General features: G+C 38.3%; 1 protein-coding gene across 2 annotated transcripts; it reads right to left on the bottom strand.

The window, feature by feature from the left end:
• Positions 1-46,029: 46,029 nt before the first annotated feature.
• Positions 46,030-105,143, bottom strand: LOC111142071 (histone acetyltransferase 1). Of its 2 annotated transcripts, XM_022495022.1 has the most exons (11): positions 105,087-105,143; positions 102,568-102,672; positions 87,396-87,471; positions 83,114-83,234; positions 72,289-72,468; positions 71,892-72,013; positions 71,287-71,391; positions 70,856-70,962; positions 58,992-59,143; positions 55,542-55,658; positions 46,030-46,319 (listed from the first exon to the last, which is right to left on the bottom strand). In XM_022495022.1, exons 1-11 carry the CDS (start codon positions 105,091-105,093, stop codon positions 46,152-46,154), a joined length of 1,260 nt encoding a protein of 419 aa, XP_022350730.1. In that variant the 5' UTR covers positions 105,094-105,143; the 3' UTR covers positions 46,030-46,151. The 2 variants fall into 2 exon arrangements, with proteins under 2 accessions (XP_022350730.1, XP_022350737.1); XM_022495029.1 differs by lacking the exon at positions 55,542-55,658.
• Positions 105,144-111,938: the final 6,795 nt, after the last annotated feature.

Here is a 111,938-nt window from a genome sequence, read left to right as displayed (position 1 = left end):
AACTAATAGACTTATCTAAGGTCACGTGACAAGTTACAACCAGAGTTAAGTTACCATTCTTCCTACAGTCTCCTGTTTGCTACCTCTGTACAACATGCAAGTATCCCTTAAGGGAGCCCCTTAGATAAAGGAAAGACTTCTAATACAATCCATCTTATTTGTCGTACCTTAATATAACAAGATATCCTTCAAACTCTGACTGCAACTCATTATTGGAATCCTTGCATTCTCATAAATATGTCAATACCCATGAAGTCAAGTCAATCACCTTTGCCATCTGTGGCATGAAAGGTCCTCTTATTTCCCATTGCATATATCTTATAACAACCTTTTTGCTTTTTTGCTTTTGTATCTTAATCACCACAGCAGGTCATATGCATAATAATCAGACACAAATGTTTAGGTCTCAATTCCATTTACTGTCCTGAATCTTCTCATTCCAAACATCGTGTTCAGTGGCAATTGCATCTCCCCCACAGGACACTTATTCATATTCAATGACACCAGAACCATTTACAGGAGCTCTTCAAGGTTGGGAAGGAGTTATTTACAGCAGGTTTCTCTTTTTTTCCTTAAGTTTTCATCTAGATTCCAGTTAGTTAACATACAGTGTAATGGATGCTCAGTTAAATTTCTATTTTCTTACATAAAAAACTTGAATTTTCTCCTAGAGGTTTTTTATTCTCCCTTCTAATTACTACCTTATCTTGTCTTGGGTTAATATTAAAAGGTTCTCCCTTATATCCAAATATTAAATCTACTCTTGGCAAGATGACTAAATTTTACTCATTTAGCAAATAATTGTTTAGTTCTTACCCTCTTGTGTATTTATTGGGGAGGGAGGAATTACTTATACACATTTCCTGCTCTAGCAGTCTCAAAAATCCAGTAGCATGCCAAGGTTAGTGTGAAAACCATTACAAATATAACAGCTCGTGATTCACAGTAAGTGACTATGGAAGAAAAGATGGACTCAGTCCATCTCATCCCATCCAGGCTCATCCCATTCCAACCTCTAAGTGGTCTTCTGTACTGCAGAGACTGGATCACTAAAAACTACACTTTCCAGATTTCTCTGCATACAGGTTCTACATTTGAATTTGGCTCTACCAATTAGATGCTCTCATGGGATGTCTGAAGGAGGAAGTATGGTGAAGGCCTCATTCCTGTTGCTTCTGCTGTTCTTTTTTCTGCTGGAAATGTTGGGTTTTTCTGAGCAGTATTCTGTTGTACCATATTAGCTTTATAAGTACTGAGAAGCAGCTGGAAGTGGTGGGCTAGTTCCACCTGCTTCCTTGGTGGGTCAGTTCAGGGGAGCTGTTCCCTATGTTGTTCCTGTAAGCCCAGCCTACAGGCTGTTTCTTTAACCTCCCAATAATTAGGAACACTTTCAATCTCTACACTAAAAGCATTTCTATTTGAAATAGCTAGATTGACCTCAGTTTTCTGCAACTTAACTCCAACTAGTGGGTTCCAATATTGGTAGAAAAAAGGAAGGGAGGAAGGAGGGGAGGCAAACAGACAAGATCACAACTATTAGGGAAGATCAAGAGAGGCTCAACAGAAAAGGTGGTTTCTGACATAGTCCTTGATATAAAGACGGTATTTTGACAAAAATGAAAGGGAAGGGAATAGCACACTAGACTGAAAGTAAAGTGTGAACAAAAGTATAGAGTTAGGAAAGCCCAGCTACATTAAGGTTTGAGTGGTCTGGTTTTTGTTGAAGTATGTTTATTTGGAAGAGTAGAATAAGACCATACTCTGGAAGATTTTAAGTGCTTAGGGTAAAGAGTTTAGATTTAATTCCCCAAATTATTAAAGTTTTTGAGTGGGGGAATGCCAACATTAGAAATGACTTCTTAGGGAAATTGGAATGGGGAATCAGGAAATGGTACAGTTAGGAGGCTATTATAAGAGGATGGATGAGAAGTAGTGTGAGATTAAACCTCAGTGGTAATTTGGGCAATGTAAGAAAGGGGATGGACACAAGAGACTGCAGAGGTATAATTTACAGAACTTGACAACTGATTAAATATATACAGACTAGGGGAGAGTAGGCAAAGATAATTCTGAGGACAGGGGTGCCATTAACAGAAAGAGGGAGCACCAAGGTGGGGGGATGAGTTGGTTCTGGTCTGGGGAAGACTTAATTTGGCTTTGGGTTTACTGAATGTGAAGTAGTAGCAGGACCTTATGTGAGGGTGTCTAGAGAGCATTTGAAAAGGCAGGGTCAGTCCTGACAAAAGAAGTCAACCATATTGACTCCGGAAACTTATCTCATTATCTGTGACACTTTATCTAAAGAATTAACTAAAAAGAAACTAACTATAAAGGCTTCCTACTCCTCTAGCTACTCCTCATTCTCTTTTGTAGGCTTTCCTTCCCTGACCACCCCTTACAAATCAGTTTTCCGTAGGGTTCCATTCTCACTCCTCTTCCTGATAGCCTACCACCTTCCCCTAGGGAGCTTATATTGTCAACACATGTTCATGACTTCCAACTCAGCATCTCTAACCCAGATCCCTCCCTAGAGCTCTCCTTATCTGTTTATCTCTTCTGCTTACTAGAATCTTTCCTTGGCTGTCTCTAGGCACTTCAGACTCACCATGTCCCAAATTAGACTGATCAGATTTGCCTCCAAAGCTGATCCCTACTCCAGTGTTCCCAACGAATGGCACCATAATCCACTCAACTGCCAGAAATAGATGCTATAAATCAGTGGGTTACCCACAACTTATCCTTTTCTATCACCACCATCTCCAAATCCAATCTAACCAATTTGTGAGTCTACCACACAAATATCTACTAAAACCATTCACTTCTCTCCATCCCCCAATATCCTGGGCCAGGCCACTATAATCTTTACCCCAAACAGCTGTAATCACTTCTCTATTGTTCTTTCAGTTTCTAGAGTCATCATCCTGCAAATCATTCTGCTCCTTGAGGCCAGTGGGCTCTTTATACCATGCAAATTTTTACATGTCACTCCCTCACTTACGATTTCTCACTTGACTTCCTAACTGCCATTATTGATAAAACCTAAACATCATACTTGTGTTGGCTAGCTTTTGCTCTGTCAAAGTACCCCTAAATTAGTGACTTAAAGCAACAACCTTTATTTCTCATGACTCTTTGGGTTGGCTGGGCAGTTCTTCTGGTCTGGGCAGGCTCAGCTGATCTCTGAGGTAATCAGCTAAGGGCTCTGCTGAGACCGAGATGACCTCACACCCATGTCTAAAGGTTGGCTCGGCATTAGCTGGGAGACGGTAAAGACTCAAACATGTGTCTCCCATCATCCAATGGGAGAGCTTGGGATCATTCATATGTGGTAGTCAGAGTTCCCAGGAGAAGGAAAGTAAGCTCCAATAAAAAGCCTCTGCTTAGGTCATCCCAGTAGCCAAAGAACTTACATAGTCAAGCCCAAATTCAAAGGGTAGAGAAACAAAAGTTGACCTTTTGATGGGAAGGGCTTTGAAGTCACACTACAAATAACATACATACAGAAAGGGGGAGAATTTGTAGCCTTTTGCAATCTACCGCATACATGTATTTTACAAACATTTTATGATCTGGATCTGATTACCTCTTATGCCTCACCCAGTTAAAACCTGACCCTTGTACCAGGACTCCCATCTACTTCAAACATAACAGGCTCTTTTCCTTTTAGGTCTTTGTACACGTTGATCTTGCACCTTGAATACTCTTTCACTTCACTATCATTTACCCTTCAGGTCTCCTCTTAAATATCACCTTCTTTAGGAAGTCTGCTTTGATCCCCTAAGACTGGGTTAGGTGCCCTTCCACCGTGCTTCACAGACTCCGTGCTTACCCCATCACAGCACTAACGCATGTAATGCTGATACTGTGTCTGTCTCCTATCTGTCTATACTGTCCACTACATTGTAAGCTCCCTGAAAACAGGGACTAGGTCTTCCTTATCAGTGAAGCCCCATGCACAGTAAGGAACTGATAGATTCCTGACCAATGAAATTACCAGGTATGAAGTATTAGGACGAAAAAAAGTAAAGTAAGGAATAAGAGAATAAGGAATATGGACGAAACGTGATTCATGGGTAAATCAGTTTTCAGAGATTAACACTGTGGGGCACCTGAGTGGCTCAGTCAGTTGAGCATCCAATTCTGGGTTTCAAGCTCAGGTCGTGATCTCATGGATTGTGAGATCAAGCCCCGCGTCAGGCTCCATGTGAGGTGCAGAGCCTGCTTGAGATCTTCTCACTTTGCCCTTCCTCCGACTTGTGTGTGCACTCTCTCTTTCCCAAATCAATGAACAAATCTTTAAAAACCAAACAAATCTTTTTTTTTTAAGATTATTTATTTATTTATTTATTTGACACAGAGAGAGAGAGCACAAGCAGGCAAAGAGGCAGTCGGGGGGCGGGGAACAGAGGCTCCCCGCTGAGCAGAGAGCCTGACGCGGGGCTCGATCTCAGGACCCTGAGATCATGACCTGACCTGAAGGCAAAGGCTTAACCTGCTGAGGCACCCAGGCACCCCAACAAACAAATCTTTTAAAAACAAAACCCCGAAGATTAACACTGTTACCTTATGCAGGATTTAACAGAAAAATAAAAACCTTTGCAGAAAAACTTGAGATCTCTTAGCTTTCATCATATTAGAGGTGGTAAGACCCTGAGAACCATTCAACAAGTCTGGGTAAAGGAAAAGGATGGAAAATTAGATGAGGGTTACCTCTCCAGAAGAAATTATGAAAGTGAAGTAAAATTAAAATCTGACACATACCAGGGCAGTATTTCTGGCCAACATGCACCAAGATTTATATCAGAAGTCAATAAAGAGGGGTGCCTGGGTGGCTGAGTTGGTTAAGTGTCTGTCTGCCTTCAGCTCAGGTCATGATCTCAGGGTCCTAGGATCGAGTCCCGCATCTGGGTCTCTGCTCAGACTACTTCTCTGTGTCCCTCTACTCCCACTCATTGTCTCTCAAATAAAATCTTTTAAAAAAAGATTTTTTTAAAAAAGATTTTATTTATTCATTTGACAGACAGAGATCACAAGTAGGCGGAGAGGCAGACAGAGAGAGAGGGGAAAGCAGGCTCCCGGCTGAGCAGAGAGCCCAATATGGGGCTCGACCCCAGGACCCCGAGATCACGACCCGAGCCAAAGGCAGAGGCTTAACCCACTGAGCCACCCAGGCACCCCTTAAAAAAAGATTTTTAAAAAGTCAATAAAAATGGTGAACTGAACATGCATCATCTGCTTTTACTGCTTCTCTTGTAGATTAAAGCATGAAACTTTAAGACCAGATAGAATATTGGCAGCCAGGCCTCTACCTTTCAGGCAGAAGATTAGCAGAACCTGCTCTGGATACTCTGAACAGCCTAGGAAAAAAGACCTGAAGATACTGAATCTTGATATTGATTCCCCAGGGGAACGACCAACCAGATCACTCCACAGCTCAGAGCTGACCCATAGCAACCCACCCTCCACCACTCGCTCAGAACTTCCGCTCAGTCTGCCTTATTTTTACTTTTTATTCTGAAATAATTTTAGACTTACAGAAAATAGTTCAAAGGGAAACAAAAGTACAGAAGGTTCCTATATATGCTCCAACCAGCTTAATGTAATGTTAACATTTTATAGAACCATGGTTTTATCATCAAGAACAGGAAATTAACGTTAGTACATAAAATATGGATAGTTAATAACTATTACATATAATACTAAACATAATTAACTAAAGTATAGACCTTATTTGAATTTCACCAATTTTTCCACTAATACCCTGTTTTCTCTTCCAGGATCCAATCCAGTTTTCCACACTGTAATTAGTTATTAAGCCTCTCTGGTCTTCTACAATCTGTGACAGTTTCTGTTTTTCCTTGTCTTTCATGGGCCCACTCAGCTTTTTAACCCCTCCACCCCCCACCCCCACTCACAGAGAAGAAAACCAACTGTGGATTTCCAGATATCTGAGAAACCCTATGAAGATAAAAACCACACAAACAAAAGGAATGAAGGAACGAAGGAAGGAAGGAAGGAAGGGAGGAGGGAAGAAGGAAGAAAGGCAGACTCAGAGGAAACAGGACAGAGAAGAAAACTTCAAGAAAACTATTAATAACATGCTCAAGAAAAATATGGCAACCACGAAACAGGAACAGAATACTATTTAGAAAATTTTCAGGCACGCAAGACATACTCTTAGAGATTAAAAAATACTACAACAAAACTGTAAGACCTCAACTGAAGGGACAGAGAATAAACTTGAGGCACTCTCCTGGAATGACAAAGTCCAGGTGGGAGCTGGGCATTAAAAGAAGAACCACGCAAATGAACATATGTTTTTAAAATGTGGTATGTGGGGCGCCTGGGTGGCTCAGTTGGTTAAGCGCCTGCCTTTGGCTCAGGTCCTGATATCGAGGTCCTGGGATCAAGCCCCATGCCAGGCTCCCTGCTCAGCAACGAGATTGCTTCCCTTCTTCCTCTGGCTTTCCCCCTGCTTGTGCTTGGTCACTCTGTCAAATGAATAAATAAAATCTTAAAAAAAAAAAAAAGTGATATATGTTATAAAGGAGAAGCACGGACTACCACATTGAGAGAATATACTAGAGGGTAGAATATGGGGGAGGTAGGAGAGGGGGTCAGGAACTTCCTCGGATGAAACTAAGACCTCAAGAATAAGCAGACATTAGCCAGATAAAAGTGAGGAAAGAACAGCTCAGCATAGCAACAGCATATGCAAAAATCCTAAGGAGGAAATGGTTTAGGGAATTAGAACACTTGAAAAGCAGGCCGGTAGACAGGAGTGGAGGGACTGGAGAGCTGGGATGATAAGACAAGGCCAGTGGGCATTAGAGGTCAGGAGTTTCATGGGAAGCCAACAAGAAGTTCTAAGGGGGAGCAAAATGATCCAGTATGCTATTTATTTATTTATTAAAAGATTTTCATTTTAAGTAATCTCTATACCTAATGTGGGGCTCAAACTTAAAACCGCAAGATGAAGAGTCTCACGCTCCACCGACTGAGCCAGCCAGACACCCCCCCAGGGTGCTTTTTAAAAGGCCACTTGACTGCAAAGTGTAAGTAGCTGAATGGCTGATATCACAGTCCCTCTCGTCTTATAGCTGTGTCATAATTTGCTTAATCATTCCTCAGTTTTACTGGACATTTACAGCGTTTCCAGTTCTTTGTTAATGGAAGCAATGCTGGAATAGACATCCTTGAACCTATATCTGTGCCAACATCTCTGGTTATTTTCTGAATATAGATTCCTAGAGGTAGAAGTAAATAATTGAGTTAAAAGGTATGACATTTTCTGGCCATTTTTTAAAGTTGTTTTTTGAAAATAGATATTTTGATTATTAAATATGAATAAGGTGGGTATCTCCCCATCTATTCAGTCAAATGATAGCCACAGATGATAAAAAGATGAAAAACTTTATATTTTTATGTAAACGATACCCCCATTTATTTGTTTTTTTTAAAGTGGTAAGCACTTGAGTCCCCAAAATCAATACTGTTCAACTTCTTGATTGGGATGAGCCACATTTTTTAAAAAAAACAGCCTGACAGCAAGCAGGCCGTGCTTGGAAATCAAATGACTACATATTTGGGACATCCTAAAATAGTCTCTATGTAATGTAATCTTCCAAGGGTATATCTATTTGTGGTTGTACTTTTTTATAACAATACATTTTTTTGGTGTTGTTAAAAATACACTCACAAATCTGAAAGAAATGCTTTGTCAGACCATGTTTCTCCTGATGTGTGTGTTCTGCTCTGCCAAGCAGAGCTGTAGTTCTGCTCTCCCCATTTTCTCTTCTGTTCTCTCCCTTGTGGGCTCCTTCACAAGCAAATGTACCTCTTGCATCTCCTCTCAACCAGCGGCATCACCAAACACAGGCTCCTTTCATCTTTTTACCTCCTTCCTGCGTATTCTGTCTCTAGGTACACAAACCTCCTCACCTTCAAGTTCTTACGTATTTATTTTCTCTTCCAGGATGTGAGCCTTTCCCTCTTTTTCTCCCACATCCCTTCACCCTCACTTTAGGCTTCCCTCGGACTCCTTGGCCCTCCCACCTCTGCTCTCAATCACGGACTGGGACAACTCCTGCCCCGGGTCCTAGTTCAGGGAAATCTGCCGAAGTGACTGAGGGAATAATTGGGGCAAGGGTGGGGGTGCTGATGCATGGATGCTGGGCACAAGGAGGCCAGGTGGCCAGCCAGGGTTTCCCAGGCCACTGCGGCAGGAGGGGGTAGGCCTGAACTAAAGGATGGGGCCGCCAAAGCAGAAGACAGAGGCCGAGTCCTGCTGCTCGACAGCCGGAGTGCATACACAGAAGCCACTAGAAACGCTCTGTGGCCTGGATGGGGTCTGAGAGTTGCCAGTTGGCCATACTGACCTAGACAGCCAATTAAGCTGTGTTCAAGGTCTGCTGAACAGAACAGTCTTTTAAACTAGGCTAAATCCCCTGTTAAGAGTTGCTGATTTTTCTCCCCGTAAATCTTCCAGATTTACAGTCATAGTAAGAACTGAAAGATAAATCAAGCAAGGGTACTGAAAAATCGGACACACACCCAACATTAGAGTTACTGTGCTTTTGGAAACAAACCAGGTATTTGGTGAACACTGAGGGATCTAGTAGGTATGCTTGATGAGAATCTGTACTGGGAAGAAATTTAAGATCAAGGTCAGGAATGATTAATATGCATGCAGGAAGTCATCAACATTTAAGCATAAGCAGTATGAATCTCATTAAGTCTTCAATCACTTCCTATTGCCTGAAGGAACTGGTGGTAGTCTAATGATGAAAGCCGTAACATTAAAGTAGAAAACAGTAATAGAAAATGAATCTGACCCTTAGAAAAGGAGCTAGTACAAAGGACCCGTCCACCTGAGCCACTTTGTAAGACTCTCCGAAGCAGCTGTGGTTTTTTTCTTTAACATGCACTGTCTCCTCGTCCCCTAAGCTAGAAGCTTTGCTGAAAAGTGACTGCTGAAAGAGACATTCGAGGGCTTTCTGCTTTCCTTTTTTTTAATCCAGGTAATTGATAATCTTTCACACGCTTCCCAACGGGCCATCACAAGGCTCTTTGTCATGTTGCCTGCCACGGCTGCTATCCGCAGAGAACGGCACCTCCCTCCGCCCCAGCCTTCTCCTGCTGTGTCGCTCACTTACTTTTCTGATTGCTCAGCAATGCCCTGAACAGCTGCTATTCACAGAAAATAAAGTAGGGGAGAAATGACAGAAGACAACAGAGGAGCTTTTGAAATATCAATTCCTAGAGGGGCTGGTTTTCAGCTGTATCAGCCAGTTGGCAGTGAGTATGGTAAGGGTGTTCTTTTCATCCCTGACCTATTTTCATTTGATCTTATAGGGAAATCATAAACTTACTGATGGCAGAGACAGAGAATGATGCCCCAAATTCAGCATTATCACACTGCCTAAGAGAAGGATAAACGAGAAAGGATAAACAAGAGTGTGCTATAGAGACTCCAAGTACAAGGGACAAAAGGACCTCAAGGTTAATTTTCCTAAGTTAATATTTCAGTAATTTATAAGCTTTTTCTGTGGATGTGGTAGAAGTTTTTTAAGATCATGGTTGTATTACCAGTAGCCCTTCTTAGGGGAAAAAAATCATTTTAGGCATGCCTACTCTTTCTATCAAAATAAGATTGTAATTGACTTTCACTTTCTTCTTTACGTATCTTCATAATATCTTAATACTACCACTACAAATAGTTAGTAAGGCCTTATTACGTGTCACATGCTGTGCTAAGAGCCAATGGTAGATGGTCCCCAATGACCCGGCCTCCTGGCATTTGCACCCTGGTCTGCCACACTGTGCTGTTCTTTTTTTATTTTTTTTTTAAGATTTTTTATTTATTTATTTGACAGACAGAGATCACAAGCAGGCAGAGAGAGAGGGGGAAGCAGACTCCCTGCTGAGGAGAGAGCACGATTCGGGGCTTGGTCCCAGGAACTTGAAGGCTGAAGGCAGAGGCTTTAACCCACTGAGCCACCCAGACGCCCCCACACTGTGCTGTTCTGTGTGACTGACAGCATATGGCAGAAGTGATGGAAGTCACTTCTAAGATTAGGTTATCAAGGACTGTGGTTTCTGTCATGTGCACTCTGATTCTCTGTCTCTCAGATCACCAGTTCTAGAAGAAGCAGGCTGCCACGCTGTAAGCAGTCCTCTGTGTAAAGACAGAGGTGGAAAAAATGGGAAGTCTCCCCAGGTAACTGAGGCCTGCTGTGAGCCATGTGAATGAGCCTAGAAACAGGTCTTCCAACCCCGAGCAAGTTGTGAGATGACTGTATCTCCAGCCAACAGCTCAACAGCAACCTTCTGGGAGGTCCCGACCCAGGGGCATCCAGCTAAGCCATGCCCAGGTTCCTGGCCCGCAGAAACTGTGGCATGATAAGTGTTTGTTGTTTGGGATAACTTTTTTTTTTTTTCAAAGATTTTATTTATTTATTTGACAGACAGAGATCACAAGTAGACAGAGCAGCAGGCGGGGGTGGGGGGGTGGGGAAGCAGGCTCCCTGCTGAGCGGAGTATGATGTGGGCCTAGATCCCAGGACCCTGAGATCATGACCTGAGCCGAAGGCAGAGAGGCTTAACCCACTGAGCCACCCAGGAGTCCCTGGGATAACTTTTAACATGGCAATAGGTAACTCATACCACTGCTCAGGCATTATTTTTTAAATCCTCAGAACAGCCTAGTAAGGTCAGTACTTGTCTCATCCTGATTTCAAAAATGAAGAAACTGGAGGCATTCGATTTGGGTTGAGCGGCCACCTCTTGGTTTCAGCTGGGGTCATGATCTCAGGGTCATGGGATCCAGCCCTGGGGTGGGCTCTGCACTCAATGGGGAGTCTGCTTGAGATTCTCTTTCTTCCTCTGCCCCTCCCCAACCCTGTCTTCATGGAGATTACATTCTGATTATGAGAAACAGACATAAATACATGAAAGATAGAGACTTGTGTTATGGAGAAAATACAGGGTGATTAGGCCCTACCGCTAAGGTGATGTTTGAGTAGATAATAAAAGAAATGAATTTGTGAGCAGTGTAGATATCTCAAGGAAGAGTGTTAACACGCAGAAGGATGGCAAGTGCGGAATGTGCTGGACGTGTTCAAGGAATATCAAGGAAGCCACTGTGACTGAGAAGGATAGCTTGGGAGGATGATGTGTCTGGAAGTCGAATGATGAAAGTGCTTGAAGGAGGACAAGTAGTCAACTGTGTCAGGTGTTGCTGGTAGTTCTCATAACATACGGGCTCTTGGGATTTAGTGATTTGATTTTTTTTTTTTTTTTAAGAGAGAAGTGATGGAATCAGAGGATCTACTTTTTAAAAGTAATTTAAGAGAAATTAAAAATGGAGTATAGACTGTTTTTTGGTTTTGCTCAGAAGTGGAGTTGAGAAATGGGTAGCTAGAGGAAGACACTGGCTAAAGTTAGATAAAGTTAGATGTTTTGTTTTGTTTTTGAAACAATTGCAAACTTACAGAGAAGTTGGAAGTGTAAAAATACAAAGACTTTTTTCCACTGAATTCAGGTCAGCAATTCCCGAGAATTGCAATTCTCACCATCACTCTTTAATGCATATTTACTCTGAACAAGAACATTATTATACATGGCCAGAATATAATCATCAAAATTAGAAAACTTTATCAATACATTATCACCATTTAATTCTCAGACTCTAAGTTTTCCCACTTGTCCCCAAATGCCCTTTTTAGCAAAGGGATCCAGTTTAATTAGGATCAGGGCTTCCATCTGGTTGCCTTGTTTCTTTTGTCCCCTTCAGACTGCAGTAGTTGTTAGTCTTTTAGTGACTTTCATGATCTTGAACCTTTGAAGATGGCAGACCAGTTATTTTGTACAATGTCCCTCAGTTTGGGTTTATCAGATGTTTGCTCGCGGTGATTTCAGGTTCTCTTAGCTTTGGCAGGGAAATCGCAGAAGTGACGTGCAGATCTTAGAGCACCTACTCAGTTTTTATTATATAGTCATTAAACTTCCAAGTCTTTCATTTATTTAGTTCCCATTTTATTTAGTGGATTATAAGCTGTTACTATCATTTATTTTGGTCCTTACATTGTCCCTGATTTGGCCAGTGGCAGCTCAGTTCCTGCTGGTTTCTGTGTTTTCACATTTCCTCCTCCTTACTTGATTACTTCATTCTTTGATTACTTCCTGGAACAGAATATGCCAGGCCTGACTGTTATCTCTCCCACAGCTCTGGAATCAGCCATTTCTCCAAGGAGCCTTGTTGGGTTTCTTTCTTTCTTTCTTTCTTTCTCCCTCCCTTCCATCCTTCCTTCCTTTCTCTCTCTCTCTTTCCTTCTTTCTTTCTCACTCACCCTCCCTTCCTTTCCTTCCCTTCCCTTTCCTTTCTAAGAGGAAAGTGGCATTTTGAAGCTAAGGGTGAGCAGGTGAGCTCATTGCCATTAGTGTTCTAACATCAATGAGAGTGGGCCTTCTCAGTGGACAAAATTTTGGGCTTTCCCTTTCTCTCTTTCCTTTCCTTTCCCTTTCTTTCTTCCTTCCTCTTCTTCCTTCCTTCCTTTCTTTCTTTCTCTTTCTTTTTTCTTTCTTTCTTTCTTTTTCTTTTTTCCCCCTAGAGACTTATTTATTTGAGAGAGAGAGAGAGAGCACAAACCAGAGGGGGCAGAGGGAGACGAAGAGAGAATCTCAAGCTAACTCCCAAGTTGAACTACCGATGCAGGGCTCTGTCTCATGATCCTGAGATCACAACCTCAGCCAAAGGAAGCTTAAGTGACTGAGCCACCCAGGTCCCCCAAATTATGCACTTTAAATAGGTGAACTGTATGGTCTGTGGATTATATTTTGATAAAGTTTTTTTTTCTTTTCTTTTCTTTTTTTTTTTAAGAACTAAAAGCCTCCATACTTCTCTACAGCCACCATCACTTTTAATAAATTCCCTCCATTGCTAAAATTTGGTCTAAGTCACCATGACTTCCTAGGAGCCAAATTCACTGACCTTTACTGAGCCATCCACAAACTTCCTCCCAAGCCTTTTCCTGGCTAGGCTCTTAGTTTCTGCGAATTCCTGTTCTTCTTTGGCAACTCCTCTCCTCCTATAAGTCCCGTTTCAACCACCAGAGCCTGTGGATTTCTCCCCTGCATCATTCCTCCTGCTTCCATCTCTCCCCCTCCTTCCCGTAGTTACTGAATTAGTTCAGGACCCCCATCTCTCTGTTTCTGCCAGTTCCTCCCAACTGACCTGCAATGGTTTTTCCTTTCCACTACATCCAGAACATCATCAACAGCACAATGTAAACAGAGACCCCACTTTACATATTTATCAAAAAAACTTCTGCTGCCCATAAGATAGGCCCTCAGCTGGCCCTCAGGGTTCTCCATGACCTAACCTGTATTGCTAATCATCTCCTATAACTCACTTACACAAACAGGCAGCTCTAGCCCAACACTCCATTCTAGAGCCTTCTAACCATCCCTTGATTTTTCCTGTATCCGTATGGTTTTCCTAAAACCGCCCTGCCTTATGCCCTTAGGAATGGCCCCTCCCCCAGGCTCCCTGTTGACCGCCTGAGGCATCTGTCAAGATGCAATTCAACCATCCCTTCTTCTGTGAAGTGAGCACTCCCCCTCCAAATGAGCTTTCCTTCCTCTTATTCTCAGAGCCCTGTTGTTTTGCACCGTTAACTGTATTACACTGCTTCCTTCAATTAAATTAGAAACTGTAGTTTCTATGAGCCCATTTAGAAGTCACCTCCATCATGAAACTGCATGAAACTTACCCCCAAACCTTCCAGTTCTCTCTCTCTTCATTCCCATATACCTGTTTTTTGACCTCGCTGATAATTCTCATCTTAGAACAACTCCTTTCTCCCCCGCAAACTATCAACCTCTTCTCTTTTTACTGCTATATATTAGATTATTCATTCATTATAACAGTAATGGGCCCAGAAACAAACGAAATACACAGGCTCCATATCCTTAGGAAACTTATAGCCTACGGCAGACTCTAGAATTCATTAAATCAATCCCTCTCTTGCCAACCAACCACTTCTCTTACTCCCTGGTCTTTCCAGGGCATCCAACTGGAAAACTCCAGTCAATTCCACTATATACCTTCACTCATTCATACACACAAGATGATACCCATTCGGAGAAAATCACGCAATGGCAATGAATGGGGCCATTACAAATACACTCTAATTTCACTTGGATCTCAACATTGCTGGGCAATCCTTCTATTACCTCTTACCAGTTTCCTCACCTATTTCCCAATCCCCTACCTCACTTCACCTCCGATCTCTGCAAACAGGTACAGAAGGAAAAAGTCATTGGAGGGATGAGTAGTTCCTTCAATTTTCTGTTCCCTCTTTCACTTGAAGAACTATCTACATGCATATCATTTCCTCCAACCCTAAGGGAGATGTCTAGTATCTTCATCTCTTCTTACACATGGACTCAGCTGTCTCCTTCAGCTGGCCCCCAAATCCTGTATATTTACTGGAAAAAGTAGCTGGCTCCAACCCCCTCTCTGGCTACTCCCTAGTTCTTACCCTGCTTGCTTACCATATTAAACTAGTGAAGCTCCCAGAGGCTGCGGAGATTCTCATCTCCATCTCTGCCTTTGGACACCCTCTCTGTCTCTAGACTCCTTCATCTGACCAGACCCTCCTTGCACAGCAAGACTCAATCCAGTCTTCTCCTCTGTGAAGCTGAGGAATCCTCGGTCTATACTGGGTGATCCCATTGCACCCTTTCCTCACCTCTGTCTGTGTCTCTATCTTACTCTGTTGCAGTAACTGACTTACATGTCAGATTCCCCTGAAAGAGTGTGAAATCATAGAGGACAAGAACATGGATTCCAAGTCTATGACAGTGTTAGTGTCACCATTCTTCATTCTCTAGATTCCTTTTGTGTTTCCACAACCATGTGGATCAAACCTCTCTTCCTGTTAATTTGTATACTACTGCTTTGTGATCAGAGAATGTAGTTCATATCATTTTTTCTTTCTAGAGCTTTTTGAGGTTTTAATGGTATAACATCAAATTTTATCCAATTTCATGTGTATTTGTAAAAACAATCTTTAATCCAAGGTATCAAATTTAATATTAAATCAGATTTACTAATTATAACATTCTGAACTTCAGTAAACTTATTATGTCTACTTAAATTGCCAAATTAGAGGTATGCTTAAGTTTCCCACTATGATCGTGGTTTTATCCTTTTGCTTTTAACAGCTCTTGCTTTATGAATTTTAACATGTTATTTGATTCATAAAGATTCATTATTAATAACTATATCGAAACAACATTAACTTGCCACTTTTTGTTCATTCATTCAAAAAATCTTTTGCTTATTATGTGTCAGGCACTGTTCTAGGTACCTGGGATACATTGGGAAAAAAAACAAACAAAACTCCTCTCCTTATGGAACTTGCATTCTGGTGGGGGAGATGAGCAACAGCAACAAAAATGACAAATAAGTAAATCATACAGTGTGTTAGAAAGCATTAAGTGCTATGAGTAGGGCCTTATAGGCTATTATAAGGACTTTGGCTTTTACTCTGAGTAAAACAGGTTTTGAACAAAAGAGAGACATGATCTGACTGACATTTTTTTTTTTTTTTAGATTTTTATTTATTTATTTGACAGACAGAGATCACAAGTAGGCAGAGAGGCAGGCAGAGAGAGAGGAGGAAGCAGGCTTCCTGCTGAGCAGAGAGCCCGATGCGGGACTCGATCCCAGGACCCTGGGATCATGACCTGATCCGAAGGCAGAGGCTTTAACCCACTGAGCCACCCAAGTGCCCCTGACTGACATTTTTTAAAGTTCAGTCTGGTTGTAGTATTGAGAATCAAGTTGAGGAGGGCAAGGGTAGAAACAGGGCGACCAGCAGTGGGTTATTACAGTAATCCTGGTAAGAAACAAAAGTGGTTCAACTCAGGGTGGTGACGGGGGGGTGGTGGGGGGGTGACAAAATGCATTCTGGGTATATCTTAAAGGTGGATTAAACAGGATTTTTTGGCAGATTTGATACAGAGTGAGAAAAAGAAAGGAACTGGGGGGTGATTCAAAGGTTTATGGTCTGAGAAACTGACAGACAAAATTACCATCAACTAAGGGTAGGGAAGTTCTTGGAATGGAACAAATTTTAGGGAAGAGATTATAAGTGCAGTTTTGGAGTTTTGAACATGTTGATTTTGAGATGTCTATTAGACATCCAAGTGGAAATGTTCAGTAGGCAGTTGGATGTATGAGCCTAGAATTTAGGAGAAAGGTCTTGGCTGAAGGCATAAATATGCAACTTGATAAATTAATGGATCATAGGACTGATGAGGTCATTAAGGGAATGGTGAGTGTCCAGAGAGAAAAGGAGCATGAACCTCTTTGTTCTGTCTGATGCTTTTTGCCCTAAATTCTCTTCTGCCCAATAGTAATATTGCTACTTTGCTTCTTTTCAATGAATATTTCTCTTTTGACAAACTTGACCTTGGGTTAATTTGCTAGCTCAAGTTCTCCTGGAAACCTGGTAAAAATGGAATGTCAACCACCATATTAAGTACTATCACTTATGACAAAAATTACTCCAGATTGATAAACTTCATTGAGGCTATGAATAAATTTTAAATAATCTGGCAAGAAGCTATATTTTGTTGTGTGTGGTGACTCTAAGATTTACAGGAGATATGTACATGTACATGCCCGCATGTACTCACAAGTGGCTCTTTGTGGGCCCTCTACTGAAAATTAGTTAAAATCAGTTATTGCTAGCTATTACATACTATAAACTGTTCCGGTTACCATTGCTGTATGACAAGTTAATCAAAACTTGACAGTACAGAAGAAAAAAGCCTAATAATTTATTATGCTCCTGGATTATTTGGGCCAAGAATTCAAAAATTAATGTCTAAGGCTTCCTGAGGTCTAAGGGCCTTAGTCAAGAAGACTTGAAGGCCGAGGATGACGTAGTGGTTGAAGCTGGAACCCTCTGAAGGCTCATTCACTCACATGTCTGGTGCCTGTGATCGGATGACTCAAAAACTAGGTCTCCTGACCAGACCATCTTCAAGAAGCCTCCCCAAATGGCTTGGCTTTCTCACAGTATGGTGGCCCCAGGGAAGTTGGGTTTTTTACAAGACAACTCAGGCTCTCAGCATGACTGTTCCAGTGAATAAGCCAAAAGCTGCTTCCCTTTTCATGCCCTTTTATGACAGCCTTGGAAGTCACACAGCATCACCTCCCCCATTCTCCTTCAGTTGAAGCAGTCACAGGGTAGCCCAGGATCAGGGGAGTGGACATAGACCCTACTCTTCCATGGGAGGAGTATCATAGAATTTTAATAATCTAAGGGAAATGCTTTTTTTTTCCCCCCAGATCACATCTTACTTCAGGAAATTAATGAAAGCCATGCATATTTTCTACCAGAAAACTGCTTATATAGACAAAATTTTGCATATATCTGGGAAGTTCATTCCTTGTCTCCCCATTGTATTCAAGAAACAGCCTTAGATTGTCACAACTGACACTTATCCCATGAGGAAGGACTCCTATGTCCACTCCCCCCGGTTCTGCGCTGCCTTGTGATTGCTTCAACCAATGGAGAACACCTGCCACAAGGAAAGGGGCATTTCTTTTATCCTTTTTTTTTTTTTTTTAAAGATCTTATTTATTTGACAGAGAGAGAAACAGAGAGAGAGGGAACACAAGCAGGGGGAGTGGGAGAGGGAGAATCAGGCTTCCTGCAGAGCAGGGAGCCCCACACAGGATTCAATCCCAGGACCCTGAGATCATGACCTGAGTCAAGGCAGACGCTTAATGACTGAACCACCCAGGTGCCCAGGGCATTTCTTATGCTAGGTGTTGTCACAGGTTCTCTCACTTAATTTTCGTTTGGCTTAGATGACTTTATACCCCATCCTTTTTATAACAGACGAAGCAAGTAGAATTCAGAAAGTTTTAGTTATTTTTTAAATAGACTTAATTTTCATTTATTTTTATTTTTTTAAAGATTTTATTTATTTATTTGACACAGAGAGAAAGAGAGAGAGAGAGAGCGCATGCACAAGCAGGCAGAGCTGTAGGCAGAGGGAGAGGGAGAAGCAGGATTCCCGTTGAGCAGGAAGCCCAAATGCTGGGCTTGATCCTGGGACCCTGCAATCATGACCTGAGCCCAAGGCAGACGCTTTACCAACTGAGCCACCCAGGTGCCCTAGACTTAATTTTAGAGCAGTTTTAGGTTCACAGCAAAGCTAAGTGGAAAATTAAGTTACTTTTTTCCATTCATGTGATAACTCATAGAGACAGCATCCAAAATCAGATCTTTACCCAGTTTCCTTTCATCTTATATACACTGACTCTTTGGATAGTAAGAAGCTTATTTATTTATTTATTTATTTATTTATTTATTTATAAAGATTTTATTTATTTGACAGATAAAGATCACAAGTAGGCAGAGAGGCATGTGGGGTGGGGTAGGGGGGAAGCAAGCTCCCCACAGAGCAGAGAGCCCGATGCGGGGCTTGATTCCAGGACCCTGAGATCATGACCTGAGCTGAAGGCAGAGGCTTAACCAACTGAGCCACCCAGGTGCCCCAAGAAGCATATTTATTATAAGCACAGGATCTGACATTTCACTAGATACAAAAGTGAGTCTCTTGCTAGAGTGTGAATGACTAATAGTATGAGACTCAATTTGCAACAAGCTCTGGGAGATATTCAATTCTTTCTCACCTTAAAATCTTCTACTCTAACATCAAGTTATAGTAAGAATTCCCTAAATTCAATTTGTAAAATGCTACTTCTGTCAATAGCTTTCGGTTTTCTACCTTGAATCTTGCAATCCTGCCTTTGGATTCTGTTTCAACGCTACATGATCCTCACATATATTTTCATATAATTAAAGAAGTAGATACACAATTAAAAATAAATCCACATTATTCTAAACAACTCATTGTCACTTCCGGAGGGTAAACTTGTTATTTAAAAACCAGTGAACAGGGGTGCCTGGGTGGCTCAGTGGGTTAAAGCCTCTGCCTTCGGCTCAGGTCATGATCCCAGAGTCCTGGGATCGAGCCCCGCATCGAGCCCCACATCGGGCTCCTCTGCTCAGCAGGGAGCCTGCTTCCCTTCCTCTCTCTCTCTGCCTGCCTCTCTGCCTACTTGTGTTCTCTGTCTGTCAAATAAATAAAAAAAATCCTAAAACAAAACAAAACAAAACAAAAACTGGTGAATAAAGAGAACAAATCAAGCATTTAACTTTCCAGGATGAGTTCTATCAGGGTAAATACTCGATGAGAAAGCTTCTCTCTGTAGACATTTTTCAACAATAAATCAAGAAGGAATGATGGAATTAAAATACTGCCATTTTGCAAACTCCAATGACCTAATGGAGCCAAGTAAGGATCACCGGTGGCCTCTAACATCTCAAAAAACAACACCCTACGAAGTATTCTTCTCCCTACCCCACCCCCCAAAAAGTCAAACCTAAATCAGGTCAGGCCTTAGATCTAACAATGACTTTACAGAGGAACATTTTAAATGACCCCATTAGATATACAATCCACAAAATTCAGAATGTGGAAAGCTCCATAGGGCAGACATACTAACCAGTTGCTTCAACAAATAAATTTCAAGGAAAAAAGTACCAAAAAGTGGGAAAGTAAACCTATAGGTTAAAAAAAAAAATGTGACTTTTCTCTCTTGGCCATGTTGACATAACTGTTATCAGAATTCCCTCCTGTCCTAAACAACTAAATCAACTAGACAAAACATGAAGGAACTATTTTTTAGCACTGGATATTGACCAATGCAAATGGTGAACCTTGAGGGTAAGCAAATACACAAAGTGAACCCAGACTGTCTCCAGTGTTCTGCCTGGGGAAACCATTCCAAATGGCGGCCTTTGGGAGGTGGAACTTGAGCAGCCACAGCACCTCGCTGCTGAGTTAGGGAGGCAGAGATCTGGTTGCTGACGCTGCTGGAATCTGTGTGTCAGGGTACTGGAAGGGAGGCCCAAGGTCTACCAGACAGTTGCTGCTATAGGCTGAGTGTGAACAGAGATTCTAGAGGTTGCGGGGCTGAGAGAAGTTGGAGTCCCAGCTCAAACAGAGTCGAGAGACCTCCCTGGAGCTGAAAAGGCATTCAACTGAGACATCAGAGATCACGCCTTAGGAGTAAGAATCACACATTAGCAGAGCAAAGGGGGGCAAAGTAAGACCTGGCTCACCATTTTTGCAAAGAAAATTTTATTGGAAAATAGCTACACTTATTTGTTTAGTACAATCTATGCAGCCTTTGCACTATATTGGCAAGTTGAAGAGGTGCAAGAGAGACCACACGGTCCACGAAAGCCTCAGATATTTACTACCTGGCCCTCTCTAGAAAAAGTTTGCTGACCTCTGCACTAGAGTAAGGGCTACACTCTAGGTCTAAGGGCAAAACAAACAGATTCACTCTAACGAAGAATAAAACTAAGGCTTGTGGAATCAAAAAGATTTGCCAGTAACTTAACTGCCTGTCAGAACAAAACTCAACATATTTAAAGAAAAACAACATAACCTGCACAAGGAATTATTCATTATGTCCCATATACAATTCCACATTAGATAACATTTAAAGAAGCAGAAAAATGTGACCCACAGTCAAGAGGGGGAAAAAAAAGTAGCCCTCACCAGCGCCCACCCCAAGCAGGGGTTCTCCACACACCCAGCATTCGGCGAGATGCACCGGGCACTGATGACAATGCAGTGGACAAGGACAGAGTGATGGTGGCCAGGCCAGGCTGGGGCTAGTGCTTTTGGCCCTGTGCCTATCCACACAGACTTATTCAAATCAAATAGCTTGTATTTGTAGCTTGTATTTGTATAGTTGTAACGCTTTCAAGTAACTCCTCCCAGAATACTCTGGCTGCTCCAAATCCAGCTAATGCCACCACCAAGGCAAGTGGTAGTGCTCTGCAGTCAACAGCTAGTCTCTGTACAATCTTCTTATCCCTTCTGTATCTATTCTGTTTAAAGATTCAGGCCAAGAACATCTATACTACCCATTTTCTAAGCCCAAGTCGAATGGCATCTAGACATCCAGTGTGACAAGGAAAACAAAGGTCTTCAGCAAATCTGCTAATTCCACACCTTATTGACACAGAAAATGCTAAGGATCCCAAATCTGATCGATTTGAAGAGCATGTGAAGATTCTGACTAGATGAGGAATGTTAATATTAACATCCAGAATGAGTTAAGAGATGATTACTTTAATGTGGCTTAAGAAATAAGGACTTTGAAAATGACAATAGGGGCACCTAGGTGGCTCAGTTGGTTAAGCATCAAACTCTTGATAGCAGCTCAGGTCATGAACTCAGTTTTGGGGGATTCAGCCCTGCATTGGGCTCTGTGCTCAGCAAGAAGTGTGCTTCTCTCCCTCTACCCGTGCCCTTGCATGCACTCTCTCTTCTTCTTCTTCCCCTTCTCCTCCTTCTCCTTCGTCTTCTTTTTTTAAGTTTTTATCCATTTATTTGAAAGAGAGACAAAGATAGCAACAGAGAGTACAAGCGGGGAGGAGGGAGAAGCAGGCTCCCTACTGAGCAAGGAGTCCAACACAGGGCTCCATCCCAGGACCCTGGGGCCGTGACCCGAGCCAAAGGCAGATGCTTAACTAACTGAGCCACCCAGGCACTCTTTTCTCTCTGTTTCTAAAATAAATAACTAAATAAATCTTAAAAAAAAAAAAAAAACCCTCAATCAGAATACCTATATTTGGAATGCTTTCTGTTCTTAGTCAATATTTTTAGATAGTTAGAACCTGATCCAAACCCTAACGTGGGCTTGACTCTGGAGAGTAAATCTTTCCACAACTGCCTCAGTGCACAGAGAGCTTTTTAAAAATAGACCCTCTAGGGGTGCCTGGGTGGCTCAGTCGTTCAGCGTCTGCCTTCGGCTCAGGTTATGATCCCAGCATCCTGGGATCGAGCCCCCCGTTGGGCTCCCTGCTCAGTGGGAAGCCTGCTTCTTCCTCTCCCGCTTCCCCTGCTTGTGTTCCCTCTCTCACTGTGTCTCTGTCAAATAAATAAATAAAAATCTTTAAAAAAAAAATAGATCCTCTCTAAGGTCTTTCGTTTGTATGGTCACATGCTAAAGCTTAGATGTTCCAATATCTAATATGGCAACAGTAGTCTTGATAACCGAAGTCATTTTCTCCCATCTTCAGGAACCCACAGTGGAACAACCATATCCAACAGATCTTGAGTGCTCTGTGTGTGAATGAACCCTCCTTTTTGTTTCATATCTGAATACCATATATCTATTTCAGGTTATACATTATATTTGTGTATTTATACTTTGGTTCAGAGTAACTTCTCATGTTACAGAATTGATCTGCCTTGAACACAAACTGCAAATTAAAAGAAATGGTTGAGAGAAAAGAAAACCAAAGTCAGAGTCAGTAAAATAGGAACAGACCCTGAAATCACCCAGATGACAGAATTAACAGATAAGGACTTTAAAAATGGTTACTAAAAACATGTATGTTCAAGTACTTAAAGGAAAAGGTAGACATAATGAGTGAACAGCTGAGAAATCTCAACAGAGAAATGGAAACTGTAAGAAAAGAACCGATTGAAAATTCTAGAACTGATATGTAGAATATATGAAGAAAATAAAAAGGGCTCCCTGTCTTTCAGAGATACATAATGAAAAATCTACAGATGAAATTATATAATATCTGGGATGTGCTTCGAAACAATCCAGTTCCAGGGAGAGAGTGGCTAGGGGTAAAGATAAATCAAGAGCGGCCATAAGTTGGTGATTATTATAACTAGTGATGGGTATGTGGGAGTTTATTTTACTGCTCTCTCTCCTTTATGTATGTTTGAAATTCTCCATGTTCCAGGGTACCTGGGTGGCTCAGTCAGTCAAGTGTCTGCCTTCAGCTCAGGTCATGATCTCAGGGATCCTGGAACTGAGCCACAAAATCCAGTTGGGCTCCCTGCTCAGTAGGGAGTCTGCTTCTCCCTCTGCACCCCCCCACCACTGCATATGTGTGCACACTCTCTCTCGCAAATGAGTAAATAAAATCTTAAAAAAATGAAATTCTCCATGTTTTCTAAAAAAGAAAATCCAATCTCCACAAGAAAAAGCTGTTTTAACTGTAAAATAAGATGTCCAAGTGAAGCTCTGTACACATATTTTTATCCTTCCATCTTTGTCAAATTCCCTAAGATACATCGCATCCACTCTGTGTTTTCAAAGATTTCCAGTGCTTGGGGGAAAAGGGGAATTTCATAGTATTTAGAATATTTTCTCTTTCTCTCTCTCTATGACATATGCAAAGGGTGCAAGGGTTTACTTCTATCAGCTTCCTTCATCTCTCCTATGGCTATACTGCTTAAACTTAGACACACACAAAGATACTGCTGTTTTATTTTACAAAATGAGATTATATTAAACTGTTCTATAACTTGCTTTTTCCAAACAATATAAGTTTTAGACATCATTCCATGTCAATAAATACAGGTCATCATTATGGTTGTTGGGGCACCTGGGTAGCTCAGTGGATTGAGCCTCTGCCTTCAGCTCAGGTCATGGTCTCAGGGTCCTGGGATTAAGCTCCGCATTGGGCTCTCTGCTCCTCGGGGAGCCTGCTTCCCTCTCTCTCTCTGCCTGCCTCTCTGCCTACTTGTGATCACTCTCTCTGTCAAATAAATACATAAAATCTTTTTTAAAAAGTCATGGTTGTTGTTGTTGTTGTTTAAATGACTGCAAGTATCCATCACTGAGGGTCTACAGGTCCTGCACTGTGCACTGAGATTTTATAATTTCAATGGGAGACAGGAACTATCTGTGCTATAGAAAGCTGTTTCAAGCAGAGGAAAAACATAAGAGCCTATATGGCTTTAGGGACATGCCTGACTTTAGAGAATTTAGGACCATGATTTTTTTTATTAAGTATGTCTTAATCCATGAGTAACAAGCTATATTATAAGAGGGCTGGGAAAGTATTTGTTAAAAAAAAAATCCCACTAGCAAAAATCCATTTCACTCTCTGGCTGTCAACATGAATAGAGATTAAGTCACAGGAAGCTCCTTATTATAATACCATTTTCCAAACTGCACATAGACCACATCTCAAAACTGAATTCTAACTTGGTTTGGCAAAACTGAAGATACATTTTTCTACAGAAGCTATACAAGATAGGAAGGATCTCAGGTCAATTGACAAAAGTTTAAAGTACTTAATTCATGATGTACAACAGCCCCTCCCTGACCTGGAGGATAAATTTTTGAAAAACCATTATGGAAAGAGAATTCTCAGTGGAAAAACTGATAGCTTTAGAGTCACAAAAGAACAGAAGCACTTGTAAATATTTCTTAAATTTGTTAAACTAAAAAAATGAATAATGAAATATTAGTAGCATTATATGCATCTTAAATTATAGTATAGTAATGAATAATAATATATTCTATTTGAATATATTATATAATATTTGGATAACAAAAATGCTCACTATATAAAATTCATACACATCAAGCACAAAAAAGTAAAACTCAGTCCAATCTCACCATCTAGAAATGACAACTATGAACATTTGGGTGAACGTATTATATATACCTCTTTGTGCATATATGCACAAGAAAGCAAAGATACGTACTTTTACATAAGGGAGATGTACTGCTTTATACCTTGTTTTTTTTCCCTCAATATGTATCAATGACTAAGTCTATAATCTTTTTTTTTTTTTAAGATTTATTTATTTATTTGACAAAGAGAGACAGCATGATCAGGAGGGGCAGAGGGAGAGGAAGAAGGACTCTTAAGCAGATTCTGCGCAGAGTGTGGAGCCCCACTTGGGTCTCAAACTCATGACCCTGAGATCATAACCTGAGCCAAAACCAAGAGTCAGACACTTAAATGAATGAGCCACCCAGGTGCCCCTTGACATCACCTTTTCTATCGGCTGCATAGCACTCCAGTGCACGGATGAACCACAATTTATGTAGAAATTCTCTTACCAATGGACATTTCAGATTCTGTCCAGTATCACCAGTATACAATCTTGTTCAAGCACCTTTGCATACTCATTCTATTGTTCTCTTAGGATAAATTCCTAAAAGCAGAATTGTTAGGTAAAAGGCACGTATACCTTATATCTCGACAGACATTGCCACACAGCCCTCCGGAAAGGCCAGACTATTCCACACACCCACCAGATGTGTCTTCCTTAGAGTTTCTGCCAGACTTGCCAACAGTCTGCCCCCTCTCCTCTCCCAGCATCAACTCCTTCCACATGGTTTGTTTCCACAGCAGGATGGAGCTGAGGTGCAAGGGTTTACTTCCATCAGCTTCCTTCATCTCTCCTATGGCCACACTGCTTAAACTTCAAGCACTTCTCTTTTAGATTTCTTCCCTTCCCCCATTTCAGTTTTTTTTTTTTCTAATTATAAGTCTGATTCACAATTCAAATAACCTGGAATGAATTTTTCACAGTTGCCAAAAAAGATACACAGAAGTAAAACTGTCTTACATTATTCTTGGAGAGAGATGGAATATAAAAAAGAAAGTGAAAAAGGAAGGAAGGAAGGAAGGGAGGGAGGAAAAATGGAAGGAAGAAGGGAGGAAGGAAAAAAATTCACTACCTAGACCTGTTATGTGAAGGAAACTGACATTTTTATTTATTTATTTTTAAAGATTTTACTTATTTATTTGACAGAGAGAGCTCACAAGTAGGCAGAGCAGCAGGCAGAGAGAGAGGGAGAAGCAGGCTCCCCACTGAGCGGAGAGCCCGATGCGGGGCTCGATCCCAGGACCCTGGGACCATGACCTGAGCCGAAGGCAGAGGCTTAACCCTCTGAGCCACCCAGGCGCCCCGGAAACTGACATTTTAAAAAAAGCTTTTATTTATTTATTTGACAGAGAGAGAGACTGAGAGAGGGAACACAAGCAGGGGAAGCAGGAGAGGGAGAAGCAGGCTTCCCACTAAGCAGGAAGCCCGATGGCGGGGCTCGATCCCAGGACCCTGGGATCATGACCTGAGCCGAAGGCAGACACTTAATGACTGAGTCACCCAGGTGTCCTAGAAACTGACATTTTGAGATACTTATTCTTTAGGCCTACTGTACAACTTCTGTGCACAAATATTTCTATAGGAGGTTGCAATCTGAAAGGGTTTTCATTCAGTTATGAAACTGAGTACTTACCATGTCCAGACACTGTGCTCCAGGCCTTGTGGAGACAGATAAAGAAGGTAAGACACACCTGTAAGAAGCTTCCATTCTAGCGGTGTGACAGAGGTGTAAACTAATATTTTCTAGAGAAGTATACATACTTTGATGCCAGGTGATAAATGTTCTGGTAAAGGTACGCCCCAAGTGCTATATAAGCAGAGTGGGTTAGTTTGGCTGGGCAGAAGAAAGCAAGCTTAAAGGAGACATGGCATTTAGGTGTGGCCTTGAGGGATGAATGGTTTGTCAGGTGAAAAAGGACATTGCAGGAGCACAGTTAAGGAGACACACAATTGTAAACCTTAGCAGCAATATGAAGATAGGGAAGTGATAGGAGATGAGGCTGAAAAGATTAAGTAGTGTGCTGGAGCTGGCCTTGCATGCTAAGGGACTTTATCACAGCAAAAAGTTTTTCATCAGGGAAGCATCATAATCAGACCAGAATTTTAGAGACAGAACTGTGGTTGTGGGGAAGAGGATGGACTTGGGGTGGAGACCAGTTACAAAGGCCCTGTCTAGCTAAGGAATGGTAAAGACTTGTACTTAGACTATGCAGAAAACTGGAGGGATCCAAGGAATAGGATTTACTGGCATTAAGAGTACACTTATCATGATGTGCACCAAGTAATGTACAGAATTGTTGAATCACTATATTGTACATCTGAAAGTAACATAACGCTATAGGTTAATTATATTTGAATTAAAAATAAGTAAATAAATAGCTTGGGGGGGATGGGATTTACTGGGGTGCCTGGGTGGCTCAGACAGTTAGGTGTCTGCTTTTGGCTCAGGTCATGATCCCAGAGTCCTGGGACTGAGCCCTGGGTTGGGCTCCCTCCTCAGCAGGGAGCCTGCTTCTTCCTCTCCCTCTGCCCCTTGCTTGCATGATCTCTCTCTCTGTCAAATACATAAATGAAATCTTAAAATAGTTATATCTTAAAAAAAAAAAAAAGAAATGGGATTTACTGACTCACTGGACAGAGAAATGTTTAAAAAATTGTGGGGACCAAGAGAACTTAAATGCTTTTACTTAGATACTGACTGGATGGCAATACCATTGATGGAGATAGAGTCTATAGGCCCAGAAGAAGATGTGGAGAAAAATACTCACTTCCATGTTGGACTTGTTGAGTTTAAGGGCCCTATGAGTATCTAGGAAAAGATACCGAACAGAGAGCTGGAATGCAGCTGGTGCCCAGTTCCAGCAGATACTCTGTTCAACTTTTTAAAAATCATCTAGATTTGACAGTCATTGAGGTAGATAAATTTGGTGACAACAAAGAGAGAAAGTAGCGATGGAAGTTCAGGACAAAATCCTGGGGAACAATAATATTTAGAAACCCAACAGTAGATGGGACGCCTGGGTGGCTCAGTTGGTTGGACAACTGCCTTCGGCTCGGGTCATGATCCCGGAGTCCCGGGATCGAGTCCCACATCGGGCTCCTAGCTCCATGGGGAGTCTGCTTCTCCCTCTGACCTTCTCCTTGCTCATGCTCTCTCTCACTGTCTCTCTCTCAAATAAATAAATAAAATCTTAAAAAAAAAAATAAATAAATAAATAAATAAATAAAATAAAAAAAAAAAAGAAACCCAACAGTAGAGCCTAGTGAAAGTCTGGGAAAATCAGAGAGGTAGAAGACAAACCAGGAGAGACTGGCTCATGAAAGTGGCCAGGGTGTAAAGGAGAAAGTATGTCCCACTTATTTGCCTTCCCCATTCCTTCCCGTACAAAGGATCCATAAAGGTGACCTTTCCTGGTCACTAAATCTCTCCCTGATGACACATTTTCTGTCCCTTTTCTAATCAGAAGATCCCTCTTTTAGTTGTTGGAGCACTGTGGGATATAATGGAATGGGTTATAGGAACCAATAACCCGACCTGGCTTCCCTATAGCTGTCTTTCCCAGGATTGTCTGAACCACCATTTGTCAAAATCATGACAAAAAAAAAAAAAAAAAAAAAAGATTAATATGTTATTTCTGAAATCTGCGGGGATTATATACATATACACACACATATATGTGTATATCATATAATATACATGTGCGTGTGTGTTTTGGTTCCTCCTCCACCTTGACTATCTCCCCAGATTCTCTTCACCATTACCTGTGGTACACAAGAAAGTCTAAACACCACTATTTCTTGCCAAAAGAGGAAACAGAAAAGTAACTCAATTAGCAAACAGAATTTGGCCTGGAGCCCAGACTTTAAGAGATGTAAATTGCGGCTCTTTTCACAGGGTTGCACTCTCATGCTGACTTCCACTCTAACAACCAACCAGTCCAAAATACTGCTTACATCACTTTCTTCTTGCACATATCTCACTTCAAATCTTCCTGTGGCTCCTCTTACAACCTGTGCGGCCTTAGTCATATTACTTAACCTCTCTGCCTCACTTTTCTCATCTGCAAATCGGGAGTAACACCTAACTCATTGGGTTTTGTTTATTTACTTTTCACAGTACAGTGTTCCTTTGTTTAGTTATAATCTTGAATTTTTAATTCAAAAAATATGGAACGCTTTACGAAATTGCATATCACCCCTGCCCAGGGATTACACGCTAATCTCTGTATTGCATCGTTTCGATTTTAGCATAGGTGCTGCTGAAGCACACACTAACTCATTAGGTTTTAAAAGGTAGCTAGGATATGTAAGGTCCTGACACCGCATCATGTACTTCTGTGCTATGGTGATTGATGTGGATTGTGTAAGACTGGTGATTCACAGACTTGTACCCCTGAAGCAAATAATACATTATATGTTAATTTTTTAAAAAAAGCACTTAATAAATGATAGCTATTTACCTCACAGGGCTTCTGATCCTATATGCCTGACACCTCAAAATACGTTAGTTCCTCTCTTTCCCAATCCTTGAGACAACTTCTTAGTTCTTTCTAACCAAGATTCAGAACAAATCTAACAAGGATTCCCCTAATTTACCTGCAAAAGTATCTGCATATTTACTGAAGTCTCACCACATGCAAGGGTAACACCTACTGAGAGCTACTCCCGCATGATTTCTTCTCCTCTTCACTTTAAGTCACTGTGACAGAATAATCACATGTTGCAAGTTTCCCCCAAAGATGTATTATATCATGCCAATAGATACAACAAACACCAATTGCTTTCTCTGTGGCAACTGGGTATCCAGGCGCATTCCCGAGTTACCCTAGGTTCATCTCTCCACAGCCAAAATAAGTAAGTTTGGTACACTAATCATACAACTGACGTGCGGGAAGAAGACTCCAGACAGTGTCCCATAAACCTTAAGGAGTGACTGCGAATAGATGCCACGCAGTGACGCGGTCCAGGCAAATGACGAGTGAATAAATGTGTCAGTTCCTGCGGCGTGTCCCTGTGTCAGCCTGTGTGTCTGCGTGTATCGGTACAACTGTAAGTTACATCCGTGTGCGCCGAAATGTTTGAGCGCGGGGGTGTAACCCCTTTGAACCCGGGTGCGTAGCGAGAGAGCTACCGAGCAAAACCCCGCGGAACTGTTCTCCAGGTGCTTACCTCTGCGGACGAGCAGGTGGACGCCGCTGGGCGCCGCCATGTTAACGCCGATCACGTGGTCGCGGAGCGCTCCTTAGCCGTCCCGTCCCGCCCCGCCCCGCCCGCAGGAACTGTCCAGTCGCAGCCCTGCCGAAAACTGGAGGCGCCCGGGCCACCCCGGGGGAGCGCGCGTGCGCGCGGGGGGCTGACTGCGGGAGTCCCGGCAGCGAAGCGGCTCCGGCACTGGGGCCAGCAGGGCAACCCGCGGCCCGCCGAGCCCGCTCCGGCCGCGAGAGGCGGGCTCCAGCCACGGTTCGCGCGCTCGCTCAGAGCCCCTGCGCCCAGGTGGGATGGAAGAAGCGTGTCAGGTAAGCGTGGCATCCAATATTTGTAGCATCAACATTTTGGTGCATGGAAACGTGAAGTCGGGAGGAAAAAATAAAGCACAATCTAGCGTTCAACATAGCACTTTGCATCGTCGGCCACTCTGTTGCAATTTCCCTGGATTGAGTTGAAAGGTAAAATTTGGTTCAAAGTCACCAGCTGCCCCTTTGCTGTCCCAGAAATTACATTACTCAGCAGAGACTCCAGACAAGATGGGAATCTCTGTGCAGCTGCAAAATCAATTCTGGGTACCCCAGTGGATCTGTTCCGGGGACTTCTCTTTCCCCAAGGACACTTCCCGCTCAACGATATTAACTGGAGTCTTAGTCCTAAATTTGACTTTTAAGAATGAGAGGATGACGTCTGCCAGTGGCGCTGCCGAAAGACGAAGCCTACAGAAGGCCAATTATGAGACAAGTGAGGGTGCTGTTGTATCCCTAGTGATGACGGTGCCCATTCTTACCAAATCCACTTTTCCTCTTAGCTGCATTTTGGGGCAGATTTCCATCCTGTCATAGACCAGGTATGATTGATCTTGGTAGCCTGGTGCCAGGCAAAGAACCTGGTATTTAAGGAATGTCTGGTGAAGGAATTCAGCTCTCCACGGAACCAGTCAAACCAAGGATTTACCGGTTTCCCAGACTTAATGCAGTAAAGACTGATAAGGATCCTTGGTGATTGTGTGTGGTGTTCCCTAATTAATTTTTAAGAATTTAAGTACACACTTGATGAAACATCCAGACGATTCAGAAATGAATAAAGGAAAAATGCCCAGGTCCCCTCCTTAACCCTTTCTGCACACCACAATCCTACTCTCCAGTCAGCCACTGTGTACATCATTCTATGCCTTTTACAGGCAAATATGTGTAAGTATTTAAAATGAACTCACATCCTTACTGTTAGGACATGCTTTTTGCACTCATTATAAACATCAAATCTTAGTTCAAACTCATTCTTTTTAATGACTACATAGTTTTGATACTTTTACTTTCAAAGAATGAATTGTGGCAGTTCCTTAGAGGACACGTGCTATATTTCTTGGAGACCCAGTTTTGGATGCTTCTGGGTCGCCTTGAAAGATAAAGAGAAATAATGTTTTCCACTGAGGTAAATAAGATGTATAAGGTTGAGAATGAAAAGTACTCCCACAGGTTATGTCAAGCTCTACCTTTTTCAAACTTAGATCAGTTCCAGGGAGAGAGCCTTTGAATTATGGTGAATCTGTTCTCTTCTCCTGCAACTACAAGGAAAAGGAAAGGGAAGCACTGTGTGGATGCAGGTGACCCCACTATAGTGGAATCCAGGGAGAAAATGCCTAATAACTTTGGCATAGAATGTGGGTATCTAGGATGAGCTAGAAATGACACAGATAGGAACTTGCACAGGTTATGCAGCTCACTCACTGACCTCTTATTTGGCTTATCTCATATGATATCTCCCTGACATTAGAAGAATTAAAGGTTGCCAGTATGTGTCCTCCCAAATCATCAGTTTATGCGATAAATGCATACTGACCAGTAAGATAAAAGGCTAGACCACCAACATTTGAGATCCTTTGGGATTCTAGCATTCTGTAATCCTGGAGAGTCAGGGCATCAGAATGCTTTCATTTAGATGGGTAACCACTACTGACTCACTTCTCTACTCCATTTCTGCGTCTTCCTGCCTGTGAAATGAAGGTTAATTACACTGTGGTACTTCACTGATTTGAACGCCCACCAATATTCAGATTTTGTACTTGGGATTCTTGAATACAAAGTTGAGTAGTTTTTCAAAGCCAGAATTCAAGAAATAAAGGATAACCTTAATACCTTCAGTTTGTGTGTCCAAAAATTCATTCTTTAATGTTAAAATATTTTTATTAGTTGTGATTCATTATTGTTTTATAGGTCTTTTACCTTGGTTTTATTTTTTACCTAAGTTCATGTCTTATTAGCACCTTTTAAAATCTTTTTATCTTTTATAAAAGAAATAAATCAGAAATAAATTCTGATATTCATATTTTTTTAAAAGATTTTATTTATTTATTTGACAGAGAGAGATCACAAGTAGGCAGAGAGGCAGGCAGAGAGAGAGGAAGGGAAGCAGGCTCCCTGCTGAGCAAAGAGCCCGATGCGGGACTCGATCCCAGGACCCTGAGATCATGACCTGAGCCGAAGGCAGCGGCTTAACCCACTGAGCCACCCAGGCGCCCCTGATATTCATATTTTTGAAGTCAGTTTTTCCTTCTTCTACTTAATGATATTTTATTATAGATTTATACTATATAACTTTTTCAAAAGTTATATATAGTTTGTAATCAAATTTAAATAATATTGGTTTCTGTAATATATGTTTTGAATTTGTAATTCAAATTCACATGTTTTAAATCCTCTAGGAGATTATGCAAGATGAAGTAAATCTCTTTAAAAATAAATTTTGTTTTGTAAAACATTATCCTGTAACTTGTTTTACAAGTTTAGATTTTAAAATACTTATTAGGATTACCTACAATGCAAGATACCTAAAAAAACAAACAAACAAACAAAAAACTATACTAAGATGCTTACATATCTATAGAAGAATATATGAACACATTGTAAAACTAGCTTGAAAAAGGCAGTATTTCTTACTGGGCACAAAGCAAATTCAATGGCCTGCTGAGGGTAACTGGTACGCTAGGGCCTGGACAGCTTCAGCAAGACTGTCATCTAGCCCAAGTTGCCTTCATTTACCCTTCCTGACCTTGCTTTTCAAATTGGAGAATTTTGCCTTTTGATTTGATTTCAGGATCATTTCTTAGCATTTTACTCTACGGCTTGGGAAGAATATTTCCAATCCTGCCATCTGATTTATCTTATTTTAGTATGAGGAAATACTTTTATTTATTTACATTTTTTAAGTCAAATGAACATTCTTTCCAGGAACTAGGAGTCCTGCATAAACATACCTGAAAATAAAACAGGGACCTGTCTCAGCAGCTCATTGGACCCCTGTAAAGTTAGGGTCCAGCTTCAAATGATTATCTGTTCAGGTGGAAAATTTCTAAGGCACTCTTAACCAACTAGCTGGCAGAAGGTCATTTCCTATGCCAACATTTGAGACAACAGTGGATAAATTACTGAATAATCAAGGGTATCCTTAGAGGAAATGCATAGATTCTCCATGTTTTTTGAGAAGAGTAATGCCATATCCAAGGCAGTTGTGAGAAATCAAGAGGATTTCTCCTTGCTGTGTGTGCCCTGTTTTCTTGATCTATAGCAATGCCAACCAAGAAGGAACCAGGGGGCAAGGGAGTGGGACTTTAGTTGTAGGTGACCCTCCTGTCCCTCTCATTTTTGATTTGTCTAATGACATTTTCTCAGTCATATAAATTCTATGTAAAAGAAATGAAGTTCCACCCCCTTCTAAGAACAATATTGTCCTACCTGAGCCCCTCCTACCCTGAAATTCAGAAAATGTCAGGAATCTATTGCCATTTATAAACCTGGTCCAAATGGGCTCAGCAAATAGCTTCCCGCACTTTCCTAACAGTCTGTCAAGTAAAATGGGGTCAGACAGGACTAAGATAGCTGTAGGGTAAAACCAAAACATTGTCCCAAGAGAGTTGTTGCTTTTCCGCCCAGTCTGGCCAGTATTAATTTCAAGTTGGTTCAACCTCTTCACTTGAAAGATGTTGTGCGAGATTGTAAGCAGAAATAATGCTTCATTGGACATTGGGGAGGATATGTGCTTTGGTGAGTGCTGCGAAGTGTGTAAGCCTGACAATTCACAGACCTCTACCCCTGGGGCAAATAATACAATATATGTTATTTAAAAAAAGAAAGAAAGAATGCTTCAGCATATAGCCTGTTCATTGTTGGAGCACGGAGGGGTGGTAAGAGCCAAGAGAAGGAGGATCTGGGAGGGTTACAGGGAAGAGGATGAGAGTAGTCAGAGATCTCACTCACTGATGCATCCGAGTTTTCTGATAATATTTGTTTCGGTCAAGTTTTGTTTTGAAACTATGCAGGTTTGAGGAAAAAAGTCTTCTTTGACATCGTCTCTTAGAACTGGCTCAGAGGAAAGTTGAGTTAAAGCAGAAGTGTGTATTTGCCTCCATGATATCTAAATAAAAATGTGTACACTTAGTGACTGCCATCTATTCCATTAGTAATCCCTGGAAAAGTAGCAGCTGCTTATACGCTTCTGGAGAATGGTTACCCTTCAGAGTAAGGAAGAAAGGCAAAAAGTTTACTAGACAATTTAACAATTAATCAGCCAACAAAGGAATACATAATGCCTACTCTAGGCTCCAAAGAGACATGATATTATTTTTGTTCTTTTTTTTTAAGGATTTTATTTATCCATTTGACAGAGAGAGAGAGCGCACAAGTAGGTAGAGTGGCAGAGGAAGAGGGAGAAGCAAGCTCCCTGCTGAGCAGGAAGCCCAACTATGGGCTTGTTCCCAGGACCCTGGGATCATGACCCAAGCTAAAGACAGAAGCTCAACCATCTGAGCTACCCACACACCCAGATATTATTTTTGTTCTTAAGAAACTAGTGGAGAGGCACCTGGTTGGCTCAGTGGATAGAGTATGCAACTCTTGATCTCAAGGTTGTGAGTTCAAGCCCTATATTTATAGGGTGTAGAAAGTACTTAAAAATAAAATGTTAAAAAAAAACAAAAAAACAAAACAAAACTCATTGGAAAGCTGAGACTAACATGTTCACAAGATTGTCTATAAAAAAGGACCAAATACCCTTGAGAGGATAAGTCCATAGGAACAACTCCAGGGGTGAAGGGTTACAGAGTCTGGCTATCCTTGGCTGCCAAGACCTGAGAAAAATGCTGAACTCTAATTAGATAAGCTTCCAGGAAATTAGAACCTGTTTAATCCATTTTACTTCCTGTGAAGTTGAAGGTGAGAGAAAGGGATATAATTCTTTCTTTAGCATCTGTAATCCACAAGGAAAATGCTCTTGATCTCCTTGTTGGAACTTTTTAAAAAGTCTGGTTTTTTGTTTTGTTTTGTTTTTACTGTTTATTGAAGTATGTAATATGTGCTCTTTAAAGATTTTATTTGTTTATTTGACAGAGAGAGATCACAAGTAGACAGAGAGGCAGGCAGAGAGAGAGAGAGAGAGAGAGAGAGAGAGAGAGAAGCAGGCTCCCTGCTGAGCAGAGAGCCCAATGTGGGACTCGATCCCAGGACCCTGAGATCATGACCTGAGCCGAAGGCAGCGGCTTAACCCACTGAGCCACCCAGGCGCCCCAATATGTGCTCTTTAAATAAACACTTACAGGGGCACCTGGGTGGCTCAGTCAGTTAAACATGTGTCTTTGGCTCAGGTCATGATCCCAGAGTCCTGGGATCGAGCCCTGCATCGGGTTCCCTGCTTAGCGGGGAGCCTGCTTCTCCCTTTCTCTCTGCTCCTCTTCCTCCCACTCATGCTCACTCTCTCTCTCTCAAATAAATACAGAAAATCTTTAAAAAAATAAAAATAGGGCACCTGGGCGGCTCAGTTGGTTAAGCGATTGCCTTTGGCTCAGGTCATGATCCCGGAGTCCCGGGATCGAGTCCTCCATCCGGCTCCCAGCTCTATGGGGCGTCTGCTTCTCCCTCTGACCTACCCTCTCATGCTGTCTCTCACTTTCTCTCTCTCAAATATATAAATAATATCTTTAAAAAAAAAATAAAAACACTTAGAAATACCAAAATGTATACTATAGAAAGTAGAAGTCCCCCAGAAAAGTTTTGACCAGGTAATCAGTATTGAATACACCAGGTTGATGTATATTCAGCCAGAGTTTTTATTCTATGCATGTACCATTGACTGGACTTTCTAAGAGAAGGAACCTTTCATTACCATGACCAGTCACACATCTGTACGGGGTCCCAGAGAGCAGAACAGGCAAACCATACACAGACGCCCAGGAATGCCCACTGCTACCTGGGGCCTTATTACAGTCTACTGCGCATTCTCTCTTCCCTTTGCCCCCACTCAGCTCTTGTTCTCATTTCTTTGTTTCCACTCTTCTCTAATATTACTTACTGGTTTGTTTCTTTCCCTCCCGAAGTGATGGTGCACTTCTGGTTACCTTCTCCTATCTTTCCATCTTTGTATATTCTTTTACTGGCTTTATGGTTCTCTTTGCTCTATCATGCTTCGTGTGTTTGAGCAAAACCAGGATTGTGTGAAACCAGTTCATAGAGACCGCAGTTTGACCATGAATGTCACGGCTGAAAATATTGGGAACTTTTGATATTTCTTACCATAAGCAGGAAACAGTACTCCTGGGTCCGTTAGCGGCTCTGCAAAACACGCTGCGGTAAGACTCTCCAAAGCGGAGATGATGATGGCAAGGGCTTTAATAATAGAAAAAGAAAACTAGCTGGATGTCCCCTTCTCCCATGCCACTCCCCGCCTCCACCACCCCCCCCCAGACTGCCTGAGAAACTAAGCAGTTTCTTAACTTCTGCTCGCCTCTCACTCAGCAAAGTTCTCTATGTAAGACTGAAAGTGTTGAAACAAACAGGGGGGCAGATGCTGCCTCGACCTCTCTTCCCATTGAGCTATAGCTCCTCCGTGCTCACCCCATCCACTTTAACCCGGAGAGCAACCTGTCTGGAGAGCGTTTTCCTCCTCTGAAGCACACACAAACATCCCTGCATTTTCTTTTGCTTGATAAAGGATAAAGGAAGAAAAGCAGCAGCTGCTCGAGGAACAGACAGCACACAAGCCTCACTGTGGTGGCCCCTGCGGCCTTCACAAAGGGGGATTCAGAGAGTGAGGCAAACAAACTGCGCAGCCCACGACTGCCGTACGGATTCACCTGCCAAAATTATTAATTAAAAAATCTAAAGAACTGTCCAGGTGAACGGAAAGTCTACCCAAAACACGTTTTCCAACTGGTCTTTTATTAAGTTCGAAGAGAGAGAATACAGTTGAAGACCTGGAAAAGATTTCAAAGACCATCTAATCCAGCCCTAACCCCACCCCTTCCAGCTTGAAGATCAAGACAGTGGGGCCCAGGGAGAGGTCGTAGGAGAGAAGACACAACCCTTTTCCAGCCTGTGTACATTACAACACTGGAGATCTTAAAAAATAGTTTTTTTACGAGATCTTTATGAGTATCTTACGCTCTTCAGATATCCATAAGAGATGGTGTTATGCTTTTATTGTGTTACATTTCTCCACAGGGTTAATGGAAAGCCCCCAAAATTATGAAATGAAAATTTTCAAAGCTTTGGTTTTCTATGTGGTGTCTGTTGATTCATAGCACTAGGGGGTCAAGTTTAGGGACAGTTTCTTTTGGTAGGCAAATAAGGAGCGTGGTAAACTATGGTCCCATTGAGAACCGGTTTCCAAAGAAAAGGATTGAATATTGTGTTTTTTCTTTTTTTGGTTCACTTTCTTTAACTAAAGAAAGCTCTTCATTAACTTTTCTTTTGGCAAGTTCTGCTTTGTGGAAGTCAGGCTGAGCACAGTCTCACTGTTTAAAGGTGCCACTTGCCTATGTTAGGTAAACCTATTTTTAAAACTTACATGTTTTACAGTTATCTTTTATTTGACAATAATATATGTTCAGTGTTACTTGCTGAACAGTATAGTAGTAGTATTAAATAAAATTTCGTATCAAAGTAACACAGAGTTTTTATTTTTTTATTTTTTTAAATATTTTATTTATTTATTTGACAGAGATCACAAGTAGGCAGAGAGAAAGAGGGGGAAGCAGCCTCCCCACTGAGCAGCGAGCCCAATGCGGGGCTCGATCCCAGGACCCTGGGATCATGACCCGAGCCGAAGGCAGAGGCTTTAACCCACTGAGCCACCCAGGTGCCCCACACATAGTTTTTAAAAACATGCAGTTACAACAATGGTTGCAATGAAAAGGGATAGTCTCCTATCCTACCCTTTCCCAGTTTGACTGGACTCAACTAGTTTGTTTCTAGTTACTGCTCAAAGGCATGCCAATCACAGTTATGATGTTTGGACTCTGACTTTCTTATATATATATTTTTTCCCTTGAGTTCATAGTCTCCTATTATAATCTGGACCAATTACTTTTAGAGATATTATTCAGTTGCCATCCTCAGATTTCTTTATATTGGAATCAGATTAGTTTTATCATCTCACATACTCCACATCTTAACATTCTCTTTGATTCACCTTCATGCTGCTAAAGTAGATCTACAAGTAACTTCATCAGAAAGTGTGTGATGTACGTTCTCTAGTTTCTTAGATTCCCAAAACCATCTTTATTTTACTCTCACATTTGATTGATAGTTTGGGTATAGGATTCTATACTTTGAAGACATTGTTCCATTGTCTTTTAGCATGGAGTATGCTTTTTTTTAAAGATTTTATTTATTTATTTATTTGACAGAGGTCACAAGTAGTCAGAGAGGCAGGCAGAGAGAAGGGCTCCCTGCTGAGCAGAGAGCCCGATGCGGGGCTTGATTCCAGGACCCTGGGATCATGACCTGAGCTGAAGGCAGAGGCTTTAACCCACTGAGCCACCCAGGCGCCCCAGCATGGAGTATGTTTTATGTGAAGTCTAATGCTATTTAAATACCCCCTCTTCCCCAGGTGACCTGTCTTGCCCTCAGAAAGCATTTGGGTTCTTTATTTTATGCTCAATGCTTTGGAATTTAATAATTTAGTCAAAATGTGGGTCTTTTTGGGTAAGTGGTGTAGTGGTTAAGAACCCAAGGGAATTAGACTGCCTGTACTAAAATTCTAGCTCTGTCACTTCCTCTGTGATATTGGACGAAATAATCTCCCCAGGCCTCACCTGAGGAGAATACCATGTGCCTCTGAGGGTTGTTGTGAGAACTGACAGGACCGATTCAAGTCTTTCACAGATAGTAAGTGCTCAATAAATGTTAGTGATGGTGATTTAACCTTGTTCAGCCTTCACTGTGCTTCTAATTTGAAGATTTATTTCCTCAACTCAGGAATTAACCTCCCTTTTTTAATGATGTTCTGGTTTTCTTATCCTCTCTGAAATGAAAATAAGCTGGCTTTCAGAATTCCCACATTGGGGGCGCCTGGGTGGCTCAGTGGGTTAGAGCCTCTGCCTTCGGCTCAGGTCATGATCTCAGGGTCCTGGGATCGAGCCCTACATCGGGCTCTCTGCTCAGCAGGGAGCCTGCTTCCTCCTCTCTCTCTCTGCCTGCCTCTCTGCCTACCTGCGATCTCTGTCAAATAAATAAATAAAATCTTAAAAAAAAAAAAAGAATTCCCACATTGATTTATCTTTTCTCTCATTTTTTCTCTTTTCGATGTCCTAGGAAATTTCAACTTTATGACCCACATTTCTGCTTCTTGAATTAGAATATTTATTTTAAATTTCCAAGAGCTCTTTTTTATTCAGTGTTTCTTTTTCACAGCATGTTTTTGTTTCACGCATGCAATAACTTTTCTTTCCCAATTTTTATTTCACAAATCTAATACAGAAAGGTTGAAGAATCATATATATAGTGAACACCTGTATATATCTTCCACCTAGATTCAATAATTTATTTATTTTTAAAGTGACTTTCCTTTTTATTTATTTGACAGAATGTGAGAGAGAGAGAGAGAGAGAGAGCGCGCACAAGCAACGGGAGTGGCAGGCAGAGAGAGAGGGAGAAGCAGGCTCCCCGCAGAGCAGGGAACCTGGTGCAGGACTCGATCCCAGGACCCCGGGATCATGACCGGAGCCCAAGGCAGTCTCTTAACCAACTGAGCTACCCAGATGCCCTAGAGTCATAATTTTAAAATTTGGGGCAAATTTGCTTTCTGTTTGTTTCTGTTTCTGTTTCTGTACATACATTTGTCTATGTAAGCATGTGGGTATGTAAGGATATGTATCACCCCTGTACATACTTTTTTTCTGGACCATTTGCATGTGAGTTGCAGACACTATGACTCTGTTCCTAAATACTTCAGCATGTAACCCCTAGGAATAAAGATATTTCCTACACAATCACAATATCATTATCACAACAATGCAAAATCCCGTATCACCTAATATAGAATCCATATTCAAATTTCTTTATTGTGTCAAATGTGTATTCAATCTACTGAAATGTAAAATGCCCACACCCTTTCACTCAGTGATTCCATCCCCATCGTGCATACATACTCCCACATGTAGAAAATGGAAGTACACACAAGAATATTCACTGCGGCTCTGCTTGTGAGAGCGGAAGATGGGAAACAACCCGGATGTCTGTTTATAGGATTGGATTAAACACACTGAAATCATATTGTGAAATACCAAACAGCTGTTTAGAATCAAGGTGTTTAAAGTTGAAGTTTTCTAATATGTACTAAAAAAATGAGTTAAATTTAACTGGAAAACATTCCGAGTACTGCATATGGTATAGCAGCATTTGTGATAAGATAAAAAATTACAGTTATTTGCAGACTGATCATTAACTCTGAGGGACACGAGAGAGACTGGTAAAAGTAACTGCCTCTGGAGAAGTGAACTGGGTGACTGGGTGGAAGCCAGGTGGAAGCAGCTTCTCATCAAGTACTCTGACTCATTTTGACCTTTGTACAGTGTCTGTGTGGCATAATAAAAAATAATGCCTAACATGGATGAATATTCAATCCTAAGTAGTAGTGGTTCTCAACCAAGGGTGATTTTGTCCCCCAGAGGACATGTGACAATGTCTAAACACATTTGGTTGTCACATCTGGAGACGAGGGTAGTGCTAATGGCATCTAGTCCCTCACAGTACATGGGCCAGCCCCACACAACAAAGAATGATCTGGCCCAAAATGTCAATAGTGCTGACACTGAGAAACCCTGCTGTACAGCAATTCTTCTGGATGATAAGGTTCGAGAAGAGCTAAGCAAGACTAGAGGAATAAACAAAGAGGTGCATATGCCTAAGCATTCAAATCATGTGACTTAAAGATAATTCACATTTCTGGCTGTGGATGAGGATGGTGGGATTAGTCCAGTATGCATACTTTATTCCACATGGGTACAGTTCAAGCTTCTGTAACCTTTGTTCATGTGCATTTGACTGTTGTAAATGTAGTGTAGTCACTAGAAGGATGAGATCAGAATAAAGATATGATTTCTAGGGCTTCAGTGTGTAGGTGTACTTGCATCTGTATAGGAATAGGCATTGCAGTACTGTTTGTAATGGAAAATACTGGGAACCACTTAAATAATAGGGGACCGGTAAAGTGACTTATGATATATCCATACAACGGAATACTGTGCAGCCATTAAACAAGACAGCGTTAATGATCTCCAAGATATATCAAGTTTCTTATTTTTCAAAAATATTTATTTATTAGAAAGAGAGCATGCAAGTAGGGAGGGGGGCAGAGGGAAAGAATCTCAAGCAAACTCCCCACTAAGCCTGGAGCCTGAGATGGGGCTCTATCCCAGGACCCCGAGATCATGACCTGAGTGGCAATCAAGAGCCGGTTGTTTAACTGACTGAGCCACCGAGGTGTCCCAAGATATATCGCTTAAAAAGCAAGTTACAGGGGTGCCTGGGTGACTCAGTTGGTTAGGTCTCTAACTCTTGATTTTGGCTCAGGTCATGATCTCAGTGTTGTGAGATCGAGCCCCATATCTGGCTTCGTGCTCAGTGGAGAATCTGCTTTTCTCTTCCTCTCCTTCTGTCTCTACCTCTGCTCACGTGTTCCCCCCTACCATAAATAAATCTTAAAAAAAAAAAAAAAAGCAACTTAGCTAACAATATATGTAGGTTACCATATGTAAAATAAAAGATACAAACATATGTGCTCATTTATGCATCTATATATATACAAATTATTAGGAACAGGGGATTGTTTCTGGAGGACTATGGTGGGGAACTTTTTATTGTATGCCCTTTTGCAATTTTGTACTACGTGCATACTACTTGTTATATATATGACAGCTCTACCCAAATCAATGAGTAAATGCATTGTACAGCCCCACTGTAACACATAATACAAGGGAGAATGAAATATGTATTATAATGAAGATATGAAAGAATATGGAAACAGAAAAAGTATAGATGTTGAAAGCTTGAAAATGTTGAGAGGAAATGAGGAACTTCAAGCTGTACTTCAAATGAGGCACCATTACTTTTAGTCATTATAACCAAATATCCTTTTCCTAATACCTGCTCCTCTATGGTTATAAAAACAAGAGGGCAGTTAAGGTATTTGTCTGGTGCCTAGGGTGAATGTCATGCAAGTGAGGTGTTCTCCAGATGCCAATGAAAAAAAGTCCCTCTTACAAAGAGCTTAGTGGGCATGCTTAAGACTTGGTTAGCCGACTTGATAGAAAATAAGATGGAGCAGAAGCCCAGGAGATAGTCCTGACTTTGCAATAAATTTATATGTGACCTTATGCAAGTGAAACTCTCGATCTATTGTCCATCTATAAAGTGAGAGTGTAGATCCCAAAATATAAATTTTTAAAGAATCAAATGGATAATTCATATTAGGAAAAATTTCATTTAAAAAACAGAAGAGGGTGCCTGGGTGGCTCAGTGGGTTAAGCCGCTGCCTTCGGCTCAGGTCATGATCTCAGGTTCCTGGGATAGAGTCCCGCATCGGGCTTTCTGCTCAGCAGGGAGCCTGCTTCCCTCTATCTCTCTCTGCCTGCCTCTCTGCCTACTTGTGAACTCTGTCTGTCAAATAAATAAATAAAATCTTTAAAAAAAAACAAAAAAACAAAAAAACAGAAGAATGGGGCGCCTGGGTTTCTCAGTTGTTAAACGTCTGCCTTCAGCTCAGGTCATGATCCAGGGTCCTGGGATTGAGCCCTGCATCAGGCTCCCTGCTCAGTGGGAAGCCTGCATCTCCCTCTCCCACTCCCCCTGCTTCTGTTCCCTCTCTCACTGTGTCTCTGTCAAAAAAATAAATAAAATCTTTAAAAAACAAAAAAACAAAAAACCAAGAATATTCAGTCTTCCCATTAAGCAAAAGAAATATAGATTTGAGATTCTATACTATTGAAACAACAAAATCAATATCCCATGCCACTGAAATTCTGTTAAAACTAGTATACACATTCCTATGTTAGTAATTTATAAGCTATTCTGGAAAATATGGCTTGTTTGAGTAACTGAGTCATAGAGATATTCTTGCCCTTTGACTCAGTAACTGCATTTCCCAGGAATTTATCTTAAGGACATGTCTAACAGATGAAAAGATATATATATATATATATATATATATATATATCATTTGAATGTTATAATAAAAAAAATCTAAGTAAATAGTTTATTATGGGCATATCAATATGAAATATTGTTTACCTGTTAGAAGAACATTTAAAACACGCTAAATCCACTGGTATGTTTAATGTAAATAGACATAATATATGAATGGAAAATAATTTCATTCAGAAGGAAGAATTATGGGAGCAACTGGGTGGTTCAATTGGTTAAGCGTCCTGACTCTTGATTTCAGCTCAGGTCATGATCTCAGGGTTCTGGGACTGAGTTCTGCATCAGGCAGGGAGTCTGCTTGAGGATTTTCACTTCCTTTGCTCCTCCCAAGCTTGTGTTCTCTCTAATAAATAAATTTTTTTTTTTAAAGGAAGAATTATGGGTACTTTGTTATTTAATCAATATTTAATACTATTAAACAGACTTTTAAATTCAAATAAAAAGAACTTAAGATTGAGTTTAAGGAATTAAATCATTTGACCTCTAAGGTCTATGATTCTAATCATTCTCTGATACAGTGTTGGGGGCTTTGCTGTCCACTTTCTTCTAGTAGGCAAGGATGGCAGTGGATGAGATAAATTTTTGGGATAAGGTTCTGATGCAGCACGCTGGGGCCCTGGCAATTTGGAGACAATCAGGGACATAGAGTGTTTTGGTTTTTTCCTCTCATGCTAACTCACATATAAACTATGAAATTTGAATGACTTACAAAAATGCTTTTAGATAAACACCACATCTACACTCACATTTTAGTATAAAAGCATTTAGAATGAGAAGAAAAGATGAAAAGCATAAACATGTATCTTAGAACAGGGAGGAAGCCTAGAGATAATTCTAGTACAACCTCATTTTACAGATGAAAAACTGATGCTCAGAAAGCAATCATGTTCTTACATGCAGAGAAAATGCAATTTGGAGGACACGGAAAAAATTAAGGGTGATTGGCAGGGGAGGTCAGTGAAAAAAGTAAAGGCCACAAATAAATACAGATGGGTATGTGGATGATAAAATAGGTGAAGGCTACTACTGGAGGGTGGAAAGTGACCCCAGGACCTAGAAGGTGGCTGTGTTGGATTCATACATGGTCCTACACACCCATTCTGATATTTAATTATACCACACAAGATATGGATCTATCACATTTTCATCCTTCTAAATCCAAAAGAAGGTACAGCCTTTCAAGTCCCAAAGATTAATGTTAAACCAGATTTTTATTCATAAACGGATCATAGAACATTGCTTTAAAAAAATACAGAAATTGGTATTTCACTGGCTTTTTCTGGTTTCTACATCAAAAATATGTTGAAAGATAATTTGTTTAGACTGTACTGTCCACCCCCTCCCTTGGAGCTCATCTTGAGGTATCAAATGTGAATTTTTAATAAAAAATTTTTAATTTAGCTAATTTAGATGGAAAGCAAATTGCTTTCATGTATTTTCAGAAAGGATTTTAACTGAACTAGTTCATTCTATCTGAACAAATAATGTATATATACACTTTCAGAAATCCAAGTTTCATCTATATATAGAAGCTTTTGAGGGGAGACTAAAACTTTTCCAACACCCTGGAAGGGGGCTTGGCTTAGTGCTATTGGTGTGCCGCTGGCCACGGCTATTTTGTGTCCAAAGGGGATGAGTTACTTTGTTTTTCCTATGTCTGACAGGTTTTACTGATGGAAAGCTGATCTCAGGACAGGACAGTGCTTATCCAAGTTGGGATTTTGCCATAAGCATTGAACAAATCAGATTTTAAAAGTAACGTTTATGCCCTGAGTGGAAAGCTTAACCAACTGAGCCACCAGCAGGGAGCCTGCTTCTTCTTCTGCCTGCCGCTCCCCCTGCTTGTGCTCTCGCTGACAAATAAAATCTTTAAAAAAAAAAAATAATTAAAAGTCAAGTTCAATGTATATCCCATTTTTGATGTTATACAATACCTCACTTACTGGCACACATTATAAACATGAGGCTTTTACTTTTAATGGTTCCATATCAAACAATTTATCTATACTCTAATAAAAATAAAGTAAGATTATAGTAAACAATTTACCATTACTTTCGGTTGTTTTCCTGTTGGACTTCAACATCTTCAGAACCTTGTAACAAATCACAACACATATACACCTCGTTTTACACAAGATATATTTCAATAATGGTGTATAAATTGGTTTTTATAAACTTATTTATTATTTTACATTATTTATAAAACATTTAGGCTAACTTCTTTTTCAAAATTTTATTTATACATTTATGCTAACTTCTAAATTATCCTCAATTAATATGTGATGTCAAACATTTTGGCTTTAGGCTATATCTAGTTTCCTTTCTCTCTTGCTACCCATCCTACCCCCAACAAACAATTGATAGAGGAATTTATTTAAAACAAAACCTATACGAAGAATATTTCTTATTTGGAGAAATCACACAGGAAAAACAAGATTACCAGGGAAAACCTTAAAGAAATGTGTTTAAAGGTGCCAGGTGTAAAATCTTAAAAGCAAAAAATGGGAGGAATGATAATGAAAGCCTAAAAGCCATTTGTGATGTGAGTGGACCTAGAGGGTATTACACGATGTGAAAACCTTAAGTTTTTTTAACAAGACCAAAAAGTTTATCATAAGTATTTAAGAATCATATCATCACACATTAGCATATCACAACTAAGCATTTATTATGCTGTTAAGAAGGGAAGCGACTGCAGTGATATTTCAGAAGCTATATATTTTTTTAAAATGCAATATATGCTCATAGACTCTAAACAGTATTTTAAAATATACAATCTCTCCAAAAGAAAATATTCAACTAAAGATAAGATAGATAACTTTTAATGTAAGTAAATGTTACAAGATTTTAAAATTAAAGTCATCATCAGATTTTCCATAACACAATGTACAGAAATTTCCAAACTTCCTGTACAGAGCCAAATAAGCTCTACTCTTGAGCGAGGCGTTCAAGAACACGTCGGTAATCTTCCACAAGTTCCTGAAAGCTTTCTTCCAGCTGTTCATGTTGCATGCTTATTTCTATTTGGTTCATCTGGTTTGTCAGTTCTTCTGGTCTGAGACATTTTCTCATTTTAGCAAGATCTCTCTGCTTTTTCTAAGCAACAAATATAATTATTGGTTAGACTAAGAAAGAAGATAAATTTCTTTATATTCTTTGAATTTTAAGTCTCTACTGTTAGAAATAAGATTAGTAGGAATATGCCCAAATTTGTCCCAGTTTTTTCCTTAAAGAAGCCTAAACATAATGTTTATGTTTATGTCAACTCTAAATGGAGTTAACAAGAAGACTTGGAATTTCATGTCAACCGATGGTAAATATACATGTCCCCTCTACAAAGCATAATAAAAAACTGTGTATAGACTCACAAATTTCTTTAATAAATAAATATATTAACTGAAGAAAAACAACTGAGATTAAGTGCTATTATTCTACATTTCGGTATTCAATCATTAATTCATTGCATTAATTTTAATTCCAAACTGCCTTTTTCCTGACACTAAGTTCATCTCTAAGTTTCCCTACCCAGTGATATATTTATGGACCACATGTTAATTTTAACATAAACGTTTAAAGAGTTTCAGAAAGATAACCCAAAACTGTCACACTTTAAAAATATAGTATTAACTACTGCCACTTACTGAATTTCTATTATCCAGAAATACATTATATTATTAACCCGCCCTACCCACCACATTTTACTGAGAAGGAACCCACCATGCTGGGCCAGAAGAGAACCAGTAACAGCTTTCAGGTAGGAAACTGTGTCAGAACAACACTGTTAGTAATGCTGAGGATAGGACTGGAGGACCAAGTTAGCAGCTACTGCAAAAATTCAAGTGAGACGATGAAAGCCTCTACAGACCAAGTCAGTAGGAACACAGATGGAAGGGAAAGGAAATACTGGGTGATAAGGGGAATGAAGAATGACTCCAAGATTCTTGGAGAGGTGGCTGCACTGCAATACAGTAAGGAAACACTGCAATATATGCAACTTTCATACATTTTGCTTAAACTGTTCTAGATTAATATATCTATCTTCTTTTACTAGAACATATAATGAAGAGTTAACTTTACAAAAAGATCAGAAATCACATATAATAACTCATGTAATCCTAACAACTCCATAAGATTGGTAGTCTAATTTTCTACAATTGATAAAGAAAAAATAGGATATGGGAGTTCAGTAACTTGACACAAAGGTAGTAAGATGAGTGGCCAGGATGCAAATCCTAACAATCTGGTTGGAAATCTGTATTGTTTAGTTCCTATATCTAATTCACTTTCAAAAGACAATTAAAAAACCAAACCCTAAATACATCCTAAAAACTAATAAAGGCCCCTTAAAGAGAACCCTAATAATTTTGGAATACTAGGCAAATGTGTCATGATTACTACTTAAAAAGCCCAAAATTAAGCTAAATTAATAACCACACATTTTTAAAATTAATTAATTAATTAATTAATTTTTAAGTAAGCTCTACACCCATCATGGGGCTTGAATTCATGATTCTGAGATCAAGAGTTACATACTCTACCAACTGACCCAGCCAGGTGCCCCTAAACCATATGTAAAACAAGGTGGCTAACACTATAAAAAAATTAGGTTGATCCTAGTTTAAATTGATGGAGCCAGTAGTAAACAAGGTTGCTATTACTATAACCAGAAATTTTAAAAAGCTAGCTTCATTAATATAAAATGCCCTTCTAAAGCAGTACTTCTCAAACTTCAATGTGTATACAGATCACCAGGGACCTTGATAAATGCAGATTCTGACTCAGTAAGTGTGGGGGACAAGAATCTGCATTAAAAAAAAAAAAGATTTTATTTATTCATTTGCTAGAGAGAGAAAAAGCAGGGGGAGAGACAGGGAGGAGAGGGAGAAGCAGGTTCCCCACTGAGCAGGAAGCCTGGGTGGGTGGGGAAGGAGGGCATGCCTCCATTCCAGGACCTGAGATCATGACCTAAGGCAGACCCTCAACGGACTGAGCCACCCAGGTGCCCTCAAAATTCTGCATTTCTAACAAGCTCCTAAGTGATGTTAATGTTACTGATCACACTATGAATATCAGTTCCAGAAAACTGATGAAAGTTCAAATTTAGGGATGCCTGGGTGGCTCAGTTGGTTAAGCAACTGCCTTCGGCTCAGGTCATAATCCTGAAGTCCAGGGATCCAGTCCTGCACAGGCTTCCTGCTTGCCAGGGAGTCAACTTCTCCCTCTGACCTTCCCCCTTCTCATGCTCTCTCTCTCAAATAAATAAATAAAATCTTGGGAAGAAAAAAAAAAAGTTCAAATTTACTGTTCCTAAGACCCACCAGGAGAGTATATTCCTTACTCTTCAATCATATGAATGATAAATGCTTTGTTTCAGCTGTAAAAGTTAATTTTTCTGCCAACAGGCACGACTGCGCTATATAAGAACATTTAACTTAAGAAAGCAGTTCAGGAAGTAAAGGGTAATTCATCAGCAAATTACTGTGACGTCTGATAGGAATAGAAGCTATTTTTCTAAATTGCTAACCAGTTATAGATAATCTAACCCCACTGCTTGAAGATACCTCCAATTATTAAATTCTTATATATATAATAGAACCATCATATTAAATTCTTAAATATTTCTAGACTATCCAATTTTGTTGCAAATAACCTATAAAATGAATCCTGTGCCAGTAACATACTGTTTGAAATTATTATGCTCTTCTTAAATCTGAGAGCTTACATCCCCAATTTATCACCCCCCAACCTTCAATTACTTCATTGGGTATCAGAATTAATCACCACTGTAATTTTTATTGGCATGACAGAAAATTTATGAATTAGCAGTGCCTGGGTGGCTCAGCTGCTTAAGCATCTGACTTCTGCTCAGGTCATGATCTCAGAGTCCAGGATGGAGCCTTTTGTCGGTCTTCCTGATCAGTAGGGAGTCTGCTTTTCCCTCTGCCTCTCCCCACTCCCTGCCGGCCTCATGCTCAGTGTGTCCATGCTCTCGCTCTCTCAAATAAATAAATAAAATCTTTTTAAAAGTGATAATAAAATAAAACACACAGGAATAAAAATACTTATAAGTAGCTTTATGGAAAAAATATAAAACTATATATTTAAGCTCCTTGTGAATATGTAAGGTATGATTCAATTTTAAACATAACTATTTTGAGGTTATTTCCTTTATTGGCCTCTAATATCCCTTAAATTGTATATATTCCATTGTCTATATGTACGATATATTACAAATTATCTTTAAAACAGTGTGTAAAAAAACACTTAAAAAATCCCAAACTGATTTGAGGATCCCACCCCTATCCAACAAAGTGATAATACCTTGGGAGAACAAATGAAACAATGAAAGGCAGAAACCCTTAAGACTCGGATATTCTATAAGCTTTAGAATAATTTTTTCCCCACCAAAAACGAAAACTTAATTCCTTCACAGATTAGAGCAGTTCATAATTTTTAATTAACGAAGACAAAGATGGCACTATTTTAAACTTATTTGTGTTAACATTTGGCTTGGATATGAATTTTTCCAGAAAATAATCCTTTCTTCTTGCTTAGCTTTCACATGTTCCTGAAGGACTTACAAATTTGATCTCAAAAATGATACCACCTCTAAGGGCTCCTTAATTGCCTTTGGTTGAACTAGTCACTTTTGTGAAGTACAGAGATAAGGTTCTTTTGTACTAATTTTAAAATAACAATGGAGGCATATTAATTCCAAAGATTTGTCAAAAGACATCTTTTAAAACATGCACCACTGTATTTTCTTTCTTTCTGTTCAGTTCCTAACTATAGAGGCATTTCCATTTTATGGAAGGGAAAGCCTAATACCCAGGTGTTAATAAGTTGTCAACAGTTAAACAATTTCTAAAAGAACCAGACCTGAAAACTGAGTTTCCAGATTCCAAATGCAGTGATATTAATAATGATTCTGTATTTTATATTTGTAAACCAACTAAGAATTTAAATATTCCCATGAAACAATATAAAAGCTTTAATGCTAAAACCAAGCAGCTACACCAATTTTCTTTTAGCCAAATGGTTCAAATTTATCTTTTTTTGAATATCTGAAAATTATTTCTGTACTAGAGATGGAGTTTCTTTTTGTGCTTTAAAAAAATGATTCTAGTCAATACAGGTTATTTCCCTCTTTTGGCAATGATACAAATGAATTAGCAGTGTTTAAAAACTTTTAAAGCAAGGTACTTGTACTTGTACTTGCTTGTAATAGCTACCCAAATAATTTCTTAGTGGGAGAGTGTGTTTAGACTGACAGGTAACCTTGATTCCTCAAATAAAGGCAGTACAGAATTTGCTATCAACAAATCAATAATTTTGTACCTCAGTAATAACAGTGACAATCTAAATTATAATTTATTTTCATGAAATATGAAAGTAAACATGTAAATTTTATACTCAAAACTTTCCCCATTAGGCATAATTTTAAAGACCTTAAAAAGTTTTAAATCACACTCATTATTAAGCAATTTTACTTTATTTTTAAATATAATTTTACATCTGAGAATAGTATAATAACACAAGAAAGTACCTAATTATCATACTGGAAAAACAAATTGAAAATCATCTGCATCCATTCAACAAGGAAATTCCAGCACTCCCCCCATGCCCACTGGACAGTAAACTCATCCCTAGACTTTCTTAAAGTTTGTGGTAGGTTTCCTACCCCAAGAATTGGGACTATAAACCTAAAATAGGGGAGGGGCACCCTCAAGCTTTCTTGTTTTTCTCAGTGGGAGAGAATACTGGATAACTGAACTTATTAAAATGTACATTACTATAATATAGTTCAATCAACTATATTCTGAAGAAGTTGTGATCTGTGTATGAGCTTTAGTGCAAGGATGGTGATACTCAGCTGTGTTAAGAACCTAGAGTTTAATAACCAATTTAGTTGTCTTTCAGATAGGTCAACTTGTTTGCAGGGTGAGGATACTTAATAGTGAAAAAGTCAAATCATTACCATGCCTTGAGAGTAAAAAATACTTGCTTTTATGAACTACAGAAATTCCGATTTGGCATGAGTTTGTGGCTGCTTACACTTAGAATTCATCATCTCTCATGGGCTACATCTGCCCAAATTATTTGAAGTCAAATAATGATCTGAGATGCATAATTCAATAAATCATTTTATTTTACTAAAACAATTTTAATATAGGCATACCTCAATTTATTGTGCTTCGCAGATAATTCTGGGTTGTTGTTGTTGTTGTTGTTTTTTAAACAAATCAAAGGTTTGTGGCAACCCTGCATCAACCAAGTCTACTGGCACCATTTTCCCAGCAGTATTTGTTCACTTCATGTCTCTGTGTCTCATTTTGGTAATTCCTGATTTCAAACTTTTTCATTACTATTATATTTGTGGTGGTGATCTATGATCAGTGATCTCTGATGTTACTATTGTAATTATTTTGGGGCACCACAAACTGAGCCACAGAAGATGATAAACTTAGTGTTGCGTGTGTTCTGACTGTACTACCAACCAGGTGTCCCCCGATCACCCTCCCACTCCTGGACCCCCATTCCCTGAGACACAACAATATTGAAATTAACCCTACAATGGCCTCTAAATGTTCAAGTGAAAGGAAGAACTGCACATCTCACACTTTAAATCAAAGCTAGAAATGATTAAGCTTAGTGAGAAGGCATACTGAAAGCTGAGATAAGCCAAAAAGCAGTAGGTCTCTTGTGCCAAACAGGCAAAGTTCTGAATGCAGAGCTCTTGAAGGAAATTGAGAAAGTGCTACTCCAGTGAATGCACAAATGATAAGAAAGCACAACAGTCTTATTGCTGATATGGAGAAGGTTTTAGTGGTCTGGATAGAAGACCAAACCAGCCACAACATTCCCTTAGGCCAAAGCCTAATCCAGAGCAAGACCTAACTCTTCAATTCTCTGAAGGCTGAGAGAGATGAAGAGGCTGCAGAAGAAAAGTTGGAAGCTAGCAGAGGTTGGTTCATGAGGTTTAAGGCAAGAAGTCATCTCTATAACGTTAAAGTGTAAGACATGAAGCAGCAACTGTTAATGCAGAAACTGCGAGTTCTCCAGAAGATCTAGCTAAGATAATTAACGAAGGTGGCTACACTAAACAACAGATTTGCAGTGTAGACAAAACAGCTGTTGTCTTTTTTTTTTTAAGTTTATTTAAGTAATCTCTATACCCAATGTGGGGCTCAAACCCATGACCCTGAGATTAAGAGTCACATGTTTTTTGTTTTGTTTTGTTTAAGATTTTTATTTGAGAGAGAGAAAGAGTGGTGGGGAGGGGCAGAGGGAGAGAGGGGGAGAGAGAAAGAGAAGCAAACTTCCAGCTGAGCAGGAAGCCAATGTGGGGCCAGATCCCAGGACCCAGAGATCATGACCTGAGCCCGAGGTAGACACTTAACCGACTGAGCCACCCAGGTATCCCGAGTCACATGCTCTTCTGACTGAGCCAGCCAGGTACCCTAAAATAGCCTTCTATTGGAGAAGATGCCATCTAGGACTTTCATCGCTAGAGAGGAGATGCCTGGCTTCAAAGCTTCAAAGGACAGGCAGAGTCCCTTGTTTCGGGTGTAGTCACCAGTCCCTAATGCAGCTGGTGACTAAACTGAAGCCATTGCTGACCATTCCAAATATCCTAGGGCCCTTAAGGACTCTGCTGGTTTTACTTTGCCTATGCTCTAAGAGAACAACAAAGCCTAGATGACAGCATCTGTTTGCAATATAGTTCACAGAATATTTTAAGTTCACTGTTAAGACCTACTGCTCAGAAAAAAGTATTTCTTTTAAAAGATTACTGCTCACTGACAATGTACCTGGTCAACCAAAAGCTCTGATGGAGATGTACAACAAAACTAATGTTGTTTTCATGCCTGCTAACCAATATCCACTCGGTAGCCCATGAATTGAGGAGTAATTTTGATTTTCAAGTCTTACTATTTAAGAAGTACATTTCATAAGGCTATAGCTGCTGTAGATAGTGATCCCTCTGACAGACTTATTCAGAGTAAACTGAAAACTTCTGGAAAGGATTCACCATTCTAGATGCCAATAAGAACACTCGAGATTCAAGGGAAGACTCAAAATATCAACCTTAACAAAGGGAATATGGAAGTTTATCCCAGCCCTCATGGATGACTCTGAGGGGTTCAAGACTTCAATGAAGGAAGTAACCACAGATGTAGTGGTATATGTGCTGCCAAAGCGAGCACAACCACAGATGTAGTGGAATAGCAAGAGAACTAGAATTAGAAGTGGAGCCTGAAAGTGTGACTGAACTGTTGCAATCTCATGATAAATGCTGAACAGATGAGGAGCTGCTGCTTATGCATTAGCAAAGAAAGTGACTTCTTGAGATGGAAACTACTCTTGATGAAGATGTTGTGAAGGAGTTGGAATATTACATAAACTTAGTTGATAAGGCAGAAGCAGGGTTTGTGAATACAGACTCCCAATTTTGAAAAAGTTCTATTGTAGATAAAATGCTATCAAAAAGCATCGCATGCTATAGAGAAAGGAAGAGTCAATTGATGGGACAACCTTCACTACTGTCTTACTTTAAGAAACTGTTATAGTCAATCCCAACCTTTAGTAACCACCATGCTGATCACAGTCAGCAGCCATTAACATCAAAGTGAGACACTCTACCACCAAAAACATTATGACTTACTCCAAGCTCAGATAATAGCATTTTTTAGTAATAAAATATTTTTAAATTAAGGTATGTCAGTTTTCAAACATAATGCTATGGTACACTGAGCAAAATACAGTATAGTGTAAATGTAACTGTTATATGCACTGTAAAATAAAAAAACTCATTTAGCTTGCTTTATGGCAATATTCACTTTATTGTAGGGGTCTGGAACTGAACCCACCATATCTCTGAGGTGTGCCTGTACTGTGAAATGCTGCTGTGATAACATCTAATTACACTGTTCTATATACCCCAAATTTCAACATAAAGACACTTTATAGATGGCAAATTAATATTACTTCAAAACTCAAAACTTTTGGAAAGAACCATTTTTACCAATTTTCTGATGTTTCTCAAGTGATAAATATCAAAGAATAAAATGTTACTTTGAAAAATTTGGGGGGAGAGAGACCATTATAATGTATTACAACCTGTTATAGGTAGTCCATAAGACAGAAACTTTTTAGATTTGTCATTTATGTTCTCAGCTATTGTACTGCATAAACCTACAGGTATAGTGTATATAAATGTAGCAACCACAGGTCTGGTGCTCATTAATTATTTATTGAACAAATTAACAAATATTCTCCCCCATCAGCTTACTGCACAGCTGCAACTATCACAGCAAATCCTCATTTACACAGGTTGTCATGGGCAATATCTACCTTAATAATAGCCAGAGGGTGATGAGGACAAACCTGATCTAGGAGGGGAAGTTTCTGAGAGGAATATATGGGAGATAAGAAAATGGGTAAGGGTAGAGGGCAAGAAGAAAGACTGTTAAAAAAAAAAAAAAAAGTAAATAATATTATGCTGCAGTTTCAATGATGGTAAAGTACAGAGGTTAAAAATGACAACCAAGGCCATATTTAGGAAGAAGGGAGCAAAGGCAAACACAATATATATAACAACTAGGAAACTAGAGACTTAGAGCAAGTTTAGAACAAACTTGAGACTTTTAACAAGATTATTTATTTAGGAAAAGTCTGAGCATTCAGATTTTTAAAAGATGGCAAACAAATGAAATAAAAAGTAACTATGGGTAGACCATCCTTGGGATTAGTTTCCAAGTGAATGAAAACAGATCTATAGCTCAAAAATTATGACATTAAGACTTTTTATAACTAACTGGAAGAATATTTTCATGTTTGTAAAAGTTAATTTAGGAAAATGATTTGGACTGCCCCATACACTGGCAAGTGCTACACTTTCTTCTCCATTTTATTTTATTATTTATTTAAAAAGAATTTTTTAAAGTAAACTGTACCCCTAATGGGGGGCTTGAACTCTCGACCTCAAGACTGAATCACATGCTCTGTAGACTGAGCCAGTCAGGTGACCCACTTCTCCCTTTTATTTATTTATTTACTTACTTACTTATTTGTTATTTTCTAATGATTTTACTTATATATCTGAGAGAGAGAGAGAGAAAGAGCATGAGCTGGGGAGGGGCAGAAGCAGATTCCCCGCTGAGCAGGGAGCCCAATGCAGGGCTCATTCCCAGGACCCTGAGATGATGACCTGAGCCAAATGCAGCAGCTAAACCAACCGGGCCACCCAGGTGCCCCTCTTCTCCATTTTTAAATAGTTACAAGAATATAAATGTTTAAGACTCTGGAAAGTCCTACCTTATATGGACTAATTAGTCTTCTTTTAATGTCCAGTCTATAGCTTCTGTATTGTTCAGCATTACTCATGTCAGTTACCAGTAGTCGAAGAATTTCATAAACCCGCCTAGCATGTTGCTTAATGAAACAAAAGAAAAACATGAACGCTTTTAATTACAAAATAGAGACACTTTCCCAAAAGAACACAGGATACACTGAGTATCTGCTATGGGCCAGAAATTGTGCTAGGTACCAGATGAAAAACAGTAAAAGATAGTCTCTGCCCTTGAGGAGCTAGCAGCCTAAGAGGTAACACAAATGACTGAGGTATGGTTAATTTAAATATGTTAATTTAAATTGGAAATATGTGTAGGGTATTATGGTAGCATAGCCTGGGAATGGCATAAATCTTAGAAGAAGATTCCTGAGGAAAGAAAACCTGAGCTAAATCTTAAAGGGAAGGGACCATGTCAGTCTAGAAAGAGGAGAGGGCACTGTGAGTGTACAAGTGCACATAGCACGCACATGCAAGACTGAGGCGGCTTGACATGGCTGAAGCACAAAATGAAAAGTAGTGAGTAGAAGTAATGTGAGGACAGAGCAGAAGCACAGAACCTTACATAATATATTAAAGAGTTGGGCTTTTATCTAGTAGGTGACAGATTTTACTTTTTATTTTATTATTAAAATTTTTTATTTATTTATTTTAGAGCAAGAGTGTGTGAGCAGGGGTAGGAGGAGAGGGAGATCATCTCCAGCAGACTCCATACTGAGCACAGAGCTGGATGTAGGGCTTGATCCCAGGGCTCCAAGATCATGACCTGAGCTAAAATCAAGAGTCATACGCCTGATTAACTGAGCCACCCAGGCACCCCAAGGAGATGGATTTTAAATGGAGGTGTGAGCAAAGCGCACAAATGAGTTTTAAGAAAAGTGTTATTTCAGCTACATAGAAATGGTAGCAAAAAGGACAGGGAGATTGCGAAGCTGTGCTATTAAATCAGGCAAAAAATGAAGGCATGAACTAAGAACCAGTAAGAACACTAAAAGAAAAAAAAAAGAAAAGAAAAAAAGAACACTAAAAGAACAAGGATTCTAGATATACAGAACAGGAAGGACTGGGTGTGGAGGAGAATGTGGAATGACAGTGAGTTTTCACAGCCTAGGAGAGATTTAGGAGGCAGCAGAACATATAAATCTAAAGAAAACACTAGTCTAAGAATGAAGATTTAAGGAGTATCAGTATACAGGCATGAGTTAAAACCACAGTATTGGTTAGGAAAGCATAAACAGTGAAAAAATGAGGAGGGTCAGAACCCTGTAGTACAGTGACAGTTACAGGGCAGAGAAAAACAAAGAAATATTAGGAAAATCAAGAAATCTTGGTATCACTGAAGCCAAGAGTAGCCCATTGTTTGTGTTGTTTCACTATTATACTTATTGGGGATAGGGGAGAGATCAGGTGTAGGTAGACTGGGAAGATGATGTTTGAACCTTCAGAAGGAACACCTGAACAAATGAGTAATAACTGGCAAGGCAAAGATGGAGTAACAGGAGAAGTAAGTATCAAGGGCAAAAGGCATAGTTAACATAAAGCAATATACAAGGAAGAAAGATGTAGCATAGCTGGGAAATAACAAGAGGTTTAGTAATGCCAGGGCATATAGGAAGGTGGTAGAAAGTTGAGTCTACCAAGGTTGGCAGGGTCCAATTATGACGGGCTCAGTGTGCCATACTAAGTTTTAATTCCTTTAAGAAAGAGAAAAAAAAGCATGATTTTGAAAAATGTGTTCATATTCTCTTTCTTTTAAAAGCTGAGCAGTTGAATAAATTCTCTAAAGGTTTGATATACTCTGGACATACCAAATATTTCTAAAACATATATTTATCTTAAAACCAGGAAGCTATTAAAGTGTTTTAATGAAGGAAAAGATGGAAAGTTTCAGTTCAAATTAAGCTATTGAAGGTCAGTGACCAGGAAACATTTTTCACCTTTCTTTAAAAAAAAGATTTATTTATTTTGAGAGAGAGAGAGGGAGAGAGAATCTTAAGCAGACTCCCCACTAAGCAGGGAGCCGGATGTAGGGGGTTCAACCCCACAACCCCAAGATCATGACCTGAGCTGAAATCAAGAGTGAGATACCCAACTGGCTGAGCCACCCATATGCCTCAGGATACTTTTTATATACACTCGTGGGAGTATAAGAGGAAAATCTACATTGGAGAGTTGGATGAGATCTCCCAGGTGGAGTAAGCAAAGTGAGAGAAAATGAGGACTGAATAAGGAACTCTGGGGGAGAATTATCTTTAGGGGACATACAGAAGAGTAAAATCCAGTAAAAGTATCTCAAAAAAGATAATCATAGTACTAAGTGAAAAAAAATCAGGAACTGTAACACCTTAGAAACAAAGGAGAAGGGAAGAGAATCATATACTAGTCCCTATTATTAGAATACCCTTCATCTCTCTCTCTCTCTCTCTTTTTTTCTTCTTTTAAGATTTCTTTATTTATTTTGAAAGAGAGCATGCACATGAGCGGGGGCCCAGGGCAGAGAGAAAGAAACCCAAGAAGATTCTATGCTGAGTCCTGAGCCCAACACAGGCCTCAAACCCAGGACCCCAAGATCATGACCTGGGCTGAAATCAAGTCTGATACTCAACCAACTGAGCCACTGAGGCGCCCCTCACATACCTTCATAATCCAAATCCTACCCATTCTTCCATTCTTCAAGGCTTAGATCAAATGCATCTCCGTCCCATGAAAAACTGATTCCCTTGCATACACAAATACAATAAACTAAACTCCCTCCTCTGAACTGCCAGATTACTTTTTCTATACTTATTTTAAGGGTATTTACTACTTTAAAATTCAAATATATAGAAGTATATATATTTCTCCACATGTATTAACTATTTTACCATTTCAAACATATTCTTAAAAAGTAAAAGTAAGATCATACTTTCCATTTTGTTCTGCCTGTTACACTTAATACAGCCATAATATCAACTATCTTCCTATTCTATTAATGGGGAAATTAAATTGCCCTAAGTCACAGACTAAGTGGTGTAGCCAGATCTTAACACAGACAATTTGGCTTCAGAGCCTGTACTGTCAACCACTGCTACTTCCCACACATGTACTTGTACTCTTAATGTACTTGCAATGTTTAAGTTACATACTTAAAAAAAGAGAGAGAGGGGCGCCTGGGTGGCTCAGTGGGTTAAGCCTCTACCTTCAGCTCTGGTCATGATCTCAGGGTCCTGGGATCAAGCCCCGCATCTGGCTCTCTGCTCAGCAGGGAGCCTGCTTCTGCCTCTCTCTCTGCCTGCTGCTCTGTCTACTTGTGATCTCTCTGTCAAATAAATAAATAAAACCTTAAAAAAAAAAAGAACAAGAAAAACAACTTCTTATAAAAAAAAAGAAAGAAAACTTCAAAACTGAATTTATTTTCTTCTACAGAATAAAAATACCTTATTTATTTTGAACTTCTGTTGTGCCTCTATTGCCATGTCTTCACTGAATCCTTGCATCAACTTTTCCCGGGAAAAACAGGGCAAATCTTGACAAAGCTTCACAAGCACAAAGTCTCTTAATTTCACATAGCTTTTGGATGGATCTTCAGCTAAAGAAAAGGCAGAGTAACATTTCCCTTATCCAACATAATTCATCATTTGTGATCTTAATATACATGCTAGGCTAGAAAAACAAATATTCTTAAAAGAACTATACAAGGCAAAAGTTACAATGAGAAAGATTTTTCCTTATTAATCAAACAACAGCACAATTATCTTTACCATATAAAATTACAGGTCCAATCCTTTTGCAAAGACATATAATATCTGTGAAATCGGAGCTACTCCTTTCAAATATAAACTTTTTGATGCATCTTAGTTTTATTTTCAATTAAAGTAGCTATATAAACAAGAGATTCAAGTTTGGATAATCAATTCCTATTCTCTGATAGCTATGGCTTCTGAAGCTCAATTTAGAAGTCTCTTATTTATAAGTCCCTAATCCAATAACCATTATAGTCTGCCATACTGCTTTTACCCAGTAATACTAATAAAACTCTTTGTTTTTTGTCTTTTTAAAAAAAAGCAAATCGGGACGCCTGGGTGGCTCAGTGGGTTAAGCCGCTGCCTTCGGCTCGAGTCATGATCCCAGGGTCCTGGAATTGAGTCCCGTATCGGGCTCCTTGCTCAGCAGGGAGCCTGCCTCTCTCTCCGCCTCTGCCTGCCTCTCTGCCTGCTTGTGTGCTTTCTCTCTCTCTCTTTCTGACAAATAAATAAATAAAATCTTTAAGTTTTTTTTTTTTTTTTTTATTCATTTGACAGACAGAGATCACAAGTAGGCAGAGAGACAGGCAGAGAGAGAGGAGGAAGCAGGCTCCCTGCTGAGCAGAGAGCCCGATGCGGGGCTCGATCCCAGGACCCTGGGATCATGACCTGAGCCGAAGGCAGAGGCTTTAACCCACTGAGCCACCCAGGGGCCCCAAAATCTTTAAAAAAAAAAAAAAGCAAATCTTTGGTTTTTTTTGGTTTTGTTTTAAAGAATAAAATGATAAAGATAAAAAGATAAAAAGAAATAAATGATAAAGATAAAATGATTTTTTTTTTTTTTAAAGATTTTATTTATTTATTTGACAGAGAGATCACAAGCAGGCAGAGAGGCAGGCAGAGAGAGAGGAGGAAGCAGGCTCCCCTAGAGAGCAGAGAGCCCGATGCGGGGCTCGATACCAGGACTCTGAGATCATGACCTGAGCCAAAGGCAGTGGCTTAACCCACTGAGCCACCCAGGCGCCCCAGAATGATTTTTTGTTTTAAAGAATAAAATGATAATATGATTTTGGTCCTTTCTTCAATGCATCTGAACAGCATAGATCTTCCTTTATGTTAGTCTCTTATGTACATTAGACTATGTAGTGGACAAGGAAAACATCAAAACATGATGGATAGAAAGAAGACTACATAGAGAAAATCAGTTTAAGTCCTAGTTCTGCCACTCTAGATGTAGGACCATAGGCAAGTCACCTGATTTTTCTGAGCTCTTGCTTTCTGATCAGTAGAGGGCTTGAAACAAAGAATGCTAAATTCTGAGCTAGTTCATGGATCATAAGACTTGATATTGTTATAATACCAATACTCTACAAATCATTCAATGCAATCCCTATAAAAATCCCCCAGCTGGCCTTTTTGTTGCAGAAATTAAGTTTATCCTAAAATTCACACAGATATGGAAGGAACCCAGAATAGCCAAAACAATCTTGAAAAAGAACAAAAGCTAGAAGACTCACATTTCCTGATTTCAAAAATTACTACAAAGCTCCAGTAATCAAGACAGTATGACGCTGGCATAGGACAAATATGCAGATCAATGAAACTGGGTTGAGAGTCAAAAATAAACCCTTACATTTATGGTCAATTAATTTTTGAGAAGGGTCCCAAGACAAATCAATGAGGGAAAGAATTGTCTTTTAAAGATTTTATTTGTTTGTTTTGACAAAGAGAAAGAGAGAGATCACAAGTAGGCAGAGGCAGGCAGAGAGAGTGGGGAAGCAGGCTCCCTGCTGAGCAGAGAGCCGGATACAGGGCTCGATCCCAGGACCCTGAGATCATGACCTGAGCCAAAGGCAGAGGCTTAATCCACTGAGCCACCCAGGCACCCCAAGAATTGTCTTTTAATAAATGGTAATTGGACAACTGGATCTCCACAAGCAAAAGAATGAAGTTGGAGGAACAGGAGAAGGGGGGTATTAAGGGCAAAGGGCATAGTTAATGTAAAGCAATATACAAGGAAGAAAGATGTAGCATAGCTGGGAAATAACAAGAGGTTTAGTAATGCCAGAGCTTATAGGAAGGTGGTAGAAAGTTGAGTATACCAAGGTTCATACACAAAATTTAATTAATTTAATTTTTAAAAATTTAATTAATATACAAAAATTAATTCAAAATGGATCACAGACCTAAATGTAAGGGGTAAGACTATAAAATTCTTAGAAGAAAACATAGAGGAGTAAATCTTCACAACCTTTGGTTAGGCAATGGCTTCTTAGATGATAGAGCCAAAAGCACAAGTAACAAAAGAAAAAAATAGATAAATTGGGTTATATCAAAATTTAGAACTTTTGTGCTCAAATGATACCATTAAGGAAATGAAAAGACAACTTACAGAATGGGAGCAAATATTTGCAAGTCATATATGAGATAAGGAACTTACATCGAGAATTTTTATATATAAGTTTTTCTCAATTCAATGAGAAAAAGAGAACCCAATTTAAAAAAAACACAAAGGATCTAAACAGACATTTCTCAAGAAGATATACAAAGGGACAATAAGCACATGAAAAGATGCTCAACATCATTTGCCCCAAGAAAAAAACAAAAAAAAAATCAAAACCACAATAAAATACCATTCCATCCACTATCCACTAGAATGACTAGAATACAAAAGTAACAAATATTGATGAGGGTATAGAGAAACTGAAGCCTTCATACTACTGGTGGAAATGTAAAACTGGTACAGCCACTTCGGAAAACAACCAGGTGGTTCCTCAAAAGGAGAAACATGGTTACCGGATTTTCCACCATTTCTACTCCTAGGTATGTACCCAAGAGATAATGAAACATAGGTCCACACAAATACTTGTATACAAATATTCATTCCTAAGAGCCAAAAAGTAGAAACAACTCAACTATCAATTGATAAATGGATACATAAAACTTGGTATATACACAATGGGTATATTCATTGTCAATAAAAAGATATAAAAGTACTAATATATGCTATTACAATGATGAACCTTAAAAGATATGCCAAGTGAAAGAAACATCATAGTATCATATGACTTCAATGTCCAGAATAGGCAAATCTATAGAGACTAAAAGTAAATTAGTGGCTGCCTAAAGCTGGAGGGGGATAGGTGGTGGGGGTGGAAGAGGAAAGGAACAACTGCTAATGAGTACTGGGTTTCTATTTTGGGAGAAAGGAATATTCCAAAATTAGATTATGATAATGGCTATACTGTAAATATCATTTCAAAAATTGTACAATTTAAGTGAATTGTATGATATGTTAACTATATCTCAATAAAGCTGTTTATTAAACAAAAAGTCTGAGCAAGGGTAATGTTTTATGATTCTGAGTCATTATCCAATCCTCCATTAATTCTATCTGTATGCACTGAATACTTTTTTTTTCCTTTTTAAGATTTTACTTATGTATTTGACAGAGAGCACAAACAGGGGGAGAGGCAGGCAGAGGGAGAGGAAAAGGCAGGCTCCCAGAGGAGCAGGGAGCCTGAGGTGGGGCCTGATCCTTGAGCAAAAGGCAGACATTTAACCAACTGAGCCACCAAGGTGCCCCGCACTGAGTACCTTCTTAATGCCTCCTTGTGGTATTAACATCATATATATATATATAATTATTAAGTAAATATTATATGACTATTGCTTTAAAGTGAAATCCTGGCACTGTATCAGTTTGTTATGAAATTATGGTTTATTAGGATTGTACACAGATGATGAAATCAACAGGGAACAAAATAACTAAAGTACAGATCCTGTCAAAAGCCAGAGACAAACAGAAAATCCTAAAAACAGCAAGAGGAAAACCTCTCATCAGAAACCACAGATGGCCAGAAGTCAGTGGGGTAATCTATTCAAAGTACTGAAAGAAAATAACTCTAAAACAAGAATTTTTTTTGCCTTTTTTTTTTTTAAGATTTTTATTTATTTATTTGACAGAGATCACAAGTAGGCAGAGAGGCAGGCGGGGAGGGGGGAAGCAGGCTCCCCGCTGAGCAGACAGCCCAATGTGGGGCTCGATCCCAGGACCCTGAGATCATGACCTGAGCCAAAAGGCAGAGGCTTAACCCACTGAGCTACCCAGGCACCCCTAAAACAAGAATTCTATATCCAGCAAAATTATCCTTCAAAATGAAGGTAAAATAAAGACATCTCAGAAAAGTAAAGATAAAGAAATGTGTTACTAGCAGACCTGCCCTTACCAGAAATACTAAAGAAGTTCTTCAGGTTAAAAGAAAACGATACCTCAAATCTATATGAAGAAATTAAGAACACTGATAATTAATTATGAAGATAAATGTTGAAGTTGGTATAAATATATTTTTCTCTTTTCTCCTCTCAAATGATACAAAAGACAATTACATTAAAAATAATTATAAAACCAGGGGCGTCTGGGTGGCTCAGTCGTTAAGTGTCTGCCTTCAGCTCAGGTCGTGTTCCTAGGGTCCTGGGATCAAACCCTCCATTGGGCTCCCTGCTTGGCAGGAAGCCTGCTTCTCCCTTTCTCACTCCCCCTGCTTATGTTCCCTCTCTCACTGTGTCTCTGTCAAATAAATAAATAAAATCTTTAAATTATATTTAAATTATTTTAAATTATAAAACCAATGTTTGGTACCTAACATATAAAAATATAATATATATGACAACAGTAGAATAAGGAGAGGAGGAAGAATAATTACAATCAAAGAATTTCTTTATTTTACTGGAATTAAGTATTAATCTGAGGTAAACTGTGATAAATTAAGATGCATACTGTAATCCCCAGAGCAACCACTAAAAGAGTACCTAAAAAAAAAAAGTGAAAAACAAAAAACAAAACAAAGGAATTAAAATTGTTCATTTAAAATATATCTATCTATGGACTGCCTGTGTGGCTCATTCAGTTAAGCATCTGACTCTTGATCTCAGTTTAGGTCTTGATCTCAGGGTGGTGAGTTCAAGCCCTGCACTGGCCTCCGTGCTGGGCATGGAGCCTACCTAAAAAAATAAAATAAATCTATTTAACACAAAAGAAGGCATCAAAGGAGAAACAAAAGAACAACAACAAAAAGCAACATATAGAAACCTAACAGCAAAATGGGAGGCATAATTCTAACCATAATGATAATTACATTAAATCTAAATATACTAAAGACTCCAATCAAAAAGCACAGATTGTCACTGGATAAAAAAAGATCCAACTATATACTGTCTCCAGCAGAAATATCTTAGATTCAAAGGCTGAGAGTCAAAGGATGAGTTTAAGCATTATCACAATAAAAAACAACTGGGAAAAAATACAGTTCAAAATGAAAAAAATTACAAGAGAAAAAAAGGCACATTTTATAACGACAAGATAATTCATGAAGATGATGTTACAATTATAAACACACACACAGCTAACAATAGAGTTCCAAAGTAAATGAAATAAAAGCTGACAGAATGAGGGAGAGAAATAGACAATTCAACAAAAATAGCGGGAAATTTCAATACTACTCAATAATGGCTAGAACAACCAGACAGAAAAATCAACAAATATAGAGAAATATATATCAACTAACTTGCCTAGCTCATAGTTAGATAACATTTCACCCAACAGCAGCAGAATATACATTCTGTTCAGGCACACATGGAACATTCTCCAGCATAGATCATATGTTGGGCAAAAAATGAGTAAACAATGGCCCACGGGCCAACTCTCACCCATGGAAACAGAGAACATACACGGCTTTGCAAAGCATAAGATATTTATTACTTAGCCCTTTAAATAAAAAGTTTATGGACCCCTAAGGTAAACCATAAAACAAAACTCAGTAAATGAAAAAGAACTGAAGTCATACAAAGCATGCTCTCTGACAACAACAGAATTAGATATCAACAGGAGGAAATTTGGGAATCCACAATATTTAGAAATTAAACAACATGCTTCTAAACAACCCATGGATCAAAAAGCCATTAGAAGGGATTTTGAACCAGAACACCTGGCTGGCTCAGTAGGTGGAGCATTCAACTCTTGATCTCAGGATTGTGAGTTTGAGCCCCACATTGGGTATAGAGAGTACTTAAAAAAAAAAAAAAAAGAACAAGATATTTTGAACTGAATGAAAGCATTTATGAAAATGTATATGATCAGTTAAGGCAGTGCTTATATTCATATATAAATATACACATTACATATAAACATAGGAGTATTTATATGTTTAAAAATCTGTATTAAAAAAGGAGGACATCAAATTAAATTAAAAACCTAAGTTTCAGGATGCCTGGGTGGCTCAGTCAATTAAGTGTCTGCCTTCAGCTCAGGTCATGATCCTGGGGTCCTGGGATCAAGCCCTGAGTCCAGCTCCCTGCTTGGAGTGGGGTGGGGGGAGCCTGCTTCTTCCTCTCCCTCAGCTGCTCCCCCTGCTTGTGCTTGCTCTCTCTCTCTCTCAAATAAATAAACAAAAACAAACAAACACCTAAGTTTCAGTCTTCATTAGAATAAGAGGAAACTGAACCCAAAGAATTAAGAAGAAAATAATAAAAATCAAAGTGGGAATCAAATAAGTAGAAGACAAAAAAATAAGTGTTTATGAAAACAAAAGGGATCTTGTATAACCAAAATAATTTTGAAAAAGAACATGACTGAAATACTTTCTGATTTCAAAACTCAATAGAAAGGATGAGGCACTCCTGCTGCCGGGGCCATAATGCCTAAAAAGGGAGCAAGGGAGGCCATGAACGCCTAGCTGGAAGTACATGAGCCCCTAGGAAAATGATACACAGCTCTAGGCTGGAAAGCAAAAGGCCAGGGAGGAGGAGAAGCAAGGAAAGAAGCCGAGGATGACGAAGATGACCACCAGCAAAGGTGTGAAAAGGCCCATCAACATTAAGAACCACAACCGGGTGGCACAGATAATCAAAAAATAACACAAAGAGATCTGGACAAGACAAACGAGCTTTCAAGGAAAGGTAAGACAGAAAGCAAAAGAGCATTACATTAAAATGCATTTAGTGGGAAGACAGAACAAGCCAAGGTTGACCTCAACTGGCTGGAGATCAACCATAAAGAACAGAAAGAAGTACAAGAGGTCACGAGGAAGAAGGAAAGCAAAAAATGATGCAACTTTATCAGGAAAACAAATGCAATCACTTACTCTAAATAAGTACGCCTGGCCTGTGGGGGGGAAGTGGGCCCTATTACCAGGACCTCTGCTGTGTCTTGCCCACTCTATGCCCTGGTGCCATTTAAGCAGCCCTTCAGCGTAGAAGCCCCCTGGTGGCCTGGGGCCTCCTCTTCATCTTCCTGGCAGAAAAATCATTTGTTGGGGAAAGGAGAGCTGGGGGACTGGGGAGGGAATAGCGGCTATCTTTGAGACAAAAAGATGAGGACTGTGTTTCCTATGTAACCAATGGAAAGGTTTTGTTTTCAGAATTTAGAACCTCTGTTTTGCCAGGCTGATTGCACCTTAAGGGGAAGTTGTGCTGGGGTCAGCTACTGATGAGTTTGCAACAACCAGACCCAGACTGCGTTGCCTGGGTGCTCACTCACAGAGAGACTATACTTCGAGTCCCTGAGGGTCACGGCTCATCCCTGGCCAGCTCCCTCTAACTGAAGCCACACCTCTCTGTCTCCCTACCCTATTTCCCAGTCACCTGGGCAGGGCCAGTATCCATTTTTAACCTTACTCATCTATCATTTCAAGAAATTTCTGTTTACTCTGCAGCACCCAGGCAAACCACACTCCACAAATTCAATGTATGTATTTGGCATATTAAACTTCACATTATCATTTAAAAAAACCTCAATATAAAGCTACAGTAAACTCATCAAGAGAGTATGATACTGGCATTAAGAATAGACATATATAGATAGATGATTAGAGTCTAGAAATAAATCTTTATATTTATGGGCAACTGATTTTCAACACAGGTACCAAGGCAATTCAATAGGGGAAAAACAGTCTTTTTAACAAATGGTACTGGGTCAACTGGAGAGCCAAATGTAAACAGATGATTTTAGAAACTTACAAAAACTGCCTCAAAACAGATCACAGACCTCAATGTAAGAGACAGGGAATAGGGACTGCCTGTAAATGGACATGTGGAATCTCTTTACTCTGAAATATTCTAAAACAGGACTGTGGTGATGGCAGCAAAACTAGGCAGATACACTAAAACACACTGAACTGTACACTTAAAATGGGCAAATTTTATGGTATGGAAATCATATGTCAATAAAGTTGCTTTAATTAAACCTCTACTAAGTGACAAAAATTCTCAAAGAAGCATCTCTTTATAACAATTTTTTAAAGTACTAACAGATAAGGCTCGAAATTGTTCAATGTCAATTTTTCCAAGTCTACCTCTTCTAAACTGATTTAGAAAAAAGAACTGTGTTGCTGACATCAATTTGAAATAAGATTTAGTATGAGTGATAGCTTAAGTAACTTATATGACCTCAGAAGATTAGGAAAAAACATATCCCAGAAAAAAGAATGATAATTAAGAAAAATCTAAAAACTCATGCCACATTCCTATCAGAAATTTTCACATAAATAAAATGCAAAAAATTTCCATTTAGCTTTACCTAAGCTGTTACAGTCCGACAATATAAGGGGCCAAGTCCAAGAGGTCATTTCAATATTTCAACATTTCAATATTTAAGCACTTTAACCAAAAGTGTCGGACTGAAAATGAACTTAAAATACTGATACTCAATAATTCGTGACACCTTTCAATTCCTTTGTTTCTGTGCTACAAAAACAAGCAATACATTTAAAGGATGAAAATTACTTAGGTATAAATCTATAGTGACATGCAAAATCAAAAACTGAGTTTTTTCCAAATACATTATCTAACAACTTAAGTGCTTGTTCTATCATTTTTTAAAAAAACCTCTCCATATTAATGTCCTACATTAGAGATAAAATCATATAAAATGAGACAGCACAAACCACTGAAGGATAAAAAACTTATAGATAATATTCTAAAATATTCCATTCCAGTACTATAAGGCACATTTAAAGGACACTTATAATTAGCTCTTAATACACAACTGACAAATTAGTAATACTGACATATACTCCAGCCCAAGATCAGTTTCTATTGCCAAATGCAAATCTCTTCATAATTCTAGAAGAAACAATTCACTGATTCAATTTACAAGGCCATACAACTGAGGTGTACTCAAATGCTTTGTATCTTAAGTTAGTGACATTTTCAGAAGGAAGATGTACGTGATATAAAGAACTGCCTTCCAGTATTTTACTTTAAAATTAAGTGCTAAAAAAAAGAAAATGAGTGGAAATTACACAACAAACACCTATCTAACTTGTACCACAGGCCCATCAATGTTAACTTTTAATTATTACTATATCTGGCTGTGTGTGGAGTATGCAAAAAGCCATGTCAATATAAAGAATATTCAGGATTGCAAAGGGAGATCCGGAACCTGCTGAAGATCCACAAAGTTAGGGGCCCCTGGGTGGCTTAGTTGTTGAATGTCTGCCTTCAGTTCAGGTTGTGATCCCCATACTGGGATCGAGCCCCACTTTGGTCACCCTGCTCAGTAGGAAGCCTGCTTCTCCCTCTCCCACAGTCCCTGCTTGTGTTCCCTCTCTTGCTGTATCTGTCAAATAAACAAATAAAATCTTAAAAAAAAAAATCCACAAAGTTAAAAATATATATACAAAATAATGGAGAAACAGGCAACTAAAATGACTAAAAAGTGGAAAATTCTGGTAATTTCTTTTTAAAAAAGAATGGGTATGGAAATCTAAAAGACGTATCTTCATGAAAACTGCTGATAAGGCATTTTTAGTAATGTATAATGCTGAGAAATGTTAACACTGGAAATAAAAGCTGGTATCTAGTTTTCAAATTCAGAAGTCCTTTAGCACTTTTAACCTTTTCTCTTTGGAGACTTCAGTTTGCAATGAATAAAGGCTACCACTATTGATGACTCTTCACTGAGATTTAAGAAATAAAATTCTTTATCTGCTAATTGGTGCTAAGTATCAAGGACTTTATTAGTTGGAGTAGACAGAAGAAAATGGTTAAGAGGCTTCACAGAAACAACTCCTGCTGGCACACTACCCACTACAGAAGACAAAGACTACTTCTGTGAACTCTAAGTCTCCAGATTAAAATCACCAAAAAGTCCCTTCGTGTAGCACCAAGTCCAACTTCTATAAAGTAAACAGAAGCTAAACAATTTTTAGCTTAGTTAAAAAGAAGTACCATCACTTTTATTATGTTTCTATAATTTTTCAGTTAGCTAGTAAAGGTGTCACTGCCAACTTAAGCAGTTACTTCTTTATCTCCCAAATTTCTAAACCGTTTCACAGTAGCATGAAAGTCAGATGAAAAAATAATTCAACTCTATAAACATGGAACTCCCTTTTAAAAACAAAATGTTTTCCCTCCAGTATTTTATTAAGCTATAGGATGAATTCAGAATCTTTTCTGGAGTAACTTTAATTTTACTTACTCTGGATAAGGAAAACCACTACATTACATGAAAAGCTAAAAATCTGCCAATTAGCCTATTTATATTCTTTCCTTTTTTTCACAAGCCTACTTAGATTCTTATTAATCCCATATCCGGTACTTTTTTTTTTTTGGTGTCTTTATACAAAGTGGTAAAATAAAATTCTAAAACAGCATTTTTTAAACAAATTAAATTTTAGTGTGTGTTAAGCAGTATAGTTTTAAAAACAAAAATGTGCTCAAACTGTTATGAATTAATAAAATGTAATACCTAATTTGGATATGAATATCTGGTATAATATTTTTCATTAAAAAAAAAAAAAGGGTGACTTTCAGTTGAATCAGCAACTTTCTGAGTTAACAAATTTCAAACAGTGTTACTCAGGGGAAAGAAAATATTGACAACATAAATGTTCCTGGGGCTCTTTGTTCTGTGCTAACTCACATGTTTATATACTATCATCTGTAACTCCATCTAATGATGGCTTTAAAGAGAAGAGTCTCTCTCCTTCTCCTAAGCATCCTATTCACAATACTTCTCTGGCTAATTCATAATGAAAGATGTTTCCAAAACAAATAGCCTTGCATTTCACTTTATAAACTGCTGGTGTGAAGGCATGCATTTTAGGAATAAAAAACACATGCCTTGAGAAATGTGTATTCTATTCAGGAATTATTTGCCTTGATTCTTCTTTCTCAGTAAGGTTTAGAATATTCTTCCCCTACATGAAAATTAGAGCAAGGCCTCTGAGCAATGCAATGGTTGGCCAGATAAGCTGAAATAAGTCACAACACACTTACAAAGTATATATGCCTAACCACAATTTCCCCAATATATATTCAATTCATTATCTTCAATTTGTTCAATTCATAAAGCACTTCTTACTTGGATATACAATCCAATTCCACCAAAGGCTTGTAACTTAAAATGTAACTATAAGCAATCTTTACACGGTTCCAAAAATACCCCAAGAGAAGGTTGTTACTTAAAACATAAGTTATTTTTGACAAAACCAAAATTAATCAGTAAAGAAGAGATTCTTTAGAAAGGGTCTTTCAGTAACAAATCAAATTTTACATACCTGTAATATCAAGAACAGAAGGAGATGCAATGTAGTATCTATGAACTGTTTCAAGAAGTTGAGCACCATGGCCTTGACCTTGAAATGGAGTCAGTATCAGCATCTGACTACAGTAAAGAAATGATTATAAAATTAAAATATCCCACAATATGATCTGTTTAAAACTGCAAATCACTGTGTATTAAGAACATTTTAAAGTTAGTGGGTTTTTATTTTCAGTCGACCTTCAAGAAATCCAAAAATTATTGAGATACTCAAAATTGGTTTAATCTTCCACAGTTGCAAAGGGAACAATGAAATAAATCAGTACATAGCCAATGAATAATGGTGATTTTTTTAAACAAATCAACACTATTATAACAAGTATTGGAAACTTCAGCAGTTCCTTCTTCTGAAATAAAAGACAAGGCACGTGTTACACCGCCAATTACCTTACACGTGGCCGGGTTTTGTCTGGGTACACATAGTAATTATAGACTGTCATGTAGCCTACAGTCGCAAAGAGCGTAGCTCCATCCTTATTATACTTCTCAAATCTGCAGATAAAACAGAAAGCCAAGCAGGTCAATTACAGTCGCGCTCCCATGCAGTGTCCATTTTCTTTTCCATTCTCTGACTGAATTTTCAGTGTCAGCAAGCTACTCTGTGAGGGCCCAATGGGTACACCTGCTATGTTCTGAATGTACAATTCACTTAATTGGTGTGCAGCAACTTGGATAAATCAGACCTCTTTACATCACTTCAGTGCACTTGCCTATTATAAAGATGAATAGGTGGCAAGTAAAAGAAAACACAGGCAAAGCTCATTTTACTGTTTAAGCCTACATTCAGGGTCCTAACGGACAACAGCATTTAATTCAGCTCTATTCTCAAGGTCTCCGAAAGCATAATGAAGGAAAACTCAAGCCTCATAAACAATAGTTTTTCTTTCCTGGGAAAAATATCATTATACTGTCCCAATAATTGGGCTGCCACAATTAAAATGCTGGCTTTGTGGAGGTAATAAGGTCTACTGTTGCTTTAGAACTGTACTTACACTAGAAAGTAGTGCCATCTTTCATCATCCACGTCAATAAAGCTAGCAGTTTCAATAAACCACATCAAAAAGGTCTGAAGCCTTTCATGATATTCTCGAAAGCCTCTACATGTCATGTCAGCCTAGGGAAAAAGCCAGGAAAAGTCAGGTGAAACTCATCACAGAGGTAAGTGAAAGTCTGTAGAACACAAAACTATCCTGTGGGAAAATGTTTAGAAGTCTCAGATTAAGATGTGTACACAGACGCACATACAAAATAGATCTTTGTTTTTAATGCTGACAGAAACTTGTTTCCTAAAGCTGGAAATGAGTCACTGAAAATAACACAACAGAACAGCATACAAGTTTCAGGCAAATGGAGCACTTTTACCCAAGAAATATTCAGATTTATCTTTACCTTGTAAATCTGAAAGGTAAAGTTTTCCCCTCCTGTTGGACTGAGAACAGAGTATGTATGGAGTAAGGTTCCAAACGGCTTGAAATCAACTTCTTTTTCCAGCAAAGAGAGAAAATCATTTGTGTTTGTACAAAATCCAGGTGGGATGATTTGTCTAATTTTCCCCTCAACATCATCTGCCTAAAGAATAGAGGTTAAAAGACATAAGAAAAAATTAGTAACAAATTTGACTTTTAGTTGAATATGCTTAATTTCTTTGAAATGGACAAAACTCACAAAAATCACAAAACTGCAGTTCACAGTTAAAGAAGTAAACACATGGAGAGCTGAGAAAGGATAAGTTTTGTGTGCACAAGAGACTATCTCCCAAATCTGAGATGAACACAAGTTTAATACAGAAATAAGAAAGAACAGACAGGTAGCCTGAAATCAAGAACAAGAATGAGGACAATGCTACTGAAATTTCTAATATCTACAAAATGCTGACTATATCCTTTCAGGACAATTTGAACTGGCCCAAACAAAAGGCTGCTTATTATTTTATGTATGTCAAGGAGACCGTATTATCCAAGACATGAGATGATCACAAGCAGTGGTAAGGTGAGGCTATAGTCAGACTAAACAAATTGCAAACTCACAATGAACAAGTAGACAGGTCATAACTCCTTTATACATTAAACTCAGTATTAACATGACAATCTAAAAAATATACCCACTTAGGACATACATAATTTATATGAATGGATATATTATCCACTCATCTCTATAATGTGACACAATTTTTATAGACTTGGATTTGTGACAGTAAAAAGAGACAAGCCTGGACAACAAAATTAAACTCAGAGACTAAAATTACCCTTGTTAAACAACCTCAATGAATGTTAAAACTATCAGCTGAGCAGACTTCATAATCCCTTTCAAAACCCCAAAAGACCACTTGATTGAATACATTTACTACTTCTCTTTAACCATGAATATTTGATGAAGTCTTACAATAAAGTATTACTGCTTCTCACCAGGCAATAAAACTTAATGAATTGGTCTCAACTTAACAAAACCTTATCCCTCAATACAGTCCCTAAAAGCCTGACATTACATTCAACAAAATGAGCTTGCATTCTATTCAAACTTTTTCCTGAACAATGAGGCCAGGTTTTTACTTAATGGAGTTTGCCGTGAGTTCAGCTGTAATGTTTGTATTGTATCTATTTCCACAAGGACTGACACAAGAACACTTTGTGTTAACTTACTAAGCAGCTCTTTCATACCGTTTACATGCATGATGGGTATTAGTTCTAAACCAAGACCCTTGCTACTTAGCATTCAAAACAGGGAAATTAAGATGCTTAGGACAAAATACACTACAAAAGGCTAATACAACATGCTACTAATTCCTGTCCTTTCAACCATCTTTTAACTAAGTAGAAGCAATGCACCTGCAGATGAATAGCACTTTATTATCATTCAGTTACATTTTAGGATAGAGAACCAAGGACAGAGTTTATCACAAACAAGTTTTATTTTCAATGCTCTGGTAGCACCAACATTTATACATAACTTGTTTATAGCTATAAAAAAGAGCTAATATTTAAAATAAAGCTCTTCATTATTTTACCCAACAGCTTATTTCTAATCAGTATTCATTTACCCTGTAAACCAAATAAACTGCATTTGATATTTTTTGTTTAAACTGCTATCTAATGTGAAGAGACCATCTTAAACATATTTTATAGAATAGATACAATTTCAATAATTGTTAAGAGGAAACTGTAATAATAAGGAATAGTCTTAATGGGTCTGCTGTGTGGCAATTAAAATCCAAAGTAGTAATGGGTAAAGTAGTACAATTTTAGTTCGAGGTTAAAAAAAAAAAGTCAAGAAACGCTACTTTTAAATAAAGAGGCTTATAATCTATCAGCTTAAAGGAAAACACTTCAAAGCATTTATAGTGTACTTAATTTTAACTTTTAAAAACTTTCCCTGTATACTGCTTTCTCAACAAGGCACTGCAAAGTATGATCAAATAACTCCACATACCTTGCATCAAATGTACTTCAAAGATTTCTTAGAAACTCTTAAGTTTCAAGTAGTGGTTCTGGTGGAAGACAGAGCAACGCAAAGATCTGAGCTCAACAAAGCTGAAAGAGAGTTAACTTTCAGCCTTCAAAGGATACCTACATATCATCATAAGTATCTTCAAATAAATATTTTGCTCTGGGCAAGTTTACACATTACTTTAAGAACATTTACAGGAGAATAAAAGGCTAAGTTTAAGCACAAGGACTCTTATACATAATAGGTTAGAGAAAATGTGTATCAGATATATTACATAAAATATAGAACATAAAACCAAAGGGCTCTTCAAACCCAGAATTTGGAATCTTGCTTCTCACTAGAGGAAAAATGTATGCATTTCTCTATGAAATAGATTGCTTTAAAAAGGAAAAAAGTCCTATAACTACTTGTTTTAGAGAGCTGTACTCTTCTAATTCAGTTCAGTTAAATATTCATTTTTCATATTGGATTACTGGCCCCATAATAAAATCATCACTACAGAAAAACCCATCTCATCATTTGAAAAAGAACTTTTTTTATTTTTAAAAATTTTATTCATGTATTTATCTTAGTAGGCTCTAAGCCCAAGATGGGGCTTGAACTCACAACCCTTAGATCAACAGTCGCTTGCTCCAGGCATCTGGGCAGCACGGTCGGTTGAGTGTCTGACTTGATTTTGGCTCAAGTTGTGATCTCAGGGTCATGGGATTGAGCCCCACCTCGGGCTCCATGCCCAGCATGGAGTCTGCCTGAGTGTCTCTCTCCCTTTCTCCCTCCTCCCCCCACCCTCATGCAAGTGTGTGCACGCACTCTCTCTCTAAAATAAAGAGATATTAAAAAAAAAGTCACATGCTTTAGTGACCAAGCCAGCCAGGCACCCCCTCCCTATCTCATCTTTTTAAAATTCAAAGTTGAATCAAAGATTAACTGAACTCTTTTAGTTCCAATGCTTGTAGCTGAAAGTTCAGATTCTATTTCTGAAGATCAAAAAATTCCCTACCTGCAAGGATATTATTTTAAACTTTAATTAAATTTATGGAAAAATATAGACAAGATAAGAAGGGGCGCCTGGGTGGTTCAGTTGGTTAAGCATCTGATTCTTCATCTCAGCTTGGGTCTTGATCTCAGGGTCATGAGTTCAAGCCGTGCTGGGCTCTACACTGGACATGGAGCCTACTTTAAAAAAATTAAAACAAAAAAACAAACCTGTTTAAAAAAAAAAGAAAAAGAAATTAAGCTGAATAGATCAAGAATCCAGAATATAATCTGATCTACTTAACTAATAAAGACATGCCTTACAAATATTTTCCAAACTTTTTAGAAAAGGAATGTTATAAAGGTAATTATTCTATTTAGTTCTGAGGTGAGTCATGATGAAATGTTTTAGATCGTATACTCTCTCACTATGGTCATTTCAACTTCCAATGTTCTGTACTTTGTTACACATGTGACGTTCCCATGAAGGAATTTTTGCTTTTTCTCACCACCGCATAAAGCAATGTGCCTGAAAATAACGGGTAGACTGATATGACATAAATATATTTACACTTTATTTGTATTTACCCACATTTGAAAATCAAATTACACCTTCAGCATCCTTTCCTAAACAGCACCATTTGTGTAAATTTGTCTATGTTGAGTTATTTTTGAAACAGTGATTTAAAAAGGCATGTTAAGTAGGTGGTCCTTTTATATGTGGCTAAAGTGGAAGACTTAATTAACACTGACTAGAATTCTAAGATTACCTAAGATATGCTACAAAAACAAGCCAAAAAATTTCCATTTCTACTTAATTTGCTCAATCGTACATTACCTGACAACATTTATACTGCATTAGTGTTACGCTACCTAAACTCACATATAACATTCTAAGACAAAAATCTCAATGTATAATTTTAAAGCTTTTCATATATTTTATAAAATATTATGAAAAACAGTAACAATTATCAAAAAAGTCGAGTTTTCACTCTACTTATTAGTCTACCAAAGATTATTTTTTCATTTCAAGATTAAATTTTTGTAAGTACACAGGGTTTTTCTATAAGAGGCTAAAGAATCCAGAAAATTTTAAAAATCTGCTCTCAACTACTCTCAAATTCAATCCATTTATTAGTGGGAGACAAGGATAAAATAGAAGATTGAAGTGTACCCATGTATTTTAACTTCCTCCGCCAAACCTCTTCCCAGAAATGCTAGCAATTAGCAAGACTGAACAATCTTAGTCATACACCCTTACACTAAATGTTAATGAAATTACCTCAAGAGAAAGCAGGAGGCTCTGAAAAGTATAAGATAAAAGAAACTGAAGCCAACACAAATAAATGGAAGGATATACTGTACTCATGGTTTAGAAGAATTAGTATTATTAAAATGTTCGTACTACTCAAAACAATCTACAGATTCAATGCACCTTCCCTCAAAATACCAATGGCTTTTTTCACAGAACTAGAACAAAGAATCCTAAAATTTTGTGTAGAACCACAAAAGATCCTGAATAGCCAAAGCAATCCTGAGAAAGAACAACAATGCTAGAGAAATCATACTCCCTGATTTCATAGTATACTAGGTCACAAAGCTATAGTAATCAAAACAGTACCGTACTGGCACAAAAACAGATACAGAGATCAATGCAATGCCTAGCAATAAACCCACACATATAGGATCAATTAACTGATGACAAAAAAGCAAGAACAATGGGAAAGACAGTCTCTCCGACAAATAGCATTGGGCAAACTGGAGTCACATGCAAAAGAATGAAAATGGACCACTCTTGTACCTCATATACAAAAATAAATTCAAAATGGATTAAAGACTTGAATGTGAGACTTGAAACCATAAAACTCCTAGAAGAAAACACAGGTAATAAGCTCTTTAACATTGGTCTTAGCAATATTTTTTCAGACTAGTCTCCTCAGGCAAGGGCAACAAAAGCTAAAATAAACAAATGGGATCACATCATACTAAAAAGTAGAGATGGTGGCTCACTCGGTTAAGTGTCTGCCTTCTGCTCAAGTCATAATCCCAGGATCCTGGGATGGAGCCTGGCACAGGCTCATTGCTCTGCAGAGTCTGCTTCTCCCTCTCCTCCCTGCGCTTGCTCTCTCTCACTATCTCTGTTGCTATTTCTCTCAAATAAATAAATAAATCTTTAAAAAAAAAAAAAAGTGGAGTACCATCATACAATGTTAACTGGTATAGCCAGTATAGAAAATGGTATAAAGTTTCTTCAAAAAAATAAAGAAAGAACTACTATACAATCCAACAATTTCACTTCTGGATATTTATTGGAAGAAAATGAAAACACCAATTTGGAGAGATACATGCACCCCTGTGTTCACTGCAGCATTACTTACAATAGGCAAGATTTGGAAGCAATCTAAGTGTGCATCATAGATGAATGGATAAAGATTAGATATATTTAAATACACACACACACACACACACACCACACACACAAATACATACACACAATGGAATATTACTGTCATAAAATGAAAGCTTGCCATTTGCAACAACATAGATGGACCTACAGGGTATTATGCTACATTAAATCTAAAAAACAAAACAGAAACAGATTCATATATACAGGTAACAAACTGTTGGTTACTGGACAGGGGAATGGGAGTGGGAGTTGAGGGGGGTGGGCAAAATAGATGAAAAGGATTAAGAAGTACAAAATTCCAGTTATAAAACAGTCATGGGGATGTCACATATGGGAACACAGTCAATAATTTGTAGTAACTTGGATGGTGACAGATGATAACTGGACTTGCCATGGGAATTACTCACAATGTATAAAGATACTAAAACAACAACAACAAAAAATGGAATCACTATAATATATACCTAAAAACTAAAAGGATACTGTATGCCAATTCTACTTCAATTAAAGAGAGGTCAGGAGGTATCAGTAAAAGCAAAGGTCAGAGACAACCATAAGAGGAACAAACCAACAGTGTCTGAACAATAAAGTTTATTGTAGTAAAATTCAGAATAATTATGTTGCCTTTAAAGATGATGGCTAGTGGGGATGTTTTATGAGCTTCTCAATTGTGACTAAAAACTTTCACACGGAACTGGAGAACTCAGCTTTGAAAAGAAAAATGGATAATGAAAGATTAATGTAATGGCAAAATTTTAATAAGCAAATTAACTTCTAAACTGATATGCCATGGTTTCTAACCACCTCACCTAAAAGAGTTTATCTTTCATACACAAAAATACTACTACATATTATAGTCTGTGAAAACTCAAATATGATATATAATAGTCTCAAATATAACATATCTAAAACAAAAATCTTGATGTTCTTTTCCTATTTAGACCTACTTCTCCAATCTTTCTTAACTCAGTTAATAGTACTATTATTAAAGTTAAGCAATAGGATCCTCCTTGTTTCTCTTTTCCATCTCATTAAATTTAATTCAAAAGTAAATCCTACTGGCTCTATCTTCAAAATATATCCCCAGACAGCCAACTAAATGTAATGTAGTGTTGCCTGTAACACTGCAACATTCTGGTCTCCCTTCTTTTACTCTTTCCCCCTGCAGTGTATTCTCTGCAGAGCAGCCAACCCCCCCCCCTCCAGCTTTAAAAGATTTTATTTATTTATTTGACAGAGAGAGACAGCAAGAGAGGGAACACAAGCAGGGGGAATGGGAGCGGCAGAAGCAGGCTGCCCGCTAAACGGGGGAACCCGACGTGGGGTTCGATCCCAGGACCCTGAGATCATCACCTGAGCTGAAGGCAGAACTTAACGACTGAGCCACCCAAGCGCCTCCCCAAAAAATCTTTTGAAAATATAGATCATCATATGACTCTTACCTACTTAAAACCTCTAAAGGCTGTCAACTATTCTTTACCTGACAAGATCTAGTTTTGCCAACCCCTTCAACCATCTCCTACCCTTCTCTCCATTACCATAATCATTTAACAACAGATATTTCTGAGTGTTCTCCTTTCAGGGTCTTTGTTACTAGGCTCTTCCCTCAGGTTATTACATTACATTGACTCCTCTTCATTCTATGAAGGAACCAGCAAAGTGTTTCTTCGTAACATTACTTACTATTTGTTTACTGACTGTTCCTTCTAGCTCATTCCCATAAGAGGAATGATTTTGTTTTCTTGCCATTCTTTCCCTGGCATCAAGAACACAGAGGCACTGTGGAATGAACATTCTCAATGCAAACTGAGATAGAAGAGGCAAGCCCATTCCCTCCACATCCATTACCCATTCTTTTTTTATAAGGGGGGAAAAAAGTCTTTGCTTGAACATGTAATTTAAATAAATGATCTTCGACCATGAAGCAAATAATCCCACAAGAAGACATTATAAAAGATTGATTCCTTACTCATAACCCAGTACTTCTAAATGGAAAAACCTGGTTTTCAAGAATGGAGCAATTAGAAGTCAATGCAAATACATAGCTATTTTCACTGCAAATAGTATTTGAAAGATTTACCAATAACTAAGTCAATAGTTCCTTTGGAAGAAATCAATTCAGCACTATCAGCTGGAACATAAAAAAAAAAAAAGACACCAAAACCTTCAAACAACAGTAAATTTTGTACAACACTAGGGAAACTACTACCTGCATTTTTAATAAGAGTATCTAGCTGGGCTTGAGAATTTAATAATCTAATAAGAAACATATGACTAGGAAAAAAACTCCACTTCAATAAGCCTATTTTACATGCTAGTTTATCTAGCATCATGTGAATTTGGGCAAGTCCTTACAATGAAACACAATTTTAAAAATTAACAACAACAACAACAACAACAACAAAGAACAACAAAACCCAAAAAAACCCCAAAATCAACCTTTCCCAAGTCACGAGAAGTTTTGGGGCATGAGGTTGGCAAAAGATTTAAGTCAGAAGTTTAAAGTCAGTTTAAAGCCTTGAAAAAGTTTAATTGTTAATGTGTTAGGAATTGCTACTTGTACAGAAGGGAGTTAGGATATCCAGAATGCAGTGATACATAAGATCTTTGCTTAGTTACGTGAAGCACAGTATTCTCAATATAGCAGATCTGATCTGATAAAACTTCCTGGATTTTTAAATTCAAATGACAAGAGATTTTACTCTAAGAATGCAATTTTCAACTTTATAAATGTGATTCAGTGACAAAATGGCATTTCGTTAAAAAAAATCAATTCTGAAGTAATTCTTGATGAAAAGTTTCAGTGCCTTGAAGGGAAGTGGGTAGGGGGACAGGTTAAATAGGTGATGGGATTAAAGAGTAGTACACTTGCTGTGATGAACATTGGTGATGTACGGCATTACTGAATCACTATATTATACACTGGAAACTAATACTGCAGTGTATGTTAACTAACTGGAATTTAAATAAAACCTTAAAAGAAAAAGTTTTAATGCCTTCAAATAGGAATGCCCAGAAACAGAACAACTCTAAAAAACATAACTTTCTTCAGATCCCTCAGAGATTCGTGTCTATCCCAAACATGCAAAATACAATCACCCCATCCCAACATCCCCAAAAGTTTCAATCACTCCATCATCAGCTCAAGTCCAAAATGTCATTATCTAAGTTATTCAAACAGACTCTGGGTATGATATACACCATGGGGCAAAATTCTTTTCCACCTGTAAAACTAGAAAACAAGTTACCACTTCTAAAATACAGTAGTGGGACAGGCACAGGATAAATTATGGAGTTTCCCACTCCAAAGGGGAGAAAACTGTAGGAAAAAAGGAGTCACTGGAACCAAGCAATTTCAAAATTCAGAAGGTCAAATTCCATTAGTTTTCAAAACCTGACAATACTGTGGCCTGTGGCTCTACCTTCTGGGCCATTATTCCTTTTTCTTGAAGGGAAGCACATGTTTGTAGCTGAGTAGTACAATCAGCCCATTTCCTACCTATAAAATATTGGAAGTTCATTAGCCTTTCCTCAACCTGTCAGTTCAAATTGGCAGTGTTTCTGCTGACAGAACATTCTTAAAACTCTTCTAGGTCACCTGTATTTGCCAAGAGGATTCACATCATTAGATAAGATGGTCCTACAAAGGACTTTATTCAATCTCTATTTCTGGTTTTTACTGAGTTACTGAGGAGATCCATGAGTCCTGTGCATAATCTCTTCAGAAAGAACAAAAGGTTATCTAGCCATGCTCTTGGATTTCTTTCCAAAGCACATTTCCTGACAATCAGTCTCCTAATTTCTGTGTCTTCTGCTACCTGAATAGACTGAGAATCTCCCAAATTAAGTCCTGGATCTTTTTTGCTTTACAGTTCTTCCCACAATCTATCCCTTTCCTCTTACATTTACATTTACCGGTTATTTACTATAACCAGGCCACAACTTAAATACTTTGTTTGGACATCTCCTCAGCTAAATATCCAACTTCACTGCTTACATCTTTTCCTTTCTATATAAATGTAGGATACAATTCAGCTAGGCTTCCTGGCACTATATAACAAATATCCCCTTTCCTCATTTTCTAATAATATCTTCATTTCCCTTTAACTTCTTCAACATTCCTATTTCTACCAACATACTATTTGTGATGGTACATTATTCCCTCAGAATACAAGTTTTCTCTCCCATGCTCCTAACTTTATTCTGAGCCTTGACCAGCAATGACTTTAAAGTCCATATTTCTACCAATCGTCTATTCAAGGGAGTCTACGCTTCTTCTATCATGTGCCTCAAAGTTCTTCAAGTTTGTATCCATAACCCATTTCCAAAGACATTTCTACAGTTTCAGTTATTTGTTTCAGTAGCAAACCACTTCCTGGTATGAAAATCTTTATTAGTTTCTATGGCTGCTGTAACAAACTACCATAAACTTGGAGGCTTAAAACAACAGAGATTTATTCTCTCACAGCCTAGAGGCAAAGTCTAAAATCACTATCACTGTACTAAAATCAAAGTGTCAACAGGGCCACACTCTCCCCAGAGACTCCAGTGGAGTCTTTTCCGTGGTTCTTCTAATTCTGGGGCTACCAGTACTTCTTGGCTTGTGGTCACATCATTCTGCCTCTGTTTCCTGAGTAGTGGTTAATTCGGCCTGCCCTGGATGCATTCTCTTTAATGCCTCTCTTTGCCTTCACTCTCTTTTGGTTCATTTGTTTCAAAGTTTTATGTCATCAGCTTATATGCCCATATTCTTAAGGAAATATATTAGTAAAATCTGTGGAATCAGAAATTATCAAGAGAAATTTAAATGGGCACATTCTATGTGAAGAAAAAGTAGAAAATTTAGCTATTGTCTTCTGTCTTATTTAACTTCTAGGAAGTGAAGTAATTTTCATATCCACAATAAAAAAACAGAAGTTGGTAAACAAAATACAACTCTGATCATAAAAGTAAAGGGTTTTTAGAGAAGGTCCACTCAGGAAATAGATCAGGCTAAGGATCGTGATCAAAGGTTAACTGTAGTGACAGGAAGGCAATTACCTCCATAACTAAAGACAATCCGTGGTTTTATTTTTATTTTTTTTAAAGATTTTATTTATTTATTTGACAGAGATCACAAGTAGGCAGAGAGGCAGGCAGAGAGAGGAGGGGAAGCAGGCTCCCTGCTAAGCAGAGAGCCGGATGCGGGGCTCGATCCCAGGACTCTGGGATCACGACCTGAGCCGAAGGCAGAGGCTTTAACCCACTGAGCCACCCAAGCGCCCCCAATCCGTGGTTTTAAAGCTACTATATAACAGTTTCCCTCCTCCCTCAAGCCTTTAAATTTTAAAACCTGTTTTATACTCAAATGGAAAGCAGAGTTAAAGATAAATTTATTATTGTTCTTACCTCTACACAGTCAAAATTCTCATCAACTTTAGATGCATATTCAACACGAAACATTGTTGACAGGCTACCAGCAATATAGTATAACAGGATCTTCAAACCCTTGTAACCAAAAGCAGTTTCACTGAAAAGGAGAAAAAGATCAGTAATCTGAGACCCCAGAAAGACTCTTTGCAAAGTCATTACAAAGAATTAGCTCTCTATATAAACAAGTTTAACTTTATGGGTAGTTTCAAGATTTTACCATACTTATTTTAGAAACAAGTACTTGTAATAAAACTGCCTCAGCTTTCCTCATTTATAAAATAAGAGAGGGGCACCTGGCTGGCTCAGCTGGTAGAGCACGTGACTCTTGATCTCAGGGTTGTGAGTTCAAGCCCCACCTTAGGTGGAGAGATTACATAAAAATAAAATCTTCAAAAAAATAGAATACGAGAGAATAATAGCACCTACCTCAGGGACATTGTTTGGGTTACATGAGCAAGTTAATACCTATAAACTGCTTATAATGTTGACCAGCATGTTATACAAGTTAGGTAATAAATGTAATACATCATTGTGGCTGCTTCTGCTATTACTAGTACCAGAAGGCATTTCAAATCAGACACAAGTGGTATGAAACTGGTACCTTGCTAGGCAAGCAGCTAAGATGTAGCTTTGGCCCAGTCTTTCCTGCAGTTTACCACTTGCTTCCATCATCAACATCCAGAGCTGCTGAAAGTGGTAGAAGCACCTATCTAATTACATCACCCTATGAACTCAGAAAGCAGATCTAGAGCTGCTGTTTTTCCAGCCCTGCTCCTTTCAATCCACTTATACTTTGATATTCTCTTTTCTAGCTTAAAAAAGAGTCTTCCAAAATGTGCATCTAAAATATCCAGAATAGGTAAAGCTATACAGACAGAAGGTAGGTTAGTGATTCCTAGGGCTGGGGAGATTAAGGGAGGAAAAAGAGAATGACTACTAATGGTTATGGGAATTTTGGTGGGAATGACAAAATGTTCTGAAATTGACTGTAATGACTGCACAACACAATATACTAAAAATTACTGAATTGTATACTTTAAATAGATGAATTATATGGTAAATTACATCTCAATAAAGCTTTTTTTTTTTTTTTTTTAAAGTGAATTCTGAAGAAGAGTGCCTGAAAGGAGCAGTGTCATTTTCAGATTTCTGTCCAGGCTACCAAAATAAAACATAAGCAGGGTCTATTCCAGGACTCTGAAAGTTATGTGCATAAAAAGCAGTGGCAATGATAAGTAAGATCAAGACCAATGTCATACTTGAGTCATAAGATACACGGTTATGATTATGTGACTGTCACCTGTCTACCTTAGAAGGGGAGTATGTAAGCATTTTTAACGACATGTAAAACAGAATGAATGTACAAAGTACCACTGAGAAGCAATCTGTAAGGCTGGATTCTATGCACCTAAGGAAGAGATTTTAAATAGCAGGAAGAGGAAAGGAATAAAATAAATAGCTCCTTAATGATAGAAATCCCCACAGAAAATATTCTTCTCTTTATAATAAAATAAAACATTTAAAATACGAAAGAAAAAAATACAAAAGGTTCAAATTTTGGCATGAATCAATATGTACTAAAATAGAATTATTAATATTTAAAAGCACATAAAATGCCCAATCCATTAATAATGAAAAATTCTGAGGAAATTTGTTCCATGGAGAAATTGTTAATTTCAAAACACATTAAATAAATATGTGAACAATGCTGAAATAAGACATAAGTACAATAGCCACGAGGGCAATATTTTAAATGTCAACCATGTCAAAACACCCTTTCCTACTACAACAAAGCAGAGTTCCTCGGGAAAATGGCTAACTCCAGTACTAGTAGAGTAAGTAGAAGATCAATCTCGAACATCTTATTGTATTTCATAGTAAAGTGTCCCCCAAGTGATGATGGTTTATCAAAAGGATTCAAAAACTGGTTTGAAATGGGATAATTTGACCATCGTAATTAATAACAGTAGCAGATTATGACCCCTTGGATTAAAAAAGAATCTTTGAGTCTATTCTGAAATAAACAAAGAAATAAATTAGGGGAAAAAGAAGCTCTTCCTTAGAGAATGCCAATAAATGTAGAAAGTATGACAGAGTTAGAAAATCACCATTTTGCCACCACAATAAAAGATTCAAGCAAGAATCATCAACGGATTTAAAACTACTGGGTGAGGGGTGCTTGGGTGGCTCAGTGGGTTGGGCCTCTGCCTTCAGCTCGGGTCATAATCTTGGGGTCCTAGGATCGAGCCCTGCATCGGGCTCTCTGCTCAGTAGGGAACCTGCTTCCCCTCCTCTCTCTGCCTGCTGCTTTGCCTACTCATGATCTCTCTCCCTCTGTCAAATAAATAAAATCTTAAAAATAAATAAATAAAACTACTGGGTGAAAGTCTGATGGGAAATAGGATCTTTTCAGTCTCAGAGTATCTCCCCACAGATTACATAATAAAAGAAAAAACCTTATAGTGCAGAAAACTGACAGACACCTCTAAACTAAGTGATCCAAGTTAATGAACAATGGAACAAATTGATATCATGGACTATCTGATTGTGACAGACTGAGACAGACACATACAACCTCTGTTGTGGTACTACAAAAATGTATATTATCTGAATTTCATCACAAAGAAACAAACTAACGCAAAATGAAGGCTTATAAAAACCTATACCCTATGAAAATGTCCATGTCATGAAAAACAAAGAAAAGCTGAGGAACTGTTGCAGATTAAAGACCAAAGGGATATGACAGCTAAATGCAGTATGTGGGGTGCCTGGGTGTCTCAGTTGGTTAAGCGTCTGCCTTTGACTCAGGTCATGATCCCAGCTAGAGTACTGGGATGGAGTTCCAGCACTGGGATCTCTGCTTAGTGGGAGCCTCCTTCTCCCTCTCCCTATTGCTCCCCCTGCTTGTACTCTCTGTCAAATAAAAAATAAAATCTTAAAAATAATAAAAATAAAAATAAAATGCAATATGTGACTCTACATTGGATCCAAAATGAGGAAAATTGTTATAAAAGAATTATTGGAAACCAACTGGCAAAATTTGAAATGTGGACTATATCTCAGAAAATAGTAACAGCATTGTTAAATTTCCTGAATTTTGGTAATTATATGGTTACTGTCCTTGTTTTTAGGAAATATATACTAAAGAATTTAGGAGTAAGGTATCAAGATATATCTGCAAACAACACTGAAATGGTTCAACAACATACCAACATATCTATATAGGAGAGAATGATTAAAGCAAATAGAACTAAATGTTAACTGGTGAATCTAAATGAAGGATATACAGAGTACTACTCTTTTTTTTTCTTGTAATCAATTAATTAACATACAGTGTACGATTAGTTTCAGAAGTAGAGTTCAGTGATGCATCCGCTGCCTATAACACCCAGTGCTTACATCAAGTGCCCATCATAGAGTACTATTCTTAAAACTTTCTGCAAATAAGAAGTTTTTTCAGCATCAAAAGTTTAAAAAAAAAATGGTAACTAACTATTCTAATAATGTAATAAAGCTATAGGAAATAAAGGAATTGTGCTGAATATCCCAGGACATATCTTTAACATTGCTTTTAAAAATAAATTTCTTGCAGTGCCTGGGTGGCTCAGTCGGCTAAGTGCCTGTCTTAGGCTCAGGTCATGATCCCGGGGTCCTGGGATCAAGCCCTGCATCTGGCTCCCTGCTCTACGGGGCAGCCTGCTTCTCCCTCTCCCTCTGCCTGCAGCTCCCCCCTGCAGCTCCCCCTGCTTGTATGCGCTCTCTCTCTCTCTGTCAAATAAATAAATAAAAGCTTTTAAAAATAAATAAATAAATAAATTTATTTTAACTGCTTATTTACTTGTCATAGGAGAACTTGAGCTTTCTAGCTTCAGGAGAGCATATTCTGTACTAAGAGCAGTATAGCAAAGCAGCAGGAAGAAAAAAAGTGGTAATTATAAATATGGGCTTCATAGATTGCCTGAATCTGAAATCTGGTCATTCATATGTCCATAAGCAGCTATTCAATTCCACCAATGTACAATGTAATGAATGATAATGCCATCGCTAAGATCGTTGTGAGAATTAAATGAGCTAATATATCCACAGCACTATGTGATAGGTATTGTACGGTAAACTGGTATCTCAATGTCAAAAATGCCATTCTAATGTCTATTTTAAAGTAAATTACATAAAAAACAGCAAAGAAAATAAAGTCTGACTTCTAGATTAAGAAAAAAAAAAATTTTATTGGCCACACTGATTGGGCAAAGTTACTTACTCATCCCCAAAGAGTTGATGGGTATATTCAGGAAAGAAAGTTCTAATGTCATTCTCAAGATCTTCAGGGAAACGAACTGTTTAAAAGAATAAAAATTATAGAGATATTAAAGATACTAAATTAAAGATATTAAAGGTGACAGGTATTTCCATTTCAAGAATTTCACTATAACTAGGATACAGCCAACAATCCTTCTTACGTAAAATGTCACTTTTCCATTATATGATTTACATTGGATTCTCATGAGACAAATGAACAATGAAAATTAGAATATCACTGAGTGCTGAGCGCTTCAGCATCAAAACCCTACTGATTTTAAGAATCAGAAAACTAGTCATGACAAAGGCATCTGATTTAGTTTTTTACTTTTCTGTATGTTTACATAAAATGCAAAGAATAAAAGAAAACAAAACCAAAAAAGGCACTCTGAGATAAGCAAAGCTACAGCATCAAAAAAAAAAAAAGAAAGAAAAAAAAAGACTAAAAAAGAACGCTATAGGAAACATTCTGAGAATAAGAGTACTCAGAGTTTGTGGGTTTTTTTAAAATAAGATTTTATTTATTTATTTGCCAGAGAGAGATAGCGAGAGGGAACACAAACAGGGGGAGTGGGAAAGGGAGAAGCAGCTTCCTGCCTAGAAAGGAGCCAGATCCAGGGCTCTATCCCAGGACCCTGGGATCATGACCTGAGCAAAAGGCAGCCATCTAAGGACTGAGCCACACAGGTGCCCCAAGAGTACTCAGAGTTTTAAGGAGGCCTTTATCATTACATCATTCTTTATCAGTGCAAGATGGTATTCATGTTGTTCCTAAGGTGTTTTTTTTTTTTTTCCTATTAAAAGTAATGCTGTGGGGCGCCTGGGTGGCTCAGTGGGTTAAAGCCTCTGCCTTGGGCTCAGGTCATGATCTCAGGAGCCTGGGATCAAGCCCCACATCTGGCGCTCTGCTCAGCAGGGAGCCTGCTTCCCCCCTCTCTCTCTGCCTGCCTCTCTGCCTACTTGTGATTTCTGTCAAATAAATAAATAAAATCTTAAAAAAAAAAAAGTAATGCTGTAATGACATCCTTACATACACTATTCTGTACACTTACAAGTATATACAGGATAAGTTCCTGGCAGTAGAAACGCAGAGTAAAAGTACTGAATTATTTTTATAAATATTACTTAAATGCCCTCTAAAAATATTTTAAGAGTTTATATACCCACTAGCAGCTACTTAAGCTCCTTTGCTTCCCATCTCCCCGAGAATATTCTGTAACCTCAACTTTAATTTCTACCAATTTAAGATGGAAATGGGCACCCTGTTACTCATTTGCATTTGAGTTCTGACACTAGACATTTTCCCAAAATAACTTATCTAATGTAGAAAAAAACCTTACCCTCCCCTCACCAAAATCTTTAAATTGAAGAATGAAAAGATAAGTTGTAGGTGAAAAATTTCCAACACTATCCTCTTAGAACAGGTCATTCACAGGGTGCCAAAGTATCATCCAGCAAATTAACGATTTACAGAAGAAAAGATACCTTTTCACTGTAGGGATCTGGCAGTATGACCTTTCCAAGTAATTTAACTTAAAATCACTCATTATAGGATAGATCAACATTGTATGTCTTCTGCTTCAATGCAATATAAAATATACAGACATCATCTATAAAACATTTTCTTACCAAAAATGTTTATGCTAGCTCTAATGCAGCTTTAAATCTTCCAATTTACAAGAACTATAAAGGACAGGGTAACAAGTTAAATACTACCAAAAGAAAACATACAAATCCAGAATGTAAATCTGTTTATTAATTCTACTCAATAACATTACTCTTCCAAATAAACCAATGGTATGGAGAAAAGACTGTTCTGGATTAAAAGAGATTTAAGAAACATTACAGCCAAACATGATGCATGATCCTTGATTGAATTCTGGGTTAAATAATTTTTTTTTTAAAAAGCTACTTAATGGATGCCTGGGTGGGTCAGTCATTAAGTGTCTGCTTTCAGCTCAGGTCATGATCCCAGGGTCCTGAGCCCCACATCAGCCTCACATTGGGCTCCCTCCTCAGCAGGGAGCCTGCTCCTAACTCTGACTGCCACTCCTCTGGTCATCCTTGCCCTCTCCCTCCTTCCCTCTCTCTCTGGCAAATAAATAAATAAATATATAAAATAAAATAAAATAAAAATAAAGCTACTGAAGACTTTCAAGGACAATCAAGAAATCAGAAAACTGGGGCGCCTGGGTGGCTCAGTGGGTTAAGCCGCTGCCTTCGGCTCAGGTCATGATCCCAGGTCCTGGGTTCGAGCCCCACATCGGGCTTTCTGCTCAGCGGGGAGCCTGCTTCCTCCTCTCTCTCTGCCTGCTTCTCTGCCTACTTGTGATTTCTCTCTGTCAAATAAATAAATAAAATCTTTAAAAAAAAAAAAAAGAAATCAGAAAATTATATAACAATGGTAATTATTAATTACCATTAATTTCCATAGGTATGATAATAGAATTGTCATAATTATGGAATTATGGTTATCTATGTGAATATTCATATTAGGACTGTCATGATATTCAGAAATCTACTTTTGGGGCACCTGGGTGGCACTGTCAATTAAGCGTCCAACTCTTGGTTTTAGTTTGGGTTGTAACCTCAGGATCATGAGATCAAGCCCTGAGTCAGGCTCCAAGTTTGGTGCAGAGTCTGCTTGGGATTTCCTCTCCCTCTCTCCCTCTTCCCTGTATGAGCATGTGTACTTTCTCTCAAATAAATAAATAAATCTTTTTAAAAAACTACTTTCAAATAATTTAGCAAAAATATATACTAAAGCAGATATAATAAAATATTAATTGTTGAATTTAGATTTGGATTATTGGTAAGTATTGTTCTATTCTCTCAACTTTTCTTTGTATTAACAAATTTTCATAATGAAAACTGAAACTGAAAAAAACCCTGGGCAAATACAGCAAAATGTTAAGATGTGAAACAGCTAAGTGATGGGATCATGATACTCATTAGCCTGCTCTATATTTTCTGCATGTCTATAATATTACACAATAAAAAAAAAATCCAATATGTCTAGACTTTTTAACCCCCCAAATTTCCCACTACTGATCTCTAAAATTTAAAAATGTTTGGAAGTCTCTAGAAATTATTAAAAATTAATTTCAAACTACTGCTTTTAATATAATATATAGTATTTCAGTATGATGAGTGACATAGAGAAAAAGAAATGTAACAAGTGTAAAAAATACAGTGATAACTATAAGTTATTTCTATAATTATTTCTATAATTTGGATTGGTCTTCTTCCAATACACCTGTCATCTAAACTATTAAGGTTTTACTATTTCAGCATGAAATTTATTCCATAGGTAATAGGAACTAAAAGAAAGAGAAAGCAAAGTGATGCATCTTTCAGCTGAAGTAAAAATCAAATAGCTTAAGGGTAAATATATAGTCAAATATTTATTGTTTGGTTCTGATTAGATTTGGGTGAAAGAATCTAACAGAAATCGTTTAAAACCAATGCTATGTATATTACAAAGGATTTTTTTAGTATAGAATAAATGAAGTTTTTATATTAGTCATTATATTACATGAAAAACTGTTCACTGTACTACAGTTAGCCACATGGAGCAGATTCCTAAAAAGTTGCCCCAAATTCCTGGGACTACACACTGAGAAGATACCCAAGGTTATACTTTACAGAGATTAGACTAAAAGTCATTTCCTCGAAAAGGGTCTTTAAGGTAAAAAGTCCTTGGCCTAGATAAAAGGAACCAACAATTAGTGCTAGGAGGTTAGTCTCTCTTACAGATAAGAAACAAAGATGAATTTTCTACTTTGTTTTTTAAAGATTTTTATTTATTTATTCGACAGAGAGAGAAGACACAGTGAGAGAGGAAATACAAGCAGGGGGAGTGGAAGAGGATGAAGTAGGCTTCCCACTGAGCAGGGAGCCTGATTCGAGGCTCGATCCCGGGACCCTGGGATCCTGGGATCATGACCTGAGCCCAAGGCAGACCCTTAACTACTGAGCCACCCAGATGGCCCTCTACTTTTATTTAAAAACCAAACAAACAAACAAAAAACCTCAGGGCACCTGGCACAGTGGGAGAACACATGATTCTTAATCTTGGGGTCATGAGTTCAAGCCCCACATTAAATGTAGAGCTTACTTGAAAAAATAAAAACAAAAACCCCTCAATACTTACATAACTGTAGTAATTACCACAAAAGAAATGAAACCACATCTCCGTATTTGTCTATTCTGGACATTTCACATAAATGGAATCATACAATATGTGCCTTTTATATCTGGCTTCTTTCTTTTTTCTTTTTCTTTTTTTTTTTTAAGTGGGCTCTACACTCAGCATGGAGCCCAACACAGGGTTTGAACTCAGAACCCTCAGATCAAGAGCCAGAAACTTTTTTTTTTAATTGTTTGTGTATTCCAAAATTCATTGTTTATGTACCACACCCAGTGTTCCATGCAATATGTGCCCTGCTTAATACCCACTACCAGGGTCACCCATCCCCCCACTCCCCTCCCCTCCAAAACCCTCAGTTTGTTTCTCAGAGGTCAGTCTCTCAAGGTTTGTCTCCCCCTAACTTAACCAACTGAGTCACCCAGGTGCCCATGTCTGGCTTCTTTCACTTTGTATGTTTTAGAGGTTCATCCATGTTACAGCATGTACCATTAATTCATTCCTTTTTGTGGTTGAATAATATTCTACTATATGGATATACCATATTTTGCTTATCCAGTCCTCAATTAATGGACATTTAGGATGTTTCTATTTTGGGGTTATTATGAATAATGCTGCTATGAACGTTCCTGAACAAGTTTTTGTGTGAACAGTGTCATATGCCAACACAGGACATATTCATAAGAAGCAGTCACACAGTGTTATTAACCATATTATTAGCTGTCACTTGAACATTTACTGTGTACCAGGCAATTTGCTAAGGATTTTATAAACATTATAGTTAATCCCCACAAGAACTATAAAAGGTAGGCATTATTATTATCTCCATTTCCAGATGAAAAATGCAAAAAAGACTAATTTGCTCACGGACACAAAATAAGTATGGGCTTAGGGCGTCTGGGTGGCTCAGTAGGTTAAGCCTCCGCCTTCTCAGGGTCCTGGGATCAAGCCCCACACCAGGTTCTCTGCTTGGTGGGGCGCCTGCTTCTTCCTCTCTCTCTGCCTGCCTCTCTGCCTGCCTGTGACCTCTCTCTCTCCCTGTGTTAAATAAAATCTTTAAAAAAAAAAAAAAAAAGTATGGGCTTAAGGATGAATCAACCTGACATATATACATGTACGTGAGAACATGTACAGAGTGTGAACTCTCCTGGATATCACAAACATTAAATATTTCTAAATCTTTACAATGCAGTTATGTCAGTAAAGCAAGAGAGCAAGCAAGCAACCCCCAAATCAACCAATAGTAGAAAAATTAAATTACATAAATGAAATAGTTTTAATGTAAATATTAAACATAATGCTATTGAGAAATATTTGGTGACAGAAAACTGCTCATGATGCATTTAGGTGAACAGAACATGACAATATAACCTCAATTTTATAAAAGAGAAATAACATAAAATGAATATATAATTTAAAAAACTAGAAGGAATTACCCCAAATTATAATACAGAAGTACTATTATTCTGAGTGATAAAATTATGGGTAATTTTTATTTCTTATATTCTTATACACTTCCCCAAATTTCCACAAAATATGTATTATTCTAACAGAGGAATATACAATATAAAAAACTATAATAATTTATTTTATTTATTTATTTATTTTTTTTTTAGATTTTATTTATTTGTCAGAGAGGGAGAGAGAGCGAGCGAGCACAGGCAGACAGAATGGCAGGCAGAGGCAGAGGGAGAAGCAGGCTCCCCGCCGAGCAAGGAGCCCGATGTGGGACTCGATCCCAGGACGCTAGGATCATGACCTGAGCCGAAGGCAGCTGCTTAACCAACTGAGCCACCCAGGCGTCCCAAAAAACTATAATAATTTAAAATAATTTTTCTTTTTAGGAGAACCTGTCATTTACATTTTTGGAGAAAAATGGAAGATCAGGGCCCAGAATACTAAATGGCACCTTATCACGAACACAGATCATTGAATCATCTCATTCAACACATTCATTGAATCATCAATGAATCTTCTATTTGAATATAAATCCTGTTGTTTCCACTCCTATATATAGTTCCTATATTTCCTAGTTCTCAGGATCACTTCGGTAATTTCAAGAGGGACAAAATGTGTAAAAGATGATACATTCTACACCGTATGTTAACAAACTGGAATTTATTTATTTATTAAGATTTTATTTATTTAGGGGCACCTGGGTGGCTCAGTGGGTTAAGCCTCTCCGCCTTCGGCTTGGGTCATGATCTCAGGGTTCTGGGATGGAGCCCCACATTGGGCTCTCTGCTCAGGAGGGAGCCTGCTCCCCCACCCCCTGCCTGCCTCTCTGCCTACTTGTGATCTCTGTCAAGTAAATAAATAAAATCTTACAGAAAAAAAGATTTTATTTATTTATTTGACAGAGAGAGAGACAGCAAGAGCAGGAACACAAGCAGGGGGAGTGGGTGAGGGAGAAGCAGAAGCAGGTTTCCCACCGAGCAGGAAGCCCAATGCGGGGCTCAATCCCAGGACTCTGGGATCATGACCAGAGCTGAAGACAGCCACTTAACTACTGAGCCACCCTGGCAACCCCTAACTGGAATTTAAATGAAGACCTAAAAAAAAAAAAAAAAAAAGATACATTCTACATGTCTTATTAGCCCAAAACATTAATTAAGAAATCACCAAGGCACATTAATCAGTTTTAAAGTTTAATAATGCTTAAGTATTTAACATATGTATGATCCATCGACAGGTGCTCATAATGCAGATATAAATGGGTTCCACTTTAGAGATGCTGCCACATATTCCCTGTATCTAACTGTACTCTGACTATATTTAAGTTTATTCATACTCCTGTGTTTTTTTTTTCTTTTAAAGATTCTTCTATTTATTTGAGAGAGAGAGAGAAAGCATGAATGCTTTTAAAATGAGAGGGGGAGAGGGAGAGAGAATCTCAAACAGACTCTGCACTCAGGGCAGAGCTCCACTAGGGGCCTGATCCCAGGACCATGAGATCACAACGTGGGCCAAAACCAAGAGTCGGATGCTCAACCAACTGTGCCACCCAGGCACCCCTTACTCCTGTGTCCTTTAAACAACTAAAATCTGAGTGTTTTGGCCAATACATACTTTCCTGACCATGTTAAACTGCAAAGTTAGTTTAAATACACTATTATAAAATGTAAGGGTGAAGGCAGGTCCTACTATGCTCCTGGCAACATTCCCATCAGCTCCACCAGCCTGTAACATTAGAGGTCTTAATGTTACAATATACTTTAGAAACCATCAGAATTAATCCCATCATAGTCTTTATTCCAGCAAACTTCAGTCAAGTTCCTAGGTTATCCCTTTTTACCTGGATTCTCATCCCCACACAGTATGAAACTACTAATCTAATGCCAATTCCCACGCCACTCCAACTCCCTGTGTCTACTATGAAACTCACAGGTCAATTACCACCAAAATTTTCCATATCCCCAACGGGGAAAACTTAAACAAAGTCTGAGAATTAAATGGTGATAATGTATTGATAAAGTTTTCTAATTTTGATGGTTATATTCTGGCCATGTATAATAATGTCCTAGTTCACAGTATACATTAAAGAGTATGTGGTAATAGTTCATCAAGTCAGCAATTTATTCTCCAATAGTTCAGGGAAAAAAAGGTCTTTGTGTTTTTGTATTTCCGACTTTTCTGTAAGTTTGCAATTGTTTCAAAAACAAAACAAAACAAAAAGGAATGCAGCCCACCAGATCTGCTGCATGTCTCAATCTCCCAAAAATTGGGTTTTAAATTCAAACCCCCCAAAAGCAGCTACTTGGGGGGAAACCTCAAACCTCACTGAATCATGTACTTAGTGTGCATTTCATAGTATGTAAATTGTAATCACTTTTTAAAAAGCAAAAACAAAGTCATCTAACTTTATCCTGTGTCTTCCTCTAGCCGCCCATGTCTCAACTCCACGTGGACTCTGAGCAAAACCAAAAACAGTCTATATGCCATTTTTAATTTCTCTCCTTAATATCTCTTAAATTACTTTTTAAAAGGAGATCCTATGACTCTAACACTTCTCTCATTTAAAAAGAAAAAAAATCAAATCACTAAATCCCAAGAGCCTGTATGTTTTAAGAACTACCAGCAACACCTGACATAGTTCACTACTCCTCCTCCTTCAAGCACTTTCATCATTCGGCTTCCAGACACATCATCCTCCTAAGCTATCCTTCTCAGTCACAGTGGCTTCCTTAATATTCCTTAAACACGTCCAACACATTCCACACTTGCCATTCTTCTGTGTGTTAACACTCTTCCTTGAGATATCTACACTGCTCACAAATTCATTTCTTTTATTATCTACTCAAACATCACCTTAGCGGTAGGGCCTAATCACCCTGTATTTTCTCCATAATACAAATCACTATCTTTCAGGTATTTATGTCTGTTTCTCATAATCAGAATGTAAACTCCATGAAGACAGGAACTCTTTGATACTGCTCTATCTCCAGTGCCCAGATAAATGCTTTCTACATGAGTATGGCTAAATAAGCATTTGGCAAATGGTAAATGAATTTATAAAGACTATCTCAGGAGAACTAACAATATATTTTATTTTAAAAATAGGTTATAGGGCCTTTTAGGAGAATTCAAAACAGTACACTGGAGAGTGAGAGGTCAAGGAAAACAAAACACATTAGTTAGAGACAGGAATGAGAAACTGCGAGGAAACAACAGAAAAATGAGGTAAGAAAAGCAACAAGCAACAAGCAATACATATAAAGGAAATAAAATTGCTAGGTAAAAAAAAATTATACAATCAAGGGCGCCTGGGTGGCTCAGTGGGTTAAGACTCTGCCCTCAGCTCAGGTCATGGTCTCAGGGTCCTGGGTCATGGCCTCAGGGTCCTGGGATCGAGGCCTACATCTGGTTCTCTGCTCAGCAGGGAGCCTGCTTCCTCCTCTCTCTGCCTACCTCTCTGCCAACTTGTAATCGCTCTCTGTCAAATAAATAAATGAAATCTTTAAAAAAAAATTATACAATCAAATCCAAGTATGCACTCTCCAAGAGACATACCAAAAAAAAAAAAAGTTAAAAGTAAATGGAGGGGGGGCGCCTGGGTGGCTCCATCGTTAAGCGTCTGCCTTTGGCTCAGGTCATGATCCCAGGGTCCTGGGATCGAGCCCCACTTTGGGCTCCCTGCTCCGCAGGAAGCCTGCTTTTCCCTCTCCCACTCTCCCAGCTTGTGTTCCCTCTCTCACTGTCTCTCTCTGTCAAATAAATAAATAAAATCTTAAAAAAAAAAAAAGTAAGTGGAAGGGTCAAAAGTGTATCATGCAAACCACAAAACTTGAAAATGCAGTCTAAATTGTGGTAAGGTAAAAAACAATAACAACAACATTAAATGGCATAAGAGGACCTCTTCATAATGATCAAGGTGAATTCTTTCAAGCCTTTACCATTACTTAAATCTAATGCTTTTAAAACTGGTAAGGGTGGAAGTGGGAGAGTAGGAAGGCCAAGAAAAGTAGTCACAAAAAATACAAAAAACTGACCTTCACGTCCCCTGAAAAGTAAGCATAAAGGAGAAAAACACAGACCAAACTCATCTTTAAGTGGTAACGTAAAAATATTTAAAAATGAATTTATTAACATTTCTTGAGATACTTATTTTATAAATGCAAGGATGTTTCAATATACAAAAGTATCATAATATTATCTTAAATATTAAGTATTATAAATATTGTAGCTATTATAACCAAAATTATTTCCATGGAAATAAAAAATGGCACTTGATAAACTCTAATACATGTTTGAATTAAAAACTCTTTGCAAAACAAGAAAAACCATTCTTCAAATTAACAAGCAAAGATCATGTTTAGTGGAGGAATACTAGAACCATTCTCATTAAATTAAGGAACTTTTTTTTTTAAAGATTTTATTTGTTTGACAGATAGAGATCATAGTAGGTAGAGAGGAAGACAGAGAGAGAGGGGGAAGCAGGGTTCCTGCTGAGCAGAGAGCCCGATGAGAGGCTCAATCCCAGGACCCTGAGATCATGACCTTAGTCGAAGGCAGAGGCTTAACCCAGAGGCTTACCCCACTGAACCACCCAGGCACCCCTGTCCTCATTTAACACTGCTCTTTTTTTTTTTTTTTTTTAAAGATTTTTATCACAAGTAGGCAGAGAAGCAGGCAGAAAGAGAGGAGGAAGCAGGCTCCCTGCTGAGCAGAGAGCCCGATGCGGGGCTCGATCCCAGGACCCTGGGATTATGACTTGAGCTGAAGGCAGAGTCTTTAACCCACTGAGCCACCCAGGTGCCCCAACACTGTTCTGAAAGTATTACCCGATGCAGTATGAAAAGAGAACAGGGGCACCTGGGTGGCTGAGTTGGTTGAGCGTCCAACTCCTGATCTCAGGTCAGGTCTTGTTCTCAGGGTTGTGAGTTCAAGCCCATGTTGGGCTCCACACTGGGTGTGGAGCCTACTTTAAAAAAAAAAAAAAAAAGAGAGAGAGAGAGAACAAAGAGGCACATGTATCAAAAACTAAGTGAATTTGTGAAAATGATCAGATGATATGGTTGTAGGCCTGAAAAAAAAAAAAATCACCCAAAGCCACTCCCCAAAAAGTAAGAGAATCCAGTAAAATTATCAGGTGTTAAAAATATATTTAAAAATCCACAAAAACGGGTGCCTGGGTGGCTCAGTTGGTTAAGCCTCTGCCTTTGGCTTGGGTCATGATCTCAGAGTCCTGGGATGGAGCCCCGCATCGGGTTCCTTGCTCAGCGGGAGCCTGCTTCTCCCTCTCCCTCTGCCACTCCCCCTGCTGTGCTTTCTCACTCTCTCTGTATCATATAAATAAATAAATAATCTTTAAAAAACAAAAAACCCCAAACAAAAAAACCCAAAAAGACAACCCAATGAAAAAAATAGGCAAAGGATTTGAATAGATACTTCTACAAAGAAGATATACAAATGGTCAATAAGCACATGAAAAGATGCTCAACATTGTTCTTTAGGCCAATGCAAATCAAAATTGCAGCAAGATATCATTTTACATCTACTAGGAAGTCTATAATAATAATTAAAAAAAAGAAAATAACAAGCACGACAATGATGTGGTGAAACTGGAACGTTGACATGGCTGGTGAGACTGTAAAATGGTACAGCTACTATGTAAAACAATCTGGCAGTTTCTCAAAATGTTAAACATAGAATTAATATACACTCAGTAATTCTATTCTTAGCTATATACTAAAAGAATTGAAAACAGGGATTCAAACAGATACCCATACACTTGTCCACAGTAGCATTATTCACAATTGTCAAAGGTAGAAAAGAACCGAATATCCATCAACAGATGAATAAACAAAATGTGGTATAAATACACAATGAAATATTATTCAGCCACAGACAGGAATGAAATCCTGATAGCTCTACAACATGAAATATTTGCTAAGTGAAATAAGCTGAAAGCATTATGCTAAGTGAAATATGCCACACACAAAAGGACAAATACTGTTGTGATGCCGCTTAAAATATCTAGAACAAGTAAATCCATAGAGACAGAAAAGTAAATCAGAGATTACCAAGGACTGGACGGGAAAAGTGAATGGGGATTTATTGCTTAACAGGTACAAAGTTTCTGTTTGAGGTGATGAAAAAATTTTGGAAATACAAAATTTTGGAAATTGTGAATGCAATTAATGTACCAAACTGTACACTTAAAAATGGTTAAAGTGAGATATAGAAAAAAAGATTCACTCTTTCTACAGTAACCTACCTCAAAGCACAGAATTTCTGTGAAAAAAGTGTGTCTGTCAATCCCTCACACACAAAGTGAAAACAGCCCTCTGTTAGAGGAAGAATCTTGGGATAAACCTTAGTGGAATTATGGATATGCAGTCAAGAGTTCAAGTTACCCCATGTTCCAAGCACAGTGCCTATCACATAGTAAGTTTCATAAACATTTGTCCAGAGAAGGTGAAGGGAGTGAGTTGGGATAGGAGGACTGGAAATAGAAAGGAGGGAAGAAGGAAGGTTGGCTTGAGGAAGCAAGTTATTACTACAACTATAAAGGATTAGAAAGACGACGTAACCCAGTCAGTTTTGGTTCTGTCATGTATATGTAGAACTTGAGTTACAAAGTAACCTGGATTTTGAGGCAGGGAAAAAATATATATTAAAAATTATCTTCCACAGTTTTCTCACACACTATTAATAAAGATGAAAAACATAATAGAAGACATTTCATTTATAATAGCAATAACATAGATGAAATACCTAGATATAAACTCAGTAAGAAATGTTTATCATATATATATAAAGTTTAAAACTCTTAAAAAAGATGGACATAAAAAAGACCTGAATAAATAGAAAAATATTCTTGCTATTAGAAAAACTCAACAATGTAAGGATTTTGATTCCCCCTAAATTAAACCTGATTTAATAGGATCTCAAGTTAAAAAAAAAATTAACAAAAAAATCTTTTTCAAACTTGATAAAATGTTCATCTAGAAGAACAAACATTAGAGAAAACTAGGAAAACTCCTAAAGAGTAACAAGTGGGGACCTAGTCACCCCATATAATTACATTTAATTATAACATTTATTGTAATGGTACACTAATGGCTCAGGGACAAAAAAAAAAAAAAAAAAAAGCCCCAAAAGCCAGCTCAAGTATATATATGATACTTTAATATGATTAAAGAGAAATTTTAAATCATGAATGAAAAGACAACTTAAACTGGCAGGTGGATAATTGGCTAACTCATCTGAGAAAGCAAAGCTGGATTCCCACCTCATGTGTTACACCAAGTTAGACACAAAAATTTCAACTTAGGGGCGCCTGGGTGGCTCAGTGGGTTGAGCCTCTGCCTTCAGCTCAGGTCATGATCTCAGGGACCTGGGATCGAGCCCCACATCGGACTCTGCTTGGCAGGGAGCCTGCTTCCCCCGTCTCTCTCTCCCTGCCTTTCTGCCTACTGTAATCTCTGCCTGTCAAATAAATAAATAAAATCTTAAAAAAAAAAAATTTCGACTTAAAAAAGAAAAAAAATCCAAAAAATATTAGAGAAACAATAGATAAACTGCTTTATAATCTTAAAGTAGGGAGGGCCTTTTTGTTAAACATAAAACAAAAACTCTTATTTGCAATATATGATAAAACAAGGGCTGATTCAGGGTGCCTGGGTGGCTCAATTGGTTAAGTATCTGCCTTCAGCTCGGGTCATGATTCCAGCGTCCTAGGATCAAGCACCGCATCCAGCTCCCTACTTAGCCAGGAGACTGCCTCTCCCTCTCCCACTCCCCCTGCTTGTGCTGTCAAATAAAGAAATAAAATCTTAAAAAGGGGGGGGGGCTGATTCTCTTAGATATAAAGGATATACTTTTCTTAGAATTAAAAATCAGTTTTCATTGTCAAATTAAAAAACAGTTTAAATAATACAGTAAAAAATCGACAGACAATAACAAGTGTTGGCAAGGATGTAGAGAAATTGGAACCTATGTGCACTGTTGATGGACATACAAAATGAAGTAGCCACTATGGAAAACAGGTACGTACACAGCCTTAAACAGGATCCTGGCTTTAGAAAAATAAGTTTATGCATGCACAAACAAAAAGTCTACATACGTATTCTCTCTGTAGTGAGGGGTACCTTCTTTGTCACCTTCTTTATATTTTTGTTATGTTTGTATTATTTTAATCAGCAGAAGCTAACATTTATTGAGAATTTCTAGAAGTCAACCTGTTTATGCACTTTACTTGTACTTAACCTTACATATAATCTTTATAGCCACTATAAAAGTAAGTACTATTAACTTCATTATAAGATAAAGAAACTCAGCCATAGAAAGTGATGGAACCAAGATTCATGTGCATATAACTATTTTTTTAAATAGCTTTACTAAGCCTGGGAGCTCAGCTGGTTAAGTAGACGTCTGCCTTTGGCTCAGGTCATGATCCTGGGGTCCTGAGAGGAGTCCCATACTGGGCTCCCTGATGAGCGGGGAGTCTGCTTCTCCCTCTCCCTCTGCTCCTCCCCACTGCTCGTGCTTGCTCTCTCACTTGCTTTCTCTCTCAAGTAAATAAATAAAATCTTAAAAAAAAGAAAAGAAAAGAAAAACTTTGAGGAATAATTTACATACCACAAAAATTACTTGTTTTAAGCATATAATTCAGTAATTTTTAGTAAATTTAGAATTGTGTGACCATTGCCACAAACTAATTTTAAAATACTGCCATTGTCCCCAAAAGAAATCTCATGCCCATTTGCAGTCATTATTCTCAGTCAGCCTCAGGCAACTACTATTCTATCTTGTTTCTGGATTTGCCTTTTCCAAACATCTCATACAAACAGAATCATATTGTATATGTGGGGGTTTTCTTGCCTGATTTCTTTCACTTAGAATATTTTTTAGTTCACCCGTGTTATAGCATGTATTAGACCTTCATTCCTTTTAATTGTCAAGTAGTATTCCATCATACAGATAGATCATACTTTGTTTATTCTATTACCAGTTGATGGAGATCTGGGTTGTTTTATTTTTGGGCCACTGTGAATAATGCTGCTATAAATATTCATGTACTAATTTTTGTACAGACATATGTTTTCATTTCTCTTGAGTAGATCCCTCAGAGTAGATCTTTTGGATCATACAGTTCATTAAACTTTTTAAGAACCTACCAAACTGTTTTCCAAAGTAGTTGCATCATTTTACATTCCCAATAGCAATGAGTGTCTTTCCACATCCCCACCAACACTACTGCCTACCATTTTTATAATCAAAAGTATAAAGGTAAATACTTTAAAGAGCCTGAGAACACTTAACATGCTGTACTTCCTACATGTAAACTCTGCTAACTCTTAAACATCTACCCATTCCATGACTTAAATGAAGACTGAATAAAATCTGAATGTGTTCAATGCATGCTAAAAACTATACATTTACATGAACTGCTCTTACATAAAATTCTACTTCAAACTTTTAAAAAAGATTATATATGAACACACAATACATACATAACACCACTGAGAAATAGCATACATACCTAATTTTAGTTCAATTGCTGTGTTGGTGTTACATTTGTACTCTGCCAGTTTCTTCTCCACTGCACTCTTGTACTCAACCAGAAATTTCTCCATAGCACCAAATCCTAAGGGAAAGTTTTTAAAACGTCTAGTTGGGAATGGTTTAAATAGTCAAACCTACAAAGAGGGTTCTTATTAGAAGTGGAATAAACAGAAGATTTAAAACATGCTAATAGATCATAAAAGCAACAGACTATCAAAGCACAGGTCATTCTCCATATAATCCTAAATAAATATACTGAGTATAACTGCCTCATTATAAAACAGGAAAAACATCATTTTTGCCAAAGGCTTATGAACTAGGCTTGCTTTACATAAATAAGTAAATCTTAAAATTAACATGACCACTGACATGTCTCTATTTAATAGTAATAAATATTACCTGCTAGGCTTTATATCTAAGTTTTTTAAAATATAAAAAGGGTGCCACTGCTCCACCAAGACACAAGGTGAGAACACCCTTTGATAATTACAATAGCATTTTATCTCTAATACTGGAAAATTTCTACCCAGAGTACTTCAGATCAACCATTAAAAAACTATCAACTGATAATGCAGAGATTATCTCAGGAGGGACACACAAGAAACTGGTAACTGTGGTTATCTCTAGGATAAGAGAGAAGGAGTGGGGACAGGGTTAGGAAAGAAAATTTTCACTGCATTAAAAAAAAGGGTTTTTTAACCATATTTGTACAAAGTCATAAACTATGGGCTATCGGCAACCAAATGATTTTACTACAATGTGGCTACCCATCGATATATGTAATAAATAACTAAAATGGAGCAATCCAGGTAAATTTTTAAGCAAAGATGACAATAAATCTGACAAAATGAACATAAAAATCATAAAAATTCAGGAAAAAGAAGTCATGAGCAGAAGAAACAAAAGAAAGGTACAATGATATGCCATAAACTTTTAAACAAATGGTTAAAAAATACACATACACAGAAAATAGGGAACATTTGAGGTAGTATAGATTAAGTCTGTTGTCAGAATTCCTGAAATGAAATCCAGGCTTCACCACTTACCTATTAGATCTGTGAACTAGAACTAGAGCAGATTACTTGACTCCTCTGACCCTAATTTATAAAATTGAGATAAAAGAACCCATTTAAGGAATTATATATGACATAAGCAACAAAATGTTACTTGTGAAATCACACACTGGCTTAATCCCCACACCCCATGAAACAAGTAAATACTACGCTGGCCCCATTTCATACTAAAACGCTCAGGCTTAGAAAGAGGTTTAATTGCTTAAGTGCACCCAACTTTTGAGTGGTGAGGCAGAGATTCAAATTTAGGTGTAATTCTTACTATATGTACACCGTACACAATACGTATATTCTCCCTCTTTTATAGCACTAGTGTACCCCTAAGATCCCAGAGTCACTATCTGGTAGAAGAATTTTTCTTTATCTGTAGAGCTCACGTGATACCCTGTCTTTGCAGCCCATCCATAGAAGTGTAGTAAGACTACTATGAAGGGCGCCTGGGTGGCTCAGTGGGTGAAGCCTTCAGCTCAAGTCATGATCCCAGGGTCCGGGGATCGAACCCTGCATCACATCAGGCTCTCTGCTCAGCGGGGAGCCTGCTTCCCTCGATCTCTCTCTCTCTCTGCCTACTTGTGATCTGTCTTGTCAAATAAATAAATAAAATATTAAAAAAAAAAAAAGACTACTATGAAGGCACTGCGGAAAGATAAAAGTAGAAACGATCCTTCACTCCAAAAGGTATGTAACTGGGAAAAAGTATATACTCACACCAAAATAATCTTAATACACATACAAAACAGCAATTATTCACTACTAAATGCTGAAAACTGAAGAGACAAAAAAAATAGAATGAACATGAAAATTATAGTATAAAGTACTATGAGAAGTTTAGATGAAGGAAGAATGCGAGAACGATCTCTCTCAAAGAAAACCTAAATCCATCCTAGGAATATTAAAGCGCGAGAGATTAAAAAGCCGATTGCGAAGTCAAGGTTCAAGGGAGAGCCCTAGTGCAGGGCAAGGCAGCAAGCAATGCGCTAGCTCAGAAGTTGGCTGTAGTGGAAGGTGGAGGGAGACCTGGAAGAGGAGGACAACCCGAACATTAAAATCAGCTGGCGGGAACAGAGCCAAACTACTGCGGCTGAGGCAGCAGTGCAAAAAGAGAAACGAGAAGATCAACAGGCCTCAAGGCATCCGGCACCTTACAAGCCAAACCGCGACTCTTTCCCCGGGCTTCTTCGGCCCTCCGCAGGGGCCGAGCTCTCCGCAGAAAGCACAGAACCCAGAGTAGTTGGGGGCGGGGGCACGAACCTCGGCCAACAGGGAGCTGTGCTGAGAGTTCCGTCCTTTCAGGCTGAAGCAAGCCTTCTGGAACCCAGGCTGGAGCCGGAAAGTTCCAGGCGGGCACTGTCACCACGGTCTCGGCGTTCTTTCCCAAACCTACCCGCCCCCTCCCCTTGGTAAACTTTTCCCGGGAACTTACCCGCCATTTCCGAGCTGCGAGCACCCTCGGCTGAGGAAGGACGAATCAACCCGCGCGCTCCCTGGCCGGAAATGAGTTCATTGTTTGACGCATTTCCCCCGCCCACCTCTGGCAGGTCGCTAGCCAATGAGGGGAGGAGATTCCAGGCGCCGGGAGGTGGAAGCACTTCCAGAGGCGGGGCTGATGCCGAGGGGAATGCTCCGACCGTTGCCTAGCCACGGCGACTACCGTCAGCTGCTTTGCAGGCCCGAACCAAGCAGACGGCCGCGCGAGGGGCCATCTATGTTCAGATTCCCGCTGGCTCACCCGTGGAGAATTTCTTTAGGAGTGGATTTGAATGATATAAATACCCTAAAGCTGTTCTCTATTCCACCAGCGAGGTCTCGGAGACTGCTAGAAAAACTTTCCCCTGGGCCAGCACGAACACCCGAGGCCTAGGTTTATGTAGGAAAATAGAGGGATTGAGTTGCAGTAACAGGAGAAATTTACGCTTTTTTTGTTTCTATTTTCGCCGTAAATGCTTGTTTAACGTCGTTTTTCTTTTGTCATGTTTTTAAGCAGTATACAGTGTAATATTTAGGTACTCTGCTTTCACTCCTAGGATTACTAGGCATTGGTGCACGGAAATCGTTACCTAATAAGACCTCAAGTGGCCTGATGTGTCCTACATGTCTCAAGTCCTAGTGGCCTGAATCATGTCACAGGATGCTTCCTGATTTGGGGCTTAGGGCTTGTTAGTACTTAATCACTGTTGAAACTTTTTCGTCCCAGAAGATAAGACATTATTTAGGTATCCATAAATATTCCCACAACGTCGTCTGGACCCTAATTGCCCCGTCTCAACAAATGTTGGTTAATAGGCTTTACAGTGCTATTGCTGGAGCTAAAATGGACCCTTGGAATGATAGTCTAGAACTAACACTCCCCCTCATTTTAGAAATGAGGACATTAAAGCCCAGGAAAAATAAATTGCCCTAGTTCACACTCAGTATACTGCCAATGTAAGAGTCCAGTTCTCCAGACACTCAGCCCAGTATTTGTTCAACAGCATGGAGATGGCCCTCTTGAAAACAAAGATCAGAAAAGGTAGGGAGAATGCTCAGATCTTTCTCTACACCTTAATGAAATACAAGAAATTACCACCCTAATTTTTTTTAAAGATTTTATTTATTTATACCATCCTAATGTTAAGAAGAAAATTGAAATTGGCTATTAATGACAGTATGTATCAAAAAAGGAAACAATTGGGGCGCCTGGGTGGCTCAGTTGGTTAAGCGACTGCCTTCAGCTCAGGTCATGATCCTGGAGTCCCGGGATCGAGTCCCGCATCAGTCTCCCAGCTCCACCGGGAGTCTGCTTCTCCCTCTGACCTTCTCCTCGCTCATGCTCTCTCTCACTGTCTCTCTCTCTCTCAAATAAATAAATAAAATGTTTAAAAAAAAAAAAAAAGGAAACAATTTTTAAAAAATAATCATTTTTTTCAAAATTGCAAGACTCGTTTCTTTATAAAAACACCTTATTTGTAGGTTGGCCAGCTGCTGACCAGTAGTTCCCTTTATAATAAGAAAGTAAGTAAATCTGAAATAGATTAGTCCTGTGACTTTATGGCTAGTTGTAAGGAAGAAATGTAATGAAATCTACATAAGATAAATACAAATAAGAAATAAGGTGAATATGAATAAGAAGTACAATTAAACATATATTGTGTGACTAGCATTTAATATGATCTGCTTACAGAACTGAGGTTATAGGGTTTTTAAAATATTTATTTATGTATTTATTTGTTTGTTTATTTGTTTATTTATGAGAAAGAGAGAGTGCAAGTAGGGGGAGGAACAGAGGGAGAGAGACAAACAGATTCTATGCTAAACATGGAGCCCGAGTTGGGGCTTGAACTCATGACCCTGAGATCATGACCAGCCGAAATCAAGAGTCAAATGCTTAACTGACAGCCACCCAGGCTCCCTGAGGTTAAAGTTTTATATTGTCCTTGTCTTAGAATTGTTCACACATATTTTTTACAATGCCACAGAATATGTGTTTAGGTACAGTCATTCTGAAAGAATGACTTCTTTCAGAAAGGTAGTAAAATTATCAAAAAGAAAAAAGATAGTTTCCTTTTTTGCAGGGTTCCCTCCTCCTTTTTAAATTTTATTTTACCTTGTTCTAAAGGGAACTTAGGAAGTGAATGTTAGCCCACTATGGAATAAAATTTCTTTTCTTTTCTTTTCTTTTTAATATTTATTTATTTGACAGAGATCACAAGGAGGCAGAGAGGCAGGCGGGGGCGGGTGGGGAGGGGAAGTAGGCTCTCTGCTGAGCAGAGAGCCCTATAGATCATGACCTGAGCAGAAGGCAGAGACTTTAACCCACTGAGCCACCCAGGTGCCCCTGGAATAAAATTTCTGCAAAAGGAATATGCTGTCCTTATACAAATGCAAGAGGCAGTAGCGGGCTGTGGGAAGTTCAATGCCCTGCTAGTCTAAGTTCTACTACTTCATGATCCTGTAACCTTGTTTCATCTATTAAGTGGAAATAATACTCTCTTTCCAGTCACCACAACTGGTTGTGAAAAGCAAAATGGAACAATATTTGTGAAAGAGGTTTGTAGACTCTAAAATATATTAATATGAGGTGATAGTAGTATGGTAATATTTATTCTAGAATAAGAGGTTTAGAAAAGGCATTTTTCTCCAAGAAAAAGCCAGATTGCGCTATTAGGAATGAACTAGCAACCACATGTTTGATAAAGGTTCGAGTGCATATAGACTAGTAAATTTTTTCATCCTGTGTTGAAATTTCCACAAAACATGGTATTAAAGAGATGGACGTCAAATAGTGCGTATAGGAAATCTGAGATCTAAAAGGAAAATGAAGATACTTAATGTATCTTTGTTTCAAAATATATCTCTCTTTTCAGGCAATTAACAATAGCTATTTAACTAATTTGTTTAGTTCATAGCACTAATCGGGAGGAGAGGGGGACGATGAGTTTCAATTCCCAGACCAAGTACCCAGAATGCCCTACCCACCTACTTGATTTTCATGAGTTAAAATAAAATAAAAATAGATGTTTATATCAAAAACTATTAGAAGACTAACTTAAAGACACACTTTACCAACAATTTGCACACTCCATTTTGTAACTCTCATACAGTACCCATAGAAATACAAACTAGTACTTTTTGAGAAGTAATTTAACGATTTTAATAAATTTAACATATTTTTAAATTTGTATGTTTTTAAAACTTGTATATCTTTTGAGGTAGCAGTTCCACTTACAAGCATTTATCCTACAAAACTGCCTAAGAATGCAAAGATATATGAACAAAGATGTTCAATGCAGCATTAGTTTTACTGAAAAATTGGAAATAACCTAAACATTCATCAGAAGGGTTTGGTTAATATGTACTGATTTGGGAGAATGTTTACTATATAATAGGTTAAAAAATAAGTTATACAACCTTACAATGTTATGTTATTCATGTAAAAAAATGTGTTTTGATATAAACATAGAAAACATCTAAAAGCATACCTAACAACTTTAACAGTGACTGCCTCTAGAAGGGGGAGTTTGGAGAAGAGAATAATGAGGCATTTAAAAAATTATACACTGTTTGCTTCCTTTAATGAGGCTATGTTGTTTTCTTTCATAATTAGAAACTTAGCATCTTGGGGCACCTGGGTGGCTCAGTGAGTTAAAGCCTCTGCCTTCGGCTGGTGTCATGATCCTGGGGTCCTGGGATCGAGCCCCTCATCGGGCTCTGTGCTCAGCAGGGGGCCTGCTTCTCCCCCTCTCTCTCTGCCTGGCTCTCTGCCTATTTGTGATCTCTGTCTGTCAAATAAACAAATAAAATCTTAAAAAAAAAAAGAAACAGCATCTTTTTGGATGTTTTTGGACATATTTGCTAACTTTTTATCCTCTTCTTTACATTCTATGAATCAAAGAGAAACAGCTTGAGACAAGGAACAGTAGAAAATTAATATTTCTCTTTTTTCATTGTGTCATTATTTACAAGCAAAGATTGGTCAAAATGAGGGAAGAGCACTATAATTGCTTGTACTTGTTTACAAATGACCATCCAGCGAGGCATGATTTACTCTTTGAAACTACAATTTGCAAGAACAGCATTAATTATTTGTGTCTACCTACAGTAATATAATAATGCCTAAGATATTTCATATTCCATGTGAAAATACTGTTTCAAATTATTCTTCTGTCTTAAATTTTTTTGCTGTTCTGTGTTGTTTCTTAATATGGAAAGCTTCAGGGTAGAGGGAAGGTGAAGAAAACTTTTATCAAAGATACTTAGATATTAAAAAATAAGACTGGAAAGTGGTGAAATTATGATTAGAAATATTCATTTTAAACTGATATATTATTTCAGTCATTGTGTTTTTTTTACTGTCATAAAACAAAATTGACCATCTTAATTGTTTTTCTATTTTTTAAAAGACTTTCTTTCTTTCTTTCTTTCTTTCTTTCTTTCTTTCTTTATTTGAGAGAGCACAAGCAGGGAGAGGAGCAGAGAGAGCGAGGGGAGCAGGTTCCCCACTGAGCAGGGAGCCCAGTGTGAGCTCAATCCCAGGACCCTGGGATCATGACCTGAGCCAAAAGCAGATGCTTAACTGACTGAGCCATCCAGGTGCCCCCACCATCTTAATCATTTCTGAACACACAGCTTAGTAGTGTTAATTATATTTGCATTATTATGGAAGCTGTCATTTTAATGGACTGTTTTTCAGCCAACTTCTTTGTGATCTATTTACTCATATTACAATGCACGGCAAGACTCTTAACTTCTATCATCTGGACACAAAAAGTGAGTAGCTTTTATACCAACTATATAATGCCATTAGTTGAATGTTTAGTTCATAAATCCATCCTTTAAATAGTTTAGCTTTATGATAGTGTTTTTTCTAAATTTTTTTATAAATGAGGATTTTGAGGGAATATATATACACATATGTCTACATACATACCTAGATATATATGTATGTATATATGGTTATCAACAAACTAAACCAACCAGTCAGTATGCAAATTAGTAAAATTTAAAGAATTCTGAAAATTTTGCTAGAGGGAATCCAGACTTTAAGGTTTTGTCAATTTCATCAACATAGGGCTCTCAGAGAATCCTTTTGCCAGTCTCTTGAGTGAGCTAAGAGGAAGAAAGGGTCATGCCAACTGGCATCATGCAAAGAGAACCTGCTTCATCAGGTAAGAAGAGTGTGTTGGTAGGGTTAGGATGCATTTAAATAATGAAAGGTTTACTTTTTCATATCATTGTAAAATTAAATTTTGTTGTATATGGGGAAGTTTATGTTATAGATACGGTAGGATTTTTAAACATAGTTTAAGAGAAACTAAAGTACTTTGAATAATATAAAATCAGAACTATAGAGCATAATGATTTTAGAAATCGGGTAATCTAATCACTGCCTTCTTTTTTTATTTGGTAACATACGCATTAAAACTTTTGTTCATATCTCCATATAAATATATATCTAATATATTTTTATTATTCTTCGTTCCTATATTAAATATTACCATTGTTAACCTTTTGGGGTTTTTAAATTTTTTTTAAAGATCTAATTTATTTATTTGACAGAGAGAGAGAGAGACAGCGAGAGAGGGAACACAAGCAGGGGGAGTATGAGAGGGAGAAGCAGGCCTCCTGCTGAGCAGGAAGCCCAATGCGGGGCTTGATCTCAGGACCATGGGATCATGACCTGAGCTGAAAGCAGACACTTAACAACTGAACCACCCAGGCACCCTAACTTTTTGTTTTTTAGACCAAAAAGAATATGAATACTAGTTTTTAATATATCCCACCCAAGTAAATCACCTGTGCACCCCTGAAAATCCCTGACTTCAACCCACATTCTTATTTAAGACTTCTCAGCAAGTTCATGTTAGAGATACTGTTGGTATCTCTGTTTGGTCCTTTGTTTTTCTGCTTTTTTCTTCCCATTCTTACTATTGAAAGGCCTAATTTCCATCATGAAATACGTTACTTTGGAAAGAAAGTCATTGTGTCTGGTACATGATTGACATCTATTAAATGTTTGTTCAATGAATTTGTAGTAATACCATCAAGAACATAAGTTCTCCCCAAAACAGCTAAGCTTCCACTTTTGTTCCAGCACTTCATGGTTCTTGGGATTGGAAACTGCTGTTTCGGAACACCTGGGTGGCTCAGTCGGTTAGGTGTTTGCCTTTGGCTCAGGTCATGATCCCAGGGTCCTGGGATCTATTCCCACATCAGGATCCTTGCTCAGCATGGAGCCCACTTCTCCCCCTGCCTGCTGCTCCTCCTGCTTGTGCACTCTCTCTCTCTCTCTCTGACCAATAAATAAATAGAATATTTGAAGAAAAAAGAAAGGAAACTGCTAAGTTTCTTTGCTTTAAAACATCCTTCAACATTCGAATCAAAGACTAAAAATCACCTTATTGGGTTCAACCCATCCTACCAACATGTGTATAATACAGTCAGTCCTTTCCTTCTTAGTACGTTGTTCTTTGGATGTCAGCAGAAAGTAGTTCCGGCCTAAGGTAGGTAATCAACACAATTGCCAGGAGATGATCATTTGCCAGAGTACATTTATTTCTGGTACAGTGGCTCCAAAGACAAGGTTGTCCAGGACACATGTATTCTTGCAGACGAACCCAAATCATCAGTAGGTCTGGTTTTACCCCAGAAAATTTTAACCTAGATTCTAGCTTTTCCACAGAGTTCTAAAACAGCCTAGCTATTCCTCATCAGCAGCTTACCCTGCTCTTTTATGCTTCCATCTCTACCCTTCAATAAGTTTTGCACCCAAACATTCAATCACTAGATGTAGGCTGCC

This window comes from Enhydra lutris, unplaced genomic scaffold (assembly GCF_002288905.1).
Source record: "Enhydra lutris kenyoni isolate GAN:26980312 unplaced genomic scaffold, ASM228890v2 scaffoldscaffold1, whole genome shotgun sequence".
In the NCBI taxonomy this organism is placed as follows: domain Eukaryota; kingdom Metazoa; phylum Chordata; class Mammalia; order Carnivora; family Mustelidae; genus Enhydra; species Enhydra lutris.
The sequence above is the reverse complement of the archived record's forward strand: the minus strand, read 5'-3'. Positions and strand labels throughout refer to the sequence as shown.

What these genes read in the sequence shown, in the direction of transcription:
- LOC111142071 (XM_022495022.1), bottom strand. An exon ending in TTCTGTTCTTGATATTACAG is followed by an intron (nt 59,144 to 70,855) that starts GTATGTAAAATT and finishes CCTTTTCTTTAG; the next exon opens with CTGAAGATCCATCCAAAAGC. An exon ending in GACTAATTAGTCCATATAAG is followed by an intron (nt 46,320 to 55,541) that starts GTAGGACTTTCC and finishes TTTGTTGCTTAG; the next exon opens with AAAAAGCAGAGAGATCTTGC.